Source organism: Spea bombifrons, chromosome 1 (assembly GCF_027358695.1).
Source record: "Spea bombifrons isolate aSpeBom1 chromosome 1, aSpeBom1.2.pri, whole genome shotgun sequence".
NCBI lineage: Eukaryota > Metazoa > Chordata > Amphibia > Anura > Pelobatidae > Spea > Spea bombifrons.
In genome coordinates, this window is record NC_071087.1 from 60334329 (window position 1) to 60467388 (window position 133060).

At 40.2% G+C, this 133060-nt stretch overlaps 8 protein-coding genes across 13 annotated transcripts; 6 read left to right on the top strand and 2 right to left on the bottom strand.

Moving 5' to 3' along the window:
- The first annotated feature begins 4073 nt into the window (after nt 1-4073).
- On the top strand, nt 4074-28054 carry MATK (megakaryocyte-associated tyrosine kinase). Its single transcript, XM_053461874.1, has 13 exons — nt 4074-4176; nt 6736-6802; nt 15802-15915; nt 16598-16713; nt 17612-17831; nt 18603-18696; nt 22069-22134; nt 22442-22541; nt 23156-23240; nt 23318-23388; nt 24358-24553; nt 24798-24884; nt 26907-28054. Exons 2-13 carry the CDS (start codon nt 6797-6799, stop codon nt 27084-27086), a joined length of 1335 nt encoding a protein of 444 aa, XP_053317849.1. The 5' UTR covers nt 4074-4176; nt 6736-6796; the 3' UTR covers nt 27087-28054.
- Nucleotides 28055-29084: 1030 nt separating this feature from the next.
- Nucleotides 29085-34525, top strand: LOC128473671 (complexin-4-like). The gene is made up of 3 exons (XM_053455922.1): nt 29085-29268; nt 29590-29677; nt 34262-34525. The coding sequence occupies exons 1-3, from the start codon at nt 29099-29101 to the stop codon at nt 34478-34480; spliced, it is 477 nt and encodes a 158-aa protein (XP_053311897.1). The 5' UTR covers nt 29085-29098; the 3' UTR covers nt 34481-34525.
- Nucleotides 34526-42922: 8397 nt separating this feature from the next.
- On the top strand, nt 42923-46800 carry RAX2 (retina and anterior neural fold homeobox 2). Its single transcript, XM_053455930.1, has 3 exons — nt 42923-43042; nt 44996-45246; nt 46327-46800. Exons 2-3 carry the CDS (start codon nt 45004-45006, stop codon nt 46765-46767), a joined length of 684 nt encoding a protein of 227 aa, XP_053311905.1. The 5' UTR covers nt 42923-43042; nt 44996-45003; the 3' UTR covers nt 46768-46800.
- Nucleotides 46801-48040: 1240 nt separating this feature from the next.
- On the bottom strand, nt 48041-50247 carry MRPL54 (mitochondrial ribosomal protein L54). The gene is made up of 3 exons (XM_053455938.1): nt 50114-50247; nt 48611-48767; nt 48041-48326 (listed from the first exon to the last, which is right to left on the bottom strand). Exons 1-3 carry the CDS (start codon nt 50208-50210, stop codon nt 48194-48196), a joined length of 387 nt encoding a protein of 128 aa, XP_053311913.1. The 5' UTR covers nt 50211-50247; the 3' UTR covers nt 48041-48193.
- An 83-nt stretch (nt 50248-50330) lies between these two features.
- Nucleotides 50331-56098, top strand: APBA3 (amyloid beta precursor protein binding family A member 3). 2 transcript variants are annotated; one of them, XM_053461915.1, is made up of 11 exons: nt 50331-50435; nt 50857-51719; nt 52102-52141; nt 53457-53602; nt 53717-53803; nt 54161-54322; nt 54643-54807; nt 55231-55443; nt 55554-55673; nt 55754-55894; nt 55983-56098. In XM_053461915.1, exons 2-11 carry the CDS (start codon nt 50880-50882, stop codon nt 56052-56054), a joined length of 1986 nt encoding a protein of 661 aa, XP_053317890.1. In that variant the 5' UTR covers nt 50331-50435; nt 50857-50879; the 3' UTR covers nt 56055-56098. The 2 variants fall into 2 exon arrangements, with proteins under 2 accessions (XP_053317890.1, XP_053317900.1); XM_053461925.1 differs by lacking the exon at nt 50331-50435 and having other exon boundaries at nt 50627-51719.
- A 632-nt stretch (nt 56099-56730) lies between these two features.
- Nucleotides 56731-80268, bottom strand: TJP3 (tight junction protein 3). 3 transcript variants are annotated; one of them, XM_053461893.1, is made up of 21 exons: nt 80069-80268; nt 69431-69487; nt 68506-68630; nt 67760-67862; nt 65605-66208; nt 65248-65351; nt 62445-62613; nt 61662-61767; nt 61513-61571; nt 61316-61403; nt 60917-61073; nt 60699-60807; nt 59901-60120; nt 59585-59772; nt 59385-59480; nt 59200-59270; nt 58868-59078; nt 58679-58779; nt 58206-58571; nt 58043-58092; nt 56731-57090 (listed from the first exon to the last, which is right to left on the bottom strand). In XM_053461893.1, exons 2-21 carry the CDS (start codon nt 69476-69478, stop codon nt 56985-56987), a joined length of 3081 nt encoding a protein of 1026 aa, XP_053317868.1. In that variant the 5' UTR covers nt 69479-69487; nt 80069-80268; the 3' UTR covers nt 56731-56984. The 3 variants fall into 3 exon arrangements, with proteins under 3 accessions (XP_053317868.1, XP_053317877.1, XP_053317861.1); XM_053461902.1 differs by having other exon boundaries at nt 80015-80268; XM_053461886.1 differs by lacking the exon at nt 80069-80268 and adding an exon at nt 73945-73979.
- Nucleotides 80269-80917: 649 nt separating this feature from the next.
- On the top strand, nt 80918-95174 carry PIP5K1C (phosphatidylinositol-4-phosphate 5-kinase type 1 gamma). Of its 3 annotated transcripts, XM_053461949.1 has the most exons (18): nt 80918-81038; nt 83006-83028; nt 83177-83263; nt 84158-84288; nt 84501-84618; nt 84700-84852; nt 85037-85336; nt 86252-86457; nt 87818-87901; nt 88069-88117; nt 88763-88847; nt 90496-90657; nt 91047-91185; nt 91463-91495; nt 91611-91715; nt 91830-91929; nt 94682-94756; nt 95042-95174. In XM_053461949.1, exons 1-18 carry the CDS (start codon nt 80957-80959, stop codon nt 95168-95170), a joined length of 2061 nt encoding a protein of 686 aa, XP_053317924.1. In that variant the 5' UTR covers nt 80918-80956; the 3' UTR covers nt 95171-95174. The 3 variants fall into 3 exon arrangements, with proteins under 3 accessions (XP_053317924.1, XP_053317906.1, XP_053317915.1); XM_053461931.1 differs by lacking the exon at nt 94682-94756; XM_053461940.1 differs by lacking the exons at nt 91463-91495; nt 94682-94756.
- A 6903-nt stretch (nt 95175-102077) lies between these two features.
- Nucleotides 102078-111142, top strand: CACTIN (cactin, spliceosome C complex subunit). Its single transcript, XM_053461958.1, has 11 exons — nt 102078-102728; nt 102888-102986; nt 104774-105230; nt 105709-105804; nt 106152-106297; nt 106586-106748; nt 106854-106968; nt 107525-107717; nt 107867-107989; nt 109817-110100; nt 110464-111142. The coding sequence occupies exons 1-11, from the start codon at nt 102145-102147 to the stop codon at nt 110952-110954; spliced, it is 2751 nt and encodes a 916-aa protein (XP_053317933.1). The 5' UTR covers nt 102078-102144; the 3' UTR covers nt 110955-111142.
- The last annotated feature ends 21918 nt before the right edge of the window (nt 111143-133060 follow it).

The following is a 133060-nucleotide window of genomic DNA, read 5'->3' on the forward strand; positions in this document are numbered from 1 at the left end:
GTAAAATAGGTTCTTTATTTCTTAAAATCTATAAATAAAGGAATGAAAAAAAACACATAGTGCAGTAACTTCCTGTGATGTATATAGGCAAATTAGAATGCACTTACAAGATGGTTGATTTCAAATGGCATATTCAACTTAAAAAAGTCCGAGGTCCGGAGAAGGAAACGAAGTCCTCACAGCGGTTTATCTCCGATAAAGAAATGCAATTTCTCTTCTTTAATGTCTCTGTCTCAACGCGTTTCGCCTCTACGTGGGCTTCCTCAGGAGAACAATCGAAGATAATCCGCAATGGTAGCGTGTAATGATAGAAGATAGCAGATTAAAGATAGAAATGAAAAGAGGGAAGAGAAGGGTGAAGATAAATGATAGAAGAAGAAGAAGTTGCGGAAGTGGTTGGCAGAAGTGGAAGTGCTCAGCCGAGAAGGAAAGGGAAACCGGTTTGGCACTCGTTGATGAGGTAAGGTGGGAGGGTCAATGTGTAGGAGAATACATAGCAATGACTGCCCCTCTGTGTCTGGGTACAAATAACTTCTGAGGTCTATTTGTGCCCCTTTAAGCGTGTCAAAAAATGACACTGCTAAAAAGTGGTATGGAGGGATTATGGGATCTGGAGGAGATGAGATCAAAAAGTAGGTTCTCTGCACACTAGGATTGTAAATTTGGTACTGACTGGGTTGGAGAAACAAGTGATAGGTGAATGTTATGCATTTGCTTGGCAAGAGGAATTCCATGAAAGGATCTGTCCTGAGGTCAATTCAAGGGTTGTGTTCCTTATACCATGATCACAGGCGGGCTGTTAAGAGGGCAGAGATTGCACAGGCAGGCAGTTAAAGGGGCAGTGGTGGCACAGGTAGGCTGTTTCAGGGGCAGAGGTGGCACAGGCAGGCTGTTTCAGGGGAGTAGGTGGCATAGGCAGGCTGCTTAAGGGGCAAAGGTGAAAAAAGCAGGTTGCTTAAGGGGCAGAGGTGGCACAGGCAGGCTGTTTAGGATACAGAGATGGCATAGGCAGGTTGTTAAAGGGCAGATATGGTACATGTAGGCTGTTTCAGTGGCAGGTGTGGACAGACAGGCTGTTTCAGGGGCAGAGGTGGCACAGGCAGTCTGTTTTAGGGGCAGAGGTGGCACAGGCAGGCTGTTTCAGGGGCAGAGGTGGCACAGGCAAGCTGTTTCAGGGCCAGAGATGGCACAGGCAAGCTGTTTCAGGACCAGAGATGGCACGGGCAGGCTGTTTTAGGGGCAGAGATGGCACAGGCAGGGTGTTTCAGGGGACAGATATGGCACAGACAAGCTAGGTGCAAAGATGGCACAGAGAAGCTGTTTGGGAGCAAATGTGGCTCTGTGGGACATGCTGCTTGTGAGGTTGGGGGGCACATGAGCTCGACCACACAAACAAATATATGGGGCTGAAGTCTGAATATTTCAAGGGTTGCTTTTTATTCCCAGTTCGGCCCTCCTAGTAATACTCCTTGTTGTTGAGTAATCATAGGGCGAAAACATGGAACTCTTGTGTGTCCAGTGTTTTCATCTCATGGCAGTTTCATGATGTTGTCTCCAATGGGGGTGTAAAACCGTCTAGGGATTGCTAATAGTATTCTAAAAATACATGCACACCCATGACATTCCCTTAGCAGGGCAAACCAAGAATAAAATGTTCCCTACACCAACTTACTCAGCTTTGGAACCTATATTTATTTATCTTCAGTATCCTCTATAATTAATTTAGTAGAAGGTAAGTTTTAGCCAATAAAATGTTGCAGTTGTGTTATGATAAGACACCTCTGCACGAGTGGGTAGGTGAGGGGCTGTGGGTTCTGTCGACTGCCGTTTGACTTGGTTGCATAGGATGTGGGTCAGGAGAAGCACTTGCCATACCCTCATTTTATGATTTGTAATGAATAGTCTTTATTAATAACCAAACCAAAACTAGTAACATAATCATAAGAAACTTTATATGGATATCTTACCGCTATGTAGCATTTACATCCTGCTATGTCTAATTTATCATTAGTCATCTGTTTCAAAACAGGGAAAAAAAATGCTTTCTTGTGGCTTCCTGTAACCTAAATATATCTCGGTCATCCTATGGTTCTAACTTCACAACACTTTTACTATAACAACAGTTGTCAAAAAGACATCAGTTCTGAATCCTTTTGAAACAATGCTTGGCTTTTGATCTACCAGTACAGTGGTAAACAAAGACCTTCTAGAAACCAGCAGCAATCATATACGGTATTTACCCAGATTCAAATCTGTAAGAATTTTCGGTGAGTACATATAAAGTGCAGTTTTAATATATTTATTATATAGACAATATTTATCTGGCAGACTGCTTGTTGCTTCTCTAAAAATGTTAATGGGAAAGTGTGTTTTGTGACATCTTCTTTAGGTTGTAAATACTGTTAACCTTTGGATGTCATCTAGTATACTGCACTATTATTACATGATAACTGGGGCCTAAAAGAAAACACATTTATATGCAGTGTGCTAGGTGGACAGTGATCATCAACAATAACAATAAAACTGACAATATACAAGTTGGCAATATACATTAAGACATTGGCATAGGAGGAGAGGATCCCGCTCTTGCTATCTTACACTATATTATTCTGTAAAGCTTCTATGATAATTATAAGAGCTGCATAATGCTAATAAAGGCCATTGTATCTGTTTTGACTGTGTGGCAGTGCATGTTGCCATAAGACAGAGATCTTGTCTGCTTAGACCTATAACATTAAACCCATATCCTAATCCCACCCAACAGTACCCAATAACGACACTAGACGCTAATTGTGGGGTAGAGCTTTTGCTGCTGCTTTTATTGACAGATTAACATAGCGTCAGTTCCTTGAGTCAGCAGAATTTCCCAATTTGACTCTCCAAGCCCATTGTTGGCAAAATGTTATATTGATATTGTATTAGGTGCTGGCCAGGGGACCCACACCACAGCTATGACAAAACAAAAACAGACACATCCCACTTCTCCCCTTAATTTAACCCTTCTGGATGCAACAGTGTTGCAGCCACCTACCAGTGGTGAGAGTCCTTATTGCTGCCTCATGCATGGGCCATTAGTCAAACAGTCTCCTTTCCTATTGGTCCAGGGGGCCCTCTGTCTTGGAGACAGGGCTGGATAGCTGCATTACAAGTATACCTAAGGAGATAAACCACTTTAAAAGGAGTGAACGTAGACAGCAGGAGAGAGCTGGTATATTTTGTACAGGGATCAAGTACAACCAAATGGCCCTCACCATCCAATATGAGTTAACTTAGGCACACATGTTCACTTACTAACTGTCCTCTAACATGATCCTCCCTGCCAGACCCAACTAAGTGTGGAAAATGTCCTCCTAGGCAGCAAGTTCAGAGATGTTTTTTTGCACAGGGAACACAGGGGCCCTGTTGCAGTCTATGTCGGAGTTGTGGACTGGGCCCCCAAAACCTAGCATGGACATCCAGCCAGTTAAAAACTAAGGGGAATGGAGCATTGCCGCATCCTGCTCTCCAATCACTTCACCATTGGGATCCATAGACATGATTTGTGCAGCACCTCTACACAAAATCCAAACAAAAGATCTCTGTAGCGATGTAAAGTATGACTATATATATTACGATATATAATATTGTGTCACGCATAGTAATTAAAGGAAATAACCCTTGGTAACATGAAGTGAACCCAACATGCTTTTAATGGTTGGATGGTAAATACAATTGTTATCTATACTACTACATTGCTAAATGTGACCTGCCGCTGTTTTTAAACATTTTAAGTAATCAGACAACATAAAAAGTATGTGACTCTGTATATACTTTGCATACATGTATACTTGCATATACTGTATTACATTTTTATATATACACATAGTTCCTATATTTTCTTTGTACTGTAATCGGTTCCCTTTTCTATGTCCTAGTTATTTTTTTATTTCTGTGTGTGCCTCATAAATCTCCCTATGCTTGTTCTCAATTGCACAGTACTTATCACAGCCTGATAAGTATTTTTAGTGCCCTTCCTTGTTCATAGTGCACTTGTATGAGGTTTTTTTTTCTACTGTTAAGAGGAAATGTTTCTTATAAATTTCACAGGCTTTCAATCTGCCGAAGCTAAATTGCCACAAAATCATACCATTTGACAAAGCTGTTGATCTCCGGATATCGACTCAATAACATCAACTGGTAAGTTTATCATATGCTATGAAACAAGTAAGGAATGAAAAGCTGCATTTCGTTTGGTAACAGTGTTGTATGGCTTCTTTTTCTTTAATGTTGAACTCGATGTGTGTGGATTAGTTTAATTTGATAGATATTATTAATATAGGACATGCAGAGAACTTTAGGAACTTCATCATTCGTATGATGGGACCCGGGCAGGACTAGGTGTGCATAAGCAGCCCTGGCTGCTACATATCTATGCTCTCGCAGTGTGTGACCATACATATGAAGCTGGTGGCCGCACAAAGCCGCAGTATCTAAGTATTTGGTGTTATTGTCCACCAGGCGAATGTCTAGTATAGATGGCCAGTCTGGGCCTATGTGTGATGAACAGTGATGTATTTAGGGTGCCCTTTGTCAGATTTCATCTCCACGACCACAGTCCTATTTACTGCCCACTGGGATATGACACCTCAGAAGGACATACATAACCTGCTATGGAGGCTGTGCTGCTTATATCAACTTGGGGCCTAGGGTCCCATAATAAAGGAATACAGCTCCCCTCCAGCCAGTGGCATATATATTGGGGTAGGAGGTTTTGGGGAGTGTGGCTGGCAGTAAACAAGAAAAATGTGTTATCAACAGCAGAGACCCCCAACAAGGATGATAAAAACAATTTCTAGTGAAAGGAGAAAGACGTAAACATGGCAAAACTAGATTAACCCCTTAAGGACCAAAGCCTTTTTTACACTACAGGACCAGATACGTTTTCATATCAATTGGACCCTGGGCAAGCACTCCCGTAGTGCCTCTTCCCCATCATCACCCCCAGAGACACTTTGTCCCCTCCTTCACTGTACCATACCTCTATTTTCCTCGTTCATGTAGATCAACTGAACAAGACATACAAACCCTGTATTTGCAGGTATTAATAAATTAACATGAAAAATAGCATTCCAGGTACAAAGCAACTAAAAAACACACAGACCAGCCGTGCAGGTATAGATTAACTGAAAAATCACAAGCAAACTGAGTATTGAAGGTATAGATCAAATAAATAATGCTTGAAAATCCTAAATAGCTGGCATACATAACATGTTGCTCACCCCAAAGGCTAGCCCTGGCACCCAGATTGCGTACATAGGACTTGTCTCAGCACAGAATTGCATCCACTGGATCTGCCCAGAACCCAGATTGGATGCATAGGACTTGCCATCTTTTCTCTCAAATAAAATGTCTGTGTCATCTTTGCCTCCAAACAGCATCATTGTCCCAATCAGCCTGCCTATGCCATATTTGCCCCAAACAGCCTGCCTGAACCATCTTTGCCCCAATCAGCCTCCCTGTATCACCTTTGCCCTAAACAGCTTCCTTGTGCCACATTCAAGCTATCGCACACATACTCATTCATTCAATCATTCACAGATAATCATTCACAAATACTTATTCATTCACTAATTCATTCACACATATTCATTCACAAATACTCATTCATTCATTCACACATACTCATTCATACATCCTCCCCCACCCCTTACCTCAACTGCAGATTTCTCTGTGGTGCTCACACACTTTCGCAGGGGCCCTCTGCTTACCTCTCCAATGTGCTAGCAACCTCCCCTTTACTGCTCAGGGGAAGCAGGAACGCAGCAGGGTCACATCATGTGATGTAATGTAACATGATCCTGCTGCATCTCTGCTTCTCTTGAGTGTTACAAGAAAGATGACTTGCAATGCAGAAGTAAGCAGCAGGCCCGTACTAAAGTCAGATTCAGAGTGCACACATGGGACTTGCCACAGCACCCAGATTGCATCCACAGGACTTGCCCAGCGCTAGGATTGCATCCATGGGACTTGCCCCAGCACCCAGATTGCATGTTTAGTGATGTGAAAAAGGGAAGAGATCAACATAAGATGGAAAACATTAGTATAGAAAAGAGCATGAATTTGTGGTGTGTAGTGGTAGGCCTCTGGAATGCCATGACTAAGGTGGAAGCAGTAGAGGTTTAAGTAGGTGTGTGAAGGGTACTGGTTACTGAGTGCTCATCCTGTAATTAGCTTTGTTAAGAATTGAAGCCTGGATAGTTGAAGGAAAACATATCTATGTAAACTCTTTTTTCTTTGAGCCTCCAAACAAACAATTTTGCAACTCTAGTATCTTTCGTTAACCACTACAAACCTTATGCTACCAACCATCTTAAGCCAGGCTCCTTGCAAGATTCATGCTCATTTGGACTATTTTGGCAGATATGCAAGTTTAAATATTCATATTTTGTGTTTTTTGGTATACATACCATATACGTGTTTTGGAGACATTGTTTCTTTTTTTTTGGTCAAATGTTATTTACCTTTCCAAAGGCACATTCCTTCCCTCCTGATCCCCTCCACGTCTGGCCTCTTACAGCTATAACTTACAGGAGTCCGTAAGTAGAACAAAACGCAAGAAGAACGTTGTACATAAAAATACTAAATAACTGACAGAACACAAAGCATTTTCAAAGGTGTTATATTTGTATGCCTTATTTTATGCCTTATTTTAACCTTGCCTATATACAGGAATAAGTATCTTCTTTTCAATGTTAGATTTTGGTTACACTCTGTTGTGAAGAATTGCCAATGAAGAGAGAAGATCTGCATTTTCACCATGTCTGTAAGTCCACAGCATTACACCAGATACATGATCACATTTCAAGGTCTTGTATACGGTAGGGCCAGTTTAGAAAGTAGACAACCCAAGTCAAAAGTGTGGATGCTGATTCCATTAAGCCCCTCCACATTTGCTTTCTGCAGCATCCCTAAATATGTGCTACATCTGCCTAGTGGGAAATGTATCCATGCCACCACATAATTTTTTTTCGTAGCATGTGAAGGACATTTTCTATGCAATAGTGGGTGTGTTCAGCCATTTGTTTAACATAAAAACAATACACCAGAGGAGCACATGGACTGTAAACGGCCACAATTGTGGGATATCCCAAGTTAAGCATAGGCACCTCATTAAAGAATGTATCAAATTTGCTTTCGGGCAAGAGTACCTGTGTACCTGGTTGTGCACCACTTTAATTTAACCCCTTTTTTTTTTTTTTGCACCCTTCGTAGCAATGGCAGTTTTAACATTTCTGCGGTGCTCGTGTTTAGCTATAATTTTCTTCTTTCTCATTTATGTACCCACGTAGGACAAGAAGGGTTTTCTTTAGATGTTATTGTTTTGGTTGTATCATATAATTTACTATAACAAAAAGTATAAAATATGCTGACAAATTGAGAAAACGTCTTGAAACCTCTTTTACTCATCTATAAAAGCTAATGGAAAAAAATGCTAAATAGATTCTACTAGTTGTCCTGAGTTTAGAAATAACGAATGTTATAATGTTTTTTGCAAGTTATAGGGCAATAATAACAAGTAGCGTTTTGCTATTTCAAAACCATTTTTTCCAAAACTGGTATTTCTGTCCCATGTTCTATTTGGGACACCGCCATCTTGCGAGAGGTGGCATTTCTGATCGCTGTCCAGAGAAGATTTAAAAATATGTGAAAAAAATAAATGGCTTTGAAATAGCAAAATGATACTTGCCCTATAAATTGCAAAAAAAAAAAAAAAAACTTTGGGTATTTCTAAACTAAGGACAAATAGTATAATCTGGTTAGCAGTTTTTTCATTAGCTTTTGTAGATGAGTAAAAGATTTTTCTTTTCAGTTTTTCACCATATCCTATTATTTTTTATACAAAATTTGATGATATGATCTAAAAGCCCTTCTTGTTCTGAAAGCAATATATAACTTGTGTGGGTACACTAACTAAGAGAGAAGAAAATTACCGTGAGCACCACAAAAAACTTAAAACAACCTTGGTCAATACAGAGTTAGACTGAGACTCAGTGTCAGCCTGGCTATAATGCTGTCAGCCTATTTGGTGTATTTTTAATGCTAGTTGGGATTTAATTCCCACTGATTGTACCCCCACTATTTAAAATAGGGGGCCAGTGGCCTTATTTTATTTGTTTATGTGCATGTATAGACAGATAATATTGATGCAATGTATAGCAAGGGTTCACCATGCGAACCCTAAGCCACAGGAGCTGACATTTTGTTAAGGAGACTTGATTATAATTTTTAGTACAAATCAGACTTCCGTCTAGGGGCGCTCGTAATACACGATATGATATAGCTCAAAAAAGAACAAAAAGAAAGAAGAAAATATAGTGTAGTATATTCTGATTCTTGTGAAATCCCAGGGTTATGCTCCAAAGGTTACACTCACAATAAAAAAGACGTTTAAGGCTTCCAGAATCAACTCCTTGGTGTGTGCGTGTCAATCCGTTTGTGTCGTGGAACATGCAAAACAGAAATGTACCATAGAATGATATCTTTCTATAATACTATGCACGCAAGATTGGAATGCACTCACATTTGGGTAGATAATTCCCGCTTATCTGTTATCAGGGCCGGACTGGCCCACCGGGATACCGGGAAATTTCCCGGTGGGCCGACAGGTCCGTGGTTTGGGACCAGGGGCGGGCTGGGACCAGGGGCGGGCTGGGACCAGGGGCGGGCTGGGACCTGAGCGGCCGCTGGGTGCTGATGCGGCCGGCCGGCGCTACTATAATACTTTTTTCTTAATTTAATATGGCAAGCTGGTCCGGCTTGCCATATTAAATTTTAAAAATGTATTACAGTATCGCCGGCCGGCCGCATCGGCACCCAGCGGCCGTGTGCGATGGCCGCTTAGTGATGGGAGCAGCGTGAGCGGTGAAAGCTCCGCCCCCTCGCACTGACCTTTCACCCCTCACGCTGCTCCCATCACTATGCAGCCATCAGATTGCTGGGAATGTAATCTGAACGGCCAATGCGTGCTGATGCCGCCGGCCGGCTCTGCTTTAATACTTTTTTTTTACTTTATATGGCGAGCCGATCCTGCTTACCATATAAATAAAAAAAAAAGTGTTAAAGTAGCTCCGAAAAAAGGACACTAGGGGGCGCTCGTGTATACCGGTTTAGGAAAATCGAAAAAATAAAACAGAAAAAGACAAATGATTGCGTGGTATTGTATACAAAAAGTGGCGCTGTACGACTAAGTAATGCACTCACACTTTATGTAAACTTTCAGGCTTCAAAAAAACATCCAGTCCTCCGGGTAGATATATAATGGGAATATGCAAGGAAAGCAGAAGACACGTGGGAAACACAATGGTGTAGTATCTAACAATGGTGTGACCCGCAAATATAGAGAGACACTTACACTTACTACAAGGGTATAACACCCATCAGATGTGTATTCCTGGTATTTCTCCTCCGTGCTGTAGAACACTTTTCCGTATTTCCCGAATGTGAGCTGGTGCTTTGTGATGGAATGGAGGTGAGTCCACACTAAATTCCAATCAAATAAATTTATTTATAGGCTATAAGCCAAAATAATAAAAGGTTTAACAAATATCCACTCAGGGATGTTTAAAAACCATAAATAAAAGATCCAAAAAATAAAAGAGCTCTGTAAAATCCTTAAATCCTCAACGCGTTTCGTCAAATAGACTTCATCAGGAGTGTTCATCGTTTGCTGTGTGTTTCTTTTTAAATGTTCCGGGCGCCATCGTGGTCTGCCGACGTCTGACGTCAGTCCGTGCGTCGTCATCGACGTTCCGTCTATCCCTCTGATCCTCCGTGTATGCCGTGGAGATACGTGCCATAGAAAGACATTGGTAAGTAAAAAAACTATATTACTACAAGTTCGCGCTTATCAATGTATGTAGATAGATTCTCTTATGCTATCCGGCGGTACCAGAGACCTGGGGCATCTCTGGCCGCATGTGGGGGACATCGGGACCGGGCGCAACCGATCCCGTTACCAGTGTCTCTTTACCTCATTCTAGGTATACGAGATCGTGCTGGATACAGAGAATTAAAGCAGAGACGGGGACGAGATTACATCCACAAAGAAAGGTATTATTCTTATTTCTTTATGTTGTATCGGGTGTATGGAAAATGTATTGTTAAATGAATGTTCTTTTATGTTGTCTGGGGTATATGAAAAATATATTGTTAGATGAATGTTCTAAATCGTATACTAAACAATGTATTTCTTTTCCTCCTTCCATAAGTATTAAATTGGATAAAAGATCTATATATTGTGTTCATATAATATAGTGTATGGTGCTAGGAACATAGGAGAATAAATCTATGAAAAAATATGAAGAAATATGAGAAAATATAATGCTGAATATATTCCTTGTGTTTATGTGATATGATGTAGGGTGCTATAGACATAAAAAATAATAATAATAAATATATGAACAAAAAATATGTATAATTCTAAATATGTTTACTAAAAAAAGTGTTTATTTCTATAATTCTGTGTATGTATAAAAATATCTCTATATAATGCTAAGTATGTTTACTTGGGAAAGTATTTGTCTCTGTAGTTTTATGTATGTGTGAAAAAAGAAAAATAAATATATATGTAATTCAATAAATGAGAATGATGTATGAAATCGAAGATGAAAATGAGTGTATATGTTATTGTATAAATGGAAATGATGATAATAAAGTGAATTAAAATAATGGATAATGTAAACAATAAAATGAAATAAAAAACATGAAGGAAATTGACTGATAATAACTGAAAAAATAAAAATATATAATGATGAAAAATAATAATAAAAAATGAAAAACATTGTAAAGTAAATAAAAATTGAGTGTGGAAAATAGGTCATTGGTGTTCCTATTATTTGTTTATTTTATTTCCATTAGATATGGAAAGGCCAATTACATGTATGTCAATATATCCAGTTCCATATTTAAACCTCCCTCCTTGAAAGTTTTTAATTTAAAAATCCATTCGGTTTCCCGTCTTGATAGATTGTCAACCGTACTACCCCCTCTCCAATTGGGGGGGACCCAATCTATCCCTATGATCTTTAAGGTATCTAAAGAGAATTTTGGGCATTCATCTAACAATATATTTTTCATATACCCCAGACAACATAAAAGAACATTCATTTAACAATACATTTTCCATACACCCGATACAACATAAAGAAATAAGAATAATACCTTTCTTTGTGGATGTAATCTCGTCCCCGTCTCTGCTTTAATTCTCTGTATCCAGCACGATCTCGTATACCTAGAATGAGGTAAAGAGACACTGGTAACGGGATCGGTTGCGCCCGGTCCCGATGTCCCCCACATGCGGCCAGAGATGCCCCAGGTCTCTGGTACCGCCGGATAGCATAAGAGAATCTATCTACATACATTGATAAGCGCGAACTTGTAGTAATATAGTTTTTTTACTTACCGATGTCTTTCTATGGCACGTATCTCCACGGCATACACGGAGGATCAGAGGGATAGACGGAACGTCGATGACGACGCACGGACTGACGTCAGACGTCGGCAGACCACGATGGCGCCCGGAACATTTAAAAAGAAACACACAGCAAACGATGAACACTCCTGATGAAGTCTATTTGACGAAACGCGTTGAGGATTTAAGGATTTTACAGAGCTCTTTTATTTTTTGGATCTTTTATTTATGGTTTTTAAACATCCCTGAGTGGATATTTGTTAAACCTTTTATTATTTTGGCTTATAGCCTATAAATAAATTTATTTGATTGGAATTTAGTGTGGACTCACCTCCATTCCATCACAAAGCACCAGCTCACATTCGGGAAATACGGAAAAGTGTTCTACAGCACGGAGGAGAAATACCAGGAATACACATCTGATGGGTGTTATACCCTTGTAGTAAGTGTAAGTGTCTCTCTATATTTGCGGGTCACACCATTGTTAGATACTACACCATTGTGTTTCCCACGTGTCTTCTGCTTTCCTTGCATATTCCCATTATATATCTACCCGGAGGACTGGATGTTTTTTTGAAGCCTGAAAGTTTACATAAAGTGTGAGTGCATTACTTAGTCGTACAGCGCCACTTTTTGTATACAATACCACGCAATCATTTGTCTTTTTCTGTTTTATTTTTTCGATTTTCCTAAACCGGTATACACGAGCGCCCCCTAGTGTCCTTTTTTCTGTTCAAGAAAAACACTTGGAGAGTGTTTTTTACGGGCTGCAGCTGGGTATCCGGAACCAGTGACAAGAAAGTAGGGAAGTATATTGGTCACTGTTTCTCTCCATATAATCTTTTCAGACTGTCCTTCACCACTTTGCTTTTGCACATTAAAGTAGCTCCGGCCGGCGGCATCAGCACGCATCGGCCGTTTAGACTACATTCCCAGCAGTCTGATGGCTGCATAATGATGGGAGCAGCGTGAGGGGTGGAAGCTCCGCCCCTCGCATTTAGACTGCTGCAGCACCGGATGTCAGGTCAGTGACATCCTGTCAGGAGAGAGAAGAGAACAGTGTGCGGCTATCAGAGGACGGAAGTCAAGAGAAGTAGAAGGTGAGTAAAGTAATGTATTTTTTTGTACAAAATGTATAATATTTTTTTGAATGAAATCGGCATGTGTGTGTATGTAAGTGTGTCCCCCTATATGCCACTCTGCCTCCAGAAATGCCTTTTACCCCCCTATATGCCACTCTGTCCCATGACATGCCTTTTAACCCCCTATATGCCAGAGTGGCATATATGGGTATAAGGCATTTCTGGATGCAGAGTGACATATAGGGGATTAAAAGGCATATGATGGGACAGAGTGGCATATAGGGGAACATAAGGCTTTTTTGGAGGCAGAATGCCCCATGATATGCCTTTTAACCCCCTTTATGCCACTCTGCCTCCAGAAATGCCTTATACCCCTATATGCCACTCTGTCCCATGATATGCCTTCTAACCCCCTATATGCCACTCTGCCATATAGGGGGTTAAAAGGCATATCATGGGACAGAGTGGCATATAGGGGTATAAGGCATTTCTGGATGCAGAGTGACATATAGGAGGTCAAAAGGCATATCTGGAGGTATAGTGGCAAAAAGGGGGTTAAAGGCATATCACGGGGCAGAGGGGCATATAGGAGGGTTGAGGCATATCAGGGAGGCAGAGTGGCATATGGGGGTTAAAAGGCATATCATGGGACAGAGTGGCATATAGGGGGGCATAAGGCTTTTCTGTAGGCAGAGTGCAGATATGCCTTTTAACCCCCTTTATGCCACTCTGCCTCCAGAAATGCCTTATACCCCCTATATGCCACTCTGTCCCATGATATGCCTTTTAACCCCCTATATGGCAGAGTGGCATATAGGGGGTTAGAAGACATATCATGAGACAGAGTGGCATATAGGGGTATAAGGCATTTCTGGATGCAGAGTGACATAGAGGAGGTCAAAAGGCATATCTGGAGGTATAGTGGCAAAAGGGGGGTTAAAAGGCATATCACGGGGCAGAGTGGCATATAGGAGGGTATAAAGCATATCGGGGAGGCAGAGTGGCATATAGGAGGGCATAAGGCTTTTCTGGAGGCAGAGTGCCCCATGATATGCCTTTTAACCCCCTTTATGCCACTCTGCCTCCAGGAATGCCTTATACCCCCTATATGCCGCTCTGTCCCATGATATGCCTTTTGAGTGGCATATAGGGGGTTAGAAGGCATATCAGGGGGGCAGAGTGGCAAGCCTTGGGAGCAGATGTGCATAACTCGGGGGTAGGTTGGCAAATAAAAGGAAAAAAAAAAAAAAACATGTCTCAATCATAGCTTATATTAAATATGAAAAAAATAGTCTACATGAATTAATAAAGAAACAAAAGTTTCTTACCAGAATATCGTGAAGAATAATGTGATCACTGTTTTGTTCCACTGAACTTTATGTTCACAGTAGTAAATGTTTTGATCCCATTATGTGTAATGTATTTCATTTATTAGGGCCTTTTAACACTTTTGCTTTCTGGCATTTTAATACAAATAATGAGATAAAAAGAATGGCGAATAGTGTGAGTCGGGTATGTATAAGGGGTGCGTGTGGTTAAAGAGCGCGACCGTGAGATAAACTATATGGGACTGGTCTCCAAATTTTTCCAGGGCTGCTTTTCAGTCCCAGTCCGGCCCTGTCTGTTATGTATCCTGGAGTTGTGCTGGTCGCTCTGGAGCTGGTTCTTCTTGAGCTACAAGATCTTTAGGTCCTGGTGAGGTAAGTCCTCTGGGTTCCACTGACAGTGTCAGCAAGAAAGTGCAGGTGCAAAAATGCAAAATCTTCAGATCCTGGTGAGGTAAGTCCTCTGGGTTCCACTGGCAGTGTCAGCCAAAAAAGTGCAGGTGCAAAATGCTATTAGAAGTCTAGTGATATTTAGGTATTTATTATGTATATATAGTGATTATGTAAAGAGCAAATGTGTCAAGCAAAACTAAAACATAAAATACCAAGGTGAAATAATTTATTATGGGACTACGCCCTTGATATCTAAAAACATGTATGGTTGTAATTCATCAGTAAAATGATCAATAAATATACCAGGAAAAAGGGTGGATATTTAAAAGATCTAAAATACAAATTGATGAATAAAAATAGATAAAAAGTATTTTAGATCTTTTAAATATCCAAAATACCTAAATATCACTAGACTTCTAATAGCATTTTGCACCTTCACTTTTTTGGCTGACACTGCCAGTGGAACCCAGAGGACTTACCTCACCAGGATCTGAAGATTTTGCATTTTTGCACCTGCACTTTCTTGCTGACACTGTCAGTGGAACCCAGAGGACTTACCTCACCAGGACCTAAAGATCTTGTAGCTCAAGAAGAACCAGCTCCAGAGCGACCAGCACAACTCCAGGATACATAACAGATAAGCGGGAATTATTTACCCAAATGTGAGTGCATTCCATTCTTGCGTGCATAGTATTATAGAAAGATATCATTCTATGGTACATTTCTGTTTTGCATGTTCCACGACACAAACGGATTGACACGCACACACCAAGGAGTTGATTCTTTAAGCCTTAAAGGTCTTTTTTATTGTGAGTGTAACCTTTGGAGCATAACCCTGGGATTTCACAAGAATCAGAATATACTACACTATATTTTCTTCTTTCTTTTTGTTCTTTTTTGAGCTATATCATATCGTGTATTACGAGCGCCCCTAGACGGAAGTCTGATTTGTTCTATTGTTCCAACATTCTGTGGAGGATGTTTACAGGGTGGCTGCTGTAGTACCCGATCGCTCTAAAAAAAGGGAAGTATTCATTGTTTTGATTATATATTTCTTATTTCACATCGGTTGACACGTGGTTTCCAAATTCTGTTCTGTTCACATATTATAATTTTTAGTGCCTGTGAGATGAGCTAAAGATTACAGATAATTGAAAGTGTTGTGGCAGATATAGGGTTAAATTTAACCCTTTACTTTTAATTAATTTCTTAACTACAAGGATGTATGCATGCACTTTAGACACAGTGACCTCATTAATCTTTTTTTTTTTTAGGAATTTTTTTAGGAAATTTTTAGGAATGTTTATGTGGACGTACAAGAAAAAAACTGCTAAAATCTAATTTTTTTATCAATTAAGTAAAATCAGTTTAGAGCAGTAGTAGGGGAGTGAGGTATACCCCGACGAAGCTGAGCCACGTCTCAGCGGCTTTTTTTGTTTATTTGGATATAAAAATAAACTTTCAAAAGGTGCAAACATGGCATCCCACATAACAGATAATATTGATCAGTGTAAAGGAATGTACTCTAAGAAGGCAAATGTCTTTTTGACAGAAAAACCTGCTGCCTGGGATGCAATGTATAGCAAGGTTTGACCATACCAAACCTAAGCCACAGGAGCTGACATTTCGTAAAGGAGACTTGATCACAATTGTTAGTGCCTGTGAGGTGAGCTAAAGATTACAAAGTATTTAAAATGCTAATATATATATATATATACATATATATATATATATATATATATATATATATATATATATATATATATATATACTATTTTAATAAAGACCTCTGCATGCTATTTTGGATTATGTTCAATTTGAGGACCCATTCCATAACTTTAGAGAATAAGTTCATAATACTCAGAATGAATAAATGGGTGCAATCCCCCCTCCTCCATGTTTTACATATATGCTGGTGTTCCATGGGGTCGGAATTAATGCTACTATGTAATTTTTGTCCAAGAGCCATTTTGGATTAATTGTTGTATAGACAAGACTAAATATATCATTTGATGAATTAGATGGAAATTATTTATGCTAGATGCTAAGCAAGAAATTACACACACAGATAAACTTTAATTGGGATCCTGTTTCAAGAAATCGTTTTTGTCTACTTACAAATGATAAAGAGAAATCGAGAGATACTGTGGTTGTTCTGTTTCAAATCAAATGACTTTATTACTAATTAATATAAATAAAAGGAATATTTTTTCCCAGCATAAAATATTGCGTGCAGTCCTTCTTTTCTGTATTTTTCCTTTTATGTGATCTGGGTTTGGTGTGGTTTACAAAAACAATGTTTTTCTTATGTATAAATTTTATATATTTTTTACCTTCTTCTATCTAAGAATAAAGGCTGGTACCAGGCCCATCACCATGCCAGTGGCGATGTGGGTATCATTTCTGGTAGTGCACTGCGTGAGCGGCCCCCGATTAAGGCGAAACCCCAGCTCAGCTTAATGCCGTAAGTCTTTTACCTAAAACCTTGACAGATGTCCCTTCTTGAAGTAGCACTACATTAAAGCACAATAGCTTTGCACCTCATCTTCCCTCTATCCCTTTCGAATTGATAACCGGATCGGCCAATAGACACATATTTATGAAGTTCAACCAAAGGAACTTTTAGCCCATGGGCAAGCCTAGCAATATGATGGTCATTTATTATGGATGCCAAAAAAATATTTGGCAGACTTAAATTGGGCTAGACTGGAGTAAAACCTGAATTGAATACTTGACTCATAATCAGTTGACTCAATATCATTTCATGTGCTTCAATTAAACAAATTAGGCAAAAATTGTGATACGTTTTATTTCTTGCCCTGTGGCAGCATAGAGAATATTAATATGAACAGGGTGTCATATCATCAAGGAATGTAGAGGACTCTACAGTAAACTGTCTGTATTATATTACTTTAAGTATATTTTATGATTTCTATGACAATAGCTGGGCACAAGAAGGCTCCTTTCATGTAAGTGTTCCACAACCCCAAGCTCCTTAATCTGGCCTTGCATACTGATCATGGGAAATGAAGAAAAAACTTCACAATATGCCCTAGATATGCCTTTCCTTGATGTTACATTCCAAGATTACAAGATTGTTTTTTTAGTGCTACTTTATTATTATTATTATTCTCAAGTGTCACAGTTCCCCTTTAATACTAATTTACTAAGCTATGCCATGTGCAATGAGCTCCCAACTTTATAATACTGATGTAGCTAAACAGATAACAAACCATGAACCTGCCCATTCTCATATTATGCTAACATCACATTGGCCTGCTTTACCTATTTCCATACAAACATAGCCTGTCTGTAGTGTTTTTTTGTATATCTCACACTATGTTTTTCCCCTTCTACCTCAGCTGGTTTCATGGGGCTATTACTGGACCTCAAGCTGTTCAGGAGCTACAGCCCCCAAAGGATGGACTATTCCTGGTGCGCGAGTCCATCCGGTATCCTGGGGACTATGTCCTATGTGTGTGCTACGGTGGCGAGGTTATTCATTATCGGATAGAGTACCAGGATGGGACACTGAGTGTTGATTGCAGCAAGAAATTCAGCAACCTCATCGACATGATTGAGGTGATGTGTGTGACATTTTATGGATGATAGAGTATTTTAGGAATCATACGAAAATAACAAAATGCAAATTTCAGCTGTACATGTTTGTATGTCCTGAACAATCATTTTTTGCCCTAGACAACGATAATTAATAAAGTGTTCAATCACTTTTTCTTTACATGTTATTTATTTACGGAATGTAATAATAAAGAAATGCACATAGATGTTTAGAAGAATGCCGTCTGAATTCATCCTGGTGTTAATTTCCTAACGCTAAGCTAACACTGTTGTATATATATCACAATTAGATTTTTTTTTTATAAACTATACATCAGCCAGAATGCCACAGTGGGCAGCTTTCACCAATGGTTTTTTGGGGAGAAACACGGACCATTAATTCACCCCAGGGTGTTCATTAGGTATGCTTTTTTTTGTTGCGCCAAATACACCTAAGCATTTGCGACAATGGGGCATTCAAACCAGATCATGTGATGAAAATATTATCTAACGAGTATGTATTAGGCAGCTTAGATCTGTAAAACGTCTCTGCAATTGGTAGACAACATATTGGAATTGGGTATTTTGAAAGATTTGGAGTCAAGCTCAAGCTAGGACAAGAGGTAAGCAGGACCGCACAACCCCTGTAGACAAGTCTAGCAGTGTTGAGTAAGATAAGTTTGGGTCCAGCTTAGTTTGTCTTCTCTGAATGATTACCTATGCAATTGTGCTCATATTTAAAAGAACTCTTTAGTTTTAAGGTGTCGCTCACTCTTTCTGTGTTTTGCTTTTCAGTATTACTCCACTTGTCAAGGAGTGCTATGCAGTAAGCTACTGAACCCAAAACACAAACAAGGAATAAAATCAGCAGAAGAAGTGCTTTCAAAGGGTGAGTCATTTCATAGGACATGGCTTGACTTCAACATACTGTATACAAGGCAGTGGTTACAGTACTGGCAAAAAAAAAAAAAAAATATATATATATATATATGTCCTTGCTCTTGCCTGAGCACATGCTAGACACAGCGAAAGCTATCTCCAAGTGAGTGGTTTTCTCCACTTGCCAACAATTGGACTCTTTAGCAAAAAACACTCCTCTATCAGCTTTCATAGCTGACTTTACAAGGGTTTTACAAAAGCTGATCCCCTTTTTACACACTGCCTGCTTATTGATCAGCAACATTAGTCCACACTCCTGTCTAGTCCACACTCCTGGAGCTCCTGTGTAGAATATGGGCTCTAGACTGGATTTAGCATTGTAAGAGCAGCGGTTCCCCTCTGCTCTCCAGATGCTCCGCCCCAGGGACCCCTACCATGGTTTGCAAATTACTAAAAATGTATTGTGTTTGCAAACCCAACTTTCCCTGGGACATACTTTTAACTGGCAAAAAGGAGACTACTATTTACCAAACCAGGCCTAATATACCCCTTACGAAAAAATTACTGCAGTTTTTCTGAAGTAATACTGCAGTTTTTTGGATATGAAAAAACTGCAATACTGCACTTTTACTGCAGTATTACTGCACATTTACTGCAGTTTTACTGCATTTGTACTTCACTGTACTGCAGTTGTACTGCAGTTAGTTTTGTACGGAAGTACAAATGCAATAAAGCTGCGGTACATTGAAGTACAACTGTAGGTTTGCAATATAAAAAAAAAGTGCAGTAAATGTGCAGTAAAACTGCAGTACAGTGAAGTACAAATGCAGTAAGGCTAGGTTTCCACTTGGTTTTTTTTTGCTAAAAACGCCCATAAAAACGCCAATAGCGCCACCTGGCGTTTTTTTAGTGAAAAAACGCTGCAGCCAGATGTTAGCTGTTCTTCCATAGGAAATCGCAAAATGCCATTTCCACTTGGCGTTTTTCTGTTTGGCGTTTTTTCAGTCCTCTTTGGCGTTTTTCTGCTTTTTTGGGCTCTGTGGCAGTTTTTCAAAATCGCAGCATGTTGACACTCTTTTTTGCAAGGAAATCTTGGCGTTTTTCTCCAATAGAAGTCTATGGGAGAGAAAAAACACCATGGAAAAGCCATGTGGGTTTATTGCCTTGGCGTTTTTTATGGCGTTTTTTCCACAGTTACAATGCAGAGGATGGACCCAGTAGCTGTGTGTCCTACGAGAAATAGGCTGAAAACAAACAGTTTCACACAAAACAAAGTCCTGGACTGGTTCATATTGAATTTTACACCATTTGGAACAAACATGCCATTACAAACAAACATACCCGACGCTTCAACTGGATCCTGCGTGCCAAAAGCAACAGCAAACAATTTGCACCATCATTTGGGGCCAATCTTCTTAGAGGAGCAGACATTCGGAATAAAGCATGCCTTACAAACCACAGAAAAGAGACAAAAGGGTCTACCAAGTAAATGACATCAGGAGGGGGCAGATACTTGCCATTCATCCTAATCCCTTTTAGCTGGGTGAAACGTCTAACTTGTAAAGGCTGGAAAAACTGCCTAAGGTCAAAAAAAGCAATTTCCACAGAAAGGCTAAAACGCCAGAAAAAACTCCAGAAAAAACGCCAAAATGCAGGTAAATGCAGTGGCAGTTTTCTTGGCGTTTTTCCTGGCGTTTTTCATCAAGAAAAAAAGCAGGACAAAAACCCAAGTGGAAACCTAGCCTTAAACTGCAGTAAAAGTGCAGTATTGCAGTTTTTTCATGTCAAAAAAATTGCAGTATTACATCAGAAAAACTGCAGTAATTTTTTGTAAGGGACATTCCATCAATAACTACACAACACCTTCTTTTGCTAAATATACAGTTCCATTGCAAATCAGGTTTATTGTCAAAATGTACAGATTTTCAGTTGTTTGCAAAGAACAAATCAAACAAAAAGCAATTTTGAAATAGCTCCACACAACGAATGCTTCAAGTGGTTTCCCCATAATCAACAAAAAATGCAATTTATGATGACTTCTCCAATCTCAAACTTATTCAACCTCTTCATGGCAAGCATCTTTAGTGCTTAGTAGAGCATCCTTTTGCTTTTATGACCTGCTGCAAATAAGATTCATAGCCAGACACCAGCTTCTGGCAGCGTTTCTGAGGAATCTTAGTTCATTTCTCATGTGGCTTGGCCTCCAGTTCAGTAATATTCTTGGGTTTGCATGCTGCAACAGCCTTCTTCAAATTCCACCAGAGATTTTGTATGGGGTTCAAGTCAGGTGACTGTGATGGCCACTGTAGAATCTCCCAGGACTTCTTCTGCAACCAAGCTATGGTGGAATTTGAGGTATTCTTGGGATCATTGTCCTGTTGACAGAGCCAATGACGCCCAAGCTTCAGGTTTCTCACAGACGGCATGACGTTTTCTCCTAGGATTTCCTAATACTTCAATGAATCCATCTTGCCTTCTGGGGTTAAAAGCTGTTAAAAATAAATAATGTAAAATTTTAAAAAAATGTTACCACTCAGATCAGATCAGTTGTGAGTGGCAATAATCAATAGCCAGTGACCTAAAATGCCCCCTAGCAGTGATCTGATCTTAGTGGTAATAAAAAAAGTAAAAATAATAAAATATAAACAAGTCTGTAGGGACCGAAAACGCAAGCTCTAGCCCCTACGATTCTGGCATTGACGGGGTTAATGCTGCACAATGGCTGTCAAGGAGCGATCATGCAACACAAAGTTGTATTTGAGTATTATATGCACCTCCTTTTTAGGACTCTTGGAAAAGGGGTAGATTATATTATACCTGAGCTTTTACGGTACATACACACAATATGCATTTCCTAAACTATACGCTTGTATTGGTAGCTGTCAAAAACCATGCTCGGGAGTTATAGTACATTAACTAGCCTATGATGTCTACTTCTTACTGCACTTATATTATTTCTAATATTTCTAAAGATTTAAAGGGCTGTCCCAGTGGAGATTCAGCACCACTACGGAGCGTACTGTATATGTGTATTTTATTAACCTATTGATTCCCAATTAGAAATTAATGAGCTGCCCCACAGCAACTTAATAGCTGACTTTCTTCATTATAATACATTATCAGCATTTGTTCCAAAATTCAATAGTGTTTATCCCAGCTTCGGGTGTCTACTTGCCAACCTGTTACTAGACACACATTTTGTACATGGATTGAGTTAAAATCCATAGCTCTTTTTACTTAATACAATTCAGTGACCTACCATTTAATGATATAGATTGAACTCTATGGAATCTAGTCTATATTGTCTAATATTCTATTGTCTATTCCATCTCTGTATTTGCATCCCCATCCGTGTCCCCACTAAAATATTTCTCTGTCCTAGCCGGTTGGTTACTAAGTTTTCAGCATCTGACTCTGGGAAAGAAGATTGGAGAGGGAGAATTTGGAGGTAAGACTTTCTTGCAACCATTGCTTTTGCAGGCAAGCATTTTTGCAGAAAATCGTGATTCAAAAACAATTTACGTAAAACAAATCAGGCTAGGAGAGTAACAAAATAATTATATTGCAGTGGCATTGTTAAAAGTTATACTGAAATACCTACAAAAGTCCTTTAAAGGGAAATTTTTATCATTTAATACATTAATTCATGTTAAACTTTGTCATTTACCTTGTATTTTATGGTCTAGTGTATATTATATTATGAATTGAAACAGCATGACACAAGTCCTAAGTGTTTATTTACCCTCTGATTTCAGATGTCATGCAAGGAGAGTACTTGGGTTGTCCTGTGGCAATAAAGAATATTAAGTGTGATGCCACTGCACAGAATTTCTTGGCAGAAACAGCCACAATGACGTAAGTAGAAACATAGCCAAACCAGATTTAGTTCTTAAACTGCACTTTTAAACCCTTAGAGAGATGGTCTAATGGTCCCGGACACCCCTAATATAGAAGAAAGCATATTTGGCCATCCAAGCAAGTTTTGGAGAAGAAGCTCACTAGGGTTGGCTCTTCATAACATAAAGAGACGTTAGCAAGATGCAACTATTCTGCCGCTCGCCTTTTAGTGAATAAACCCAGGGTCAGATTGGGAATTTAAATTGGTCTTGGAACTTTTCAGAAGTAATTTGGTTCTAAGATATAAAGATACAAAAATACTTAAACATAATCCACGTGGATAGGAGCTTAACAGACATTCACAGATCATAGTTAATATGCGGTAGTCCATAAGACAGTTGAAACAAAGATAGTATGAATGTTATTACTATATTTAGTGGTAAAAAAGCCTACATCCTGGTGTGTGTGTGAATATGGAATATCTGGCACCGGATATGTCGAAAGCATAATATATATATAGAAGCATATAGCGTTCTAACTTTTGTTAACATAAATGGCTAGTTTTCTGCACCCTTTATTTACCCTGTACAATGTAAAAAATGTAAAAAGTCGCATTTATGCTGTCTCCGCAGTAAATTACAGCACAAAAATTTGGTTACCCTAAAAGGAGTTGTGCTGCACAATGGGCTATATTTGGTCATGGAGCTATTGGCTAAGGTAAGTCATACATAGGATAGTAGGGCTAAAAATGAATAGATGGGACTGCCATTTTAATTCTTTATTTCCTGCTGTAGGGAAATTTGGTGAACTATCTGCGATCTAGAGGACGGAGTATCGTCCCCCCCCAGCAACTTCGTTTTTCACTGTGAGCAACATCCATAGTGTTAATAACTTTCTTTTTCTATCTCAAAATACATACCATCTCTGGATGCGTGATTTAGTAGTAAACTATTCTGAAAGGAATAGTGATCAGTTAATGTTACATTTACTTGATTTAATGGAGTTTTTTTTTTAGATGAATATAGTGTTCTGAAAGTTTGTGTTGACCACATGTTGAATGCCTTTCTCATCTGCTTGCATAGGTGGCACCTTCTAGCCCTGGTATCAGAAAAGATCAAAATTATGTCATTGCATTTGGTCATATAACCCATTCAAGAATACATTAGAACGCAACCGCAGATGTGCTATGTAGGGTAGAATTCACATTCTACAAGAAACTCTTATGTCCCATGCCAAAATGCTGTGTAGGCGTAAGTTTTATGTAGGGCAAAAGGGGTAGGTGCCTTGACCCTGGCTTATCTGAGTCCTACACTTTTTTGCTTCCACCACATGTGGGGTGAAGTGGCAGGGGATGCCACAGTTGTTACATGTGCATGAAACATGGCCAGCTGAGTTAAATGTAGATCTCCCTGCTGCATTGTAATAAAAATAAAGATCTTTGTTTTGTGCCCATACTAAAAGACGAGCTCAAAAACATTGATGCCTCAGGCAGCACTCCGTCTCACAGGTGATGAGCGCGAGGATATAATGTCATATTGTGGCATACTGTGGCTGTGCCCTGGAAGAGGGAGTGCTAATTTGGATGTCTATGATGGCAGACCTCCACTCATAAGAATAACAGGGAAGTGACCTCCTTCTATGATAGACACATAGTCATCCCAAGGTCTAGACCCAAACAGTATTTAATGGGAGGGAAGTAGGCTGAAAGGAGGCAGAACATGGTGGGTAGTGTTGATGGCCAATAGAAAAAAGACATCAATCAACAGTGTTGCATGTCACTTTGATGAGGTATCATGCATTTGCTCATTTACATTTCTTATTTCTTTGATCCAAGGGACGTGGCTGAGGGCATGGCATACCTTGAGGAGAAGCGGCTTGTACACCGGGATTTGGCTGCACGGAATATTCTGTTGTCTGAGAATGACGATGCAAAAATCAGTGATTTTGGTCTGTCCAAGTCACAGCTTCAGCTAGAAGACCTGAGTAGGCTTCCAATTAAGTGGACTGCACCAGAGGCCCTACACGACAAAGTGAGAAGCATCTTTAATTTACTAGTTTTGTAATTTATTCTATCCATCTAAATGTCATTTGTGTACACTGTCGTTAACAAAAATCTCAACTCAGATTGGATAAAAGCAGGATTGTAATTCAAAATAGTTACAAACAAGCAAAATAACAAACAAATTTGTAAATAGACACTGGCGTAAAATAGTTTAGCGACTTTATGAAGCACTTATTGCGTTTCTAACCATACTTTTTATCATGTTGGCCCAGAAATTTTCATCCCTCTCAGATGTGTGGAGTTTTGGGGTACTGCTATGGGAAGTATATTCCTATGGACGGTCACCATACCCTAAAATGGTAAGTGGTAATTGTGCTTAATGTGGCTGCTAAAATGTTAATTACAAATGTATATACTTATATCTATATTATATTTATATATGAGCAAAGAAGGCTGTGAAAAATGTCTTTATTGTTTAACCTTTTGATCTTTTCTTAAAAAAATACACAATATATTCTGCTGTCATGGATATCAAACAATTGCAAACACAACGCAATATTAAAAAATTGTGAAATATTTGAATGACACAATTACTGAGTCTTTTCCTATGATGCCTGATGAGGTTGGAGAATACATGGCAAGGGATTTGAGACCATTCCTCCATACAGAATCTCTTGAGAGGTCGATGCTGGTGGACTCACTTCTTTAGTTCACCCCACAGGTTTCCTAAGGCGTTCAAGTCAGGGGACTGGGATTGCCGTGGTAGGACCTTGATTTTGTGGTCAGTAAACCATAGTTTGGTGCTATTTTTAAAGAAAACATAAACATTAGTGGAATGGTAAAAAGTATTTTATCTAATGAACAGGAATACATGTATTAACATTTTTGGTATCTATTATGCAGTCCTGCTTTTGACAGGAAATGTGATATACAAACAGAAATTTGGAAAACCAATAGCCGTTTTAAGGTCACCCCTGAATTCATTATGCACCTAACTTATTTATATGCCACTCTGCTCCCCAGATATGCTACTCTGCTCCCAAATATGCTTTATGCCCCCCTTATATACCTTTTACCCCCAGATATGCCCTATAATCCAAGATATGCCACTCTGACCCCCCTCCCCCCCGATTTACAAATGCCTCCCCTGACTTGCCCCCAGACTCCATGGTGTCTAGTGGGAGCAACTGGTGGACGTCTGCACGATGCACGTAGACAACCTATGCTGCTGCCTGCCTGTGTTCATGTTTAAGTGTGGGCATGAGGTACTTTTGCATATGGCTGTCTACTTATTGCCAAAAAACTCTATTTTGGTTTAATCTGACCATAAAACTCAATCCCATTTGAGGTTCCAGTAGTGTCTGATTAATTTAAGGTGGTCAAGTTTTTTTTTTTGGATGAGAGTAGAGGGCTTTTTCTAGAAACATAGAAAGTGACGGCAGATAAGAACCATTAGGCCCATCCAGTCTACCCAACCTCTGAGTACTTTCCTTAGTACCTGGCCTTATCCTATATCTAGCTTAGCCTTATGCCTATCCCATGCTTGCTTACTGTATTAACATCGACCACTTCTGCTGGAAGGCTATTCCATGCGTCCACTACCCTTCCCGTAACGTAATATGTCCTCTTGTTGTGGTTGTATTTCTCCTTTTAAATAAACTCTCTTGCTTTATCTTGTTGATTCGCTTTAAGTATTTAAATGTTTCTATCATATCCCCCCTGTCACGTCTTTCTTCCAGGCTATATAGGTTAAGATTCTTTAACCTGTCCTGGTAAGGTTTATCTTGTAATCCATAAACCATTTTAGTAGCCCTTTTCTGCACTTTCTCCAACATTTCTATATCCTTCTGGAGATATGGTCTCCAGTGCTGTACACAATACTCCAAGTGAGGTCTCACCAGTGATCTGTACAGCGGCATGAGCATTTCCCTCTTCCTACTGCTAATACCTCTCCCTATACAACCAAGCATTCTGCTAGCATTACCTGCTGCTCTACTGCATTGTCTGCCTACCTTTAAATCCTCAGAAATAATTACCCCTAAATCCCTTTCCTCACACGTTGAGGTTAGGACAGTACCAAATAGTCTATACTCTGCCCTTGGGTTTTTATGCCCCAGGTGCATTACTTTGCATTCCAAACAACGTGTGGTCATATAGGTGACATCAGATTGCAGTTTTGGAGACTATTCACAAATGATTAATATTTCAAGCCTCTCAGGGTTGGCTCATTAAGTTCTCAGGTATGCTTGCGATGCTGCGGTGAGTTTTCCACAAGTATTGCTCTTTGAAGCCCTCCCATTTGTATCATGCTATTGGTAAGTATCCCCTTATCAGCAAGGGTAATTCCAGCTCATTATGCCATCTCTCACAATCTGTTGCAGTCAATAAAGAAAGCAGTTGAAGCATTGAAGCAAGGTTACCGTATGGAGTCCCCTGAGAATTGTCCACCAGTCATGTACAGCCTCATGAGAGACTGTTGGATGGAGGAGCCAGAGAAACGGCCCACTTTCAAGAAAATAAAAGAAAAATTAGAGAAAATGCTAAGGGAGAGTGAGTTCTGAGATAAGAAGCATTCCAACTACTTATCTGCCACCAACCTGAAGACATCAGTTAGATTACCAGATGATATGCTAGTGACATTTGTCAACAGGTGTTTTGATGACATAGGCATTTGTAAAATTTGTAATATATGAGGACATGAGCGGAAATCAGCAAGCAGTATTTGTGTTCCACTTTCATCTGTCTGTTTTGAACCAGACCACAATATCACACGATATTCAATCATTGTTTTTAATTTGGCCCCTTGACCTACCCAAATTGACCTACTCAAATTGTTAGAAAAAAAAATGGAGGTACCACCACTGCACCGGTTGTACTTTTGGCTTTTACACACACACAATATATATATATATATATATATAGATTATTTAATACTTAAAATATAGTAAATGCAGATAAAATCATTAAGAGTTCTCGAGTGGCATCACTTCCTTCGTCTAGGGGTTAATACTTTATGCCCAGGTAGCACAAATAAAGAGCATGTAGGCAGACTATGCAAGGCTAAGACAGTTAGGCTACATTGGGAGTCAGTAAAGATGTTATAGGCCAAATTATCACACAATACAGCTACACAAATACTTTTCACACTATTTAAGAGGGGGGTATTTCACTAGCATTTACCCCTAGGCGAATAAGCAGCAATGCACTCTACTTTGTGGAGTGTCCCAGGAAACCTTCAAACTGCTACTGCTCGGGGTCCAGTCCACGTAAATCACTTTATGGACCTAATCATCTAGGAACCCCGGGCTATGCATCGATACCTGGAGATTGCCACCGCTCCCTTGGGATCACCCCGAAACCAAAGATTTAGGGTTATACGGGCATTGCTGTGTTTGGTGGCCTGATTGTGGCGCCGGGCTGTCTGGGCAGGGTTTTATTTGTGGTGATGGGATTATCTGCTTTTTCTGATAGAGTTTTGTATATAAGGCTGCATGTTTTCACAATAAAGTGTTCATTGTTTTAAGCTCAACACTGATTCTGTCTCGTGATTGGGGTGGGCTGCTATAATCACTTACTGTCAAAGTCTCGGGAAGGAAGCAACAATATATACATATACATATAGTCCAAGGTATCCCAAAAATCAAATGAAGAAAAAGAGTAAAAATGAAGACGAAGTACTAGAGAATGCCAAATTGCACTGGACGGTACCAGAAAGCTTGAGAGCCATTTCACTTTGTTTGAGGCTTTTTGTTGGGAAACTGTAGCGCCAAACTTATTGGACATCATGTTTGAAGCATCCATCTGGAGATCGTGACATCCAGCACCTGCATATAACACAGTCGTACCAATCCAAGCCTATTATAAATGCATTATAAACATACTTGGCCATCGTGCATAGGAATGCTCTTTGTCTTAGTTACGATGGTGTGTACAACAGGTAAGTGTCTCTGGATTGTGACTTTTTCTGCCAACCACCACATAATTTAGATGAGAATGAAGTATCTTCATGGGGCTCAATCCTCATTGTCTGTGCTACTTACCCCCACTCCGTTTAGCATATCCCAGCAGTACCACCACTGCATACACAACAAATGATGCAATGATTTTCTATGGTGGTGTTTAACTTACAGTCACCGGGTAATAAGGAAAGGAATGATGTATATTGTATATTTATTAATGATACCACTACAAAAATACTACAAAGTACCAGCGCAACAGAGCTTTCAGCAAAGCATTGTTGGGGTTGTGGGTTAAAATGAAAAGGATATTGAAGTATTTTAGGTTAGCAGGGGTCAGGTATTCCCTGGTCTTTGTGAAAGAAGGTACAGGTGTTTCCACCTCTCTAATACTTAATGCTTTAAGCTGGTTAAGGCTGTCTGCAGGACACGTTCACCTTGTATAATGAAATAGAGCCAGGGGTATACACGCTGCAGAGAGAGTGAGAAAGAAGAACATCAGAAAGGGCGTCTGAAAATTCCTAATTGCAGTTACAATTATTCCCATAGGTAGTGTGCACTTATAGCACTTTAGCAGGAAGTCTAGTGCAGAAGGAGAGACGTTGACATACATAGACATGGCTTTCATGTTGAAAACCATGATGGGATCCTCTATGAAGAATTTGGGGAACAACCTTGGTGGAGAAACAGAAGCTAAAGAGGACTCAGATGGGAAAGAGACAGCGCAGTCCAAGGGCATGACCAGAGAAGAGTTTGAAGAGTATCAGAGACAGCTGGTGGAAGAAAAGTGAGTGCCTTTCAATGGGAGATAATAGATACTTTTGATGGACAAATAATCATCTGATTAACAGAAATGATATAAATAATAAAAACTAAAAAATCTAAATGTAAAATAATAAATGTAATAGATTAAATTCTCTTTCACTCATACTAAGTGTGGTTCACCCAAACATGTACTAATAAAATAGTAGATCCTTAGGTAGGGCTAACTTATGTAAGCTTATTTAAAGATATTCTTTCCAAGTATCCTGACAATACCCTGATAATGTATATTTCCATTATAGTTTCAAAAAAACCCCCCCTAATTTATTTAACTTTGTATATACAGGATAGAGCGGGATCATGTCTTTGCCCAAAAGAAAGCAGAGCGGGCAACAGTTCGAATGCACATAAGAGACAAATACAGACTACAACAGGTAAGGTGTAACATGATCTGACTATACTATATGAATCGTAGAAGCCGAGAATTGAGGCTTATTAAGCGTTACTACTGGGCCATAACTTCTAGTTCTTTACTACCATAAAAATTTTTTTTTTTTGCCTTGACACATAGTTTGCTATTCTGAAAAAAAAAGTTAAATGAAGACAGATAAGTTCACTTATATAGCACTGGCAACCAGAAGCACGGGAAGGTTATGAATATTATCTTCCATTGATAGGTTTTTATGTAGCTCAATATGGAATTTGCAAGAATTTACACACCCCACTCAGCCAAAACATGAAACTCAGTCAGAAATGAAAGTTATGTTAAGGAACAATAAAAATAAAATAATTAAAATACTTCCCTTAAATAGCATCCTTATCAAAAAGGTATAAGGATGTTAGCTTCGAGACTAATTTGGCCAAAATAGTGTATGTGTGTGTGTATCTATTCTACCGTTCAATAGTTTGGGAGGTTTAGAAATGTCTATGTCCATCAAAATAACATGAAATAGATCAGAAATGCAGTGTAGACGATGATCATGTTCCAAATTACAGAATATTTAATGGAATATCTTCATATACGCACAGAGGCCCTTTAACAACAACCGTCACTCTTGTGTTCCAATGGCAGATTGTGTAAGCTTATCCCAGTTTAAGTGTTAAAGGCTAATCATCATTAAAAAGCCCTTATGTTGGCGCAGATCCAAATTTCCTTGTTTTCCATGAAAACAGCTAAACAGCTAAGTGAACTCAAACGTTTGAACGGTAGTGTGTATATATATATATATATATATATATATATATATATATATATTATATACAGGGACAACAATCTCCGGCGTGTATGTGAAAAATCAGTGATCGGTATCCCTCATGGCCTTGATTTCTTCAAGTTTATCTATAGCTGATTCAGAGGTGTCAAACATGTAGGTGATGTCCTCAAAATGGATCCTCAAATTGGATGGATATAGTAGAGTTGATCTTATCCCCAAGTCATGTAAGGCTTTACACACTGGAGGGAATCTTCGTTGTCTGTTTGTGCAGGATAGTCTTGGAAGAGTAGTATTTTTGGGTTAATGTAGCAGATTGGCTCTGTAGGCCACCAGTATTTATTCATAATTGTCTTGGAAGTTTATCATTCTGAAGGTAGTTAGCAGCGGATGCATTCTCCATCTCGCTCTTTCTCTCTCTACCCAGTCTGTCTGCCCTTTCTATTTGTAACGGGTAGTTTTTGGGGTATTTCAAACACAAGACATTTCTGGAAACCATCTCTGGAGGGTATTTCTCTACTTTTTTGAGGTTTGCTAATAAACTTCTCCATGTCTTGGATTTAAGGCTAAGGGGAAGCGATGGAAGTGCCATGCCAGAGCATAAGCTACTGACACATTTCACAAAATTGTTTACAAAACACTTAAGGTGAAGTGTCTTCCATCAAGGTGGTTCGGAGAGTGTGATGAAAGTGTGAGATAGTATAGCAGCAAAAGACTTGCGTGGCTTAATGATATATCCCTCACAAGGAAACCCTGGATCCCCTTAAGTGAGTTATGACCATAACATTGGGTGTCAGATCCCCACTGGATCATAAATACTGGAGAGGTGGCAGCACCCGCTTGCAGACTTGCTCTCACCAGCTGGACTCTGGGCAGATATATGCTGGAGAGCTGGTCGATGGAATGGCACCTTGTCCAACCACTTATCCTCTCTTCGGGGGTGCTAATTACCGAGAATTTTAAAATTGCGGATGGTGGTAGATTAATAGTGACTCAAAGGGGCTTTTGTAAAATGCAAGAGTCAATGACTCATCCAAGAGTTCACAAAAGCAGCCAGACTAACATATAAAGAACTGTAGGCCTTGGGTGCACAAGGTCGACTTCATTAAACATATGGAGGACTGTATTGTGTCAGGGTGTAGGAGGGCTCATGACCAGGTGCTAAAGTGGTTCTATTGGTCTGAGTTTCTCTCCCCTCAACTACTTTCAGACCTATTATGGACCCTTGAGGACCTTCTAGTTGTTAACTTGAGTTGGCTTGCCTGTCATGAGAGGCATGCCCATCACTCCCCTTGGTCCCCCTCTCATTACCTTAATATCTCATGACTACGCTACAGTTTCAGCGTTGTCCACTGGAGTTCCCTTTTTATTTAGTTTTTTTTCTGTTTCCTCTCTCCTTGCCGCTATTGTTTTCTTTTTTTTTCCCATACCCATTTTCTTGCTTTGGGATTGGGGTTAGAGTCAAAATAGGTTTTGTTTTTACCTATTGTTTAAGAGATGTACCTTTGATGTCCTACTGACAATCGTATGATGGTTTACAATGTGCTCCAATATCAGTGTTCATGATACCAAAATGAGAAAGAGACTGTGCTCAAATAGCATCCATGGGAGAGTTACAAGGCAAAAACCACTGCTGATCAAAAAAGAACACAAAGGCTGATCTCACATTTGACAAAAATCATCTTGATGACCCCCAACATTTTTGGGATAATATTCTGTGGACAGACAAGTAAAAAGGTGGAACTATTCAGAACACATGCATCCCTTTATATCTGGTGTAAAACAAACACAGTGGTGGTAGTGTGAGGGTCTGGGGCTACTTTACTGCTTCAGGACCTGGTCGACTTGCTATAATTGTTGGAACCATGAATTCTGCACTCTACCAGAGAATCCTGAAGTAGAATGTCCAGCTGGCAGTTTGTGACCTTGTCATGGCCCCCATAGATCCTCTTCCCCTAAGTATCCCCTTTTGGCTAGTACCTGGCCTTGCTCCCTTCCCCAGACCAGCATTCCCCTCCACCACAGCATTCTCTTGGTATTAAGCATGCTCGATGATGTCATGCAAGGGGCGTGGTCTTTCACACAGGGGGCGTGGCCTGTGGCTTTAAAAGGCAGCAGTGAACAGTTGTTCTTCTTTCCTGTAATTACCTATGCTGGTATTCTCTTCATTTTTAAGAGTTACCATGTTGCTGAACCCTGCTTGTCCTGACCATCCCTGTATATCTGCCTTACCTATTTGACTACTCTGATTTCTGGCATCCTGACCCCGGCTGTTCTAATCGCTGACCTGTCCTCCCGTACCCTGACTTTGGCATCCCTACAGACCATTCACCTATCTCTGTTAAGTCCTGGGTGATACTTCTGTCTAGGATGAACCACAGAATGTGTGGTCATTCAGGTGAATACCCCTCTGCTGCACTGGTCCTTTGGAGGTGTCCTCTCACTGCCCTTCTCAAGCAGAGTTCAGTTATGTAGCAGGACAATGATACAAACCACACAAGCAAGTCCTCTTCTGAATAGCTCAAAAGAAAACAAAATGAAGGTTTTGCAGTGGCCTAGTCAGCCTTACTTGATTCCAATTGAGATGCTGTAGCATGACCTTAAAAAGGCAGTTAATGCTTGAAAACTCTCCAATGGGGGTGAATTTAAACAATTCTGCCAAGAAGAGTGGCCCAAATTCCTCCACAGAAATGTAAAAGACTCATTGCCAGTAATCGCAAATGTTTAATTGCAGTTGTTGCCGCCAAGGGTGGCACAAGCAGTTATTAGGTTTAGGGGCAATTTCTTTTTCAGATGGGTGAAATAGGTTTTGATTAGCGCTTTACCTTCAATAAATGAACTGATCATTTAAAAGCTGCATTTTGTGTTTACTCACATCATCTTTTTCACAACACTGTACAAGTTTCTCCACAGCAAACTCATCAAACCATGTCTTCATGGAACTTGGAAAGGGCCTTCCCCAAAGCGGTGCAAGAAACTTGGAAGCAAGCAATTGTTTTAAATGTATTTGTATGCTGTAGCACTAATATCACTCTTCACTGGAACTAAGAGGCCTAGCCCAAACCCTAAAAAACAGCCCCAGACCATTATGCCTTCTCCACCAAACTTTTCAGTAGGCACTATGCATTTCGGTAGGTCGCTTGCTCTTGGCTTATGCCAAACCTAGATTTGTCCATCAGACTACCAGACCCCGTAGTGAGGACAGGCGATTTTAGGCTGTACATGCTTCGGCACTCAGTAGCCCCGCACTGTGAGTGTGCATGGTCTACCACTATGATCTATGAACTTGATGTTGAAGATTCTTCCACTTCACAATAATAGCACTTTGAGTGGGCAAAAAGTTCCTGAACTGGCATGTGGCAAAGATGGCATCCTATGACCGTGCACATAGTCACTGAGCTCTTCTGCATGATCTATTCTACTGCCAATGTTTGTCTATGGATATGCCTGCCTAATGCCTATGTGCGTGAATTTATATATCTCTTAAGATTTTCCAAGTACAATTGTGGCTCATTCACTAAAACAGGAGTTAGCTGTAGAGTTTACTGATTACTTTTAACTAAATAATGAAGTGTTATAACTCTAAACATACATTTTGTAGTAATCATATATCTTGCTTCTTTCACTATTATGCATTTTTTGTTTGGCGCCTTTTGTGTTCCAACTTCATACAGACTTGTTTATGAAAGGAAAACTTAAAGATAACTTTTGCTCAACAAAATTGAATAATTTAAATAAGCTCAGTGGAATTGCAAGCATGAATATAATGAACATTTCTATTTACTTTAAATATAACATTTTTGACAGAGTGAGAAGGATGATGCCCAGCTGCAGATGGTGGGTGGAGAAGTGGAACTCCCTGAAGACCTGGCTAAAATGGTACAAGAAGATGAGGAGGAAGAGGAAGAACAAGGCTCCTTTATGTCTATGATTCCAGAGCTTGACATTGATGCCATGAAAACACGTGCTCAAGGGACAATCACAGAGGTCAAAAGAATGGCAGAGGAAAAGTGTAATCTCATGTGACACCAACATAATTCACTATGGACTACGGAGATTCAGAAATGTGCTGAATATTGTCATTTGGCTCTTACCAAATACAGCCTCCACACACGATTGGCATTGCTCTGTACAAACTTTTTGCATGAGATATCTTCGCGAACAAGGAGAGGGATATGTTACTGACTCTAGTAACTTAACGCAAATCATTTAAATGATTTTAAAAGATTCTTTGTGTTTTGTTTGGGAATAACTATCCCTAATTTATCCCCTATCTAGCAGGCACATCATAAACAACAAAGGGTCCTCTGTACCTAATGTCTGTCATGGTCTGTCAATTTTAGTTTTGTTATACTCTGTGAATGTATGCATTGTAGGAAGCACTATGTAGATTGCTGACACTATCTAAATAAAAGCTAATAATAATAATAAAATCTGTGGACCATAGAAGGCAAATCTGAGCATTTCTGGGTACATTTAATGATCCCAGGACTTATGATGTGTTTTGGTACCGGCCCTTGTTATAAAAAAGAGGGGGAAACACTCAGTAATAGTGATTTACTGCAACTTCAATACCAGGAGCTGTACCACGTGAAGGCCACATGAGGGCTCAATTGAAGCCCTCGTCACTAAAATGCAATACACAGGTTTAAAAAACCCTATAAACATTCCTTCATAGAATCATGTAGCGGACAAAGTATAAGAAGATCCTTTTTACCCACAGTTAAACATTCACATTTCCTAAAACACTGTACTGAACAACTGTTGAATACTTTTCTTTGTTTTTTTTTTTTATTATTGTATTGGCAAGCATAACTTTATTTAATTTTGAAATAAAAAACCAAAATGATTTGGGACATAGTATAAATTCAGTACATCTACTTATGATACTTGAGCGTTATTAAATCTCTCTTATGATACTGCTATAGAATCAGTTTTACCACCCCAAAATAAAGTTAAACAAATTAAGACAATGCCATTCAACTACAATCCTAACAGAGGAGTTTTTGTAGATATCCTTATGTCACTTGAAAAGCTAGAGATTCTTTTGCACAAAGCTGGACCCACCATAGGAAGGACTTTGTGTCAGGACTTAACACGGTAACCGCCGCATCCAATGCACGCAGAGCCCGCGGTCGCAGGCTTTCAAATAACACAGTTGAAGCCTGTTGTGCGACTTCACCTCCCAGCTGACCTCGGATGAACTCGGGAGAGCTTCAAGGGCATTGTGACACTAAAACCATGAACCATTTCATCTCACCAACTTAAATGCAGAAACAGAATTTGATGGGAGATAAGAATCATTTGGCTCATCTAGTCTGTCCATTTTTCCTGCTTTAAACGCTCAAATTGTAATCAGTCCTTGGTCTCACCTTAGATTCAGGATAATCGTATGCCCATGCAGTGTTCTAAAAAGCTTGCCTAAAGATTTTCATAAGTGTCCTTAGTTCCTATGCGTTAACATTTTTCTACATAGCTCTTCAGTGTCGCCTCTCCCTGTTGGACTTTGGACTAAATGGGGCACTACTATCCTGCAGACATATGCATTTGGATTCCTATGATTTTTTTTTTCAATTGCCATCGTTTCATACGCATGACCGAAAACGAGGAGGGAACAAAAGAAGGGAAAATGAAGCAGAGAGCTCTGAATTTTTATTCTCACATTCTCATTCACACACACTCTCTCTTAACCTCTCTTATGCTCTCTCATTATGTCTCTCTACCTCCTCCGCCGACCCTCCGCTGTCCCTGTCTCCTGTCCCGCAGCTCCGCTTTTTCTCTTGTCACTTCTTGTTCTACTTACCTCTTACTTCTGTCTTCTTTCTTTGTAAAAAATTTGTTACAAAATAAACCAAACAAAACAAAATTTGAAAACAAATAGACCAAAAACAAAGCAAAACATTAGTCTGATGATCGTTGATCGTTTTTCATCCATTTGTACAAGTCTACTATGCTGTGCTGAAATTAGACGCCATGTCTAATGTAAAACCATATATTGCCGCACATTCTGGTCCTTTTGGCAATATACAGCTTCCATATGAGATGTCAGATGCCATTTGTTGCATCTGCATATACACATTTAAGTTGTACTCAAGGTTGCGTGTGATGTAATCACTGCAGTGTTCCAATCTCCCAGAAGCACCCCATTTGCAATGGCAAACTCAGGGAGTGCCATTGGATCATGGGATACATAGAAAATCACATATAAATGTAGTTACTGACACTCTAGTATACCATGCAGTAACATGCACACACAAGCTAACAGCATACACTCACACATGCTAACACCATATACACACACATGCATGCTAACACCATATATTAACAAATACTCACTGTACCACCATACACTCTCCAACACCATATACTTGCACACTCATTCACTTTAACACCATACACTTAGACATGGTTACTAATACCTAATAACATACAGACACATGCTAACACATACAATAACACACGCACACTCCATTGCCATACAGTAACACACACACATGCTAAGACCATATGCTAACACACATGTGTTAACACTATACAGTACATACAATATAGGCACTCACTCTACCATTCAGTTACACATGCACACAAATACACATACACTAACATCACTTTAACACCATACTCTTACACACACACACACTGCATCTCCCATCATCAGTGCAGCTTCCCACAAGTAGCATAAAATCGCAGGGATAATATGCACAATTTCACCCCTTTTCGATGTGCATATCAGACCCTGGTACAAATTTGTTTATGCTGCATGGTTGCTCCATGTGTGTGTTCAGTTCCCACATGTTTGTGGACAGACCCATTGAAAGTGTTCAAATAAATAATGTAACAAAATCCCCAACAGAACTGACCTGGAAACCAAAGGTGCTTCCAGGTCAGTTACTCTCAGTTTAATGGCATTTTAGGTCACGGATTATCAGATTCACACATCAATGTTAGTGTCCTAAACATATGACACAGGTGCATATTATACCTGGTATACCCCATATTAGAACAGTACATGTGGTAAACATTAGGTAAACAATATTAAATGTTTATAGGGGTTTTAGATAAAGGATTAAGTATATATTATTTCATTACTAAAATTAAAAAAAATCTTAGGAGTTCACTTTTAAGTTTGTAATAAACCAAAATGTCCTTGTATGTATAGGTAAATCTTCAATTTGATCTGGCCACTTTAACTCTGTTATATATTTTTCTCACCTCAAGTCATTGCACATAACTCAACTGTAAATTCTTTAGTTTTAATTTATGGTTAAAATAATGGGATGTCATATTCCATATCTGGGAGCTCTCAAGGTTTCAAGAGTCTCAGTGTTTTGCCCCAATCTTAGGGTTCCAGGGTGAAGGGGTGGATTCTTAGGGCACACAGTCTGGAACTGACTACTTCCTATTCTACACTGCTGGCATCACATCCAACACTCCCATTTGGTGGTTGGCTACTAGTATGTTATGGTTGATATTCTTATTTGGGAACTTTCTAAATGAGCTGACCCAGGGACTCGTTATTCTTTAATAGCCCATCGTGAAGATTCTATGTAGTGACTGGCCAAATGTGTTACCCAAATGGCTCTAATCCTGGTCCTCATGGGAACCTTGACTTGTCACTATTTACAGATACACTTAATTGAATCACCCGCATGCAATCAGGGATATCAACCATAACACCAAAAGCACCAATTGGGAGTCTTATATATCATCACAACTGTGCAGAATACAAAGGAGTCCCCTTCACCCTGAGACCCTGAGATTGGGGCAAAAACCTGAGAGTTTCCAAGTATTGGAAATCAGAGTATTAGAGTGATTTGGTTAACACATTTTACAAGTGGCTATGTATAATCTTCATAATGGGCCATTATAGGGTTAATATTAAAACAGTATCAGGGTCAGCTCATTTAGAAAGTTCCAAGGTATGATTATCACACATTCATTCACAGGCAGGTTGGTGGAGATGGAGCTCAGTGGGGGTTGTGTTAGTGCGCGTGTAAGTGTGTTAGTGTTTTGTGTGTTGGTAACGGTGAAGGGGGTCCTCCCCCATGCCAAAAGGTGCCAGACCTCCCCTGCATTCTGTAGTGTCAAAAGTACTGTAAACAGAAACAGTGGCCCCTAAGTGTCAGTAGTGTATAGTACCATAATCTGTGTAGCATTGAATTTTAAGGGCGTGCTTGATGTTTGTTTCTTAATAAGATTAATAAGACGAATGCCTGCTTAAAGGGTAAATCTGGTCCCCATGGACAAATATATATAACCTTCTGTTTATGTGATTCTATTTGTGCCCCCCCGGCAATGTACATGAACCCCTTCATCACAACCCGTGGAGTAGCTGACACAGCATCTTGCAGCATCTGAGCTGCTTTGTTTCTAATAGGATTGGGGGTTAAATCTGTCATTAAACTGCCACCAGTCGCAGAGCTGCCTCTTAACCAATTAACCACCAATTAGCGGAATGGAGACATTCTGCATTAATATTTTAATGTGATGAATCCGATCAAAGCTTTACGGACCCCCCCAGAGCCGTGCAAACTCCTCCCGGCTACAGGTGTTAGAACAGCATGGCACTTTGAGCCGGTGCTGTTGTGCGTGGGTTAATGTCCCTTTAAGGAATGAACAAAGTATCCAGAATCCTGATCATCCACTTTCTGTTTATCTTTTTCCTGATTCCATACATTTACGGTATTACTTGGTGAATCTGTTAAAATATACAAAGTGTTCCTATTAAATATATTTGTAAAATATATTTTGTTTTGTAAATGCAACAACAATAATAATAATTCACAATTTTTATTCCTCTAACATTACTAATAACAAGTTGGCATTGGTTAATTAGAAATACCCAAATCTATTAGGGGCAAACCTATTTTAATAGATCAGTTTATGAGCGATATATCTACAGAAGTACATCATGTTACGGCACTATGGTAAATAAAAGGTTAGGGTAGCATAATGGAGGTAAAGGAGGGACTGAGGGGTAAAAACAAATGTAATTAAGATAGGAATACCTTTCCACATGATTATATATATATATATATATATATATATATATATATATATATATATATATATAGTGGCCAGCAAAACTAAATGAACCCTTTGGAATGACCTGGTTTTTTTTTGCTTTAATTGTTCATAAAATCTGATTTATATCTAAGTCACAAGTATAGACAAACATAATGTGCTTAAGCTAATAACATTGATAAACTTCCATGTCTTTATGTAACACACCCATTAAACATTACAATGCTGGCAGAAAAGGTAAGTGAACCATTGGATTTAATAACTGGTCGAACCTCCTTTGGTAGCAATAACTCAAGCAAGCACTTCCTGCACAATGATCAGGAGGAATTTTAGACCATTCTTCCTGCATGTCTGCATGTCCATATTCTTAGGATGTCTAGTGTGAACAATTCTCTTGAGGTCATTCTACAGCATCTCTAGTGGGTCAAGGTCTGGGCTCGGACTGGGCCACTCCATAAAGTAGACTTTTATTTTTGGAACCATTCTGTAGTAGATTTTAATTGAGGTTTATGACCATTGTCCTGCTGCATTTGACAACTTCTACTGAGCTTCAGCTAAGAGATAGACACGATGACATTATCCAGAATGATTCCTGGATAAACTTGGGAATTCATTGTCCCCTTGATGATAGCAAGCTGTCTAGGCCCTGAGGTAGCAAAGCAGCCCTAAATCATGGTGCTCTGTCTTCACCACTGGGATGATGTTTGCGTTTAGGCAAGCCAATCACGATCAATGCTATTGAGCCCTGCTTGCGGACTACTTTGTGGCACAAGGTTTCTCCCTCTTCACAAAGCACTAAAATATAAAAAGATATTCTAAAAATTAAAAAAAAAACTAAATAGGATTTTGACCCAAATGTTCATTTTACTTTAACTAATGTCTGGAATTTTCCTATAAACAGCATTCGGCAAGGGCACATTGTGAACATATGGCTGCAAACTAATTTCATGTCATGCCCTTGCCACATTTTTCAACCTAATAGGAACATTTGGCAATAGTCCTTAAAAATATATTTTCTGAAATTCTGTGTCACTAATACATTTTAATAAATAACTAATATATTTAAAAAAATATGTGGTGAAGATTTTATAACAAAATGGGCTACTTTTAGATTGAAGGGGATACTTGAAGGGCTAAACTAACCTGGTACAAAAATCTCAATATAGAGATGTAACGCAATGTGTTAATACATCCATAAGAATGTTGTGCTGTTTTTCTAAGATGAAATCAATGTTGAATGAATAACTCGTTTCTTTTCCGGTTCACTTCATTCTTCATCTGCAATTATAACATATGAATTCATCATATCATTTGAATTAAGGTAACCACATGGTCTCTCTTCAATTTTAACTTGAAGGTGTGTTGCAGGCCTAGATTGGCCATCTGGCAAACCAGGTAAATGTTTGGGGGGCTGGATGCGGGTGGCACACTTACACTTACCCCTCAAGTAGATCTGGTCCCTCAGTAAATGGCACACTGTAAGGGTGTAGCTGCAGCTGGGGGTATGTTACTAAGATGCTTCTAGCCCTGGTGTGTGGAAAGCAGTGGTGTATTTAAAGTGGTTGCTGTCCTAGCCCAAGTCAGTTCCCCCAACAACCCCCACGTCCTACCTTAAGCTGTGTGTCCTCTTCTGAGGAGAGGGACCTGATGTCAATATGTCATGTTCCAGCACCTTGTTTCTGAAGGATGCCTGGCATGTGAGAAGATCACTACTGAAGTTGTATCTACTAGGAACAGACCTCTGTAGTGCAAACTGGCCAGTTATAGCTGTTATATGATTATCATTGATCATCGAACCACTGGCCCATGGAGCGGCAACACACTGGGGAACCTGGCCACCCAAAAGGATGATCCACTCCCACTAATGCATAGGGACTACATTATGCTTCTGGTTGGAAGAGAGATTCCCACTTCTACATATAACCTGTTTCTAAACATATTTGTGGCTAACTCAAGAGGAAATAAAATAGAAAAAGTTAAGATTAATAAGGCACCAGGTCATAACAGCGTTCACCTGAGGGTTCTTTGAGAGCTGAATGAGGCCATTGGAGAGCCTCTATTCTTTTTTTTAACATTTTTTATTAAAGTTATACAATATTTTCAAACCAATTACAACATACACCATACCGTATTGAACCCAAGCGCCCCCCCCCTACTCCATTGTTTTCTGTACAATAAAACTATATATTCAACTGGTTTCCATGGGAGTGCTAAGGCCCATGTGTTTCTTGCTTTCAGTAGAGAATGCATGCAGTGTCTCGCTTGTAATAAAATGCATTAATGTCCGTAATGGACTCCAATACGCATTTTACACAGACTTGAAATCGGGATTAGGCCTAACAAATATTTGCCCATGGATTGAAAACTTGTTAAAATATAGAATTTTATAGATTTTGTGCCAGTTAAATGGAGGGAACCATGGACTCTCTTCTAGGACTTTTGCTTTTTAAGTTGCATTAGTGAATACAAATACTAGAAGTGGGTTATCATAGTAAAACTTTCTACGATACCAAATGTTGTAGTGTTATAAATTCAGCCCATGACGTATGTATGTAGAATGATCTAATTATATTGGAAGAAAGGTCAAAAAAATAGCTAATGAGATCCAGGATTGATAAATGTTACATAATGCATTTGGATAATAAAAACACACGGCGAATCATAAGATAAACAGGGTCACATTGGGGAATTCATCACATAAAAACAATTTGTGGGGTTCTTCGGTTTACAGAAAAAAGCTGAACATTTGATGTATTTTTAAGATATCTTCTTTGCTTCCTTTCTGCCTGGTGTCTGCACGGTCCTCACTAGGATAATCCGTGGAGACCCTAGGCATATGGAGTCCATACTTTCTACATGTTACCGAGGAAAAGAACTGGTCCATGAGGCATGCGTTACTATAACTATCTCATTATGATGTGAAAGAGGCTATCATTTGGGCAAGGAGAACCCCCAACGTTTTATTGAACATTTCTTAACCCCTTAAGCACAATTGAAAACAATGCATTTTGAGTCTGTACATGTACGGGCATTGTCATTAAAGGGTTAAAATGTAAGAATTTAGTTGTTTCTCTTGGTGGACCTCTTGCTGAACAAAAATTAATTGCACTAAAACTATAATAAAGGAAATCATAGCAATTTCAAAGTTTGATCAATACCCAATGGGTAATAATGACAGCTTTTGGCATTAAAGATTTTTAAGAGCAATTGTGCGCAAAACTTTCCTACCGAAGACTAAAATTTGACTTACAGGTAAACTAAACATCAAATGTCACACAACATAAATGCCAAGGCTCACGCTATCCCCAGAGCAGTGCCAATCATCGTTAAGAGGGGGAGGTGACCCTTTAATAAACTCCTGTAATCCCCCCGCGGCTGCTGATTCTCCCTTCAGTGCCTGCGGACATCTGTGAAGATTTCATCAAGATTTCATCCTTGCTGAAACCGTCTCCAACCCCCTCGACCACAACTACTTCTAAAATCCGCAAAGCCGGGAGGACTTTACATTGAAGCTGATCCGTTTGTTTGCTTCCGATTAAGTGTAGTGGTGGAGGAAGCTGCCAGGTAACCGAATATTCACTTTATAAGATGATCAGGAACATCAAGCTGTATATATTATATGGCTTGTGCTGCCATTGTTTGCCCGTTATGCCCTGTATTATTTGACGTTGTTATTTGGCGTGCATATAATTTGCTTTTGTAAATATTAGACATTAAGGCAAGAGATCAATAGAGGGTCTACGTAACCCATTGTCGGTGACCTCTTTGAACTTTTGGGGTACTAGTGAGATTGCGGGGTGAGGAAATAATGACTGCTATAAACCATTGGGAACAAGTGCGAAGTAGGCCTAAGTAATGAAATATACAGCAAGAGATGTTGAATTTAATATGTAGAAAAGTATGTGGGTTTTGTACAAATAAATCAGTCCTTGGGTAGGTTAGAACTTGTAGGTTATTATTGTATTTGTGTAGCTTTACTTTACTCATGATCAGTTAAAACAAAATTAGAAATGAAGTCCTGTAACGACTGAACAATGAATTAATTATACATCTTAAGAGCAGGATAGGGGACCTCAGTACAAGATCCCACCGATGTCCAGTATAAATGGACTTTTACGAACATACAAACATGCTGAATATTTAACTCTCATCAAATCTGAACGTATCGCTGACACTTTGTGTAATCTCTGTTATCTGGACAATAGTTGTATATCTACTTGAGTGGAATCTGTATTTAAGGTATATAGTTGTATATATGTCTTTAGTCGTAAACGTTAAATATGACTCAGATGAGAAGGTAGTTCCTTTTGGGAAGAGGAGATGTTTATTTTATTGAGTAAATAGGAATATGATGACGTCAATGTCATCTTTATGCCAAATAAGTTACATAGGACAGGTTTTCTTATAAAAGGAAAGGCTGAAGGTGGATTCCTACAGCAGGCGTTTATTAACAGATGTTATAGAAAAGTGTTCTTTTAACATTTGGATGTTAGGATGGATTTAAAATATATTTCATGCCAAAAAGTATCTGGTAGGGTTTCAGCATCCACATGAGAAGGCCACACTATTCTGAACGTGAGATGAGATAGATAGATAGATAGATAGATAGATAGATAGATAGATAGATAGATAGATAGATAGATAGATAAAATTAGCTATACCTGCTCTGAATGGTCAATTACAGATTTTATATTTCAAACATCATACTACTGAAACCTGTGGTATTCATTTATGATGCTTAAAGTAGCTTGGCTGGAGCACAGCACCATGCATGTATGTAGAATAAAAATGGACCATGGTAGAAAGTCCTAAAGCCTCGAAGGCTCTGAAGTACTGTATATCAATAATACTTGTTTGAATAAATGTGTTACTTCAACAACATAAAGATCTTCGATTATAGCAACGGAAACTGATGTAAGGTCTCAGCAAGACTCGGCAAGCAGTGTCACCGTTATAGTTTGGCATATATCTGAAATCCATCGCTGTGTAATTCCTCTGATCTCTAGAGGTGTCTTGTTCTGGAAAGCAACTGTGTAGCTGTTTGCTGAATTGAGACAAGACAGAAACTCGTAATCCCCCAACTACAGCAGATCTTGGAATAAGGAGCTTATCGAGGATCCTACAATCTAACTGCAGCAGAAGCAATTATTTCACCAGTATCCCTACCCTACCTCAAACTACCGATACAAGGTATCATATGGTAGCACCCATTACTCTGTAAAAGAACAGGAGAAGTTTGTTTGTGTATACAGAGATATACAAAAAGGGGTTTCTTATGGTTATTCTTTGTGCCAGTGGATATAAATTTGCTGATTTCTTGATACAAGGTCAATTTTTACTTCATGTTGGCCAATTCGATCTATGATCATAGCAGTCTTAATATTTACTTATAAACAAAAATGTCTTTCTCCATGACATTAAAAATTGGTTTTGTTTGTTTCTAAAAAATTACATTTTGTTTAAAAGAAATGCAAAAAAGAATACAACAAATATGGGCCCCTGTTCCTGTCTTATCAGGTCTCGGGATGTTCCTAGACAAGTGTGATGGTGACCTGGGTGACCTCAGGGGAGGTAGCACACCAACTCCTGGTCCTCCAGAGGGGGAAGAAGATGATCTTCCCAAAAAGAAGCACCGCAGGAATCGTACAACCTTCACCACTTACCAGTTACATGAACTAGAACGTGCCTTTGAGCGGTCTCACTATCCTGACGTATACAGTCGAGAGGAGCTCGCAATGAAGGTCAGCCTGCCAGAAGTTCGTGTCCAGGTGAGGCCAGGAGAAAAATGACCATGCTCACATAGATAGCGATGTCTGAAATGAACTAGTTGGCCAATATTCTTAAAACACAAACATTATTGTGTGTGTGTGTGTGTGTGTGTGTGTGTATATATATGTGTGCAATTTGTCAAACATCTAAAATTCTCCTAATGGAGAACTAAACTTCTCCTAAATGGATTAAAAAGAGAAAGGAATATGTTCTTGAGCTTGCTTGGCTTCAAAGGGAATTCTCATCATAGGTTTCCTTTTTTATATTAATTTCACCATTTTTTTAACGTGGTTAAAAAAGTTTTTACAAAATACTAAATTCGTAACAGTGATCTTGGCCCAACCTGCTAGACAAAAACACATTGTCATGCAGGCATGTATTAAACAATAGAACGTATCAGTCTTAATTGCCCAGAGGAATTAAGGTCTATGGGTTAGGGAACTTCATTAGATTCCCATAAAGAATCAGGTAAGTGTTGTTTTTCAGGTTGTAATGTAACCCAAATAAGATACAATTACTTATATTGGTAGACTCAGGATGTGCAGATAAAGTTAAAGAAAGTCACTCATATATCACAAAAAGAAAAATTAAATACACAATTTAAAACCATAGGAAAGGATCAATCACCCAAGTAAAGTTGTATCAAAAGAACAATCCAAAATACTCTGCTTAATAGTCATGGTTCCTCAGCCGTCTAATAGAATAATTAACTCATCTTAAGTTCCTATTTGCCCTTCTTTCTGTCACTACTCTCCCCTAGTTATAAAACAAGTCTGTAAACACACCATCATCGTTTAGCTCTGCCACGACACGTTTTGTTATATTGCTCTATGTTCTTCTATGTCTCTGGACGGCACCTGCTTAGCACCCTCTCCCTGCTAATCCTTAACTTGAACTATCCAATTAGTAAGCATTTCGAGCCGCTAATGGAATAATCGTTAGCTGGGATCTGGCCTCAGGAAAGCCAATTGCACTTATCCTAAATGCTACAGATTTCTCTCCCTCAATAACACCTGATTACCTGCTCTTGCTCAAATGCCCACTTATTTTCTAATACCTGCAATACTTGCTTAATCCAGGTTTGGTTCCAAAACAGACGTGCAAAATGGAGGCGCCAGGAAAAGTTGGAGTCCTCGACTACTAAGCTCCATGATTCACCAATTTTATCCTTCTCAAGGACTCCGATAGCTACAAATATGGGGTCCCTTACTTCATCTTTGCCTCTGGATCCCTGGCTGACTTCACCCATTTCTGGTGCCACCACTGTCCACAGCATGACTGGATTTATGGCTCCATCTCAGGCTCTTCAGCCCCCCTACCCAAGTCACACTTTCCTGAACAGTGGACCTCCAATGTCTTCTATCCAGCCTCTCAGCAGTGGTGCTTACCAATGCATGGGAGGCTTCATGGACAAGTTTCCCTTGGAGGAGTTGGACCAGAGAAGCTCCAGCATTGCAGCACTCCGCATGAAGGCCAAAGAGCACATTCAGACCATAGATAAGACATGGCAACCTATGTGATGTACAGTGACCATTTTTTAAACCAGATCGCAAAACTATCTGACCACAAAGATGTAGGGATACATTACGAATGATTGTCACAGTTTACAGTTGAATAAGCACGCTAAAACACAACATTCTTTTGATGTGAAGACTGATGTGACACCTGCTTGCATGGCTACATCGACAGGGGAGACCAATGAGAATGTTGCCTCGGTGTATAGGGATGATCATTGTACTTAAAAAGAGATGTTAGCAAAAATCAGCAGTACTAGCACCAAATAACTGAACTTAATTGTAGCTGTCATAGGTGATGCCCAATTATTTGGCTAATCAGCTACACATTAAAATGATATGTTACGGAACCTCCTTGCCTGCCCTACTCTTTTCAAATCTGTGTTTTAGGAGAAAGGCTTCAGTGTGGGACAGTAGAAATCGTGTTGGGGATGCTTTAGTGTGATTAATGCAAATCAGAAATAAACCAAATTACTATTACTATCTATTCCAAAAGTATCTCAGTTACTCTTAATAATTCATGAATGAAACCTGCTACCTCTGGCCTAAGTAGCTTCAATATTACATCTTTTTAAAAAAAATAACAATAATTCTCACTTTGTTTTTGATATATTGTATCATTACCTTCGCACACGTACCAGTGTACCATATATAGGGGAAGAAATATTATTTTAAATACAATGCAACATTTAACAAGAGACTCTGCCTCTTCACTTTTATGGCTTCAATTCCCTCTTTAAATAACTACCCCATTGTCACCGCAAAGCAAGTACATCCAAACACGCTATATATGCATGAAAACGTATGAAAGAGTGCAATTGGAAAATAATTTCCAGTTCAAAGTTCTCCTTAGTTAAGCATAATGATTTAATTCCCGTAAACAGTACTAGTAGTGCTGGCAATAATAAATATATATAATATAATTATATATATATATATATATTATTTAACACAAAGTTGTGTTAAAACTAGGCTGCTCGTTGATTGGGTATGCCAGCAGTGCAAGGGTAAACAGACTGTAAACCAGGGGGAGATTAGTGACCCTATCCCATTGAGGGTTAACATAGTGGAATTAATTAAGCTTGAACAGTATGACAGCATGGGGTATGGGTACCACGTCTGTCCCACAGCATGAAGAGTAGTGGGACATTCCAGATCTTAAGTACAATAGCCCAGAAAACATTAAATGTCAATGAAGGATAACCATACTTTGCTCAATCAAATTGCATGAACCTAAAACAGAAACATCCTTATTATATCAAGGATTAACAGCACACGGTTTCCAGTCTATAAATCGACATCATTTATTTGCAAGTATTCCTGCTTTATCTGGAGCAGAAAAAAGAAATCAGGCGCTGTACAAAACAGTGTGTAGTAGCTTTTTAAAGCGTGATGACAGAAAAGAGTCTGATTTAAATCTCAAGTCCCCAGTTCACGGCTTCTTGTTCTTGGCAAGGCGGTTATTCCTCCACATGTGCATCTTTCGAAGCAGCCTCCAGTACTGAGGGGTGTCTGGACTTAGCTCATCCAAGGTTTTAGGAGGACCCAAATCTATCTGGAACAACCTGTGTCCCCAGAGAAGAAATGAGAAATTAAGGGTAACAATTAAAACAATTTTATCTATATACAATTCACGAGGGAACATCAAACACAAGCTAGAAATACCGATCTTTGTAGCACAACAAATGTGGAGTAGCCCACCTACAGCGCCAATTTCTTATTAATCAAATTAACAAACTCAGGCAAGCAGTATGACAGACATTGCTTGTCACAGTGTTAGTCTCTACCACTTCTGATGAAAGGAGGTACCGGCAGGTTATGAATCCTAATGGTATAAAAGTTCACTCACCACTCAGGGTATTCTGAATCTTCTTTTAATTTCACATCTGGTCCGGTTTTGTATATATTGACCCCCATTGCGTGTGTGGTTAAGATTGCTGGGTCTCTGCATACTTCGGGTCCCTTTAGCACCTCTTTGACTGCTCCTTTGCCTTTCCCCTTCACAACTGTGGATTAAAGAGAAGAGTTTTTAACCCACACCAACTTAAAACTAGAAGACAACAAGGGATAAACGTCTCCTGCTCAGTTAAAGGGACAATTTGGGTGAACAATGAGGCCATGTGAAAGTACTAAAAGAAATTAAATAAAAAAAGAACACCTACCCTAGGGAGAAGCTGCAGATCTCCCAGCCCCATCCGTGCCCCGTCCAATCAGAGGCAGGAAATAACTCCTACTGAAATCAATGGAAGTGCTTTCCCCACAGGCGTCTCATTAGACCCCCGCCTGGAGCATCCACCAAACCAGCACTGGTAGCTGACTGGCGGCAAGTATATCATGTGCAAGGAGATGTGCCATGCACGGAAAACAGCTGGGGGTGAGGAAAGGGGCAAATGGGGAATATACATTTAGGGGAAATCTCATATGCATTAAAGTGCACATGATGAGCAGAGTGCCTTTTAAAATGAGAAAACAAGAAACTATGTAATAAACTTTATATGATTACTTCTCCAAACAAAAGAGAAAAACCTACACTGGATCTTGCAAATTAGCATAAATACCATTTAAATAGACCAAGCAAGAATTCTATATATATATATATATATATATATATATAAATATTTTGTAAGTAGCTAGTCTGCAAACCCAAGAAAAACTTGCATACTGAAAGTACTGCCATCATCTCCATATCATATTGTACTCTGGCTTAAGTGAAAACTTACAATGTTACAATGTTCAAGAAAAGGCTAAATATATGTATAACTAAATGCAACACCACCACTCCACCAAATGTTGAATCCCCAAACTCTTTCCAGCCATAAGTATTTAATAAAGTATATCTGGCCGGGAACATTATCATGTGACACAAAAGCAGGCATGGATAGGTTGTTGCCATAGAAAACTGGAAACACTCCTTAAAAGGCTCCTGTGTTCTTTTTATGTGATTGAAACCTTCAGGAAATAATAAAATGACCGATCTGGTGACATTTATATCTATAGATGGTGCGAGAAGAAGAACCATTTGAGAACATGTGAACCTTTATAACAGGTATTGTGCTCTTCATAAAATATAAAGCAATTGTACAATAAAACATACAAGTATAATAAAGATCGATGTAATTAAGAGCAGGTATTGGAAGATGGCATTAATGCTGCACTAATCTGCTCAACCTCACACGTCTTAACACAAACTACACCAACTCGGCACTAGAGGAGACATTGAAGGTGATTGTGTCACTAGGACTGGGAAACCGGTGCAAGAATGGAATGATAAATGATAGAAAGGCGTTTCGATGAATACCACTCATCTATTTATTTAATCGAGCTGCGGCGGGTAGACATATTCCCCTCTCACCCGCTTTCTTGGCGTAGCCCCTCACCGGCGCCCAACCAAGGCGACCAAAGACCCCCGCAGCACTCAGCACCGCTCTCCCTGCCATAACACCGCACATGTGCAGACACTTCCGGGGCACGCACACAGGGCACGAGTCGAGGCATGCCGGGAAATGTAGTTCACCATCCCCGTCCTCGGCACCGCCCATTAACCCTGTCACAATTTGACAACTTGGCAGCGGGGATGTCCTGAAGAGTACTTGAAGTTATAGACGAGAAGCGCCTCCAAAACGAACAGGTTTTAATCGTTTCTTCCGGATAATTAAACTTTTTTCCCGTGGTAAGTCCTCGCTAGTGTTACAAACCTCCAGCGCTTCCAACGTGTACAGCTGTGTTTCCCGTTTGGAGTTTAGTTCTCTACACTTTAAACCGAATTTACGCCGCGATCTTGTCGTGTGCACTACAAGTCCCATGATCCTTTGCGCGGCCCCAGTTTAGTAGAGCCCGGGGTACCTTATGTGGGGTCATGGTGAAGACGGAATTAGATTAGAATGTTTACAGAAATAAAAGGGGGGACTTCATCAGCATGTAGGAGTCGAAGTGTACACTGAGGAGCCATTTAAAGGGGGTAGATAAGGGAACTAGCTGTATAAAGGCAGGGTAATAGAATGATTAAATGTTACACTGAGTTTTGACATTAGCAGGGAAGCTTACATACATTTTGAGCTATATTAGACTTTCTTGTCTCCCTTTTTCACATTGCAGTGGATATCTGAAGTGCTACCACCATGGAGAATGGAATGGATGTCCAAATGCAAGTACCCAACCCCCTCTCCTCTCTCCCAAGGACATATCCTGAACACTCGCATACAGACAATATGAATGCAGACGACGTGTTATCCCAACCGGCCCAAGCCTGCGAGGCTGCCTGCCAGAATCCGCCAAGCCAGTGCCAATTGGAGTCCACCTGCGATGAATCCTTGTGCAGAGCGCCGCCGCGTGTGGACAGTTGCCCAGATATGGACACAAGACCTCCACTCACCCCAGAACTCATAGGGATGGAACTGGATGCCCAGCAGGAGGAGGCATTGCCACTGTGTAGTTTCCACATGCAGGAACTGGTAAATCAGCTACCGAGTTTAGATTATGAAACGGGGCAGTTGTATCCTTCCAGTTCCACCCATTGTAGTGAATCAGACCACAAGGAAACAGAGTCCCAAGAGAGCCAGACCGATTGCTCCCCCTGTCCTCTGCACATCGTCACTGGAAAAGGCCTATCCCAAGCTCCCCCTAAATTATCTGAGTCTAGTACCCCACTCTGTAGTAGCCGAGGTCTTTTTATGTCCGATACTAGCACAGATGAGCTGTTGAGCCTCTTTCAGTATGAAGACGGTACACTGGCACAAGGGGAAATTGGTATACCGCTTGCTAGGCTGGAGGCCATGCCAAAGAGTGATGCTCCCCCAACTCAGAATGAAGGACAGGGGGACCTCAATTGGAATACAAGGGATACATCTTCCACTTTGTCTGAGATAAGTAAAGAGGATTCATCCGGCAGCTTGGCAGAAGTGACTGAGTCAGCATGGGAAGAACCTGAACAGCCCAAGCCGCTTGCAAGAACGGATATGGTGAGAGATAGGGTTATGCTATACATTTGTGCAATTAATCATAGCCTATTCTTATTTCAAATGTGAAAGACACATTTCATAGTCGGGGCAGTGCTCTCGCCCTCATTTGATTGAGTCACATAACAGATGAACTGTCCTGGAATGGTCCCTTTAAAAAGAAAACAAATGGCCCAAATCAGCCCATATTATAGACCAGATTTACCAGGGAGTTATTGTTAAGAATAATGGGGACTCATCGTTTCTGAAGAATCTTGATTGCAGTAAATCGGCAATTCAATGTTTTTGGATTCTGTATAATGTAACAATAATGTAAGTTCCCCTTTGTGAGGCTTGATTTGTTTTCCATTCTGCATTTTATAACTGTAAAATCTTTATTGTGCAGAACCCAGAGCTGTCCTCGCAAAACTCTACTCTGGCAAAAGGTAAGGCAGAAAAAACATTCACAATATGACCATTAAAAGACTATTCCAATACTACTGTTACCATGGAAGAAAAGGAACGAAACAAAAACTGATTGTGTGCTGTTTATTCACTAAAAGTAGAGTACCTCACTTTTCTTCATGAAGTGTTAACCTCGGGAGTTTTTCCTAGCCAGTAGGGCCCTGCGTCATTAATTTTTCGATATGTAACGGGACTGAAGAAATCTCACTGGGGTTGGCTCTTCAAAATGTATAGTAACTTAGGTCAAGTGGCTAAAACACAACTTCCTGTAAACTCTCCTGCCAACTTTTCCTTTAGTGAATAAACCCCGCTTTTGCATGTTTATGCATTATGCACTTTAAACACAAACGTCCTATGTGTGTATGATGTAAAAACATACAGAAAAGTACCGGTTACTCTAGTCATGGGAAAGTGCTTAATGTGTCACGTGTTCATGTTCCAAGTCCCTCAATGTGAATTAAAACCGCAGTGTTCCACTGGCAGTAGAACGGGTCGTACTGAAGAGCTGAGCCACTTTAAATGTGGCGCTGTCATACGATGGCACCTGTGTCACAAGTCACTAAGTGCTGTCGAGTGGGAGCATCTAGGAGTAACAGCAGCTCGGCAATGAAGCTATAGACCAGGGGTGTCCAACCTGCGGGCCGCCAGCTGCTGCAGGACTACATCTCCCATACTACTCAGCCAGCCCCTTAGCTGAAAGAGCATTATGGGAGATGTAGTCCTGCAGCAGCTGGAGGGCCACAGGTTGTACACCCCTGTTATAGACTATGCACACCAACAGAGCGGGGCCACCGAGTGCTGAATTGTCAAAAAATTCCCTGTCCTCTGTAGCATCTCTCACTACAGAGTTCCAAACTGCCTCTGGAAGCGACATCAATGCTATGTGGCATTTTACTTTTTATGTTTAATGACTGGAATATTTTTGTTTGTATGTTAAGACTAGCGATTCTCAAATGTTTTGTCAACTGGTGCCTTCCCTCCATGCCATTCATTACCCTTGTGGAGTTTTAATTTTTTTAACCCTTTGCACTGTCCTTTTGCTTAAACTAATGCATATAGTATTTGTGTTTGCGATAAAAATACATTGAAGGGATATAACTTCATGAGAAATGTGTAACCCGACAGTATAGGTCTCTTGACTTCATACTCCAAGGGGTCTTTTAGACCAGTTGCGTAATTTATTTATATGGTAGTGCCACCTTTGGAATCCACATTTACTGTAAAAGAATATTTTAGATTTTGTTTTAGGTTGGAACATATATGAATGTTACTGTGCAATCTGTCTCACCCCTTTAGTGCCTGGTCCATGTGACCCAGAGGACTTGCTGGATGGTGTGATTTTTGGGGCAAAATACCTGGGATCGACCCAGCTGAACTGTGAGAAACATCCAGCCACAAACACACGGATGAGGCAGGCCCAGGAGGCGGTGGATAGAGTTAAGGTTAGTGTGGGGGGGGCATTAATGAGGATGCCTGAGATGGTCTGTAGGATGACTTTGGTTGGGAAACAGAGTCGATTTTCAGCCATTCATAAGAATTTTCTTTGAACTGTTCAGGCACCAGATGGTGAGTCTCAGCCAATGACAGAAGTTGATATTATGGTGTCCACTAAAAGGGTTAAAGTACTGACTGCCGATACGCAGGTAAGACTCTATATTTGTTACGCAATTTTCATAAGCCACGTTCCATTTGTATTGTGCATTATTTAAACATTAATGTATTTTATGCACTATATACGAAAGGTACTGTTTCGCCTACCCTGCTGAATTTGACACTTTTTGTAGCTAAATTCACCACCAGGTGCATTCATAGTACCTACCCCATGTATAGATCTTTAATGAAGTCATATTTTGCTGGGAAAACTTTTCATGGAACTCAAAAGCAGGACTGCTAGGTCATTGACATCACCTTATTCATGTATAATTCTCGAGTGCAATTAATGTTTTGTCTTAGTGGGACAGCATCTTTATTTCTGGTATATTCCTTGGCGCATTTTACAGGAGACCTTGATGGAACACCCCCTGCAGACCATCTCTTACACCGCTGATATTGGCAGTATTTTGGTTTTGATGGCACGTAGGAAATCACCACGTGGCCAGGATCAATCCCCTGGCCAGAGGAAGCCACATAAGATGCTGTGCCATGTTTTCCAGTCCAATGATGTAGGTAATCTCTGTGGTATAAAGAGGGGGTCATGCCAGAGAGCCCATGTCTTTGCGATTTATTTCTTCCTTCCTTCCATTATTTTCTGTCTGCCCCACTAAAATCATTTTCTCTTTGTTTTAAATAGCTCTTAACAAAATCAATGGCTATTAGATAAAACCTTTATATATATGTATATATTTTTATATATGTATATATATATATATATATATGTATATATGTATGCAAGAGATGAGACACCTTATTTATTAAGTGTCCAAGCTTCCTGCGTGCTTATCATTGTCCTATTTATCTCTGCCATCTTCATTTCTTTCATCAGGCTCAGCTCATTGCCCAGGCCATCGGCCAAGCTTTTGGATTAGCCTACCAGAACTTCCTGCTTTCAGAGGGTGGGGGGCATGTTGAACCAGGATCCTCTCAAGCGTTTGAACAACTTTACAATGCCGATCTGGCCTACTTCAGCAAGAGCGATAACTGCAGGGAGGTATGGAAGGACCACAGAAGTTTAATATTGGGTGCCCAACTTCCAATTCCACACTCACGTTTTATTATAATAATTTTTTTACATAGTCATATAGTGCCAACTTGTGTGTTTAGCAGGCAAACCCTGTGTGGACTGCGATTCCTAGTAGTCATGGTGCTTGAGCCCTTGAATGGTTGAGGGCCGTACAGACTTACAGAAAACTTTGAGGCAATAAGTAAGGCATTGTGGGAATTTTTTAATCTGTTGGCCATAGAGATATTTTACGATCACTAATATGATCTGTAAATTTGCTGGCAAATTTTTATATAAGCACCACAAAGCTACCATACATACCTTTCAATTATAACATTCACACCCAGTGTACTTCACTCGCAACTGTGTGGAGTAACCGTATACAAAACAGGCAATTTCCTTTTTGTTTAGGTTTATATCCAGAAGCAACGCGGAGAGATGCTCGGCGTGGCTGTTGTGGAGTCTGGTTGGGGTTCTTTGCTTCCTACGGTGGTCATTGCAAATTTGATGCATGGAGGTCCAGCGGAGCGCAGTGGCGAGCTAAGCATCGGGGATCACGTGACCAGTATTAATAGAACCAGCCTCGTGGGATTGCCCCTCTCTGCATCCCAGGCACTGATCCGGGTAAAAAAACAAATAAAAAAAAATTGGCAAAAGAAAAAAAAAATAAACTAGAGCGGGTTATTGGGTGATAAAAGAATGTTTTTGACTGGCGTGTCGATTCACTACCTTAGGAACTGAAAGGACAGTCTGAGGTGATTCTGAACATAGTCCGCTGCCCCCCTGTTATTACAGCCATAATTCAGAGACCTGATGCCAGCCACCAACTAGGATTCTGTGTCGAGGATGGAGTGGTAAGTCTGCACACATTCTGTTAATAAGGCAGGTCTGTGTTTACGTCTACATTTTTTAAATGTTTTTGCACTCAAAACAGATCTGCAGTCTGGTGCGTGGGGGAATCGCTGAGAGAGGAGGGATCAGAGTGGGACACCGGATTATTGAGATAAATGGACAGAGCGTTGTGGCAACAGCCCATGAAAAAATTATTCAGACTCTGCTGGAAGCCACAGGGGAGGTAATGCGTGGTTTGATAAAATGTCAAATTAAGCAGCGTGGCTTAAGTGTCCATTGCTATCGAATACTAAATGTCTCTCCATCCACAGGTCCATATAAAAACCATGCCAGCCTCTACCTACAGACTGCTAACTGGACAGGAAACCCCAGTTTACCTGTAAAATAAAAATGAAATAAAAAGACTTCTTATGGACTTTCACCAGAAGAGTGGATGCCTTGCTCCATAATCAGTGGATTCCAACAATGATATCCTGGAAGATGCGTGTATGTTGATAACACAATGGGCTTGGATGTTTAATTGACAGCTTAAATGGTGCTTTACACATGCTTCCAACCACTTCATTTATGTAGTGTCTTGCTCTGCTCATTTCTGTTAGGATGTAGAAATGTATAATATGGAGCCTCAATGGCACCACCAGGGAATATATCGTGTTGTTGGGTAATGGCATGCCAGGAAAAGTGCAATAAGGAAACAGATTCCCTTCGAGGCAAAGAACGGGTCCCGCTGTACTGAAATATCTATTTGCACTACTGCATTGTAAAAAATAGTCACACTTTATATTTTAGCAGTTGCCCAAAGGGTGTGCATTTTTATACAGTGTATTTTTTGTATGTATATATATCAATGTAATTGAAAATAAGATTATTTGGCTTGCTGGAATTGTTATAGGGCAGACATTAGTCCTGCAGTCATTGACAAAACGGTGCTTGAGCTGGAAGTGGTTTACAGTGAGATGTCTTAGGGTCACAGTTCAACTGATAAACGTATCAGCTTCTTATGTTCTTCCAATATCACAATCAGGAAAGTGCCTAGTTGCCATTGCTGAAGACTTGTGCACGCACATGCCATAAGCTCTCATTGTGCTTGTTTCCATTTTGTGCCCGTTTAACCTAAAACCATATTTTGGCAAAAAAACATTTTTTCAATAAACTAAATTAAAAAAATGGAGATGTTTTATTTATTAGTTAATAATAGTAACAAAATAATATATATATATCCCACAGCTTTATGCATGAAAACCCATTTTTGTTCTCAACGGCATTATGTCAATATGCTGTCAGTTTTACAATGTTGTTACTCGTGCAGCAGATTACAGGTCGGTAGCTGGCCCTCCCCAGTCATAGTCCTCTTCCTCTGAGCTGGAGCTCCTTGCATGATTAAACTTTCTGCGTAGAGCATCATGTTCATATTTGCGGCTGAAACGGAGATAGAGGAGATGAAAGTGTGCCAGTTTTTATTTTCCCTAAAAAAAAATTTAAGCCAAGTTTCTCCCCCATAGTTCTTCTAATTCCCCTACACTTTTTGTATTATGTGTGATATCTATAAAGTTCATCTGGGCTATTTATTTTCTACTTCAAACAAGCTTGGTTTTCATCTCTTCTCAATATCAATGGCCCTCGGCATTGACACAGAAAATAGACCGTGACCATATGATGATAAATAGCACATCTCTTAAATGACAGAGGCTTTACTGGGAAACCTAAGACATGCCACAAATTCCTCAATCTATACATATTTCCATTTTATTTTTCTTTCTGGTTGTTCCAACCATCTGCATTACATGATTAAACTGACTAGGTATAAAATAAACCATAGCTGAAACGATTTAGTCTCTCAAAACTAAATGAGGAAACTAGTAATGTTTGTATTGGAGCAATTGTCACTGCTATCCGCTCAATCATTTTGTAAGATGGTGACAGATGACTGGACAGATGCATAATCAGTGATCCACATGACACTCTTTGGTAGCATTATGTATGCATGCATGCATGCATGCATGCATAAAGTAGAAATGTGGTACATGAAGGAATAGTTTTCTTAGAAGTATATTAAAGTTAATAATGGATCATGCATTTTTAAAGTGGTCCCAGACACCAAAGGCTGGCAAAGTCAGACCCTGGGTTTAGCTCATCCAACCACAAGCAACCCGAGCCTGGCTCACCCACTGCATCCATATGGACATATTGACATATGGACACATGGATACAAACTACCCAAAAGAGAAGCGGCATTAATGCCGGCTCTGGAGCATTCCTTTTCCCTTTTGCTGAACAGTTCATTGGGTGGGAGCCCATCGTAAAGCCAATGTTTGTCTGCCCAGCTATATACCCCTCCAACAGAAGGTGTCTACTATAAACCCAACACTACCTCTTGGTGGTCCCATAAATCCACTGGTCATGATGCTGTGCATTTTCTTCCTACAAGAACAAAACACATGTGAGAATAGAAAGGTAATTATTCCTTATTTGTCCTTAAAATAAGCCGCTCCCCATAAGCATACATAACATGTATACTATACAATAGTTAGCACCTGGTGGGAACTATCTGCGTTCCTAGTTGTCGAGAGACTTCGGTACTGGTTCGTGTGTTCCGTGATAGTATTGTCTTCATGGTAAGAGGCAGTGTCAGAAGGGGGTTGGTGAACGTAGTCAGAAGAGTATTCGTTGTAAGAACTGGTGCCATAGTAGCTTGGTTGATGCTCGAGTACTGGCTCCGAGGACCTAGCCAGGGCAGGCTCCTGCAATTCCTCTTCAAACTCTTGATCGGTATAGGCGCCACCCTCAGCGTCCGTCTCCTCATAGTCACTGTTGGCACGGCTGTCGCAGCTCAGATAGTCTGTAGACCCATACAGAGTATCACTCTGAACGTCCAGGGGCTCTGCAACTGGATTTTCTGTCTGGAGAGGGAATTATGGCTATTAGAGTTGTGACAGTATGCATTTTTTTTGTTGCACAGCATTATCTCTATGTCCATCTATTATCATGATGCCCAAACAACATTCACCTTATCTTCTGTAGTCCAAATTGGTCTTGTTTGTTCTGTTTGAATAATTTCCTTCAGCTTGGGAAGCCATGAGTCACTAGCTCCACTCAAGTTGATTGTGGCTGCAGACAGAAGCCACAATGTAACAATTACAAGAGTGAAGATAGACACAGAAGAGGAGTTAGGATTTTGTAATAGATATTTCATTACCAGTGAAGAGGTGAGAGCTGTTCTTTCTCAGTTTAACTGCTTGTGCATACAAGCGCCTGGAGCTCTTCTTTGATTCAGGAAACAACCATTTCCTCATAGCCTTTATCCCCTGCCTGTTCTCTGGGTTACAGAACACAACAATAGGGTAGAACTGCACGTAATTCAGATGTTCAACAGCCGTCGGTGTGATGTCCAGGAGTGCATGCTTATTCTAAAACGAAGTTACAGGAGAAATCAATATCGTGATACAGACACTGCCTACTAATCACTTGCTCTCTCTCCAAGTTACAAAATTATCACAATAAACAGAAAGCTACACAGCATCGCCTCACCTTCTCTGCAATCTCCCTCACGAGCTGCAGTTTGATAACCTTGGATCTCCCATCTTCACGAGGAACAGTATCTACAAAGTAATACACTTTAGGTGAAACTGCAAAAAAAATTTTACTTTCTCCCATAACAAAACACGCAGATGTATTAACCACTTTTATCATATTATATGTAAGACTCTACCCACCTGCAGCCTCAAATTCCTGGGGCAACTCAGTACATAGCTTCTGGTGTGCAATGTCTGTGATCGGACCCAAAATGACCACAGGACGTTTAAAACTTGCTAGAAAAAAAAAAGAATGAAGAAAGACAGGATGAGATTTAGTACTTCAAAGAAAAGGACAATGAGAAAAAGAACATTGCTAAGTGAAAGAAAGAAGATATTACCTTCTTTAAGGACCACTTTTTCATATGGGGGGTATTTAGCTTTGGTTGTTATAGCAGCCAAATCTTCTCGGCTTTTCATTAGTAACTTTTTAGCCCCCCGTAATCCTCTCAGCTTCCAAAATTCAGTTCGTGGGCCAGATGTGGACTGTGGCTTCAAAACATTCTCCAAGCTCGCATATTGCTCTGCCCTGTAAAAATTAGCGATGAGACAGAGAAGATGAGCTGCGGTTGAAGTAATGGGAGTCATACAAATAAGAAAGACAAACAAAATAGACCAGGAAAGAAGCCTGTTCATCGTTTAATTACGGTCTGTCACCTATTGCGGTTGGGTATTATGCCTTTCTTCATCTCTCGTAAATCCCGAGCAACTCGAACAGCCAACCAGCTGCCCAGCTTCCCATGGTACAGCGTGTCCAGGACATGGAAAATCTCTCCTCTGGTGAAGCTTAGGCCAGACGGAGTGTCCGCTTGATAATCAAAGTGTGTGCGTACATAGAAAGAGTCCCCAACGTTGGATTTTATCATTTTCCTGTAAACTATACAAGCAACTAGTTACGATTTTGGATCGAGATATAGGTTAGGTGGCGGCAGTCTAATTCCAGTCTATTTGGCAAAAAACTACATCAAGGAGAATAGAAATAGGCAATGTGTGTACATGTGTTTTTTAGTTCCATAGGTTTTACGGTTAATAAAAGTCCATCCTTATTAACCTGTCACACCGCTGTTACGTTCTTGGATCCATAGGAAGGAAATCACACAAATGAAAGCAATATTTTTTTTTCTTCTTGGGCCCAAAATACCAATCAGGTTTCCCATTGGATCAACCAAATATTGCTTTGTTTTTATATTCATTTTGACTAAAAAAATAAATAAAAGCATGCTGAACATTTGTATTTGGTGTGTATATTGAGTGTATGTACATATAGTATTTGTGTGTTTTGTGTACGGCAAGAGCCTTTAACCTAATCAACCTTGTGATGGTTATGGATCCTGAATCGTGCATGACACAAATAGTTGCGGAGTCTGCTAAAAACGTGTTGCCTGCTAGAGAACACAAAATCCTTGTGGACAGAATGGAGTTAAAGATACATTTAATTGAAACCATTTAACTTACTATCCTCTTTGCGTTGGCTAAGAAAAATGACATTTTCATCCTGCGGCAGGCTCATGAGATACTGCACTGCATCCTCGCGTGTCATATTATGGAAACTGGTGTCATTGACCTGCAGAAAAGCAACAAGAATATATTTAATTGAAAGGATGTGGGTGCAAGGAGAGACAGGTAGACACGATAAATCTATAAATCTATATATAGGATAAAGAATAGGATACCTGAAGGATCTGGTCTCCTTCTTTCATCCCCTCTTTCTCAGCAGGACTTCCTGCTTGCACGGCCGCTACAAATATTCCCACATCATTGCCTCCTGCAAGACGCAGGCCTATATTCCTCTCTTTCCTGAACTGAACTAGACGAGCATCTGGGCTATACCTGTGTGTGGTGGAATACAAGAGAAATGTGAGATCAAGGCCAAGGATTAGAAAAACTGAAACAAAGCTAAAAGGGACAGAATAAATTATAAAAATGGGGCTGGGGAAAAGAAATAGAGAGAAAAACATTAGTAGAGGATGAATAACAGGCAGATAACTGATACAAGCTGGAATTGGGTTGTTGTTGGCAAATGGAAAGTAGTGTTGGCGAAAGAAGAAGTTGTTCATGATCGGTTGCATTACCCTTGTCGCAAATCATCTGTCCCTCTTTCACTGGGTGCTTCAGATTCATTCCTATATTCTGTAACCAGGTGTGGAGACTCAGCATACCCTGGAGAAGAAGGATTTCATGTGAGAACGGCCCTGTTCTTTTTTTCCCCTTCAGTTACGCCTATCCTTCTTTTATGATATAGTGCAGCAAAAAGTTAGGCGTTTCTTACCATTTTCAGGCTCAGGACTGTCCCTTGTCAAGAACTCTTGGCCATTAATCTGATTTCGCCTGCAAATCGAGAATATAAAACAGAGTAAATAAGCGGAATATCTGAAAAATAAATTAAATACTGGAAAATAGGACAGCGGAATGACTTACAGAGGTGATTCTGGACTCTCAGGTGAGCTCGTTTCGTGGTGGACGGGTGGGGGAGGAGGAGGCTGAGGTGGAGGTGGTGTATGATCAGAACTCAAGTCAGAGATATCTTTAGAAAAGAAAGCCACTAATTACAGCAGTCACACAACCATTGCTATTCCAAAAACACACACTCCTTTTCCTGTTTCTTTCATAGCTGCCAATGTTTAAAATAAAGTAGATGCCAAGTGATTTGATTTTCTATGTTCAACAATATTAAGACACATCAGAACCATTAACTTAACAAGCAATGTTTGCTTGTTTCCCAGATTTTAAACTTGCCTATGACTGTATAAATATTTATTGTTTATGTAATTCTGAAATGTTATGTGTACTACTTATGTACTGTACAGCTCTTGAGAATAAGAGGAAGCTATATACAGCAGCAATAATAATAATCATCATCATCATCATCATCATCAATATAAGGCACACAGCTTCCTGGATTTATAGACATATCCCCAAAGCATTTGAGCAGGGTCTTCAGTAATATTCCATTCCTCAGTATGGACATCATGACCATTACCCATAAAAATATTTAACTGGTCCAGCAGTTTTGAGAGGAGCGTATTCCCTTAACGAATAAAGACTTTAAAGATGGGGTGCACACACTTGAGGCATCTGTTTTTTCCCATGACTGGCCATGGGTATGGTCATATTTTTTAATAAACAAATTCTGCTGGGTTCTTGTAAAAAGAAAAAACAAAACAAAACTAAAAGGAATGTCTCCCACTGTTCATTTCTCACCATCTCGTGGGGAACTTCTGCCGTCACTGTCACTGTCCCTCACTTCTGGAATGTTTACCAAGAACTGTCGATTATCCCTCAAAACAGTGAGCGTCAGCTTCCCTCTAGATTGCTCAATAAGCCGTCGGGTGTCAGCTAAGGACATGTTCTCGCTTGCCACGCCATTGATCTGAAAGGAAACAGAAGTCATCATAGATTGTAACATATATTAAAATTTAGCTGTTAAACAATCAATCACCCACACAACAACAACAACAAAAAACCTCACTGGAGTGTATTCACCAACCTGTGAGTTTGTACAATGAGCATTTCAACTTACTGCATATTATCCAAGTTAAAAAGCTTTAATTTGGCAAACTCCATTTAGTGTATACACTCCATTTTGTCCAAATGACACAGGGATGGTCCCCATTGTCTTATGCACCTGTGTACAGTGCGCCACCCATTGCTGATTTACCTCTTAGTTTGGTCTAGCCCACCTAAATCTTTATATACTATGCCCAGGGGAGTGCTGGCACCTTCTGGCTCATGGAGGATGATACAGCTGAATGTAACCTACACTAAATCACACCCCACTCTATCCCTCACACCCTTATCTTGCCTGCGTCCTTTTCTTACGGCTTGTCACACAGTGTATTTTTACTGCTGGGTTATGTCATGTCACATCCAACATCCAAGAGTGAGCCTGGGAGGACAGTGCCTACGCCGCCCAGCATCCCACCTCTTTTCTCTACACCACCACCCTCTCCTTGTCACCGTCCCCCAAGCTATTCCAATCCCGCTCCCACAGGACCATCTTCTCTCTGTGCAAAACTCATCTCTTCCCTAAGCTTCATTTTCTTTGCACAGACCCCCACCAGTCCAGATACATTTTGTGAGCCTCAGACACTTCCTAAGCAACCCCTTCTCTGCTGAAGTCCCTTTTAGCATTACTAAAAGATCTGTGAAACTAGACCCCTTTTTGGGGCCAAAGTGTGGGAATTGGTATGGCTCATTTCTGTCCCCGTCTGATCTTGCGCAGAATTGTGGAAATTGTAGCTATTCGGAGAAAACAAATTAAAGGTTACAAACTTAGTATCCATGGTTATGTATCTTCATACCCTTGTTGTTAAGATCTATTAACTATGGACTAGTCCATTTATGTGCGTAATGCTGAAATTTGCCTGGGATTCCTTTCTGTCTATGAAAAGATTTTTGTTGGCATGGTAAGTAGGTAGAAACTTTTTCATAGCCACTTGATTTTTAATACATGCAGCAGTTTTTGACTGTCCAGTTGTATTTAAACAGCAGGGTCAATGTTTGGATGTTGCAACTTTATTATTGCTGATCAAACTACTTTTGGTTTTCATGGTCAAGGTACACAATAAGTGGACAAAATTATTGGGACACGCCTTATTGAATTCAGGTGTCTCAGATCCATTGCCACAGGTGTATAAAATCAAGTCCCTAGCCATCCAGTCTGCATTTACAAACATTTGTGGAAAAAATGGGTCTTTCTGAAGAGTTGAGTGAATTAAAGCATGGTCCTGTGATAGGATACCACTTTAGCTGGGATGAAATTTCACAAACTGAATTATTCCTAAATATTTCACAGTCAACTGTGAGTGGTATTATTGGAAAGTGGAATTGTTTAGGAACAGCAGAAACTCAGCCACGAAGCAGAAGACAACATAAAGTCACAGCGCTTAGGCGAGTGTTAAGAAAAAGGTCGCCAACGCTCGGCTAATTCCATAGCTGAAGAGTTCTAAACTTCCACTGGCATTAAAGTCAGCACAAAAACTGTGCAGCGGGAGCTTCATGGAAAGGGTTTTCATGGCTGAGCAGCTGCATGCAAGCTTCACATCACCAAGTACAATGCAAAGCGTCGGATTGAGTGGTTTAAAGCACGCCACCACTGGACTCTGGAGCAGTGGAAATGTGTTCTGTAGTATGCGGAAGGGAACATATCAAGGCATTTTGGACAATTCTATGCTTCCGACTTTGTGGGAACAGTTTCTATTCCAGCGTGACCATGCCCTGGTGCAAAAAAGCAAAGTCCATGAAAACATGGTTAGATGACTTTGGTGTGGAAGAACTTGACTCGCCCGCTCAGAGCCTTGACCTCAACCCCATCAGACACCTTTGGGATGAACTGGAATGGAGATTGCAAGCCAGGCCTTCTTGTCCAACATCAGTGCCTGAACTCACAAATGTTCTACTGGATAAAAGGGGCAAATATCCCCATAGATCACTCCAAAATCTTGTGGAAAACCTTCCCAGAAGAGTGGAAGCTGTCATAATAATTTCTATGTATTTAGAATGCAATGTCATAAAAGTCCCTATTGGTGTAATGGTCTGGTGTCCCAATACTTTTGTCCATATTGTGTATGTGTTTAAATATATCTCTATTTATAGCTAGATAGAATAGTAATTCAATTGTACATTGTAACTTTCCTTGCAGGGCTATAAACTCGCTCATCTGTCCTGAATTTCTCCGAATTAAGGCGCTCTTGCCTCATCTCTTGCTTTTGAGATACCCCTGAATCAATAAATGAAATTTCTACATTTTAAACTGTCAAATACCGTATATCTGTCACCCGTTCCACAATCTGTTTTCCCAAATGGAAATGAACACAAATAGATGGCTTAGTAATTGTGAGGCTCACTGACATACCACTAGCCACATAAACTAAGCAGACAATAAAGCTCAGAGAGAAAGAAACCTGCTGTCTAACCTTTTTTTGCCAGGTGCTGCAATGAATGAGTTAAATATACAGCATAAAGTGAGAGTAGCAAACCAAACAAGTCTCGGGTTGAGTTTTACCTTGAGGATGAGGTCACCTTCCTGTAGAGATTTTTCCTGCGCTGCTAGACCACTTTCAGTGATGTGTTTAATGAAGATCTGACTACCCAACTTTAGACCATACTCTGTGAGGGTTACAATGATTAACAAGAGTAAAGATTTTGCAATGAAGGAACACAAAATGAAAAGTTAATTACACACATGTGGAGATGTCTGTGATGCAACAGCAAACAATGCCAATAAAATACTTTAAGAGAACTTGTGAGAAAAGTGAGCAAGCATAGCAGAGGTGATACAAATAACAAGCGAGCTCCAGACAGAAAAGGGATCTGAAAGACAGAAATTTAGAGACTCGCATGACCGAATCATGAACTGTACCTTGATTTTCTGAATGTTTGGTCAATATGGTCTTAACAGGTTTGGCTGGAACATCCTGGGCAGGCAGTCTCTTGAACCCTGATACAAGTTGTAGTCCATTGTGGTTCATTGACCCCATCTCACTTCCTACCTCACTGCCAGTCTCTCTCCTGATGGAATAACTCCCTGCCTCACTACCAGATCCTCGTATCCCACTTCCCATGTCTCTCCTCCTGTGAGAAGCTGCAGCTTCGCTACCAGAGACGCTGGGATCTCTACCACCACCTCTTTTTGGGTAACCTCCAGTTTCGCTACTTGCACCTCTTGCCTTGCGGTGCCTTGTATGGTGGGAGGAGGTTGTATAAGACCCTCCAGAGCTTCGGCCACTGGAGGAATCTCCTTCATAACCCCTTGCAGTATCCTCAGGTGCTTCTCGAGTTGAGCTTTCGCGTCTTCCGCTCCACGGCGGTGGAGAGTCTGGTTCCTCCGATTCTCGCCGTCGGGAAACATCCACAAACGAACGCTCAGAAGACCGTGGAGTCTGAGAGGGGTAATAACGATCTGTTGTTGTTGAGGGCATGGAGCTACTCACAGGGATCTGAATTTTTCGGGGTCGTTTCACTGTCTGTTGGAGGGCAAGAGTTAATATTTGAATGTAGAAACCATGGATATAGTTAGAAAACAAGATAATGGAAGATTTGCTTCCATTGCTTTACTCACAGAACCATAATCCAGTCTCACTCAATTTACAAAGTTCATTTGTTCTGAAGCAGACTTACACAGACTTGTCAGTCATTCCATAGAGGTCATCTGTTTACAGGGATGTGTTATACACACACTTAGTGGAGTCTTTCAAAGCCAATTTCTAACAGAACTACCATATCATCTCCAGCACACTTGCATCCATTTTCAACAATGCCAGTTAGAAACATACATACACTTCTACAGAGATCCCACCGTGTCACTATCAACACTGTCAGACCTCTCACTTTAGATACAACTTATATGTCTTCATCATCCTCGCGTTTGCAGTCGTATCATCATATCCAAAATTAGAAGAAGGCTCCAGGCACGCAGGGGTTCCATCAGACAGATTTATTGTAGGAAACAGACAACAACGTTTCGACCTCACAATGAGGTCTTTATCAAGTTAACCACACAAGTAAAAAGTAAAGGTTTAAATAGCACATATCAATCAATGAATAACCAATCAAAAAACCAATCTAATCTGGCACCATGTGTAATATAATTAATAATCATGTATTAACATAAGTAAATATTCAAAAGTATACATCACATAATAAATGATACTTATAGATGTTAAAAGAAACCAGTGACAAATAAAGAAATATATTAAGATCCATATATATTAAATAGCCAAAAAAGATATATTAAGAAAATACCCATAAAGTGTGTGCAATTAGTGCTGACAAATGCTTGCCCTTTTTTCTTATTTTAATCAACATTTTTGCTTTTGTTGATTTGATGTTTTGGTTTGATTTAATCCACATTTTTTTTGGAGTATGAACACTGATTGTGTTTACATGGAACTGCACTAGTTTAATCTCTGTAAGTGTCCATTACTAACACTGATTGCACACACTTTATGGGTATTTTCTTAATATATCTTTTTTGGCTATTTAATATATATGGATCTTAATATATTTCTTTATTTGTCACTGGTTTCTTTTAACATCTATAAGTATCATTTATTATGTGATGTATACTTTTGAATATTTACTTATGTTAATACATGATTATTAATTATATTACACATGGTGCCAGATTAGATTGGTTTTTTGATTGGTTATTCATTGATTGATATGTGCTATTTAAACCTTTACTTTTTACTTGTGTGGTTAACTTGATAAAGACCTCATTGTGAGGTCGAAACGTTGTTGTCTGTTTCCTACAATAAATCTGTCTGATGGAACCCCTGCGTGCCTGGAGCCTTCTTCTATTTTTGATTTACTGGGGAGCTGGCCCTTCCTGGCACAGCTAAGCACCTGAGTTCCTGTGGGGAGTGAGTGCAGATTCCTAATTCTGGTATCATCATATCCAGACACATGGACAGACAACTATGTTAACAACCCATTCATGTTTTTAACATTGCTCATGTGTGCAGCAGCGTGTTTATCCGGAAGAAGGACATTAATGTTGTTAGATAAAAGCTCACCAAATTGGCAGTCTTGCTGCAGGATTTCAATGTGTGAATAGCAAATGAGGATGTGACATTCTCCATGGAGACACCATTCACCATGGCAATGCGATCACGTGTCCTAAAGTAAACACAGTCACCATGTTTATAAAGCAATGCACATTATTAGATAATAATGTGACCACCATTTTCTTAAAAAAAATGTACACTCAAACGACATCACTGACATCAGCGGGACCTCCTACCTACATCCCGGAAGGGGGTCTCCGGAGCCAGAACAGTCCCAGGTATGCAATTGTTAATCCAACCCTGCTCCACCTATCAGCTGAGTGCCAGCGCAAATTCATGGATGGATTAATCTCAAGCGTATGGCCAGAGCCTACTTACCAGTGTGCGTGCACTGGATCCCGTGACATTTACAGGGGCCCAACAAGACCCCCTTATGTGCATGCACTGAAAGCATGCTCACTCATTTCAGTGAGAATGCTTTCCAGCCACTGACTGGCTGCTTGAAGTAGCCAAAACTGCCACCAAATGGAGGCAGTAAAAGAAGGGGCAGTCTGCCGCAGTGTTTTAACAACGCAAGTCTTTTACAGATTAAAAAAAAAACAAAAAAAAACCCCTGTATATATTAAGAGCACTTTTATATGCATTGTTCAATGATGTGACATTTTAATAGCCATCTTAGGTATACTGTTGCATACTATTGGAGCACATATACCTAATACACAGACAGAACAAAAACTGTAGTAGGTGTTACTTACTGCAGTCTACCGTCAGCAGGGCCACCACGGACAACATCTGACACAATGACCGAATTGTCACCATCTAGTCCTGATGGGCGGTCCCTTCCTCCAGAAATTGCTATTCCAAATCCTCTGCGAGGGTCCTGCAACAAAAATGGGTGACACTAGAAAATCGTATCTAATGAACAAAGAGTTCACATCTACACATGCATTAAGTTTTGGGGGAAAACAACATTTAACATAATATATACAGGTAAACACAGATGAGGATACACTCAAACTTTAATACATCCAGATTATGTTATGTTTGCATAACTGCTTTCTAAAAAAAAATAAAAGGCATGTCAATCTCTGCACAGACGTGTTAAATATCCCAGATACTTCCTTTTTTTTTTCTTTTTGCAGTTTCAAAGTTCCTCCAATGTTTTAAGTTTAGTGACTACTTTTGAAGCGTGCTAGAAATCAAGTTATTTGCCGTGATGGTGTATGTTCACCAGCAGTAGGTCTCATGTTCACTAGCGGCGAGTGACCACGTGATGCGATACTCCCACCTCCTGCCTGGAATAGTGTGATTTCTGGGTTTCCACTTCAGATGGAGAAACCTACTGGTTATCCAGTTGCTTCTCTCTATTATCTAAAATCCTGTTTTGTGGGACTGTGTTGGCATTGAGGATCCCCATGGGCAAGGGTCCTCCTGCAAAGTAGGGGCCTCTTTTATGCCGGTGATCATAGGATTATTTCTGCATTTAAAGCAAACCGTGCATCAAGTGGTATAATGGTAAATTATACCACTTGAGGCACGGTTTGCTTTAATCTTGGCATGTACGAACAGCTTAACTTGGGTAAACATTTCCAGCCTCCCAGGGAAAAAACAAACCCTAGTACACACAATATGAAAACAATGACATGATCTCCCGTCTTCCTGTACCGGGATGTCACTTACCCGGGATAGTGTGACAGTGTGCTGTTCCCATATTATCATTTCTTCCATGTCTGAAACCTGCAACAAGTGAAAAACGTCAGGCAACAAAAAAAATTGTAGAGACAGCAATATAAGGATAACAGGAGTGTAGAGATATTGATGTAACATACTGTAAGCATCTAGGGCATTTTCTACCACCAGGGATATGTGCTGAAGGACATAAGACCACCATTCCCATTCCACTCTTCACATTACCAATGTGTTTGTCAGCAGGACTCTCTCCACCTAATATATATCGGTTTGCCTTATTCCGTCAATTCTATTCTTATCATACCCCTTGAATATATGTGTTGTAAGAAGCGCTGCATAAATTGTTGGCGCTATTTAACTAAAAATAATAGTTACTAATGCGTACATCTTGGGGCCCTACAGTCTTTACATGGTATGTGCTGATGCATCCTTTTGCCATATTCTGATAATCATCATGTAAGAAGAAACATATGTGATTCTATGGGGTTTAGTAGATCAGCCCCTAACATTATTCAGTTCTTCCTACAAGAAACTGAATCATCATGTCAACAATTTAAAAAGCAAAAACAAAAGATGAATGCAAAATTTTACGTCGGCATGTGTTTTATTGTCAAGTATAGTATCAGAAGAATGGCTCTAGAAATTGATCCCCTTGTGATTAACCCCATCTAAGCCACTCTGTCTACTACAACTTGTTTATTGCAGAAACCAAACAATATTAGCTTGCCGGCAAAAGTCAAACACATACTTTAAATCACAATTAAATAATCGTATCTGCCAATGCACCTTTATATTGCTCTCATATAATGGGAACAGGAATACTGAGCGCGAACAGGCCCAAACCTTTTATCATGAATATGGCAAAAGACAAAAAGTTTGTGGTAGCTTCTTCTTGGTGGAAAACCACTTCTGCCTCTGAACTGCTTTTCAACCGCTACAACATCATTTTAATCTTGGTTCTCAGTAGCCAAGCATACTTACTAATAGACTTGTGCATTCGTATTCGGGCGAACATGAAAACGTGCACGAAGGGCGCGTTTTCGTTGCTCAGCCCGAATACCTAACATACAAACATGGCGGCGGCAAAACGCTGTATTGGTTGATGGCAGAGGAGGCCCCTGCCGGTGACCAATAGAGTTCCTCGTACGGACATTTAAAATCCTGGCGCCAAAGCTGCTGCATAGTGCGTACCTGGTTAACCCTGTATTTTTTCCCCCACGAAGACGAACACGGAGAGTTGGCCGGCGCCCAAGTCTACTTACTAATTCCTAAGCCCTTTTTAGATAAAGAATAGCAGCTGGGCATGACAATAAAATGCTAGGGGACTGTATGGCATCTATATGATGAATGTTGAAGTTGACCTTGGCTGCAAACCTTACAGCACAAAAGGTCAGGGCAATGGTCAGGTAATGTTGCCACTATTGGCTTTGTTCTTAGTGTGCAGAGCTGCCCTGGCGTCACTTCTTCCTACTGCATAGTGTTGGACGATGTGACACCTGGGAAGCGGTGGGTATGACAGAGAGAGAAATAGAAATATTTTAAGCACAGCATTTTTAATGAGGGGCATATACAGTGCCCTCTACTAATATGGGCACCCTTGGTAAATATGTCCAAAGAAGGCTGTGAAAAAGTGTCTTGTTTAACCGTTTCAAAAAAAAAAAAACCTCTGCTCTCATAAAGATATCAAACAATTGCAAACATAACACAGGTTTATAAAAAAAAAAAAATGAAATATATGTGTGGCACAATTTTTGGCACCCCTATGAATTTATATGCAAAAAATATATAATAAATAAGTATATTCCCAGTTATGTTTTACATTTTTAGTACACCTGGTTGATCGAGAACAGGAAATTGTTCAACCCTGACTTCCTGTTTCACAGAGGTATAAATATTAGGTAACACATAGGCCAAATTATCTTACTCATCCATCACAATGGGTAACACCAAGTAATATAGCTGTGATGTGCAACAAAAGGTTGTTGAGATTCACAAACAGGGAGCTTTGAAAATGCCCATTTCTACCATTAGGGCAATAATTAAGAGGTTTCAGTCAACTGGAAAAGTTATGAATCAACCCGGAAGAGGATGTCTATGTTGTCTCAACAAACAGTAAAGAGGATGGTTCGAGTGGCCAAAAAAAAAAAAACTCCACGGGTGGAGAATGCAGAAGTTGGTTGCATCCTAGGATCACAAAGTGTTCAAAACTACAATCCGACGTCACCTACATCACCGCAAGTTGTTTGGGAGGGTTTCAAGAAAAAAAGTCTCTACTCCCATCCAAAGGCAAAGTCAACCATTTCCGAGTTGCCAGACACTACTGGAACTTCAAACGGGATCTGGTTCTATGGTCAGATGAAACCAATAAACACCAGAGTTGGTTTTGGCACACACAGAGAGGTAGCCATTTGGAAAAGTACCTCATGCCCACGGTTAAATATGATGGTGGCTCTTTAATGTTCTGGGGCTGTTTTCTGTCAGAGGACCTGTGCATTTTGTTTTAATCCATGATGCCGTGTATCATATCAACAGACATTAAACAGACACCTCTCTGTCTCTGCCAGAAAGCTTAAAATGGACCGTGGTTGACTCTTCCAGCAGGACAATGATCCAAAACATACATTAAAAAGGGCTTAGCGACCACAAATTCAATGTCCTACCATGGCCATCCCAGTCCCCTGACTTGAACCCCATGAAAAACCTGTGGGGTCAACTGAAGTTCACCAGCATCAACCTCAAAATTTGAGGGATCTGGAGAGATTCTGCATGGAGGAATGGTCTTAGATCCCTTGCCATGTATTTTCCAACCTCTTCATGAATCATAGGACAAAACTCAGATGTTATCTTGGAAAAGGGAGGCAGCACAAAATACTGACTAAAAGGATGGCAAAAATCGTGCCACACATATATTAAACATTTTTGAAAAAAGGATTAACCTGTGTTGTGTGTGCAACTGTTTTATATCCATGAGAGCAGATTACTTTGTGTACTTTTTTAAAGAAAACATCAAAGGGTTAAACAATAGACAATTTTTCACAGCCTTTTTTGCTCATATTTACCAATGGTGCCAATATTGGAGGAGGGAATAGAAGCAGAGAGTATAACCTATAGAAACATAAATTACAAAGTAAAGCTGTAACAGAACGTGTAAAATGCAAAAAAATAAACACACAAGGCTTTTTGTACTAATGTATACGTCAAACGACTTAATAAAGGTCTTAACAGTTATTGCTGTTTTAGGAACAGTGTTAGGGAAGTGTTGCCAATCATTCAGTCATACAATATGGATATGGTTGCCATCTAGCTGGTATTTTTCAGGCAACAATACGCTCTGTGTATTCAATAATCCTATAGGAGTAACAGCGTGGCCATACCTCGAGATCTTTATAAATGTCCAAACCCAGCGACTTATAATATATTAACCCTTCATTTCATACTGCATTGACTCACTAATGGTGGAAATCAAATGGTCCTCAATATGCTCTTGTATTACATGCCAGCAAGTAAAAGTATTCTGAATTAAGTCACTTAGATCAAGTAAATCTGTAATGTTGTTAGGAGGGCAAAAGAGTGATCAATCACTGTTAGTCATAGTTGCTGGTTTCTAAGTAATGAGATGAGATCTCCTAAATGCATGACGGTTTAAATTAAAAAGAAAGCCCCCTTTACCTCCTGAAAAGGCTGTGAGTAAAACACTGATAGTTAGGGTTAGGCTCTGATAGTTCCCAGGTATGATAATGACATATTTTGTTCAAAGAATTGGTCAGCCCTCTGAAACTGGGAGTTTCTGTGTTATTTCATACAACAACATGGAAAAAGTTAACACATGCTTCATTAAAACTATTCCTCAAAACAGGGACTATAAATTATACTTTTGTTAACTAGCAGACATCACTAACCTATGTGTATTGTCAGACTGATGTAGAAACTCCAGCTGCTGATGATCAGCACATCCTATGATCCTCAGCCACTTTTGGGCTGGAGATCTGCCTGTTGGCCACTAACTTCTGACGAATGTTTTGAGATGCTTGTCATTGATACAATTAGGGTAAGGCTGCCTGAAAAGGGTGTGTGATGATGACTATAGCAGGAGCTTGAAAACCAAATATATTTATTTCAAATATTCTCTCCATTACTGGAAACATCAAGTCACTTGGAACATATAACTCCAGAAGTGCTTTATAAGAAAACACGTGACTAGAGCAGCCCAAGATCAGCAGGTATGTTGTCTAGAAGTACATCCCTTGGTTGTATTAACATTAATAAATCTCTGATAACCAAATGGCGCCGATTAGAAGAATAACAGCCTTGAGACATATAGTGCATTTTGGTAAGAAGGCAAATCCTAGCTCTAGTTCGATTTTCAAAACAGAAATACGATAGATCTGCGTTTTTTTCTAGCGATCCTTGCTGTTTACGATACTTACGAGGACTTACGCCAAGGGACCATTCACTTCCTATATATAACTTGCTTACGGTCTCACATACACACACACCCAACTCACCTGAAACCGCACGGCCATGCCCGATATCAGGACGCAGTTACAGCAGAGACAGGGTTAAGGTGACCGCTCGGGGGGAGGGGATTGGAGCATAAAATGCTGGGGTTAGCGTCAATTCGGTTGGCTAAATTTCAATTCACCTGTGTGCACCTGTACCTTCCTGCCCCGGCTCCGCCTATAGCGAAACAGGAAGGCGTATAGAGGAGGAGGAGGGGGATCTTGGCTATGAAACTAGGGAGTGTAAATATACCCTCTGGGGATCAAAGGAGCACCAAGGGAGCGTTCAAGGAGTCAGCCTTCCAAGGATCACAAAGAGTTAAACAAGAGGTCACGTTTTGTCAGACAGCTGTGTGTTTTTTTTAAACGTTTTACCAACTAGTGATTATTATTCGTTCATATATCACCGTCATATACCGTAGCACTAGTGATAGGGCTACCTCGAATCAAGTTTCCCCTGAAGGAAAATATGTAAAAATGTCTCGAGGATAATTATATTTAATCATTGTGACTACAGAACCGGTTAATAATATTCCAATGACTATCTTACATGGCAATTGCTCATAATAATAATGCTCCAGAACAGCTATTTATGAAGCATATGTGTGTGTGTGTGAGATATATATATATAAATATATATATATTTATATATATACAAATAATAAAAATCACACACAAAAGCAATCTGAAGCATAAAACTAAACCGAAAAAGTATGACCTTTAATGGCAATCTGAATCTGGCTGCTTGTTTTTAATCATTTATTCGTGTGTTTACTATCCAAGAGGTTTGGACACATTCCATCCAAAACATAACAAATTTTTATTAAGTGTCTTCTTGAACTATTTATCAACTTATTACCTAATCCACCCCTTTTCATGATAGAATTACCCCCCCTTCAAATACTATGCTAATGTATTTGCCCCATCATTAAGTATAAAAGAAAATGGGAGAGAACCCCTCACCCCTCCTCCAATAATTTGCATGCAAATAATGTAGATGGGAAAAATACCATAAACCACATTTCCCATACTAATGTGGGGGCTAACTCACCAAAAATTAAAAAAGCCCCCCAAAAAATGCTGCAGAAAATTCAGCGCAGACCAAAGGGAAAACATTTAATGTATGGGGTGGGGTATTTTGTCTGTACTTTTTTTTATTTTCACCCTGAAACTCACACAAACAAACAAAACGTCAATTAAAAGCATGTTTTAGTTTTTTTCTAGCTGTCATGTCAGAGTTAACCTAACCTGAAAGCCATAAAGGCGTTAAATGTCATAGTAGATTGAAGGAGTTAATTATTGTTTGCAGGAGCTGGTAGTAAGCCTTGTGGACATTGTAGCGAGATATGTTTCAATGTATTAAATGTGTCAAGTAGTCCCTGGAGATATTAGATCTCAAATAAAATCCAAGACCTTGAGCTGTAAAAACCCAGGCATTCACAAACATGAGTTTCTTCGGACTCTACAATGACAAGCGAGAGTCAACCAAGTTCTGCCCTCATTACCAAGCAGAGGCATAAGAAGGAAACATCCCTGATGCCTTTTCGTTCAAAGGGTATCCTGATTTTCATTTATGAATCCATTTTATCGGTCAAGTAACGAATACACTACTTCTAGACCACTTGTTTAGTTACTCCAACAAAGCAACTCATCAAAGGACCGTATGAGGCATTAACATTTTTAGGATTACAGATTTAAGTTGTCCTTGTTGGGTAGAATAGAGTTAATTAAACACAGGCCTGTCCCGGCTGTTATACCTCCTTAGGACCATCCCATTAGTATTTTGAAAAGTTGCTTCATTTTCAGAAAGCTATCCAGTCATTGATTATTAATGTAAAGGATGGGGCAAGAGTCTCTCCTGGGGTGGAAGGGGGTCTGCCAATTACTGATGGAATTAGGTAATAACAAGCAGATTCGCTTACATGAGTAGTGTCTTTAATGCCCTTCTGGGAAAGGTAGGCTGGGTACGATTGCCCTCTCCAAAATACATACTTGAATGAGATAGGCCCATGGAACATTTGATTGAAGATTAAGCATATTACAGATGAGTGTAATTTATTGTCTTTTTAAGAGTTAGTAACAAAAAATAAAATGGAATGTGACTAGATGAGATTTTTGTTTTTACAAGAAGACATTGATTCCATTCCAACTATGACCTTAGGGATTTAAGGAGACATCCCGTTCTGATCGCATAGCTCTACATGGGAGCCCTTTAAAAGCTTCAATCTATGAGCTCCTTGCTTCAATCTATGTCACGACCCCGAGTTTCCCCTTTGTGACTCGGAGACATGGAGAAGCGGAGCTTTACCTCGAGTCTCACATGGTAGAGAGGCTTGACAAAGGCCAGCAAAAGTGTCTTCATACAGTATACCTCATGTATGTACAGATATTAAAAAAAAAACTGTACTAAAATATATCTAGTGCCCCCCCCCAGTGACTCATTTCAGACCATGGTTTTCTCCTATGACCCCTGTCCAGGTCCCATTACAGTGAAAAAAAAGATTTATAATATAATCTACGTAATTCAGTTTACAATATAAAATTACAGTTACCAGAATTTAATAGTTACTTAATGGGAACCTTGGGCTTGGTTGAGTGGATGCAAGTTTTTCACGTCAAGGTCCATTGCAGTAAGTGACCAGCGAAGATCATATTGGTGTCCAGGAGACTGCGCGTTTATGTTAACAAATAACCCACCAGACTGAAAGCTGAATCTACAGAGTATCACATGGGGAATGTCATAAAAAACGTTTTCCCTTCTCCCTGCAGCTGTGGAAACTTTTTTTTGGAAAGGACACTTTACCCCCAAAATGATGTTTGTCTCGTATGAAGCTTGCTTGGTCTTCCACATTGATCTGTAGTTCGACGAGAGGTTCTTGCAAATGGATCCACTACCCAATTCGGAATATCCATATCCAGCAGGTCATGCAAACAAACTTTCATGTCATTACGCAGCTGCTTCAAATGATCCGCATACACGAGTATGTCATCATCTTTCAATTCAAGACTTATAGAGGAAAACCGGGCAAATTTCCGACGTCCATTATTGTTTGCGTACAGCTTCAGTTTTCCAAGAAATCCCTTAATAATCCCTTTGCATGACAAAAAGGTCACAGTTCCTACTCTAGTTGCTTGGTTGACAGAATAAGCTTTTCACGAGTAACTGGTGCGTTTTCTGAAGGGCTCAGCGGGCCCTGCCTAATGGATTGTTCAACGAGTGACGAAGAAATCTTTTTGATAGAGGCAGCCAAGCTTTTTCTGCAGCTGAAGCTTTCTCAGGTTGAACCTTCATAATGTGCAGAGAAGAGACGCAGTGGAAACCACAACTCTCCTCTCAGGTCTCCTTTTGGTGAATAGAAACAGCACCCAAGATCACTATTGTGAGACTTTAGAGATGTCCAGGACATTTGAGATCACAGACATGACTATATAAAACATATGATATACTCCATACAAGATACCTCACCCGCCTTCGTGAAAATCTGGGATGCTTAGACTCCTGAGTGACTATGTTATGATAAGCGAGCTTTGTCTACTTATATATATATTCCATATATTCTGTGAGAAGCCTAGTTTTTGCACAAGATTATATTTAATTCAGCATTAATGCATGGCACGGGGGTTAATGTCACAACAGATGACTTGCTAGTTGAACAGTTTATATCTTGAGGCTCATCTGTACTTCGGCGATACCCTATCCCTGGGCATGTTCCTTAGGCACCAGTTATGACCTTTGTCCTTGGAAAAACATTCAAATAACAGTAATATTATAAATCTGCTGGAAACAGAGTGGGATTATTGTATTAATCCTTGGCAAACTCCAAGCCTGAGTTACAAATATGTGACTTGCAGAACAAGTTTAACTGTGATGCAACCTGCAGATTTTCACCTGGACTCCATTCCGAGTTTGCAAATAGCTGACACGATGCCCACATGGTGTCGCAACTGATTTCATCCAAATCGAAATACTTACTCGTTTCCCTCAATAACTCTTTGAGAACGCAGACTTAAGTGAATCGTCCAGGGCCGACTCAATATCATATAGGCATGCTTGATAAAGATGAATGCGTAAAGCGGGAGTTAAAAGAACGCCAGTACCAGTGAGGGATCCTGGCTTAGGCGGCAGGTTCTCAATCTCCAGAACCAACCCATGCCTCTGCACAGACACAGAGTCCCAGGGTATGACATCATTTGCATCGGCATGTGTGGGGCAAGAACAAGTGAGCCCCTCATCCAGCAAAGTTTGGTTCCCTGGTCAAATTGCCTATAAGGTGTTTGTGTTGACATCTTTCGACAAACTGAGGACAACACTAAACAGTGTGTTAAGCTCCCAATACGTATATAAAAAATAAATAAAAGCTCCGCCCCTCCCCCCACTTGTTGAGATAAATATACCCCACATGTTACAAGGATGCATCACGGAGGAAGTATCGTTGTACCGTATATGTCCCTAATTACTAATAAAATCAAAGTGAACTTGGAAAAAAAGCCAAAAATTTAAAAGTCACGTGACAAATCATTCAAACACGTGTAACCAAAAGTGCAGATAAACTACTGGAATTCACCCTCCCTTTCCGAGCTGGTTTGACAAGTTACGAGGCGACCTGTTAAACATTACACCGAAACTCAGCCTGCAGGCAAAGAGGGGGCACATCGCTCCCAATCTGATCTGCCGTCAGTGGTGATGGGAAGGGGAGCAAAAATCATAACGCGGTCGCTACCGACGCCAACGTGGCATGCTATGGCTCAGGCACCGGAATGTTTACGGGAGCATCCTATGGTATAAGCAATGCTTGCTCTAGGGTTGCCGCCTAGGCTGTTATTTACTGGAAGCTGTTCAAAAAACAAAAAGGACATTCAGTAATCACAGTATGCAAGCAATAACATTGCAGGTAAAGTTTCCAGAAAGGCCACAATAGCATCTTGTGTTGGCATAGGATTTGGCACTGCTGTTTATGTGAATGTGTGTTTGCCTGGCTGTAGTGTTTGCATAAGCAGGGTGTGGGGCAAATAATAGAGGCTGATATGGCCGCCCACTCTGAATGCATGTATTTTTAGCAAAACTGTGTATTAAAAGGAGAAAAGTGTGATTACTGGGATCCCCCCCCCCCAAATGAATGCAGAAAATATGTTAGAAATCTTGATTTACTCTCTGTAGTAATACTTGAGTAATGCGTGACAACCGGAGGCCAATCATTTCTCCCAAGCAAGGCTGGATCTGGACAATTAGTCAGGGCTGGCACCATTTAGCCCAGGGGGCAACACCAGCCACGCGGACCCGTAAGAAACCAGCATAACACATTTAGCAGATAACGCGCTTGATGTCCATCCTGTCCCAAACACGCTTACAGAAAAGGGACTGCATCAAAAGCCCACAGGTGGAGCATGGAAAGGATCAAGTCAGGCTGTTAACGCTGCCCATTTTTATTGCTGCTGGGCTTCGATGGGTACAATGTTACGGCCGGCATGTAAATTGCTGCCTTAAGGGCCGCCCCAGGTCAAAGTCATTTGTAAATATGGGGGGAAATTGCTGATCACAAGCATCGTTAAACTGAGACGCTTGGAAAATGTCCTGCAGGGACACATTTCAAATTAATGGTGGATTTTACGATACATTTATAGTCGTTCCCAGTTTAACGAGCTCTGTGATCAGCAATCCAGCCATGTCACCCCCCCAAAAAAAAGTTTGTAAATGCACAAAATTCACATTAATACAGAAAAACCTCATCAAAGTAGGGGGGCCGGGACAAGCATCTAACAGAGCATAATGACCGACAGTCTGCATAAACGTACAGCCAACAAAGTGGTCTATTCACCAAAGGGAAAGCTGTGGCTTCACTATTCATTATGAAGGGCTAATACTTTAGACAGTTTCTCCAGTGTAAAGGGCTGAGCTGGCCCTGTATAATGCATAATTCAATGGGTGAGGAGACTGAGGAAATCTCACCGATTTAGCTATACATTATACGGGATCAGGCAAGCGCTTTTGTAGCAGAACCATCGCAAGGTATAGGGGCTGAGTATAAAAAGTGAAAATAAGAATGTTGGGTGAAAGTAAGAGAAAAGAGAACGACACCTGTTGTTACCGCGCTGTCTGAGGAGAATACGCGCATCATTGGGGGGTCTGTACCTGCTGGCGGGCTCCCCGCTCCGTCCGGTGCACCTTCAGCAGGTGTTACCAGGAAACCTGGATTTCCTTCTACCGCATTCTCTGCTTCACAACTTGGTTAACTATGTCTCTGCCAAAGAGGAGGGAAGACAACGCTTAACTCTATCGCTGCCGGACCGGTCCACAGCCCGCCCGCATAGCCTATCCCGTGCAAAGCAAGTGCCGGCACTCCGCGTCCGCGGGCACAGCGAGTTATTTGGGGCAGAGGCAGTCGAGCCATCTCATAACAATGCCACAAACTTCTGGGACCGACATCTATGTGACCGCATCGAAGCCGAATACAGCCTAATTGTGGAACCGATTTATTATTATCAGAACCGACAGCGAGAGCTGGACAGAAATGGCCTCACGGCTCTCCCATCTATAAGATTATTACATTTAGTATCAAACAATTGCAACATTGTAAGGGTTAACCTAAACAGCTACTGTTCAGGTGAAGGGTTCCGATCACAACCGACAATCTATTCACTTTTCTACGTGTCTTCACATGTGTAACTCATTATGAATGGACTAACTGCTCGTTTATGGATAATATTTCAGTAGTACTATATGTAAGTGTGTATGATGCTGAGCTTTATGTGAATTGTACTATAAATAATATGCCCTGATCCATATATTGATCGCATATACAAGTATTGTTCATATATATGTTCAGTGCGGCTATGTTGTGTTTGTATATAAGTGTCACAATAATCTTTAAGTTGCCCACAACTAACATGGCCGCCGAGAGCTCGTATCCCCGCCCACGTAGGGATATTGTTCAATGGCGAGAATTTTCCGCAGTGCGTGATGACGTTGTAGGCGGTTTGTGCGGCGCAGCTGTCTGAGAACATAGAGGAAAGAAAAGGGATGGAGGATCCTGAGGAGGAAGAGGGTTTTGGGGGGACACAAGAAAGGGGAACAGGGGAAGCCGGCGATGATGTCGGGGAAGGTACGGGACGCCTTTTCTGGGTTACAAATGGCGGTGGGCGCTGGGGAGGTGTAGGAACTGACCAGAAGGGGATAAGGTTTTATATCGATATAAAGGGACCGCTCTAGGGTAGAGTGTCGGCACCGTTGGAAGGATAACGAGTTGGTTGAGGTGATGGGGTGGGAGAGTGGTGTATAAAAGACACGCGTGGGCGAAAGACTAGAGAATGGAAATGGACTTGTGATAAGTCAGAGACCTTTCTATGAGAAGGAATGCAAGAGGCCTTGGTGGGTGAGATAAGCACGGAAATTGATATTCTGAGGGGCCACAGAGCACATCACATAAAATATGAGGTCATACCAAGGTAGAAATGGATGTTTTTTGGTAAGAGGATGATTGAATATGCAATGAAAGGTGTGCAGAAAATCTGGCATGTACGATGAGATGTCATAAATGCAAGGACACTAAACACGGCGATCAGGAACGGTACCTTGGCCAGAGAATGAATGGGAAGTGGAGTAGGGCCCAACTAATTTCAATAGAGTGGCACATATGGCCGTTCAAAAACAAAGACCCAGGAGAAAATTATAGACAAAGGTGATGATGTTCAGCCACAGGATCTCTCAAATGCCTTTCCTTGTCATCTGTCCTGTTCCTTGCGCCTACTGATTTAAAGCTGTGACTTAATTGTAACTGGATCCAGGCAGACATACTGATTTTATGGAGTAAGGAGGTCACCGAGGGAGGAATAGGTTTGAGGCATTGTCACCTATATAGCAATCTGAGACTGAGAAATGGTGTGTGTTAAATAAGCTTTGGGCATTTGCATTCTGAATAATACCGAGGAACCGCAGAAGATCTTAATAGATGTTAGATGCCCGCCGGGCTTCTAGGATATTATAGAGTTGCCGGGTATAGTAATTTAAGGATGACTGTTTGTGGTACTTGCAGGAATACGATGTGTACCTGTAATATTAGGGTACGTCTGTACAGAAGAGTGAGACGTGTTATCTTGAAGGGGAGCCTGGATTCTAGGACTAACATTGCTGGGTCAATCCATGTAATAACATTTTAAAGTTATGAGCTGTAGATAAGAGGACCCTTGGTTGAACATGCCTTCCTTTGACAAACTGTGCCGCGGTTATTTGCTTCTTAATACTGTTTCTTCCCAGCACTAAGTGGCATTTTGTTTCCATCTTTTGTGCATACACTAAATGTAGTGAGACCGTTGAGAATCATGTTTTTGTTTTTTTTTTTAGCTTTGTTTCACAGTGCTATTATTAGGATGAGGGAAGTGGTATTGTGTGGTGCCGTATGATACCCCCATCCCGCTGCTGCCCAAAGAGCTTACAGTCTGCCGGGATGGCTTAGTGAGACTATCTAGCGATGATGTCAATGGAAGGATAATCTTTTGTCCAGCCTCCTCTCTGAGACTAAATCCAGCCACTGCCACAATCTCACCCTTTCCTTGTAATCCTCGCTCTTCATCTGCTTCCTGCTGCTTGTTTGTATCACTGAGGACACATAGTAGCGGTGAATAGGTTAAACTAAGAAGAGCAGTATCTGCCTAAACAGAACATGTTGACCTAGATAAAGGGGTGATCATATGGACAAAGGTATCCACCAATGAAACTGTCACCTACAGTTTTTGTAATATTTTTGTATAAATGCACAGTGTGTATATATATATATATATATATATATATATATATATATATATATATATATATATATAGGTGTGTATGTACGTGGGGCTGGGCATAGATAATACCACATATATGCATTGTATTTTCACATGTTTGAAAATAAACATAGTTATCACTTTGAAAAGTATCATAATATTTCCCCAGTGTCATAACGATTGGCATATTCGTTATAAAGCACAAATATCGACCTGCTTTCCACTCAGCGTGACTTACTTAGAGCGGCTTCTTCTCTGCCTAATCCTGTGTATGCTTTGCTTATCGCTCGCGCTTTTCTCTCCGCAGATTCGATGGCAAAGAAATCTGAGGTGAGCCTCCGCTGTACTTCTATCAGCCTTATTTATGGGACAGCTGAAGGGGTTTGTTGTCCAAGCGCACCATGCCCCGTCTTCAATTGCTAGCGTTCTCTATGTGTGTGTTTGCATTGTTGATCTCTTGATCATTTTCTTCCCTCAGGTCGCGTCGTTATCTGGGCAGACGGGAACTGGTAAGAAAATTGGGCACCGTGGCGTTGATGCTTCAGGAGAGACCACTTATAAGAAGGTTAGACGTTCATTTATACAGCTCAGCATTTCTACTACATGCACATGCCACAAGCAACTCTTCCATGGATATGCTGATGTTTGCAGAATATGTTGGTGCTTTCTAGTATGATCATAATACAAATCACATATAATGAATGTTACATGTCGTAAAATATAATGTTAACTGTCACATTTCTGAAAGAAATAGTCTCCATAAAAACAACCTGCAGATTATTCCACGTTTGCCCCGATACTGTACTTCATACACAACCTGTATGCAGGCAAACATATAATCAGTACTGAAGTGTATACTGTGTAATCGTTATGTGGTTAGATGCTGTACATTCATTTGCAGACAATGTAGGTATTTTTCCTGTAAATATATGACGGAAATAAATGGCGTTTGAAATTAGCAGTAGAAATGTGGACATGGTGCAGGACCCACAAGTGCTTAGAGATTGCTTATTCTGTAGAGATGCATCATATTATAATGTTTAGCATGCTAAAGGGGAAGTCCCATTCCAAAAATATTTTTGGTCCTGGATCATTAAAAATAGTAATCTAATAACCCCCCCCCTCGTTTTGTTCCAATAAGCTTCCTTTATCTGCTTTGGTTAGTCATGTGATATTTTGGGTGGTTTCCCCTTGCTCAAACACGACACTGAGCTGATTGTTTATGGCTTGCTAAGTTGTCCCTTCTTCCATAGAGCTCTTCCACAGGATGACATTGCATGGAGACCTGCTCAGATGCTCCAATATCTAGTGTGTTTTTGTCACAGTAAGGGGAAGTTTGAGCGTATAGATCTACTTGCAATATATAATGTGTGTTAGTCTACCGATGTTAGGGGGGTTAAATGATTACAAATGATTGTGTGTACCCACCCTTTCCACTTGTCTGTTTTCATATCCCCAGACCACATCATCCACATTAAAAGGTGCCATCCAGCTGGGCATAGGGTACACCGTTGGTAACCTAAGTTCTAAACCTGAGAGGGATGTGCTGATGCAGGATTTCTATGTAGTGGAGAGCATATTTTTCCCCAGGTGAGAGCCTGATCTCTATTATTCAATGCTTTTGTCATTAATGTTGTCTGTCTAATATTTTGGTAAAGATGGTATCTTTATTGGCAATCCATTATACTTCAGTTCACCAATAATGGTATCCACTTCATTAAAGGCTCCCTTTCTTTCTTCGCCTAACACGGTACAACTCGATACCTGTTATACTGTTTCATGGCTTCTTTCTTCTTGCATAGTGAAGGCAGTAATCTGACCCCAGCTCATCACTACCCAGATTTCCGTTTTAAGACCTATGCCCCTGTAGCGTTCCGCTATTTCAGAGAACTTTTTGGAATCCGTCCAGATGATTATTTGGTGAGTACTTTCTTGGTTTTTCTAAACTGATCTATCTTTCAGTCTTTGACTTTTTTTTAATATTTTTTTTTTTTGTAACAGTATTCCCTCTGCAGTGAACCTTTAATCGAGCTCTCTAATCCTGGCGCCAGTGGATCTCTGTTTTATGTCACCAGTGATGATGAATTTATTATTAAAACCGTGATGCACAAGGAAGCTGAATTTTTGCAGAAATTACTCCCAGGCTATTACATGGTATGTCTTGGTTGTTGTCCTCTTCTCAGAAACATCCTTTCTGGAGCTAGGCTTTGTATTTAATTTCATTGTAAATTAAATCTACCTCAGTGACTTTTATATTTTGGTTAAACCTAACAGATGCAGCACTCTGTTTTTTACCTTCAATATGTGAATATAATTATATATTTTCCTAAACTGGCAGAACCTGAACCAGAACCCACGGACTTTGCTGCCTAAGTTTTACGGCTTGTACTGTGTACAATCTGGCGGGAAGAACATCCGGGTCGTTGTCATGAACAACATCTTGCCCCGTGTGGTACGCATGCATTTCAAGTACGACCTGAAGGGCTCCACCTACAAGCGACGCGCATCGAAAAAAGAGCGGGAGAAACGCAGCCCCACCTACAAGGACCTGGACTTCATGCAGGATGCTCCTGAGGGCCTGCTCTTGGATACCGATACCTTCAGTGCGCTGGTCAAAACCCTACAGAGGGACTGTTTGGTGAGAGGCCTTCCAAAAAATACTTGTGGTGGGTCTTCTTTCCCTTCTCCCTCTCCCCACATCTCCATCCAAGCAAACTTGAAGCAAAACAACCAATTCTGGATGCATCATTTGTTTCCCTAAATTATGAAATTCTCCCTACTCAAGCTGTGTTTACCCACAAAATGATTGCATTATTTAGGTCAACCTTTAGCAAACCCGCTCACTTCCCAACCATGCCGACACTGAGGTCTTTCACAACAAATGGGATGGTTCTTTTCATATTTGTCACAATCCCAAAATGTTCCGGTCCTATAAACTCTTAAATGAGGGAAAGCTTTTCTTTCTTCATTTATTAGAACATCTATATGCTTAATTATAAACATCTTCTGTCACACTAAAGAGCACCCAAATCATGTATACATTTGTTTAAAAAAAAATTTATTTTTTAAATCCTCCCCATCCTGTACCTACTCCAACTTGAAGTGTATTTTAATGTACTTATTTCAAATGTGGCATATTTCAGATACACCTTCAAGTTGGGCCCCCACTAAAGTCAATGGGAAGTAATTGGACAGTTGCCAACAGAAAATTGCTGCTCCGTAGTTCGAAACGTACAGGCTGCTCAAAGCAGTGTGCCATTTAACCAACGTCCCTCTAGTACACAACTCTGCATGTACAAAAAAACCCTTATAGTCACAACTCCCTTATTCATTATATATGAAGCCCTTGAAGTACGTAAACAAAATGACCAGAATTCAGCTATTTTCAGTTGGCTATTTAAGTTTGCTTATAACAGAACCTTGTTTTGTAATTTTTGTTGCATGCGTGTACGCGGATTGCATGTACGTGGATTGTATGTGTCATAGACAATGTTTACAGGGTTGGATAAGGTTTTGTAGGAAGTGTGGGTCTGACTGTTCGTTGCGTGCACAGGTCCTCGAAAGTTTCAAGATTATGGATTATAGCCTCCTATTGGGGGTGCACAACATGGAGCAGCAGGAACGTGAGCGTCAGACTGAGGGAGCCCAGAGCCAAGCTGACGAGAAGCGTCCCGTGGCACAAAAGGCGCTGTATTCCACTGCGATGGAGTCCATCCAAGGAGGAGCAGCCCGAGGGGAGTCGATAGATACAGATGACACGTGAGTAGTTGTCACTAGGCTTACTCCGTTATTAAACCTGAAAGTGTGTCTGTCACTGTAAACTGTGGTTAGTTGTAGGGCTGCAACAATGAATCGATAAAATCGATAATAATCGATTTTTATATAGGGGGTATAAGGCATATCGGGGGGGCACAGTGGCATATCGGGGGTAAAAGGCATATCAGGGGACAGAGTAGCATATAGGAGGCATAAGGGATATCAGGGGGCACAGTGGCATCTCTGGCATATAGGAGGTATTTCTGGGGGCAGAGTGACAAGCTGGGGGTGAGATGTACATAACTGGGGGCAGCTTGGCAAATAAAAGAAAACATAAACAAGAGGCCTTTTTTTATTAAATATAAAAATTTTTTTACATGAATGAATATTTACTAGTAAAACTTTTTTTGGTATTTTGGTAAAACTTAGTTTGAGAAATAATGTGTTTTGGGTTCTTTGGGCACCTTTAAAATATAGCTTTAATTATGTCCGTAAAATAAGAAGGCAAATGGAGAAATAAAAGTGTTAATGACACATCTTAATGTAAATTTATACGTTTTTATTTTAAATAAATGAAAAATTTGCATATTTTTTTTTTTATCCGATTAATCGGAAAAAATTATCGGCCATCTAATCGATTATGAAAATAATCGTTAGTTGCATCCCTAGTTAGTTGGGATGCCGTGAGTTGATCCCATTGGGGGAATTGATCTACAACATCCATCTGACGCTAAGTAGCAGTTATGTATTCTTGGTCACCATCATTCTTAGGTTGCAATGGTTAGTTGTATGCGTCTATTTTTGTTTTTCTTTAAATGACTAATCAACATACTAAATTCAAACTTGATGCTACATGCAATTTATTTATGGTGTGTAAAAGCAGATTAAATATTATCAGGACACTGTGATAACAGTATAGTTTTGATTAGTCATATTTTCTTCATCCATGCTAGCATATTTCTTATACAACGTGTGTTTTGCGGCAAGAGGTGGTAATCTCATGATTGGTGAAATCTGTCTCCCATATCTTCTGTTTTTCTTAGCCCCTTTTTAGGTGTACCATAGAGAGATTGCAGAATTTCTGCCATTTTTGAAGGAATATATTTACAAATTCTAGTGCATGTTCATTTATTAATAGAACATTTATATACCTGTTTATTATTATTTATCGGTTTATATAGCGCCTGACAGAGAGAGAGAGGTCACCAGTGTCAGAGTGGGATGGAGCACTTGCTCGCCATGTTCTACTACCATCTACTTTATGGGATCAGCCCAAATTCTCCTCCTAAACTTAAACTGAGCCATAGAGAGAGAACTACACACAAAGCCAGTGTGTGCAAATGTATATTTCTCTTTATTTCAGAATGGGAGGCATTCCAGCTGTGAACGGGAGAGGGGAGCGTCTGCTGTTGTACATTGGAATTATTGACATCTTGCAATCATACAGGTGATGCACATTTTTTGTTTAAATCTCTATAGCTAATTACGTGTGTTTATTTATATATATATATATATATATATATATAATTAGGCAAATTACGTGTAATACCACTATATATATCTTGATTGACATTCCAATACTATCCATTACTCTTTTATGTGTTTGTATTTAAGGCTTATTAAGAAGCTGGAACACACATGGAAGGCTTTGGTACACGATGGGGTAAGTCCCATGCAATGTTATGTTACACTTGGTTACATTGTGTATGTTAGTAATTGTATTCCTGTGTATCACCCATGTATTCAATGCATAACGATTTACTGCCATGTTTAACACATCTCTGTCAGACATTCATATAAAACATAGTTATCCTGTAAATTTAATTCAGTCTAGAAATCATAGGGATTAGCAATGCTTTCTTTTCCTGTTGTGAAAGCAACTGTGTATTCTTCATTTGTTTTCAAACACAAGTGTTGCTTATTTAGTTCTATAAGATTTTCTATGCATGTGCAAGCTGCCTTGCAGAGGCTAATGATACTGGGGTAGGTGTATAGGATCAGTTGGGATCTCTGTGACAGTATGTAGGGCTATAAGAAATTGATCACTTATACACTATATGACCAGATGTATGTGGACACTCTCTTAATTATTTGCGTTTAGGTGTTATAACCACGCCGATTGCTAGCATATGTATTAAATTAACCACACAGGCATGTCTCCTCCAAGCATGTGCAGTAGAATGGTGAAGGGCTTGGTGGCTTTTAACATGGCACTGCCATAGGCTACCACCTTTGTCATATAGTATCTATGGTTGATTATTCTTTCATTGAAAAACATTGTATATTGACACTGCCTATTTTGTTTCAGGACACTGTGTCTGTGCATAGACCGAGTTTTTATGCAGAACGATTCTTCAAATTCATGACTAACACAGTGTTTCGCAAGACAACCTGTGAGTATATGTGTTTGCCTATAAAATAAAAAATGGATATAGCTGTATTAGTCAATCATAATTTGAGTCATAACTTTGAGTTTAGTAGAGATGAAGACTTATGACCACAGCCTTCCAAAATACTATAGGGAAACATGTTTTTTTTAGTATTTATATGACTATGACTATGACTGTAATCATACTTTGCCGTGTATATTTCATGTAATGCGTTTGCTAGCAAATATGATATTTAACTTCAAGGTTGCCCTAAAAACAAGCAGGTTAGTTACTGTAGATGGCTGTAGAACAGGGCAAACAAGTGCTGCATCTCATTCCGATATTGGTGATGGCAAGATTAGCTTGAACTTGAGTAGGATAAGATGAAAAAATGGTCTGTTGTATATCCAGGTCAGTGTTGAACGGATGCCAGTTTATGAATGATCCTTCACACTTTGTTACTGTAGTTTAGGAAGCATTAATCCGTACACAGAAAAAAACGTTATTTTCCATCTGCCAAATAAAGGCCATTGCTTACATCCAAAATACCTCTGCTTCTTTAAACGGTGATCACCAACAGATCACGATACAGAAGAGTAGAATACAGGGCACTTCAGGGGGCCAGATGCATGAACCCCGGTCATGTGATCGTTGGGATTTTTTGGTCCCATCTCAGTGTTAGTTTAGTGTGGGGAATTTGCAGGTTTAGTGTTAACAAGAGAAAAAATGTGATTGCAAAAGAGATTACATTTCCATTCAAACTATATATTTTCACTCAACCTAGAGAAGTTTAAAACTTTGCTGGTGAAACTACTTGTTTTAAAATATTCTGCCCTTGTATTTCTAGTAAAACTAAATTATATATAATATAAATAGCCTTCAAAGAAAATGCTCGTCATGGTAAAAAAAAAAAAAAAGATAAATACGAGTAGTTTGTGTGGGTTATGTCAGGATTCTCGAGTGCAGATTGTCCTCTGTCATGAAGTGGTTGGACTATTGTGTTAGAGCATATCTGGAAAGGTCCCTTTTTGTATTTTTCCTGTATCTTCTGGACCTCAGTATGTTAAAGGCTAGCCTACTCTGGGCAGTCATCAGAATACATTGTAAGCCCAATTGTGACAACTAGAAGGTAACCATTCTTTAAAAATGTTTACATTGTGGATGAAAGCTCAAACCCATTTGGGATTTAACATTTATGTTAAAGGATAATATTGAAACCCATGATGGTAAGCTTTTCCACGAGGAAGAGCTCATTCTCAGTCGTAAAGATATTCTCAGATTTTACTTTTGATGTAGCCATTCTTCACTGTAATGTGTTTCAATAAAATAAACAGATAAAAAAAGCTGTTCTACATTTAATATCACAGACCCCAAGTTACTTTTGCCGCTCCTTCTGAGCGCACCGTGCATTCCGCTTCCTGCAGGCTTAAGTGGTTTGTCAGTGTTGTCAGATGCTGTCCCTCTCTTCTTTGTTATTTTGATGCATCAAGTGACCTCATTTATGATTAATGTACAACCCTGTTGGGGGAAAAAGTGACTTGTTTGTAAAAGCCACCTGTTGGCTATGCTTGGTCCAAGAATTTATATTATGTGGCGGTTTAGATGGTGATTAAAGGCTATGTAGAATATTTTTTTTTTCTTTTTTAAACAAATCTCTCCTCTTATCCCTCAGCTCTGAAGTCTTCGCCTTCTAAAAAGGGTAGGAGTACCCTTCTGGCCCCTCGCCCTACTGGACCTTCAGCTGCCTTCTCAGCTGGACAGTTACCTATGGAACAGGAGGACGTGAAATATGACTTGCGGGGAGCCCGTAGCTATCCAACTCTGGAGGATGACAGTAAGTTTTAGACTAGGAGGAAACATGCAAACACTCAAAGGAATTAGGTTTGTTCATCACCCTGCCCTTCAGATGCAATACATTTCCTACAGCAGAGGGAAACTATAAGGATGATTTCCTCCTGTATGGATTAATAAATTGGTCGTAGTGAGTGGTTACGTTATGCTGAGTTTTGGTTTTTGTTGGCTATGTAACCCAGTGACAATATAGGGCAGTGCCTGCAGTTATGAGGTCCTTACTTTTATTTTAAAACGTTTTACACGTTTAAGAATTGATCACATAAACTCTTCTGGCACACCCTATTGGAATTATGGTTATAAACATTTGCCGTGGTATAATAAAGGTATGGAAGATAAAGAGATAATGTATCCATTTCTTTTCATACATAGACAGACCTGATCTTCTCCCCTGTACACCTCCTTCATTTGAAGAGGCCACAACAGCCTCCATTGCAACCACCCTTTCCTCAACTTCCCTGTCTATTCCAGAGCGATCTCCCTCTGAGACCTCAGAGCAACCACGGTACCGGTGAGTACATTTTAGCACATCATGCGATGGACAAATGCTACGCTAATAATTGGGACAGGCGTTTATGCCTTTTCTAAGTGTGCAGGAAAATCATTGGGTTCTAGAAGCCTTTTTACCATGACAAAAAAATGTATTTTATTTGTTACATTAGAGGAGAAGCAAATTCAAATTGAATAATAAATAAAAAGGTACAGATTTAGGAGAAAAACGGTGTGTGTAAATAAGTATTGTGATTTGGTGAACGGTACGTGACCTGGATTCTTTTCCTTTGCCACAGGCGACGTACTCAGTCATCTGGCTTTGATGTTCGGTAGGTGGTTGTCGCCTTGATTAATTAGTGTAATCAAATTAAGGTGTACTGTTTTGTTTGGGAACTTATTTTTATGCAAATAATCTTCATCTGCGGTTCTGTTGTTCATACTTAGATCTCATGAAGATCCCAGAGTAGAAGATGAGCCTCAGCAAATCACGGTTGAGGTGGAAACTAGAGTGGAGAGTGTGGCTATAGTGAAGGAAACTGAGGGCCAGGGGTGAGTAAAGTTCATTGTCAACCATTATTATTATTTTATTTGCGTACCTAGAAACTTTAGGGAGTTTATTTATTATTATTTATGTAACAATTTGACTTTTTTCCCCCCTTACAGTGAGGCATCCGGCTTCACTGGCGAAACTGGTCCTGGGGAAGAGACTGCAAGCCAGAGGTCAGAGGAAGAAGAGGAGGTGCCAGTGACCGATATTTATTTTGTAAGTCATTCATACCACTTGTTTTTCTATAGGAGCTGCTAGTTCTGGGACCTTTTAAAAAGTGTTTTCAGTGGATAATCTGTTATGCTGTAGGCAGTGAAATATATATAATATATTATAGGGTCACCTTATATTCAGGGCAAATTCTCAAAATTGTCTAGGCATTGAATGAATGCAACATTTAAACTAAAACATCTGTGCTTCTGGAACTTACTGAGGTCGGTAGAAAAAGGAACACATTAAATAGGAACGTTTTTGTAGATAATGACCGCATCTAGAAATTTGTAGATGGGTCTAAACTCAATGCAGTATTAAAAGGTAAAACGTATATACTCGGCACATGCGCAGGGGAGTCTAAATACACTTTAAAACGGTTTAATTCATCCAGATGAAGTTGAGTTTCGGCAATACAGAATAGTGCAGTTCTACAGTATATCGATGATTGCAAGCACAGACCTGAATAACTGACAAAAAAGGAGAGAATCATAGCAAAACATTAAATACATTTCCTAATCACATTTCCTAAGCTTTTTAAATTGCACAGCTTGCTTCAATGTATCCATGTTAAGGACAAGATAGTTTTGCTGATAGATTAATGGAATTTTGTTATTGTATATAAAATATAAATATAATACGTAAAACAGAGCTTTGCACTTTTTAAAATTGTGCAGTGAGATTATTTTTTTTTTATATCATTTTTTATAATATATAAATATCAGTACCCACATATGTAAACGGTTGTAGTAGTTAAGTATATATGTTTTGGTTGTCTGTCTTGCTTGAAATTCAGCTTGTATCAAGAGGACCTGGACACGTTTTTGACGTTTAGCATAACTGAACCTTATTATTACTTTGATATCTGCCCTGAGGTTTGCTTTGCTCTGATTTGGATTTAGTGACTAAGTTGAAAATAATTGTCTTTTATTTCTATAGCACCAACAATTCATGCAGCGCTTAATACAATACATATATTCAAGGGGTATGACAAGCCTAGAGTTGACAGACTAAGACAACCCGATACATTAAGTGGAGAGAGAGCTCTGCTCGCAAGCTTACAATCCTTCGGGAATGGGGTAACAAACATAAGGAACAGAGAAAGGGTGAGAGGTAGTTACGGGGGTTGTAACAGTGGCAGGGAAGTTCTAGCAACCAAGATGGTATGCTTCTTGAGTGTTGGGAAGGAGGCTGAAAGCTGAAGGTTCGGTGGAAGTAGGTTCCAGAGGTATGGGGCAGCTCGAGTGAAGTCTTATAGATGAGAAGAGGGTGAGGAAAGAAGCCTTAGCCCATGGGAAGAATGTAATGGTGGAGTAGGGGAGTAATATATATATATTATAAAATATAATTTTTAAGGTAATAGGGAGCCAGTGGAGTGCAAGGAAAATAAGCCTAGCATTTAGGACAGACTGCAGAGGAGAGAGTTGAGACGGTGGAATGCCAACCAGAAGAGTGTTGCAGTAGTCAATATGTGTTGTGTTGTGAGGTGATAAAAAGGTTATATGGACTGATTTGATTGTTTAATGAAGCATACACATTTTAGCATCTCACAAAACACTCTACTTTAACAAATAAGACTTGCCTATGCATAGCATGCCCTGGGAGCTGAATTGCTCACTACTTTGTTATAATGTTTGGTTTCCTGCAATAGTATAGAAAGTAGATGGGTAATATAATATGCCCTGTTCTCTGCGTTAGCTAATTAATACACCATCAGTACTATTTGAGATCAGAATTAAAGACAAAGTTTGGTTAATAGCGGAATGCTACAGTGGTTTCATGTATATGCTAACTTTACAGTAGGTAGCAACTGGCTTGTTGGTTGTTTTTTTATTTTAAATATCACATAAAGATGGCTTATTGTTTGTTTAATTAAACCTTACAAAAACAAAAAAATCTGCTATGCCTCATAAGCACGTGTTGCTTATCTAGATGCCTATGACTACTTGAAGAACTAAATTTTAAGTGCAGAGACTGAAGGTACAAGCATGCCGTGGATGTGCAGTATGCCATTAGCACCTTTTATTAATAGTTTTATATTTTGGATGTGTTTTGTCTTTCTTACTACAATGTGACCTGCAGTTCTAAGAGTATAATACTTACCAAAATTAATGCGTTGGTGATTAAAGGGGCATTAAACGATATAAAGTATCATACTTTTCTATTTTAACTCATTTGGGTTGAAAGTAAAAGTTGTTTTTTTTTTTTTTTTTTTTTTTTTTTTTTTTTTTTTTTATACATGCAAAAATATATACGTTATCTTTTAATGTCCTTTTCACTTTGATTTGATTTTTATTGGACTCCTTCTAACTCTTTAATGCTTTAACTGTTTCACTGGCAGCTTCTATCTAAATATCATGATCTTGCACCTCCTGCGGTTGTAGCTTTCTTTTTAGTATACTGTACTGGGAATAATAATTGGTACTCTAGGCTAATAAAGGCCTTTGTAACCTACTTGGCACAGGAGGTTATACATTTATCCAAGTCAGCCACACACCCTTCTCTGCATGGGTAGGCCTCTTCCTCCCTATGTTGCATTTTATATACGGACCATTTCTGTTATACCCTATTCCTTCTGGAAGGTAATATCCAGCTTCTTCTTCTCTTCCCCAGCTATCTAGCAAATCTTTACTGGTTTACTACTTTCTCTCTGCTTGTGACCATCTCATTTCATTCTCTCGCATCTCTCATCCTTCATATTTCTCTACCTCCCTTTGTCATCTCTTTATTGTGCATCTTCATGTCATCGTGGGGACAGTTCACGGATGGGAGATACTGGGTGTACTCCCCACGCCTCCACCGGATGCACTCAAACTCCTCATCAGCTGACTCTGTGAGTGAGTACCTCTAAGTGCGTTAACGCTGCTTGCTTCAAAGGCACCTTCAACGCATTATTAAACAGTGTTAGAATGATACAAATAGAGATGAAACTAATGATGAAGCCGATGACTTGTTTAGTTTTAAGTAACCCCCGGTAGTTATTTGTGAAATTGGGAGATGGATGTAAGGCCGCTAAGTTGTTATATTCTCCTTCTGTTTTTCACTTTCTCTTGCATCTTTCCTGCTCACTGTGCTTCTTCTGCTCCTGCCTGCTTTCTTCTCCCCGTCTTTGGTTCAGCCACCTGATGACCGGAGCTGGGTTTACTCCCCGCTCCACTATAACGCCCAGATGCACTCGGATGAGGAAAATGACACAGTAAGTTCCAAAAGGAATTTAAAACGTGTGATCTTGCACATCTATTACTAAAAAAAATAAAAAAAATTTAAAAAAGGGTCAATCTGTACACTAACACATTTTGAAAAGTGTTCTATTAGGGTACAAGTTCTTTTAATTTATGTGATGGGAAAAGGGATAGAATACAAATATCCTTTAAATTTGAGTCGTTTGGGAAAAACATCTTGAGGCGGAGGATGTGCTTGATCTAATATATCAAGCAAACAATTAGAAACATAGAAACATAGAAAGTGACGGCAGATAAGAGCCAGAAGGCCCATCCAGTCTGCCCAACCTCTGAGTACTCTCCTTTAGTACTTGCCCTTATCCTATATCTAGCTTGGCATTATGCCTATCCCATGCTTGCTTAAATGATTATATTTATTATAACAATTATATATATATATATATATATATATATATATATATATATATATATTTACTACAAAAGTCTATACATTTCTAAATTTTCACAAAACCTTAAAATACCCAAAAATCAGTCAGAGTCAGAGAGGAGAGAGAATTAATCTGCTCAAATGTCAACCGAAAGCCTATCCCAGGGCAAGAGATTAGCACCAGCGGCCTGTTATTTATGTGAAACCTGATTATAAAAGGCTTGGGTTGGGGATCTTTACATGTTATGCCATGCTCAACGTCCACCCACCAATGTGGTCGGCCAGCTGGGGAGCATGATGATGATGATGATGATGATGATGATGATAATGCAAGAAGTTTGGTAAACGTAAGCCACCTTCCTTCTGTGGCATGTACATCACTGCTCTGGAAGCCAATATATTTGAACATATATAACGGGATGTGGAGACTACTGTAGATGTTCAAAGATCTGAACAAAGTATTTGCCACTAACCTTTTCAGCATCTACAGAGAAAACGCTAGAAGGGTGGGGCTAGTGGGGGCTACTTGTGGTGGTTATTACTAGTTATTGATTTATAAAATGCAGTCATATTCCGCTGGACTGTACAATGGGTCATCAAATCTATACAGCACCTGCGTGGATGAGAGGTGTTAAGGTTGGATTACATTCGTAAGGTAGCTGCTTTGGGAAATCAGATCAAACTTTAGTAGTTGTTCTGTAACTCCTGGCCTCCAGGTGAGATCTATGCTCCTGGAAGAGAATAGTATGAGTCCTTAGCATGTCATCGGGCAGGTTGCCACGCTTCATCACAGATGTAATCCGTTTAAGAAGGAAGGGAGAGAGAAGTCTTATAGCAGAGACCTGGTAATCCACTGGGTCCGGGTGTTTTTCTTTTGGTTTATTTTCTTTAATAATAGCTTGGATCTCCTTTATCAGGAAGGGTCAGGAACTCAAGGCACCTAAAATAAATAAATATTAAAAACCCATCCTCCTGTAGGAAAGTATTATCCTCTCAGAACTTTTTTTCTTCCTCTGGCTTTAAACCTTTTACCCTCGCTTTGCATTAACATTTACCTTCTATGGGGCTTGTTCCCCATTTTGAGCCTCTCTCAGCTCCTTGTACTTGCCCTCTCCCTCCTTGCATTGCCTCTATGTCTCTACCATATACCCGTATTTTGAGTTTCTGTAGACACCGAGCTCTTTAATTCCTCGTCCCTTGTTATGTTTTCAGGACATAGAGATTGTTTGACATCATATTAGATTTTAAGAGTTAGACATGTTATAAATTGTACATAGTGCAACTGGAAAAACAATCAAAATGTACTTACCCACCCATCCTTAGGACTTCCATCTATTTTTAACATTTAAAGGACAATTACAAGATGTGTATCCCTTTTTGCAAGCTGTAATTTTTCGGTATACTGGGACTTAATCGTGCTTGCAGGTTCCAATACTTTCCCACCAAAGTGTGCTTATGAAAAGCAGACAAGCCCTGCTTATTTACTAGGGCCATTCTGCCACTTTTCATGCATCCATTACTTCACCAACCTCTTCTATTTAGCATTAAGAAATTTGATTTCTGTTGTGTGTCGTGGCTGCTGATTGACCCATCAGAAGTCATTTGGAATTAGCCAGTAAGGCCGGTAAAGAGGAAGGCTAAGAACGAATTGGGTGAAGCAGTGCTTTTGTGGGTCTCTATCACTTTCCTCTTTCTCCAGGCAAGTGATCTAGTCTAATTGTAGAAAAAAAACCAATTGAAGTTTAATTGTTGTATGAAGCAATTAATCTAATATGGCTATGATCTGTTTGTTAGATTGCATGCATTCAGTAATCAATAAAAGACGGCCAAGATTAAAAATCTGAGACTTACAGATAGCATTCAGTGTGTTGCTTATATAGCAAGACAGCATGACAAATTCCCAGCCCAGGTTGTGAAGATAACAATGTGCGTTCGGGCCATCCCAGTGCGGATTATGGTCTGTGTGGGCCCTTGCTTTTGTTCTGTTGCAGGCAAGCCTCGTTTATCTCTGGTGGCATTGACCCCAAGTGGCGCTTTTGCGCTATCCTATTGTTCCCTATGGATATAATTGTACATAAGTGTCCACGTGTGCTTTCTAACCAACATGTATCTTTGTCTTTCAGTAATTGCTGTGCAAAAGAACCAAGGAAGTGTCCTCGCCTCACTGCCTACAGCTCCTAAACGGCTAGTCTCGAGAAACGTGGGAATTGCCTGTGGCTTTGAAAGATGTATTCAACAGGCAGAATTTGCAGCATAGCGATTCTGTATCCTCTGCTGTATGATATATGTAATCCTATAATTAACTTCTTGTACTTTAACGTACACTCATCACTAGGGGGGCTGTGTGTGTGTTAACAGCTTAGGAAAAGGATTCAATCTCGACTACCAGAGGGATTTGTACGGTGTCTAAATTATTTGAAGGGTTCTCTGGAAGTTAAATCGCACACGTCAACCTCTGCACAATTTCTCTTTTTAGTAGTGGTCCAGTGGCTTTATGTTCGTGGGTGTTTTTTTTTTTATTATTTTTTAATTTATTATTTGAAGTATAGATATATATATAAATTTATATGGAGGAGGTTGAATAATATACAGCAGATTACACCACCATAGCCCCGTGTAACATACATCTATCAGAATAGTTTCATGATATGGGCTAGTGTATTTATGGGCTAGTGTATTACCCCCGTCACTATAGTAGCCCGCTAGATGGTTGTCTAATCTTGGCTCATTTCACTTTACAGTTCCTTACAATTCCAGCTGCCCGTTTCTAATGCATGTCTTTTTAATTATACATTTGTGTTTTGGAGCTTCAGCATTTGTTTAGATGCTTATTTCCCTGTATAACTTATCTTATTACAAATTACTGTTTACATTTTAGGAGTGGGGACATTGTCTGTCTGAAATTGTCATGGCCTATCATCTGTTTTTATGTATATAGTTGTATTATTTTGTGATGCCTCGCTGCTAAATGCAAGTGATGTATTCTATTCAAGTCCAAATACTGACTCCACAGCATAAAGTAGCATACATTTAAAGAAAATGAATAGTTAACAGTATTTTCCCTTTCTGATTGCGCTCAAAATATTTTGTTTTCTTATTTAATTTGCTGAATGCACACCCATTCTTTTCTTTTCATGCCTTTTTAAGAATAAGGCACTTATGTTATGTTTTAGCACTGGTAAAGGGGTGTGCTAATACATAATTACAAACACTGTATCTACATTTGCACTTGCAAGGCAATAAAGGCACTATATATATATGGTTGACCTCAGAACATCCTTATTATATCCCATATAATGATTTCGTGTCGGTTAACAAATTCTGATAGTGACAGTGATTTTATGTTTTTGTTTCTTTTTAGATATTATTTTTTTAATTCTGTAACCGTGTCATTCCCATATGGATCTTTAAAGTAGCAGCGCTGAATCTTGCCGAAGTAAACAATGGTTATTTTTGTAAGAAAGGGTTAAGCAGGTTTTTGGTTCTGATGCATTAAAGTTTTATACAGTCGCATATTTGTCATGCTTATTTCTGTGTTGTGTTGCACATTGTGTGTGTTTTTTGGTTTTTTTGTGTGTGTGCTTGTTTAACTGATGCTCAAAAGGTTATATATTTAAATAGTTTTGATCTGTGTGAACTAATATCAAAGGCTATGAAATATTTCAAACGCAGTCATACATTTTTAAAGACTTTTTGAAATAGAAATATTTTGGAACTTGCGCAATGTGCTCTTGTGTTTTTAGTTTGTGTGGTGAACATGAAACATCCTTTTTAGATATGTAGATGTCGTTCTCAAATAAATAAGGCAGGACATAATGTGCTTGGGAGTAACTGGCTTTGCCAGTATGGCTCCTAAATCTTTTAGTTGTATATTCATGTAAATATATGGTTTATTTCCCATTTTCATTGTGACTGTGTCCTTTTTTCTGATTGCTGCTATTATATAGTGAATTTATCAGAAATGTACTGTATTAAAGTATATATTAAAGTTCACTGTTCCCTTTTGGTTTGTAGTGGATCTGCATGCGGTGGCATACATTGCATACATTAACTACATAACATACAGCTAAAGAATAATAGATACAAGTGATATATTGTGACACTTCATAGCATGTCAAGATACTTATGCGCTGTGCTTATCATAACTGCAGCAACAACGCTAACTTTTTATAACTTTAATAACTCCTGAAATTGTAGGAATCGCTTCTTTATAGCTTTGTCTAGATTCTACTTGGCTTTCAATCATATGTAGCATATTGCAACAATGGGCAGGCTTCTCTATCCAAATTTAACAGTGAACAGTACAAAAAATGTGTGTGTGTGTGTGTGTGTGTGTGTGTATGTATATATATGCCCTGACATCTTATTGCCCTAGCCCTACATAATAAATAAAAAAAAAAAACCTTCCCAGTAGTATTACAATTAGTACATTATAGGATAATATGTAAGAAATGGATGTGGCCCTTTTAGACCATAAAACATATGTTCTGTAATCAGGGGATGTTGCCCAACATAAATTGGGTTATTTTTTTTTGGAATTGGCACCTACTGTGTAGAAGAAATCCTAAGCAAAATTAGAATATTTTTTTTGTTTATTTCTATAATTTCAAAAGAAACCCCCCTGTGTCCTGAAAATGTTTAATTTGTGTGGGGGATATCCAAACACAGAAGGGAGGGAATTTTAGGGCACTAAATTGGTTTACATGCATTCTTTTTTTTTAGTAGGGCTAAAACTTCCAACTCTTGCTATAGTGTTTTCATCTCATACCTCCCTATTCTGTCACAGAAATAGCCTTGTTATGACTACAATGTACAAGAACTGCATACGCTGCTCCCAGAAACCAGGGACCCGTGTATTTTGTGTGATCGAGTGCATGTGTCCACACGCAACATCAGGGGTAGAACTAGAAACCACTGGGCCCTAGGGCACCCCAACAACATGTGCCATGTCTGCCCCCTAAACAGCCTGCCTGTGCCATGTCTGCCCCCTAAACAGCCTGCCTGTGCCATGTCTGCCCCCTAAACAGCCTGCCTGTGCCATGTCTGCCCTCTAAACAGCCTGTCTGTGCCATGTCTGCCCCTGAACAGCCTGCCTGTGCCATGTCTGCCCCCTAAACAGCCTGTCTGTGCCACTTCTACCAGAAACACATGGGTATCCAACCTTGGCATCAACACCCACAAAACAGGCCTTCTGTATTAAATGCAACAATAGTATTCAGGAATGTTGTATGTTAATTGCTTCTTTTAATTCCTGTTCTGTGGATGACTTGGTGACCTAGAATGGTTTCTTTGAAATCTTCAAGTGCTGTTCTTTCAAGCACTAGACTTGTACATTCCTTTTTCAAACAAATTTAACAAAACTTGCCTGTTTCGAGCATTCGTACGAATCAACCATAACGAGGGCGATCTCCGAGGAAACTGATGGAAATGAACTGCAAAGGTGCCGAAGATTCGTAATTATTGGCAAATTTGTTGCCGCGTGTAACAATTACAAGCCGTATTGGCCTTTAATGCTCCTAGCAAAACCTGTAATTTGTGGACAAGTTAATTTTTAATTATTTTTCTAGCATATCTATTATTTTTCATTGCTAAATGAATACTGGTGACAAAACCAGGTATTATAATATATTTCAGGGCCAGGGAAAAAAATTGGTCCATGTTTTTGGTTTAACCGGGAAAGTTTCTTGGCTTGAAACCACTTTGTGCACCCATAAATTGGGGGACATGTTGTGCCCATGTGTTTATGTAACGTAACACATGTGTTATTTTGTTATTCAGGCTACCGGTTGAGAAATACACAATCATGCTGTAAGAAAAAAAGAAAAACAACGCTAAAAGATATATATTTCAAAGTTTATTCTGACATTTTACCATTGGATTTATCACTTGTACCTTTTTATAATAAAAAAAAACCAAAAACATAAATGACGGTTTTGTGTTTACTGAAATATACTTAAAGCTACGTATATTCAAAAGAATTTATATCTGAACAACCCTATGCATCTTGGTAGTTTTAGGAGATAAAATAGTACGAGAATATGGGCGTAAGGCTTCATATGTTTGTTTGCAAAATTTGTCTCAAGTCAACTACCAATGAAAAATTGAACTTCTGATGGGAAAAAAAAACTAAATCGTGTTCTGTGGACAAACTGAAAGCTTTCACTGGCGTCTGGCATTCAAAGGGTTAAAAAGAAAACCACATTTGCGTTGGTACCCTAAATGAAAAGGAGGGCAATTAGGGTTGAACAAGGACATCGCAGAAAGTGTAGAAAATGCTGTAGTCCTGGTTGTGAGGGGGTTTAATATGCAGAATCTCTCAACTGGATTTGCGTAAACCTAGAGTGAATGACGCCTATTTTGCCCCAAGCAATATGGCTGCTGAACACCGACGGAAAGTCATTTAGTTGACCTTATCGATGCCTGTTTGTTTTGTTGTAATTAAAAATATCTCTTATGACGATACATATACCTCCAAGAACACATAAAACAGAACTGAATCATTTTTTTTTCTATTTGAATCTTTTTTTATTATTATATTTTAGCAGCTCTTCGAGATCTCGCCCGGCATGTTGTAAGCAGCTTTTCAATCAAGACCCAGTTTAGGCCCAAGCCATGTCGCCGGGCTCCAGGTCTCCGCCGAGAAAGGAAAAGAGAAGTAAGAAGAAGAAAAGGGAGAAGGAAAATAATGGAAAAGGTCGGAGCCCCGAGCTATCCAGCAACTCTGACAGCGAGCGAAGGAAGTCGCGAGATGGAAGGTGGAGGCAGCGCCACAGGAGCAGGTCCACCTCAGAGAGTCCGGAACGCACCAGCCACCGGAGGGGCTCCAGCGATGAAGGGCGCGCAAAGAGGAGACACCGGTCCGGGTCCAGGAGCGACGCGAGTCGCATGAAAAGGGACCACCGGCCCAGGAGCAGGTCCATCTCAGAGAGCCCGGAACGCACCAGCCACCGGAGGGGCTCCAGCGATGAAGGGCGCGCAAAGAGGAGACACCGGTCCGGGTCCAGGAGCGACGCGAGTCGCATGAAAAGGGACCACCGGCCCAGGAGCAGGTCCATCTCAGAGAGCCCGGAACGCACCAGCCACCGGAGGGGCTCGAGCGATGAAGGACGCGCAAAGAGGAGACACCGGTCCGGGTCCAGGAGCGACGCGAGTCGCACGAAAAGGGACCACCGGCCCAGGCTCCGGTCCAGGAGCAGGTCCACCTCAGAGAGCCCGGAACGCACCAAGCACCGGAGGGGCTCGAGCGATGAAGGACGCGCAAAGGGGAGACACCGGTCCGGGTCCAGGAACGACGCGAGTCGGATGAAAAGGGAGCACCGGCCCAGGCCCCGATCCAGGTCCCAGTCCAGGTCCAGCAGTGACCGTAGTTCAGAGAGGATGAGGTCGCGGGCACGGTCTAGCAGTCAGGATAGTTCGGTACACGGGCGAAGAAGAGGAAGCCGCGGGAGATCTAGGTAACCAGACACTTGGAGTGTGTTTCTAAGGGCTTAGTCTTCCGAGGCTGCCGCATCGCCATGGCCCCAAATCTAGGTTTAAAATGAGTCAATCACAGTTAACCTTATTGTACGGAATAATGGAATAATAAGTCGAAGATAATACCTTCTTATTAGGCTTATATATTAAAAGATATGCTTTGGGGACTTCAGAAGTCCATTTTTTTTATATTGGGCTGAATACAAATTACTTTAAAACTAAACTTTTCTTAAAAAAAAAAAAAATAGTGAAAGCGGCTTCGGGAAACTAAAAGACTTTGGCTTTGGATGATGTTAAAGTTCGTTATTTATATTTTTAAATATTCGTGTTCAGTAATATTGCTGCTGTGAAACCGGTAAACTGGTGAAACCGTCTCAATATCACTGAGCTATGGTGATTCTTCATACAGGAGAGCCTTGGTGACTTTTCTTTGTCCCCACTTTTTGTGCCAATTTACTTTGTTTTTCTTGAAATAAAACGCAATCGATGCTAAAGATTTCTCGGTACTCGTTGCCAATTTGCAATTAAAACTATTAATAAGAAGCTTACTTCAGTAACCATATGTTGCTGTCTGTTAGTAAATACAATAATCTTGACAACATCTACTATGTGAAATACTTGGCAGCAGTCAGCTCCAGTGCTGACTTGACAGGCGTTTCGGGGGTCTAGTGACACCCCCTGTGCGGAGAAACTGCTCCATCTCATTCATTTTAATCAGTGGGATAAAACTTCACACCATGCAGGTTGTGTTACTGCAGCTTCTCCTGAAGGTATGTCATTTATTGCTGTACTTGCTGCCTTAGAGATCTAGGGGATCTAATGAGACCTCTGCGCACATGTGCAGAACGCGCTCCTGTCGATTACAGGAGTAGCATTTTCTTGCCAGTGATTGGATGCTTTAAGCAGCCAATACTAAAGCGAACAGCAGGCCACATAGGGAGCAATGTACCGCTGTTCTGGAGCGTACTATAAGGATCACATGACTTACATTTTTTTTCATTACTGGTATCATTAAAAGTATTTCTCTTTGAAAATTAGAGTGTGGTGTTTAGTGATATAGTTTAGAGTTAACAAAAATTTGGGTTTGTTATGTTCCAGCAAACATCCTTTATCCGCAGACCTGGAGGCTGCCGTTGTAGATATTTTTGATATTCTATTCTGGTTGTTGTCCTAATGAATGAGGTTCTTAAACGTTTCCATGTAACTTGTTAAATAAAACAACTTTTACATGAATGTTTGCTTTGGGGAAATAGTGTCTTTAAAATGGCTCAGGTGCTAATGTTCCCAAGACAAAGCCTGACGCATCAGTGCATGGAAGAGGTGTCTCAAGAACCTCTACATCTTCTGTTATTAGGTCCTTATACATGTCTGCAAGGACTTGCGTCTCTGAAGTTAGGCCAGCATAGCTTGTGCATGACTTGGTGTGGCCAACCAGTGTTCGCTAGGCTTAGGCCACAATCCAGGCTGCTTCATATTTTGTTTTTGCTGGCCTTGGTGTGTTGGGAAAGTTAAGGTTTGCACGGTTTATACTAGTATCTTGAGAAATTTTGGAATCCTACAGACAAAAACGCCTTAAACCTATGGGATTAAAGATCTAGCTTGACATCTTTTTTTTCCTACTTTCTTTTCTTAATATATCAATAACAGATTTCAGATGCCCCATGCACATGTCCTATAAGTTTTATACTGAAGATGTCCACTATAGTAATTTGTTTGGTGTATGTTCCCGCTTCATTCAATTTACTTACTTTCAACTTTTTCGTTTTAGGTCTGATTCTGCTAAAAGAAAGCATAGGAAGCATAGGGCCAGGAGCACAGACAAAGAACCAAAAAGGCACAAGAATCGCTCTTCATCAGAGTCCGATAATGAAGGCAGTAAAAAGAGACACAAAAAATCCCGCAAGAGTCGGTCCGGGACGAGGTGTTCTGTGTCTTCTGTCTCCTCTCTATCACCAGCAAGGTCTCAGAGCCCAGTTGGGCAGAGTGAACGGGGACTGACCCTCCAGGAACGTTTGCAGCTAAAAGAGGAGAAGAAGAAGAAAGAGGAAATGATGAAGGCCATGGAGACACCAGAGGAAAAACGGGCCAGACGTTTGGCAAAAAAGGAGGCAAAAGAGAGGAAGAAAAGAGAGAAGATGGGGTGGGGTGAAGAGTATATGGGATACACGAATACAGACAACCCATTTGGTGATAATAACCTTCTGGGCACCTTTATCTGGAACAAGGTTAGATGTTAAATATTTCACAGAAAAATTCTAAATTCATCTTTAGTTATTGACTGCACTAAAAGGCACTTGTGACTTAAACCACCAGTAAACCTTAAAACCGCTATTTTTATTTTGAAAAGACCAGATATTTTTTTCACTTTCCAAAATTTTGAGAGAGCTGCTTGATATGCCTGCATGTAAACCAGTGGTGTGGTCTCTGACAGCTACTAACTTGTGAAATTCCTGTACGTCTTAATCAATAATAAAACCTTAATATACATGCATCGTTGACAGGAACATGTATGCATGAAGAACTGGTGAAGTAGGAAGAAAATGACTTGAACATTACTAGAAATGTACATCTGCTATAACACCAAGCTGTAATTTTTTTTAAGGGTTTGGCAATTCTTTATCAGTGAAAATGTTGGTAAGTCCTTTTCTTCACTGTTCTGTGATGCACTCATAAAATGTAACTTTTTCAAACTTCATTTTGTAGGCACTGGAGAAGAAAGGAATTGGCCACCTTGCAGAAAAAGATTTGAAAGAGCGGAACAAGTCAATTCAAGAAGACAATCGCTTGGAACTGCAGAAGGTAAGAGGATATATTGTAGGGCTGCAACAACTAATCGATAAAAAGTCATCAGCGTTTTTTCCATTATCGATTAGTTGAATTGGTTTGCTCGAATATAAGATGAGGTTTTCTTTCAGAGCAGACCTCAAATAGAGGTCTGACTATAAGACCAAGATCTAGATCTCCTGCAGCGCTGCAGGGGACCTGGATCCTCCTCTGTGCCTGCGAAATGCATGCAGACAACCTCCTCTGCCACCTGTGGCACTTCTGCTGGGCCTTCTATGACGGTGCTAATTAAGTGACAAATACTTTTGCTAAAGTACTTCTCTAATATTTTTATTAAATTCAAATTTTGTTCTCATCTCTAGGTCAAACAACTTCGTCTGGAGCGCGAGCGAGAGAAGGCAATGAGAGAGCAGGAACTGGAGATGTTGCAGCGTGAAAAGGAGGCAGAACACTTTAAGACATGGGAAGAACAGGAAGACAATTTCCATCTACAACAAGCCAAGCTTCGGTGTGTGCATGGGATGATGCGTATCTGTATGAAGTCTTTGAGTTGCTCATCTGTGACATTTAAAATAAATTCTATATTTACAGCCATAGTATAATTTATAATGTTTATCTGGCCTGCAACCACTGTTGATATTTTTTTTGTAGATTTGAACAAACTCTTCCAACTGTTGCAGACCTTGCTGACCTTATTTTCTAAAAGTACATTTTTCTTTTTTTTCCGAGAAGGTCAAATACAGAAAACAATCTCAGTAATAGGTGGTGAAACTTATCTATATTTATTTATTTAAAGGTCCACAATCCGTATCCGGGATGCTCGTGCTAAGCCCATTGATCTTTTGGGAAAATATATCAGTGCCGAGGATGATGATCTAGCTGTAGAAATGCACGAGCCTTATACATTTCTGACTGGGCTCACATTGTCTGACTTAGAAGACTTGCTGGAAGATATTCAGGTACGTCATACTGTAGCACTGCAGACCCCTGTACCACGTGGCTATAATTCCAAGGAAAATAAAGTCGCTTCAGTAATTCTTTAGATTTAATTTATTTGTTTTCAGATCTATATGGAATTGGAGCAAGGGAAGAATGTGGATTTTTGGAGAGATATGACAATCATAACTGAAGATGAAATCTCCAAATTGCGCAAGCTGGAAACTTCTGGCAAGGGGCCAGGTTAGATATACTATTGTCCTGTTGTGTTGGGGTGTTTTTTTGTTATGAAGTTGTAAATTATTATGATACGTAAGTATCTTATGTGTTTGATATAATAGATTTATTTTCAGAAGAGGCTGAGCAGACAAGTAGCTTAATAGCCATTGCAGGAGTTGCTTTTCAACTGGACACTGGGCTCCGTTGAAACTGAAATGGGCTGGTAGTAGTGCCCTGTCAGTGCACTCTGGTGTTTTTTGGTGGACATTATATAGGAAGAGAGTGTGGGTAACTTGTAAACTTGTAGCAAAAGGTGTGTAAAATAAAATACCAGTTTCTTATTGTTTGTAATAAGCCCTTAAGTAGGTTATATCAGCAAATGGAACTGATTATCATTTTAAGTCCTTTTAGTTTCAATATATTGTACACTAGGAAAAAGTCTGGTCACGTTTATATCTAAAAGTATATAAACAATTTAGATCTATTTTTATCTCTTACCGACTTGTTTCATACTGGTTTCAATACAAAAAGTACAATTACCTAATAAATTACACTTTGCTTGCAACATTTACCCTCACAGGTGAAAGGCGAGAAGGGGTTAACGCATCAGTAACGGCTGATGTGCAGTCAGTGTTCAAAGGGAAGACCTACAATCAACTGCAAATCATTTCTCACGGAATTGAGAATAAGATTAGAGCAGGAGGACCAAACTTGGATATTGGGTATTGGGAGAGTCTCTTGCAGCAGCTTCGGGCATACATGGCCAGAGCCAGGTACAAGCAAACATGAATTTCAAGAAACTGGTCTACTTGTTTATGTATGAAACTCACGCATGTGTTATCTGCTTATTAAATGATTATGTATGCCATTTTAAAGTAGGGCAGTGATTCAGTTAAGGGGTTCATTGTTTTTTGTATTTTAGACTTAGAGAGCGGCATCAGGATGTCTTGCGGCAAAAACTGTTCAAATTGAAGCAGGAGCAAGGTGTGGAAAGTGAGCCTCTCTTCCCCATCGTAAAGCAGGAATCAGAGTCCCCCAGTAACAGGTACTGACTTCTATATAACCTAATAAGTATGGCTAAAGCTGTATCATCATACTACTATATTACTGAACAGAATATTTAATGACTTTTTTTTTAACCTAAACTGCATATGCTACATTCATGTTTTATCACTATCATGATAGTACCAAAATCTACTCGGGAGAAGATGCAAGTAAAATCCACACTTTTATTGAATAAAGATAGCAGATATCATAGTCCCACTTTGTACTCCTCACCTGGTTGCCGCCACACACACTTGACACCATGTGAACCAAATATGTTTATCTTGGTCTCATTGGACCACAGGACATGGTTCCAGTAATCCATGTCCTTAGTCTGCTTGTCTTCAGCAAACTGTTTGCGGGCTTTCTTGTGCATCATCTTTAGAAGAGGCTTCCTTTTGGGACGACCAATTTGATGCAGTGTGCGGCGTATGGTCTGAGCACTGACAGGCTAACCCCCCCACCCCTTCAACCTCTGCAGCAATGCTGGCAGCACTCATACATCTATTTCCCAAAGACAACCTCTGGATATGATGCTGAGCACGTGCACTCAACTTCTTTGGTCGACCATGGCGAGGCCTGTTCTGAGTAGAACCTGTCCTGTGAAACCGCTGTATTCTCCTCAGAGAGTTCTTTGCCATGAGGTGCCATGTTGAACTTCCAGTGACCAGTATGAGAGCGATAACACCAAATTTAACACACCTGCTCCTCATTCACACATGAGACCTTGTAACACTAACGAGTCACATGACACCGGGGAGGGAAAATGGCTAAGTGGGCCCAATTTGGACATTTCCACTTAGGGGTGGACTCACTTTTGTTGCCAAGTTTTAGACATTAATGGCTGTGTGTTGTTTTTTTGAGGGGACAGCTAATTTACACTGTTATACAGGCTGTACACTCACTACATTACATTGTAGCAGAGTACAACTCTGCTTTGAACTGCCCTGACAACTGTTTGGTGAGTAAATCTCTCTGTTTGAAGATGGCCAGAAAACCGGGGGTTTTTTTTCCCGATGCTGCTGTATAAGGACATTTTTCCACCTTGGTCAACTCGGCTTGCTCCTTTTGAAAATAGGATGTGCTGGAGACAGCGTGCTTGTTCAACTTTTTTACTCAGCTGATTAACTGTCTAGAGTTCCAATTTTGTAGAAAGGAAACATGGAAAACTGCAGCCAAGTCCGATTTTTAATAGTTGCCTATTTAATAGCAAGAAAACTCTTGAGATTTCTCTGTTTCCTGAGAAAACCAATCTGTTTATTCACATCAAAAAGGCTACATAAGTCTGTCACAGAGGGTGAAATTATAGAGGAATCCTGATTTTTATTTTCTGTTGAAGAAGTGGATAAGCTTCATCGGTAATCATGCCTGTTTGGGACTTTTTTTTTGTGAGTTAGCACATCCACAATTGATATTACCTGCTTAGTGAATGAGGTACACAGTACCTGCAACCCGCCTGTCTCTTAGCCCATGTGGGTCACAGTGCGCAGCTTATCACAGGGTTGATGCAATGTACAGGTTATGACATCCTTTTACCAAGCTTGACCTTAACCTTTGGTATTTATGTAGCTTACCTTGTCTTAAATTATATTTATATAATGTGTTTGTGTATATTCTGCCTCAGCACTCACGAGGCGAATAGTGTTCTTGAACACACATTTTATGCATCTTACCCGGTGGTTGTGATTTGTTTTTCAGTGTAGATTGGATCTGAACATTTGGTGTTACACCTCTGGCTTATGTTCAGGAGCACTGAACATAAGCACCTTTTGCTATTAAGCTGCTGCTGGCAGTCTTTTGTTAAAAATCTGTCATGTTGTTATCCTAGACGATCCCAGGAGGAGTCTACGACAGATCAGCCTGGCCCATCCTCTGTCACCACACCACCAGAGGAATCTGGTGACGCGCCACCAGAAGAAGCCAAAGGTGAAGGTGGGGAGTCTGTGCTAATGGAAGAAGATCTCATCCAACAAAGCCTCAATGATTATGATGCAGGCAAATACAGTCCTAAGCTGCTTACCAACCAGGAGTTGCCCTTTGATGCGCATGTAGTGGATTTTGAAGAAGACCAACAGAGGCTTGTGTTATGCAGGCAGCAGTTACAGGTCACAGGTACGGAAAGAAAAACAATAAAAAGGGGAGAAAAAAAATACACACGTGGGAATTATATACACAAACGAATAGAGTTAGGGTATGTACTAATAGTATGAAAATCTACACACTTTTATTGATATATAAAGATATCATATCATATATCAGATATCATAGTCCCACTTATATGCCACCTTTTTGCATTAAGACACATGCAAACTAACTGTGTGTGTGTGTATATAATATGTATGTATGTATGCACGCACGCTTAAGCTGCTGGACTAAGACTTTCTATACACACACTAATTTGTTATGACACATCACACAGAGTATGCAACATGTTATTCTCACACGATATTAACATATTTTGCCTTTCATCTCCAGGTGATGCCAGTGAGAGCCCGGAAGACATCTTTATCAGAAAAGCAAAGGAAGGCATGGAGGGGGATGAAGCTCAGTTTAGCGTGGAGATCCCTGTTACTAGCAAAGCATATCTGTGGGCAGACAAATACAGGCCTCGGAAACCTCGCTTCTTTAACAGAGTTCACACAGGTTTTGAGTGGAACAAATACAACCAAACCCACTATGACTTTGACAACCCTCCACCAAAGATTGTGCAGGGTTATAAATTCAACATTTTCTATCCAGATTTAATTGACAAACGATCGACTCCAGAGTATTTCTTGGAGGCCTGTCATGATAACAGGGACTTTGCCATTCTGCGCTTCCATGCGGGGCCTCCATATGAAGATATTGCTTTCAAGATTGTCAATCGTGAGTGGGAGTATTCTCACAGACATGGCTTCCGCTGCCAGTTCTCCAATGGTATATTCCAACTGTGGTTCCACTTCAAACGATATCGCTACAGAAGATGAACCACCTTGGAGGGAGATCAGACTTTTTTTTTATTTAATAATTTTTTAATACTAATTAACAGGAAAGTGGAGATTCGAGGAAGATAGCTTTGTCTTCAAAACTGTATTGTTTAATTCTAGGTGAGGTTTCCAAAGACATGCTCTGCAAGTATCTTTTGTACAAATAAAGATTTGAAATATTTTGAAAAGGGTTATCAGAAATGCTTACTTTCCCACTTTTGAAGCTCACACAAAATATCTTACGGTGAGGGAAAGAAGGGTTTTGAAAAGCCCCTCCACTTAAAGTTAAAAATAAAGAAGCATTGACAGACACTAACTTACAAGCCAAAAGAGTTTTTCATACAGAAATCCTTTAGTGCATGGAATTCTGGGTAGGTATATGCAAATCAGTTTGCCTCTAAATCCATGTTATACATGGCTTTGTTTAAAAGCTGTCTAGTGCAGCAGATCTGAGTTGTAAGGAATCCATTTATGAACTGGATTTCACGGTGTCCTTGCACATCTGTACAAGTACTCTCACGACTTAACAATCCACATAGTAGACAGTCATGTCAACTACATGTCTCACGGGACAACCGATGGCTTCTTCCTGGTTAAATGTTGTCTTTGGTCAACAGGAAAAGATATTATATAATGTTATATATACATAATATTTTATGTTATATATACAAAACTGCGTGTGCCTGCGTATATATATATATATATATATATATAATGTATGTGTGTGTGTAATATATATATATATATATAGATATATATATATCTATACATACATACATAAAATATCTCACAAAAGTGAGTACACCTCACATTTGTAAATATTTCAATTTATCTTTTCATGTGAGAACACTGAAGAAATGACACTCTGCTACAATGTAAAGTAGTGATGTACAGCCTGTATAACAGTGTAAATTGCCTTCCCCTCAAAATAACTCCACGCACAGCCAATAATGTCTAAACCTTGGCAACAAAAGTGAGTACACCCCTACATGGAAATGTCCAATTTGGGCCCAAAGTGTCCAATATTTTGTGTGGCCACCATTATTTTCCAGCACTGCCTTAATCCTCTGTGGCATGGAGTTCACCAGAGCTTCACAGGTTGCCACTGTAGTCCTCTTCCACTCCTCCATGACAACATCACAGAGCTGGTGGATGTTAGAGGCCTTGAGCTCCCCCACCTCCCGTTTGAGAATGCCCCACAGATGCTCAATAGGGTTTAAGTCTGGAGACATGCTTGACCAGTACATCACCTTTACCCTCAGCTTCTTTAGCAAGGCAGTGGTCATCGTGGAGGAGGTGTGGTTGGGGTCGTTATATTGGAATAGTGCCCTGCGGCCCAGTCTCCGAAGGGAGGGGAACATGCTCTGCTTCAGCATGTCACAGTACATGTTGGTATTCATGGTTCCCTCAATGAACGGTAGCTGCCTAGTGCTGGCAGCACTCATGCAGGCCCAGACCATGACACTCCCACCACCATGCTTGACTGGAGGCAAGACACACTTGTCTTTGTACTCCTCACCTGGTTGCCGCCACACACACTTGACACCATCTGAACCAAATATGTTTATCTTGGTCTCATTGGACCTTAGTCTGCTTGTCTTCAGCAAACTGTTTGCAGGCTTTCTTGTGCATTATCTTTAGAAGAGGCTTCCTTTTGGGACGACAGCCATGCAGACCAGTTTGATGCAGTGTGCGGCGTATGGTCTGAGCACTGATAGGCTGACCCCCCACCCCTTCAACCTCTGCAGCAATGCTGGCAGCACTCATACGTCTATTTCCCAAAGACAACATCTGGATATGATGCTGAGCACGTGCACTCAACTTCTTTGGTCGACCATGGCGAGGCCTGTTCTGAGTGGAACCTGTCCTGTGAAACCGCTGTATTGTCCTCAGAGAGTTCTTTGCCATGTTGAACTTCCAGTGACCAGTATGAGAGTGATAACACCAAATTTAACACACCTGCTCCCCATTCACACATGAGACCTTGTAACACTAACGAGTCACATGACACCGGGGAGGGAAAATGGCTAATTGGGCCCAATTTGGACATTTCCACTTAGGGGTGGACTCACTTTTGTTGCCAAGTTTTAGACATTAATGGCTGTGTGTTGTTTTTTTGAGGGGACAGCTAATTTATACTGTTATACGGGCTGTACACTCACTACTTTACATTGTAGCAGAGTACAACTCTGCTTTGAACTGCCCTGACAACTGTTTGGTGAGTTCAAACTCTGTTTGAAGATGGCCAGAAAACTGGGTTCTTTTTTTCCGATGCTGCTGTATAAGGACATTTTTCCACCTTGGTCAACTCGGCTTGCTCCTTTTGAAAATAGGATGTGCTGGAGACAGCGTGCTTGTTCAACTTTTTTACTCAGCTGATTAGCTGTCTAGAGTTCCAATTTTGTAGAAAGGAAACATGGAAAGCTGCAGCCAAGTCTGATTTTTAATAGTTGCCTATTTAATAGCAAGAAAACTCTTGAGATTTCTCTGTTTCCTGAGAAAACCAATCTGTTTATTCACATCAAAAAAGGCTACATAAGTCTGTCACAGAGGGTGAAATTATAGAGGAATCCTGATTTTTATTTTCTGTTGAAGAAGGGGATAAGCTTCATCGGTAATCTTGCCTGTTTTGGACTTGACATAAAGTAATGCAATTATTAGATTTGAGAGAGCTATGGAGTGTTTCCATTAGCAATAGCACTATTTGTATTCTATTGGATCATAGCGGGGGTGGGGGCTGTTAATAAGGTTTCATTTATCATAATCATTTGGTTCTTTTGATTTATTTCCAATCCCTGCTGATGTCTTCTGGTTGCATTTATTGGATATATATCTCTATGTTGCCACAGACCATCAGACATTTCTCATAACTGAAGTTCTCATAAAGCAATGTGTCCCCCAGCCTAGTTTTCCTAAAGTTTCACCACAATATTATAGAAATTTAAAAAAGGTTCCCCCAGAGTAAGAACAGTCACAAAGAAGCAGCAGCAGCAGTAGTAGTAGGGCGCTGGGCTTGGGCAGGCATGCACTGGAAGATGACCAGGTGGTGCGACAGGGGAGGCTGCAGTGGGAAAGCGAAAGCCTCTAGCAGCTTTAAAAAATATTTAGAGCAGATAAATTACTTTAACAGTAGGTAATAAACAGTGCAAATAAACTTGTAGCTCTCCTAAAAATATTTAGAGCTAAAAATGTAAGAGGGAGGCTGAGGGAGGGGAATGTGTGTGCATGTATGTTCATTTGTGTAAGTGCATGGTGTTGGAGGGGCTGTGTGTGTATGTATGTGTACGTGCATATATTTGTAAGTATGGTGTAAGAGTGACTGTTAGTGGGTATGTGTATATGTATGTATGTATGTACAGTATATGTTAGCATAGAGCTGCCTCTGACCATCATCATCATACCCCCAACATTCTAATTCATTCTGATACCCAAACATCATATTTCTTCCCAACATCATTTTCATCCCCTACCATTCTCATCCCATAATGCACCACAATCTTCATGTTCCCTAACATAACTTTTCATCATCTCTATACCCATCCGTTATTTCCCCATCATCTTAATACCCTTCCCTTAGCATGCCCCCTAAATATTCATACAATATTCAACAAAGCTTTTCATTAATGAATACAATTTACTACAGGGGCGTAACTAGAAACCACAAGGCCCCAATATGAAAGTTGCCCCCTAACTTCACAATCAACACAGCACAACCTTTCACCTCAAACAGTTGTGAGTGCCACTTTTGTCCCCAAACAGCTTGCCTGTGCCCCCAAACACCTAGTTAGTCCCATATTTTCAACCAAACAGCCTGCATCGTAGCACCTAAACATGCCATCTTTGCCCAAAACAGCTTATCAGGACACTGGTGTGAAACTTTGAAAATTGTCCCACAACTTCACAAGCAACATGTCCCTCAGTGACACCATTGTCCTCAAACAGTTGTGAGTGCCACATTCTCCCTTAAAGCTTGTTTGTGTCACATTTGCCCCCAAAGCAGCTTGTTTCTGCCATCTTTGCACCCAAAGCAGGTGGTCTATACCATCTTCACCCCCAAACAGCTTATCCATGCCAGCTTTACCCCAAACAGTTTGCCTATTCCATCTTTGTTCTCAAAGAACTTGCTTGTGCCATATTTGTCCCAAAAAGCTTGGATGTGTCATCTTTGCACCCAAACAGATTGTCTGTGCCCCAAACATCTTGTTAGTGCCATCTTTGCAACTAAACAGCCTGCCTATTCCATCGTAACCCACAAAACATGTCTGTGCCATTTTTGCCCCAAATAGCTTATCATTGCCCTTAATTAGCCTGTCTGTGCCATCTTTGCCCTTAATCAGCTTGTTAGTGCCCCCCAAAAGTTTGTCTGTGCCATATTTGACCCCAAACATATTGTCAGTGCCATTATTGCCATCTTTGCTAAACAGTTTGTCAGTCCCCTTAAACAGACTGCCTGTGCAATCTTTGTCGTACCCCCCCAAACACTTACATATCCATGTTCACACATGAAGCTGCTCACTTTTATCTGTATTTTATACATAATTAGATGGCCAGCCTCAAGACTAGCCCCAGGGCATAAGACATGGCATCACAAATAAAATCATTAATGACATGGTGATGACATCAAAAACTACATAAGCAAGATCAATATTATGCCTATGTTAGTAGGGTAACCCCTGTGACCACTAGTTCCTGGCTCCTCATACTGATTCAAAATTGTTCCAGTCCGGTCCAGGTCGGAAGCTCCCTTTCTAAACTATATTGGGGAACATATTGGGCCACATTACATGTGCAAGCAGCAGGGCAGAAAGCTTCAGGAGAAGTGAGAGCTAAGTGGGTGTGGGAGGGAGGGAAGAAGTATGTTTGTATGTGTGCATGAATGTGCATGTATAAGTGTATGTGAGCATGAATGTCTATGTATAAGTTTATGTGCTCATCAATGTCTTCGTATAAGTGTATTTAAGGATGAATGTGTATGTTAACATGAATCTGTAGGTAAAAGCGTTTGTATGTACACACATGAATGTATAAGTGGTTGGGTGTTATTATATATGTGTAAGTGTTTGTGTGTGAGAATGAATGTGTAAGTGGTGTGAGATGGCGTGTGTGTTAACATGCGTGTGTAAGTGTTTGTGATAGCAAATGGATTTTTTGTGTTTGCATATGAGCATGAATGTGTATATATAAGTGGTCTGAGAGGGAATGTGTGTTAGAATGAGTGTGTATATGGGTGTTAGTGAGTATGAGTAAGTGTATATTTGTTAACTTGTTTAAATTTGTGTAAGTGTGTTTACGTATGTGTGCCAAAAGAACAGGGAGTGCTTGGTTAGGATTGCACTGATAATCTGCTTGGGGCAAATGTGGCACTTACAAGCTGTTTGGGGGCACAGATGGCACTGTGGAATATGTTGTGGTTTCTAGTTACATCTCTGACTATATGAATCAACAACTAGGAAAGAATGATTAAAGAACTGATTAAAGCTGTAATACAGCAATTAAAAATATATTTGGAAAAACCCCAAAACCTAGAATACAGTTTATGTGTGACACTTGATTAGTGTCAATCTACTCTAGTAAATATGTGATATGTTGTTAAACTGAATTGTAATGTACAAAAGCACAGGTTTATTTTTGTAAGAATGTTTAGTAATTTTTGTAGTAGTTCTATATAAATCACACCTAAACTAATTTTAATGCAGAAAGAAAGCTACTAACCCAAACATTTTAAAGGTCACCAGTTCAGCCATGAACATCTCTATCCATCTCGATGTACTGATACCAGATGAATTGGCTTTTTAACACCTTAAGGACCAGGCTGTTTTTTTTATTTTTTGTACCCTTTGTGACCAAGGATGTTTTAACACTTTTGCGGTGCTCGTGTTTGCCTGTAATTTTCTCCTCTTCCATTTAGTGTATCCACACAAGTTATATACTGTTTTTTACAGGACAAGAAGGGCTTTCTTCAGATATTAATTATTAATAATAATTAAACATCACCCCAACCTCTCTTGAGTACAGAGATACCCCCATGCATGGGTTTGTGTGGTTGTTTGCGGGCTAAAAGGCCACATTTGGGAAGTAAGCTTTTTTTCTCCATTTTGGTCAGTCTGTGTCGTTTAAGCTCGATTAATGACATGACGTGCCATGCCCGTCATTGGTCATTAACTGGCCGTTTTTGCGTGACATGCCTGGGATGTGATTGGTCGTTAAGGGGTTAAACTTTGTCTGTCCTGAGAACTATGTGTACTTGTCTAATATATTCATTCTGCAACTTGGCATGTCCTTCTCTGTTTAGTTTTCAGACTCAGTCTGTTCTTGTACACATTTGTTTGACATCAAACTTGGTAGCGAGGTTGGAATGAAGTCGTAGTTTAGTCTTCTAGGTCTCAATTATGTGCTATTTTCTGCACGTGGTCAGCTGCTTTAGGTCTGTAACCTCATAAAATGCCATCTTTTTATTACTATTCTAATAAAAAAGTGATTGCATTCTGTTGTTTCTATGGAACATCTCTCGATTGTGTGGTTGGTTAATACCAGGGATAACATATTGTTGCTATGTGCAGTAAAATTATTTACAAAAGAACAGAACTAGCGGCTCTCAGCTAAGTGCTATAAAGCCTATATAATTGTGTTATGACTTGCTTGCTTTGAAAAGCTCTGATGGATAGAGGGCTGGGCACAGGCTGTCGCCACAAGCCTTCTCTTACAGAGAGCAATTGATAACAAACATTACCAGAAATATTTTATTTCTAGACTTCATGTACCTTCTTCGGGCTTGTTTGCCAAACACCAGCCACTAAACTATTCAATAAACATTGTCTCCTCTGCATGAGCCAAAGCTGAAACCATTTTCAAATCTCAAGCACATTTTTGCAAGATGAGTTTTAACAGTGAGCCATGAGCCAGACACCATTTCACTTTAGGAACTGTGTTTAGACTGCCAAAATACATTGTTACAGTAAAGTGCAGATTCGCATAATTACAACAATACAACGCTCCAGCATTGAGTTAATGCTTGACCTTATTATTAGGGTCATACTAACAATTGGTGGGTCAATGGATCACTAATTAGGTGAGTCTCGTCTAAAATATTACCAAATATTGAAAAACTAAAACAAGACTTTAAGACTGCCACTTTAATTTGTTAATAAGTCACATTCTTATTCTTGTGTTGGACCACCTGTCACTCCTTGCCGTAAAGCAAATAGTGACCAGCCTTCCATTTTACCTGCTACATAGCCAGATCATTGTGGAGGAAGAAGCCTAGGGGAGGGCAGCTTCCAAGATGATGCCCTAACTGTGTCTGTAGGCCTTTGTTAAACCTATGTTGCTCAGGCTTGAATTATTTATACTTTAGGACTTAAAAGGCAATGAAGAAACATCACTAACTCAGATTTGTATATTCAGTATCTACTCTTTTGGCCATTTTACTTATCATTTGCCAAAAAATAACTTGCCTGTGTTTTAGGGCATAAGGAGCTAGTGTAAACAACTGCTGTCCCACGGAGACAAGTCTTCTTATTTCCCCAGGGCCAGGCTGCTTCAGGGACAGAGGTGGCACAGGCATGTTGCTACAAGGGCAGAGGTGGCACAGGCAGACTGTTTCAGCGGCAGAGGAGGCACAGGCTGGCTGCTTCAGGGGCAGAGGTTGCACAGGCACACTGTTTCAGGGACAGCGGTGGCAGGTAGGCTGCTAAATAGGCAGCAGTGGCACAGGCAGGCTGTTTTTGGGGCAGAGTCCTACCATGTCAATTTCTGGCTTAGTGTATAATAATAGGGGTTATACTGTACTACCATCAATGTCTGGGTCATTGTATAGTAGTGGGAATTACGCTGTACCATATCTGTTCAGTAAATTTAAATGTATTTAAACTTATTTAATTTATTTTTGAGTTAATAATTGATTTTTCCAGATTTCTATTTTTTTTCCAGTTGACATACAGAAAAAACTTTGTGAAATAAATATTCTGCCAATCATTTTTTTGTTTGTGTGAGGGTACCACATACAGGATCCACCCCGGGTGCCAAATACTCTAGGTATGCCCCTGCTATTGCCACATTTAATAAATGCAATGAAATACTTGAATTGCTTTGGTAACAGTACGATATTTAACCCCTTAAGGACAAGGCATTTAGTGTGAAAAGAATATAAAAAGGTGGGGTTTTTTAACACATTCTTTTAGTTTCAACTGTTACAAATTGTACATAGCTAGTGCAAATTTAAAAACTCAAAATATATTCATATACCCCTCAAATGCCTAAGATTTTCATTTATTTTGACAGTCATGGGAAAAATACACATTTTTTTGTAATATTTTATTTGATCTCTACCTTCAATAGTGCTCGCTATTAGTTTTTTGAACAAAACTTTTAAAATATTTTTTTGTGTTTTTTTATTTTTTTTTAGTTTTGAAGTTGCTTCTTTCCATGGGCCAAAGGTGAGAACTTTGGCCCATGCATTACACTTGCATTACAATGAGCTAGCAGATTGCTTAGTGATTTTACAGTAGGGGAGATTACATATTAAGACTGACAATATACAATTTGAAAATAAGATTAGAAAACATTAAGGCATACTTTCTACTGAAGGAGAAGTGGGCCCTGCTCTAAGCAGACGAGGGACTGCTTAGATGAAGATGATTTTCTTATAGCTAGGGCGCTGTTGAAAAGTCAGTGGAGACGTTCGGTGGAGACCTTTTCAGACTGAAATGGATACTCAACCTGAGCAATGTATTTTGACTTTTCAGTTTTCAACTAGAAAAATAAAACACACAAAGGAATGGTGAATACATAGAGAGAACATGTGTAGTATATTAAAGCATTTCAGCCAAATCTTCAGGACATATTGTTTTGATTTTGTATATAAACTGTTTGTCGTTTGTATAGTTCTAAGTTGTAAAGCCACACTCATGCATATCTAAATCCAAACATAGAGCATGCAAACAGCAACCTTTTTACTAAACATGGAAAAGATAAATTGCTGATATCTTCCCTCTCTATCCCTTTTGATTTCTTCATTTTGGATGTTATATATCTTGCAACAGATTTTTTTGATTTAATGCATTTGTCATTCAAGTTGGTCTGATTAGCTTTTAGCTGCTTCTTAATACACAGGTGTGTGTGCACTGGTAATATGTTTGATGAAGCAGATATATGCACTGCAACTGGCTTACATCTCTCTGCACTCCTTTGGAATGCTGTCTTTGGCCAATTGGTTTCCTTGAAACTCTTTGAGAGTTTTTTACCAGGGGGTGTGATCTAAAATGTGGCCACGAGCACGGTTGTAGCTGGAGCTAGAAAGTTTTGTTTATAAGAGAGAAAATAGAAGAAAACATAGAAAAAGTTAAAGGAGTGCACATAAAAAGATGAAAGGAGGGAAGAGAGAAAGAGAAGAAAGAAGGAGAAAGAAGACAAGAGACAAGAAAACTAGACAATTGAGAGAAATGGGGTATAGAGGAAGGAAAGAAAATAGAGAAATAATAATAATTCCTAGTCCCTTGTGTGTTGTTGGTTTGTTGCGCCCAATTTGCTTCCTCTAGTTTTGACTCTGGCTTTGGAGTTTGGTTTAAATTACATTTTTACCTAATTTCAGATCCAGGCCATGTGTTTTTCGTACCTGTCTTGCCATTTGGTACTGTGCTCTGGCTGCCATTTCCGTGTATGAACTTGGCTGGTTTTGAAACTCCAACTTCTCTTCTGTCCGATACCTTGGTACCACAGTCCTTTTACCAGGCCTAGTTCACAGACTCCAGTACTGTAGCTTGCAGTGCCACACACTGTAGTACTGTAGCCTGCAGAGCATCAAACCTCTACCCTAACAGTTGACTATGCTTCACATGTCTATGGTACACAAGCCTAGCCACAGTCTGCAGTCCAGAGACCTGCTTCACCACTGACTCTTGCACAGAGGGCAGATCTGCCACAAACTCTAGTTTACAGTCTCCTAGACACCTGCCTCTATGTAGGAACTTGTTCCAAGTCTTTCCTGCAGATGGTGCCAAAGAGGAGAAATAAGGCAGCAGCAGATAACTGCCTTCAGTCTGAGACTCAAGAGTCCCATTACCTTACACAGATTCATGAGAAAACTATCACCCCGGCACAGAGACTCCAGCCTAACTCCTTACGTATGGCAACTCCTTTGGAATGATATTTCTTGGTTGAACCTACCTAGAGGCTACTGTAAAATTTCATCTGATCTTACCTGACCATTCACCCAATTTAATGAAATCAATCTGGAATATATACACATTTTAATCTAAATTTTGGAGGAATTTCAGAGGAAATTGCATTTGCACTTACATTCTCCTCCCTACTTAGATTACTGAAAGAAGATGTAGGAAAGAAAATGCAACTACATTAACTAATTCTAGCAATAAGAATTCCATTAGCAGGTGATGGGGGGAGGGTGTAAATGGGTATATACCCCAAGGGTTATTTACTTGGCGCTCACCCACCCCACATTGAACTTGCAACAGGGATTATATTTCAAAGGGCAAGAGGTCAAAATCTAAAACTACATTGTCAGAGGTTTAGCTGTATCGTAAGGAAATTCTTAGTGAGAATGTGGGATAAGTTGAACAACCTCTCTGCAGAAGTCATAGAGGCTAATACAGTGAAGGTAATTAAACATGCATGGGACTGTATAAGATTTTATAACAGAATTAATAGGCGCACTAGCAGAATAGTTCTTATGTGTTGTTAAATGCTATGTTTCCACTTCTGTACCCTGGTATATGATTACCCAGTATATCAGGTCCCAGCCTAGCTTTGCCATACAATTGTTCAATGAATGCTCTTACCCTTTTGGTTAGGTTATAATGTTGTATTCTTCCTCATTTCCAAGTTCCAGTGTTCACAAAGTATCAAGGACCTCATTCTCTGGGGAAAAGGGGATTAAAGAGAAGTTATTATACAGGAAGGGCCCCCTCTCTGGATTCATAAATACACGTACATACACACACTTACTTTGTATACACATATATACATATATGTATATATATATATATATATATATATATATATATATACACACACCATTTGAAAGGGGCGCCAGTGAGCGTCTTTTAAACGCTGCCTTTTTTTTTATGCGGAGGAGAGAGAGGGGCACCTAGCAACCGCTCTACCGCCGTACCGGTGCCGGCATTTCATGCTGAGCGCCGAAATATGACGCAGAACAGACCTAAAGGTGAGTAGGGGCAGGAAGAGGGGTTAGAAAGTGATAAGGGAGGGAGAGGGGGTAGAAAGTGATAAGGGAGGAAGAAGTAAAGAGTGTGAATTGATGTGTGGATGCATTGAGTGAATGAGGGAGAGCATGAGTTAATATGTGGATGAATTGTCTGAAAGAGAGAGAGCATGAGTTAATTTGTGGATGTATTGTCTGAATGAGGGAGAGCATGAGCTGTCTGAATGAGGGAGAGCATGAGTTAATGTGTGGATGAGTTGTCTGAATGAGGGAGAGCATGAGTTAATGTGTGGATGAATTGTCTGAATGAGGGAGAGCATGAGTTGTCTGAATGAGGGAGAGCATGAATTAATATGTGGATGAATTGTCTGAATGAGAGAGAGCATGACTTAATATGTGGATGAATTGTCTGAATGAGGGAGAGCATGAGTTAATATGTGGATGAATTGTCTGAATGAGGGAGAGCATGAGTTAATATGTGGATGAATTGTCTGAATGAAAGTGTGAATTAGTGAGTGACTGTAAAAGTGTTTGTGTGTATCATAGATGTATAATTGTGGAAGGGCAAAGATGGCACTAGCAGGATGTTTAAGTCTTGGGGACCAAGATGGCACAGGCAGGGTGTTTATGGAACAAATATGGCACAGGCCGGACTGTTTGGGGACAAAGATGGCTAATCTTATGTGTGTAATCTGGGTGCTGGTCAGGTTCTATGTGGGCAATGTGGATGCCAGGGCTGGCTTTGGGGTGTGCAACCTGTGATCTATGCCTGTAATTTAGGGGGTTTTAAATATACCTTTAATGCCGTGTTTTTATGTGAATTCCAATTGATCTTTACCTGCAAAGCTGGTTTTTTGTGTTATTCTGTAGATCCATATCTGCTATGCCATGTTTCCATACATTATTATGTCATATTCAGTTGATTAATACCTGCAATGCTGTTTCCATGTATTTATTTGATCTATACCTGCAACGCTACGTTTCATATATTATTATTGTATACCTGCAAATACAGGATTTGTATGTCTGATTCTGTTTAGTTATACAGATATATACCTTCAGTGCTGAGATCACTATGTACCCCCTTCCCCACTTCTCAATATGTACCCCCTCTCACTATCTATCCCCTCTCCCCCTTTCTCACTATCTAACCCCCCTCTGCCCCTTCTCACTGCACCCCTCTCCCTCACCCTACTTACCTTGTTGCTGGAGCAAGCAGCAACTGCGACCGGGCCCGCGGCAGGGCCGGATTGACTTAGGGGCTGATGGAGCTGCAGCTCCAGGCCCCTACCTTAAAATAGGCCCAGTCAGGAACGGACTGACAGACTGACAACTGCGACCGGGTCCACCACTCTAAGGGGCCGGGAAGCCCCCACCAGGGCCGGCCTTAGGGGTCTGTGGCCGCACAGGGCTTAAATTAAAACATCGGGGATTTTTTAAACTTTATTTAACCCCCCCGATGTTTTAATTTAAACCCTGTGCAGCCGCACACCCGTAAGGCCGGCCCTGGTGGGGGATTCCTGGACCCTTAGAGTGGCGGACCCGGTCGCAGTTGCGGCGGTCGTAGAGGCCGTATAGGCCCAGTCAGTCCGTTCCTGACTGGGCCTATTTTAAGGTAGGGGCCTGGAGCTGCAGCTCCATCAGATGGCCAGTCCGGGCCTGTATACATATACACATCTAAATATTTCTATACACAGTGCTGCTGGTCTTGCTTGCAGACAATGGTTTATGACATTGTTTCAATGTTGATTGTGTGTCTTATATCACTAGAGCAGACCAGTGGCACAAAGTAGGAAGCCAGCATTTTGGAACATGTTGCTTTTTGGTGTACCAAATCACAGCACTCAAAACATTGAAGGAAGAAGAAAACCAGGATATACATATTCTTGCCAAATAAAACACTTGGTTCAATACATTAGCTACATCCTTGAGTATAAAAGTTCATCCTCCTTTGGACTAACAAGTTTTAGATTAATGAATCTCCTCTTTGTTTATTTTTCCACCCACCAAATTTGTGGCCAGCATCCAACTGCATAACTGAGAATTTGTGATGACAAACATCAGGAAGTACGTATGGGCACTCCAAGTTCTCAGGCTACTCATTCAGTACAGCTGAGACATAGCAACCTTTCCTTTTAAGTCATGATTAGAGCATGGGATCATAAAAAACAAAACTCCAACAACTAACCTATAACATAAGCATTAAATGTAAACGGTCATTGGATAGCTGCATATCAAGATGTAGCTGTGCTTTCACCACTGAATTGTGGTAGTCATTGTTTTATAAACTGGGAAAACATAGCTCATGTGAATGCTATTGTAATTGGTGAACATTGAATGCCAAAAAGGCAAATTTTGCCTGTGGCACAATTTTGAAAGTTTTGCTATAGTCATATAGTTTTGGCGGTACATACATGTAAATCACAGACAAAGCACATGTAGGTTAAAGTACACAACATATAGAGCACACACCCTGTCTGCAGGGCTACAACCACTACCATCACCCCACCCCACAAACTCATTGGCTGTATTATATATATATCTATATCTATATATATATATACATACACTGTATATACACAGATCACCCATAAATTATGACCACTGACAGATGACGTAAATGACACTCCTAATTCTGTTATCATAGGGCACCTGTTAGTGGGTGGGATATATTAGACACCAAGTGAACACCGGGTGTGTATGCGTCGCTTATCTGAAGAACACATTGCACCAGGATGAACTATAGGAAGAAGGCGAGCCAGTTGAGGTAGTATGATGCTTTAGGCAATGTTCTGCTGGGTCCTGCCATTCATGTAGATGTTACTTTGACACGTACTACCTACCTAAGCATTGTTCCAGACCATGTGCACCCTTTCATGAGAAAGGGCGCTCCCTGATGGCATTGGCCTCTCTCAGCAGGATAACAAAATCACCAGATCTCAATCCAATCAAGAATCTGTGGGATGTGCTGGACAAACAAGTCTGAGCCATGGAGACTCCACCTTGCAACTTACAAGACATAAAGGATCTGGTGCTAACCTTCAGAGGTCTAGTGGAGTCCATGCCTTGATGGGTCAGCCCTGTTTTGGCAGCAAAAGGAGGAGCTACACAATATTAGGCAGGTGGCCACATTATTGATTAAAAAAAGAACGCCCCAATGCCAACACAAAAAACACATGAAACACTTCAAAAGGATCAAAACAAAATTTCCCTCAATACCCCAAACAACCTACGAAGGAGCACAAGCGACAACAGATGCCTAGCATCAGGAACCCTACGCCCCTTCTTAGTCCCCCGCAAAGCTTGGCGAAACACAAAATGTTTCGTCAACTCAGCCCATACCTGTAAAGAAAAGCCAAAGCTGCCATACTCCTATGCACCTTAGAGGGGGAAGCCCCAGCTAAAGCCAAACCCATCAAATACCAGTGCAAAACATCCAGGCACACACCACAATTTCCACACAACTCACCAACCAGTCCTACTTCAGCCAAGCCTTGCCATACGCCACCCACGCCAGAGGTGGCTTCACTCATCCCACAAGCAAGTGGTCCCAAGCCGCCACATCACCTCCGGGCAAGGGAAGCCCACTGCATCCACCCTGGAGCCTCCCACCGAAAGCATACATATCAAAACAAACCACCGGAAAAAAATAAATCACTGGAACCAACGAAACAGACAACACGTTAAACGAATGAACAACAGCCAAATTATCAGAGAAAAACACCACTCTGTGATTACGCATCTGCCAGCCCCACAAGGTTAGGGCTGCCACCAAAGGACTTTGACACCCTGATTCGATGATGAGAGGCCCAAAACCTCCGAGGTGGCCCTAGACAGAGAGCGAGAGAACACAAGAATTACCCTACACGTGATATTTAGGCATCCCAGCAATGACTACAGTACACCTTTGTGGCAGCCCCTCCCTTACACCTGCCTTCAGTTTAGACAACTTATCAGCAGGAAGACGACATACCCCAAGGACAGAATCAATCTCCAACCCTAAGAAGCTCAAACAGGTAATAGGGCCTTCAGTCTTATCTGGAGCAAACAGAATACCAAAAGAAGCCACCACCATCTGCAATGTGTGCAACAGGTGCAAACACCCATCCATTACCTTGGGCCCCACACACAAAAAATCTTCCAAGTGACGGCCCACCTCTTCCCGCACCACCCACTCCAGAAATTAAATACACCTCTCGAAGTCAGCTCCAGGACTAAAACATTGCGGCAGACGGATCCTCCTTCCAGGCCGTCGAACTGGCTCCAGCATGGGCCCCAGCTGCTCCCGCACCCATGAGGCCCCGCTCCAAAGCTGCCTTCCTCACACCGACCAGCTGCTGCTCCACATCAGGGTCCACTCAGCGACAAGCCCAGGAAAACAATACCTTAAATAACCTACCCCCAACTCCTACCCCTAAATTTCTGCCAAAAGCCTACCCCTCCTCTACACAACAGTCAAGGCCCACTATAGCCCATTCTGCCCCTTCCCATGGGCTTCATGTCCGTGTCTATGCAGTTTACCTACTGTTGATGGACCTTCCCCTCTGGTGGTGCGTGCTGCTGCGATATGGTGTTATATCATGGCGCTCTACAACATTGGGTGTGAAGTCAGTGAAAGACTACTCTTGGAGACATCTGTGCTATGGGCCCCAATGATAAGCCTGGGCACAGGAAATTTTCATCTTTTTCCATGGATTTAAAATAAGCACACAGTAATAGCGTACTTAAGATACAAAACATAAGGAATTATTCTAAGTGAGTACTTACAACTTGGTCTCTTTGAACACCGGAACACAACACTTCAACCGTCAGGCAGGACTAGCGGCGCATACAGCAGGAATCATAGCTCTTTGGGAACCTCAGCGGCACTCTAGTATACAGAAGCATAGCAATACAGTGCTTTACCACCCTGACAAGGGCTGCACTGAGGCTTACCCCAATAACAACATGAGACTCGTATTGAGGTAAAACAGGAACTAACTTTATTGAGGAAACAATCACCACCAGCGTCCAAGAGCCTTTCAATAGGCTGGGGGTGAGCTACGACCATCATGCATCACACCATATACAAAATACAACCCAGGAGCATATGCAAATTATGCAACCAACACCAGTTTAGACAGTCCTGCCATTAGAACCAATAATATTGGTCAGACAGCTCTAGCTCTCTCGCTGTTGCCACCATAATCAAGTAAAGGGTGACTTACACATAAATCCAAGCAAGGGAACCAGATATTGAACTGCAATTAGTGTCCACTGTCGCGTGCTGGAAGCATATAATGCAATTCAGGGTCCACCGTCTATAATGGGAAATACAGCCTCCAGGTGCCCTCCATGTCCCAAGTCACGGAGGCTTCCATGACACTCTTCATGTTTCATTGACCTTTGATGGGCTTTGGCCAGGTTTTTAGATAACATTTATAGGAATATCTGCCCTGAGAAAGAGTTCAATTTCTGGTATACATGTCAGATGCCTTGAATGTAGGCATTTGCATTATGTAAGCTTTCAAATAATTTTCTAGCCACAGATCTGAAATATTGTTTTCCAGTAAAAAACCTAGGTTAATTGTATTTAGGATAATTTAGTTATTTACATATTAATACAATTATACATTTGTTTATTGTAAAAGTCCTAAATAGGATAGATAACTTTAGTGAAAATACCATCTTGAGAGCGTATCAACAAACGCATTGCCACACACGTCTCTGGGAGGAGAGCAATGATAAATCCTGATAAAATAGTTAAGAACAGAGACATCACACTCACAACAAAGGTCTGCATAGTTAAAACAATGGTATTCCCTGTAGTAACGTATGGCTGCGAGAGCTTGGACCATAAGTAAGGTTGAACAAAGGAAGATTCATGCTTTTGAACTACAGTGTTGGAGGAAAATTCTGAGAGTGCCTTGGACTGCAAGAATATCAAACCAGTCCATGATCAGGAAATAAAGCCAGACTGCTAACTTGAGGGAATGATATAAAAGACATAACTGAAGTACATTGGCCACATAATGAGATAACAGGATACCCTGTAGAAGATGCTGATGCTATGGAAAATGGAAGGAAAGATGGATAGATGATATTCGGGAGGTGACTGACTCGACCTTGAGAGAGATGGGGATGGCGACGGCTGACAGGAAGCTCTGGCCTGGGCTTGTCCATGAAATCACAAAGAGTCGGAAGCGACTGAACAAATAAAGAAAAGCAGTGTTCTTCATATGGAAAGAGTGCATGCTGTGATTACAACATATGCTTGCTAAATGTGCATTAGACCTTTATTTTCAACCAAAGTCTAGATTTTAGAAATTTTGTTTATAGAATAAAATTTTATTTTTTCCTAACCATTCATACCATTTTATAACTGACAGAATAAGGGGTAAGTTCAGATGAAGGAAACATTTAAATCTCATTCCTAGAATTAGTGGCAGTGTGTTACGCTTGTTTTTGAATTCCTGGAATGTATAATAAGATTAATTTGAAAAGAACTTGTTTAAAGTGGATAGTCTTGTGTTTGGATGACAAGTGCCCAACTTAGATATGTTAGCCAAACATCTTATAGAAAGGGTCAAACACTTGCACATTAACAGGGAAAATGCTTGTGGTATTATGTGTGCAGCATATAATGGGGAACCTCAATGTCCAGTAGCGGCCTAAAAGGGGGGCGGGGAGCGGTCTGACCCGGGTGACACTTATCAGAGGAGGCTGCCTAACACGGGCCTGCAGTTTACCACCGTGGCAGCCGCACACTGTGCGAGAAAGCTCTTTTGACACATGATAGGACCCGTAGGAGATTCGTGCACACTGTAGCCAGAATGTGTTTCCGGGGGGGGGGTAGGGTTCGGTGATGGGAGTAACGCTCTGGTTCTCGAATTCATATCATCAGCTTTAACATTCTTCGAGCCAGGACGATCAAAGCCCAATGAGCTTGACGAGAATGAAGTCATTTTTCCCTTTTCCAGTAAATGCCTCCATTCCTCCAAATCCATCTTGATGGCTAATAGTTTACGTTTCTCAATGTCGTAGTTCCTTTTAGCGGCAGAGAAACGCTTGGAAAAAAAGAACAGGGGTGTATATGATTTGATACCTGGTCTCGTTGTGATAAAATTGCCTCTGCCCCCAATTCGGAGGCATCTACTTTCAGAATGAATGGACGAGTGGGATGTGGTCTGCGGAGAACGGGAGCAGGCAAAAAGGCTTGTTTGAGCTTGTCAAAAGCCAAGATGGCCTCTGTCGTCCAGCGAGAGGGGTCAGCCCTTTTTTAGTGAGAGCCATGATGGTAACAATCTGGGAAACGTTTCTGATAAAGTGACAATAAAAATTGGTGAAGCCAATTGGCGACATCCTTATCTACTTAGGTGAGTAGATAAGGATGCCATCTAAATAAATCACTACATGTGATAGCAGCATATCCCGGAATATGTCATTGATGAAATTTAAAAAACAGCTGGAGCATTACATAATCCAAATGGCATCACTAGATATTTGTAATGTCAGAAAAGAGATCTTCCTTGCTGCTGGAAGCTTAATTGCTCAAGGGATTAACCCTTCATATTCCCCCAAGCACTAGCCGAGACTTAGTGTAGGGGTAAAACAGAACTCTTTTTATTGAGGACAGCTCAGATATATATATACAGCAAACGTGCTGGTGATCCCGAGAGAGCATGGGGTGATCCCGAAAGAGTACCATTGGAGAGCTCAGGGTGCGAAGATGTTATGATCCAAAAAGCAATGGGATCCAACGTCATGGCCCTGAGTGACAGCAAAAACATCCCCAGGAGTAGTCTATGCGGTAGCCGGGCCAGAGTTCCATAGCCACGGCTGGGAAACCCAGGTCCTAGAGATTGGTAATAAAACCAGGGTTCCCGAACGAGATCCCTCTCTGTAACCACCACAGAGTGTTGCCCACCAAAAGCTTAAAAACAGCACCAACAGTGTCCCCTTCCCAACTCAAACATACCCCCATGAGTCCTCAGCCTTAAAGGGTTAACGTGACAGTCCATATCTGGTGTTAAAGGCCGTGTTCCATTCATCATTCTCTCGAATTCTAATCAAGTTGTACGCTCCGCAGAGATCCAGTTTGGTGAAGAAATTAGCGCCTTGATGTTGGTCATAGATGTCCATGATTAAAGGTCAGATGAAACCTTTGCTTAAATTATCTGTTATGTACTCGGACAGAGCCTGATTCTCCGGTTCAGAAACAGGGTAATTATGACCCCTCGAGGGCGGGGCTGAGTGCCCGGCTGTAAATGAATGGTCGTGTATACGATGGGGAGGCAGAGTCTCTGGCTTCTGTTTAGAGAACACATCCCAATAGTCCCAGTAGTGATCGCGGACAATGGTAAAGGGGTCCTTGGAGATGGTTTCTAGGACAGCGTGGATTCTCGTAGGTCATGTGCAGCAAGTAGTGTGACGCAGTGATTTGTCCCTCCTGCCAATTGATTGCGGGGTTATGGTCACGCAGCCAAGGTAAACCAAGAATAACCCGAATGTGTGGGCTAATCAAAACATTGAAGCTGAGAATTTCATGATGTAGCAGGCTGACAGACAGACCCGAGAAGCAAAGTTTTGAAAACAATGACACCCTGTCCGAGGGGCATAGCATCCAAGACAGTAATGGAACTGCAAGGAGTTTTACGAAAGCTTGTGTGGTCACTTGGTGACAGTCCACCGCATCATGATGGGTACCATGAAACGTTTGTATATGGTGGTTGGGGCTAGTGATTGTGGTAGAGAATAGGAATGAATTATGATGTGGGTGGGTGTGATGATGGCCAGGGGCAGCTCTACACTTACATATACATACATAAATACCAACACATCCACTCCTAACACCTTTCATATACATACATACACAGCCACTTGAGTACCATACACATACACATACATACAGTACATATACACTCTCCTTTCATCCATGCAGTTAACACATTTCCCCCTTCCTCAGACTCTCTCTTAATGTAATTTTTTTTTATATAGCTACGAGTTTTCTTGCACTGTTTGTTATCTACTGAGAAATGTATTTCTGGGTTTTAAAGTAGAACTTTGTTTTCAGTAATGTATTTAAATAAAGTTGAGTTTTTCACATTATTCAGACTATACCGGTGCTCTCCCTGTTGGTGCCAACCTATTACATGATGTTGTGGGCCACTGTGATATTAGGAACTATGTATTTTTATGTGTATCTTATTCATGACTAATGAGTTCTTCAAATGTATTTTAAAAATACATGAATTGTCCCTATTCTGATAAAATAAAATATTGGTGCTAGGACCCCACATATACGTCATGTGCACAATGGCACCATCAAATATGGGGCTGGTATTCAATTATTTCTTGGGCTTGTTTTTATTCCCAGTCCAGCCTTGCTATAACCCCTTGGGTGTCAAACACAATACATGATTGTACTTTAATCCCCAGTAAAAGCAATCACAGAAAAAAAAAATGAAACTATACATGCAAGACTTTTATTAAAGCATCATGTTCACATAGATGTGGAAGCTCTGATCAAGGTTGGTAGACCTGCTGCTATCTTTCTTTAAAGTAAAATAAAAAAGCAACTTAAAGTACCTATGAGTTACTATCACTGCTTGTTAGTTTCCAAATGATGTCATACTTATTTGCACTTGTACCATTATGTCACATGATGTGATGCACACCTTTGCCTTAAATAGCTTCACTTAAATGTGAATCTTTTTGAAGTTGTATATGATGATTTCTGATTATTGTTCGTATTTAGTAATACTGGTATTATGTATTTACTACCGAATGTGCAGAGGCAGCCAAGTCAGCAGGTGGCAGCATTTTAAAAAACATGTCTTTGGGATTTATTCACTAAAGGAGAATTGACAGAGTTTACACGAGAACTCAAGTCCTCCCTGTCACTATTCATTATGTAGGCCCACCATTGTCAATTTTCCCCAATAAAATGGCTAAGATAACCCTGCATAATGTATACATATGTGTATAGATGTAAGTAAGGAGACTTTGAAGAAATCTCCCTGGAATTTGACTTCAAGTTCATAATGTATAGTGAAGTGAAGGGCCTAAAACACAACTCTCCTTTAGTGAATAGACCATACTGTCACATTATATCTATCTTGTATTGGTGATCTTTCTTGTTTTGACCCAACAGATAAAACGTAAAAATATGCAAACATTGGGCCCTTACAATTCTGTAGAATTGTGAAGCAATTGTTATTGTAATACATTGAAAGAGTTTTACATTTGTGTTTTTGTGATAATATTCTCCATAGGGTGTCAAAGCTAAAATTCAGCTTCGTGAAACTACATAGTCCATAACTGCCACCAATGCATGTAATTGAGTAGTGGTAAATATGAAAACCCAAGACACTCCATTATTTACAATAGAATCGTCAGTTAAGCAAGAACATGGAATTCTCTAGCTGTCTGGGAAACTATTCTGCATAATTTAAATGTTTTCTGTGCTCCACTCATTGAGTGTGTCCAACTGAAGCCACGTAAGGGCAAAATAAATCCAGGGTTTTAGGATATGACAGATTAAAAACTAAACTGTTTTATGTTTCCTAATCAACGTTTTGTCATAGCATTATCTTAGAAGACTCTTAACTAAGCCATCCATCTGCAATGAACAAACATTATAATATGATCAATTATGGATGATCAAAATTTGAAATGAGTTGCACAGACCAAGAAATATATGGTGTCCAGTGATGCTTATTGCCTTGGTTGTCATTGGGTTTAGAAACGGCTAAAGAGCTTGTAAGCTCACAAGAGCATGGTCACCTTCTTCAGTACCAGTCTGTTTCAGCATCTGCTAAGAAGTCTTTGTAAATTGTCAACTATTTTCACTGTCCCCTATTGTAGCAGTGCTACAGAATCTGCTAGGCGATATACATATATGTAACGTAATACAAAAACATCTGTGTGATCTGCAAGAAATGCCTGC

Bases quoted from the DNA above. Each gene is read 5' to 3' on its own strand.
- APBA3 (XM_053461915.1), top strand. From the start codon at position 50,880: ATGGAGAATGGAATGGATGTCCAAATGCAAGTACCCAACCCCCTCTCC. The intron at 51,720-52,101 runs GTGAGAGATAGG...TTTATTGTGCAG, and splicing joins CGCTTGCAAGAACGGATATG to AACCCAGAGCTGTCCTCGCA. The intron at 53,603-53,716 runs GTTAGTGTGGGG...TGAACTGTTCAG, and splicing joins AGGCGGTGGATAGAGTTAAG to GCACCAGATGGTGAGTCTCA.
- MATK (XM_053461874.1), top strand. The intron at 22,542-23,155 runs GTAAGTAGAAAC...CTGTCTCCGCAG, and splicing joins GCAGAAACAGCCACAATGAC to TAAATTACAGCACAAAAATT. The intron at 23,241-23,317 runs GTAAGTCATACA...TTCCTGCTGTAG, and splicing joins TCATGGAGCTATTGGCTAAG to GGAAATTTGGTGAACTATCT.
- RAX2 (XM_053455930.1), top strand. From the start codon at position 45,004: ATGTTCCTAGACAAGTGTGATGGTGACCTGGGTGACCTCAGGGGAGGT. The intron at 45,247-46,326 runs GTGAGGCCAGGA...TGCTTAATCCAG, and splicing joins TGCCAGAAGTTCGTGTCCAG to GTTTGGTTCCAAAACAGACG.
- LOC128473671 (XM_053455922.1), top strand. From the start codon at position 29,099: ATGGCTTTCATGTTGAAAACCATGATGGGATCCTCTATGAAGAATTTG. The intron at 29,269-29,589 runs GTGAGTGCCTTT...TTGTATATACAG, and splicing joins AGACAGCTGGTGGAAGAAAA to GATAGAGCGGGATCATGTCT. The intron at 29,678-34,261 runs GTAAGGTGTAAC...CATTTTTGACAG, and splicing joins ACAAATACAGACTACAACAG to AGTGAGAAGGATGATGCCCA.
- TJP3 (XM_053461886.1), bottom strand. The intron at 62,614-65,247 runs GTAAAACTCAAC...GTTTCCTTTCAG, and splicing joins AAGGTGACCTCATCCTCAAG to ATCAATGGCGTGGCAAGCGA. The intron at 58,093-58,205 runs GTGCTAACTATT...TTGTTCTTGTAG, and splicing joins ACGCAGATAGTTCCCACCAG to GAAGAAAATGCACAGCATCA.
- MRPL54 (XM_053455938.1), bottom strand. From the start codon at position 50,210: ATGTGCGGTGTTATGGCAGGGAGAGCGGTGCTGAGTGCTGCGGGGGTC. The intron at 48,768-50,113 runs GTGAGAGGGGAA...TTTAATCCACAG, and splicing joins GGGCTACGCCAAGAAAGCGG to TTGTGAAGGGGAAAGGCAAA. The intron at 48,327-48,610 runs GTGAGTGAACTT...CTGGGGACACAG, and splicing joins GATTCAGAATACCCTGAGTG to GTTGTTCCAGATAGATTTGG.
- PIP5K1C (XM_053461949.1), top strand. From the start codon at position 80,957: ATGGAGGATCCTGAGGAGGAAGAGGGTTTTGGGGGGACACAAGAAAGG. The intron at 81,039-83,005 runs GTACGGGACGCC...TTCTCTCCGCAG, and splicing joins CGGCGATGATGTCGGGGAAG to ATTCGATGGCAAAGAAATCT. The intron at 90,658-91,046 runs GTAAGTTTTAGA...TTTCATACATAG, and splicing joins TCCAACTCTGGAGGATGACA to ACAGACCTGATCTTCTCCCC.
- CACTIN (XM_053461958.1), top strand. From the start codon at position 102,145: ATGTCGCCGGGCTCCAGGTCTCCGCCGAGAAAGGAAAAGAGAAGTAAG. The intron at 106,298-106,585 runs GTGTGTGCATGG...ATTTATTTAAAG, and splicing joins CTACAACAAGCCAAGCTTCG to GTCCACAATCCGTATCCGGG. The intron at 107,990-109,816 runs GTACTGACTTCT...TTGTTATCCTAG, and splicing joins TCAGAGTCCCCCAGTAACAG to ACGATCCCAGGAGGAGTCTA.